At 40.6% G+C, this 121,896-nt stretch overlaps 5 protein-coding genes across 15 annotated transcripts; 3 read left to right on the top strand and 2 right to left on the bottom strand.

Moving 5' to 3' along the window:
• Positions 1-878: 878 nt before the first annotated feature.
• Positions 879-4,498, top strand: LOC138104598 (secreted frizzled-related protein 2-like). Its single transcript, XM_069003872.1, has 4 exons — positions 879-1,168; positions 1,706-1,875; positions 2,770-2,862; positions 3,934-4,498. Exons 1-4 carry the CDS (start codon positions 879-881, stop codon positions 4,242-4,244), a joined length of 864 nt encoding a protein of 287 aa, XP_068859973.1. The 3' UTR covers positions 4,245-4,498.
• A 1,232-nt stretch (positions 4,499-5,730) lies between these two features.
• HDAC10 (histone deacetylase 10) lies at positions 5,731-22,449 on the top strand. Of its 3 annotated transcripts, XM_068995988.1 has the most exons (21): positions 5,731-6,064; positions 6,429-6,502; positions 7,017-7,151; positions 7,464-7,560; positions 8,205-8,302; positions 8,379-8,483; positions 8,681-8,749; positions 9,343-9,469; positions 9,937-10,002; positions 10,361-10,420; positions 10,806-10,895; positions 12,114-12,220; positions 13,803-13,870; positions 14,357-14,627; positions 15,249-15,339; positions 16,731-16,816; positions 17,280-17,333; positions 17,962-18,046; positions 18,480-18,665; positions 20,441-20,600; positions 21,310-22,446. In XM_068995988.1, exons 2-21 carry the CDS (start codon positions 6,438-6,440, stop codon positions 21,333-21,335), a joined length of 2,046 nt encoding a protein of 681 aa, XP_068852089.1. In that variant the 5' UTR covers positions 5,731-6,064; positions 6,429-6,437; the 3' UTR covers positions 21,336-22,446. The 3 variants fall into 3 exon arrangements, with proteins under 3 accessions (XP_068852089.1, XP_068852078.1, XP_068852098.1); XM_068995977.1 differs by having other exon boundaries at positions 20,441-22,449; XM_068995997.1 differs by having other exon boundaries at positions 6,046-6,064; positions 6,429-6,498; positions 7,464-7,564; positions 20,441-22,449.
• A 94-nt stretch (positions 22,450-22,543) lies between these two features.
• Positions 22,544-46,094, top strand: TUBGCP6 (tubulin gamma complex component 6). Of its 5 annotated transcripts, none has more exons than XM_068995928.1 (27): positions 22,544-22,597; positions 23,200-24,011; positions 25,497-25,660; positions 27,060-27,270; positions 27,809-27,982; positions 29,048-29,169; positions 29,492-29,567; positions 30,033-30,142; positions 31,950-32,041; positions 32,134-32,273; positions 33,873-34,022; positions 34,663-34,744; positions 34,821-34,909; positions 35,082-35,197; positions 35,811-35,949; positions 36,037-36,153; positions 36,394-37,702; positions 38,124-38,179; positions 38,440-38,632; positions 38,909-39,077; positions 40,403-40,544; positions 41,516-41,710; positions 41,953-42,085; positions 42,313-42,526; positions 43,605-43,804; positions 44,595-44,757; positions 45,614-45,697. In XM_068995928.1, the coding sequence occupies exons 2-26, from the start codon at positions 23,265-23,267 to the stop codon at positions 44,744-44,746; spliced, it is 5,292 nt and encodes a 1,763-aa protein (XP_068852029.1). In that variant the 5' UTR covers positions 22,544-22,597; positions 23,200-23,264; the 3' UTR covers positions 44,747-44,757; positions 45,614-45,697. The 5 variants fall into 5 exon arrangements, with proteins under 5 accessions (XP_068852029.1, XP_068852055.1, XP_068852065.1 ...); XM_068995954.1 differs by lacking the exon at positions 45,614-45,697 and adding an exon at positions 45,131-45,605; XM_068995945.1 differs by lacking the exon at positions 22,544-22,597 and adding an exon at positions 22,682-23,103.
• Positions 46,095-55,310: 9,216 nt separating this feature from the next.
• Positions 55,311-70,316, bottom strand: SELENOO (selenoprotein O). Of its 2 annotated transcripts, none has more exons than XM_068995907.1 (9): positions 69,763-70,316; positions 68,200-68,403; positions 67,074-67,254; positions 63,874-64,004; positions 63,232-63,512; positions 62,737-62,887; positions 60,809-60,994; positions 59,823-59,979; positions 55,311-59,148 (listed from the first exon to the last, which is right to left on the bottom strand). In XM_068995907.1, exons 1-9 carry the CDS (start codon positions 70,290-70,292, stop codon positions 58,954-58,956), a joined length of 2,016 nt encoding a protein of 671 aa, XP_068852008.1. In that variant the 5' UTR covers positions 70,293-70,316; the 3' UTR covers positions 55,311-58,953. The 2 variants fall into 2 exon arrangements, with proteins under 2 accessions (XP_068852008.1, XP_068852017.1); XM_068995916.1 differs by having other exon boundaries at positions 55,311-58,927.
• Positions 70,317-71,908: 1,592 nt separating this feature from the next.
• TRABD (TraB domain containing) lies at positions 71,909-107,538 on the bottom strand. 4 transcript variants are annotated; one of them, XM_068995871.1, is made up of 10 exons: positions 107,446-107,538; positions 95,824-95,885; positions 93,601-93,679; positions 90,784-90,950; positions 89,779-89,919; positions 84,721-84,831; positions 83,182-83,321; positions 80,794-80,966; positions 79,050-79,161; positions 71,909-76,437 (listed from the first exon to the last, which is right to left on the bottom strand). In XM_068995871.1, the coding sequence occupies exons 2-10, from the start codon at positions 95,845-95,847 to the stop codon at positions 76,263-76,265; spliced, it is 1,122 nt and encodes a 373-aa protein (XP_068851972.1). In that variant the 5' UTR covers positions 95,848-95,885; positions 107,446-107,538; the 3' UTR covers positions 71,909-76,262. The 4 variants fall into 4 exon arrangements, with proteins under 4 accessions (XP_068851972.1, XP_068851986.1, XP_068851995.1 ...); XM_068995885.1 differs by lacking the exons at positions 95,824-95,885; positions 107,446-107,538 and adding an exon at positions 91,087-91,880 and having other exon boundaries at positions 93,601-93,645; XM_068995894.1 differs by lacking the exons at positions 95,824-95,885; positions 107,446-107,538 and adding an exon at positions 91,087-91,223 and having other exon boundaries at positions 93,601-93,632.
• Positions 107,539-121,896: the final 14,358 nt, after the last annotated feature.

The raw sequence follows: 121,896 nt of genomic DNA, 5'->3' as shown, positions 1-121,896 counted from the left end.
TTTAACACCATTTTTTGTGCTATGAACAGAAAAAGTACACATCTGGTATCATTTCCTTTCATATGCCTTAATGTAATTATAATTTATTAATAAATAGTTGAAATGCTGCATTATTTGAGCGATTTTAAATGTAGACAACTTCATTTAAAATAATAAAAATGTGTAACTGCTTTTTTCCTGAATAAATACTGATACAACAGTGCTACAAATTCAATTCTGTATTTTCAGGTGTCTATTAAAATTAATAGAAATTGGGACCTTTAGCATGTCACAGAAAAGGAATTCAATTTTCCAGTCAAAATACTTGGTTAATAGCAGATGTCTGTCTCTTATATAGTGCTTGACCAAAGAAAGTGCCTCTTCTACATTGTAAAACAGTGGAAGAGACATGGGCCATTAGCACAAGCAAAACATTTTCACTTGATAAGTCAATCTGGGCTGTTTTTTTCTGTCACATCAGCAGTGTCTGAAAACAAAGGAGACACAGAAGCCCCAGGAGACAGCATGTCTGCCCAACCCTGTTTCTGGGGGATCTCTTAATTTGTTTTAGAAAGCCCATAGTGAACCTTCCAGGTGTCAAAATTTAATATGCTACATAGCATGCTGCAGCCACTGACACTGTGGGACATGCAAAAGGCTGTTCCAAATCAGTGTCCTTGGGGAACATACATCTATACTTTTTCTCCACCTCCCTGGCTGTCACAACAATCCCTTGATTAGGCAATAAGACCTGGTCTTGTCTCAAGTGATTTGATAAGCAGTTGATAACCAACAGTTCATTAAGCTCTTGGGATATATAAGCCACAAGGTTTTCAGCATGCCTCTGCGCTTGAGGGGTTTGACAGCTCCCTGTTCAGCAGCCCAGGAGTCACTGGAAGATGTTACTGACTGCAAAAATACTTGTTTTTGCTGTGAATGGTTTCCTAAGAGTGGCAACAGGCTTGTTGGACATTGGATTATCCACGAAATGTGTAGTGATACCCAGGGAGATGGGCATGTGCCACAAGATTGGATACTCTGAAATGAGACTTCCCAACCTGATGGGACACACGAGCATGGCAGAGGTTATCCAAAAATCCACTACCTGGCAGCACCTTGTACACACAGACTGTCACCCCCACGTGAAGACGTTCCTGTGCTCCCTGTTTGCACCCATCTGTTTAGATACGTAAGTATCACAGCACAGTACAAATCTCCAGCCTTTATTTGCCAGAATAGGAATGAAATCAAATGCATGTTTATCATAATCTAAAGGTGATCTCCGCTTTTTCCAAAGTAATTCTGTTAGCTTTTTTGTATTCATCAGGAAAAAAAAGTACTGAAAACTTGTTCCACTTCAACTTTAGTTTGCCTTGGGAACATGATTGGTGTTGTCAAAAGATATAATGTTTTATTTTGTTACAGCTGAACTTCACTCTTATTCATTTAAGGTTGAAGCACCTACTGTGAACAGAATCAGGCTCATACTGAATCTTTTCTCAGGTTGTCATAAATGCATTTCTAAAATCATAGCTAAATCTTGTAAGCTCAGTCTGTACACAGACCGCTTGCACAATTTGCACAGCTGCTGCTTCTGGAATTATATTATTATTGAAGGATGTTAAATATCAGCAGAGATTATGTACTTTGCAGAGGAATCACTGTTGCAATAGTTTTCCTTATCACTGAGCTGTCTGACTCAGCCTGGTGTTTCCTCCAACAACAGGTTTATCCATCCCTGTAGGAGTATGTGTGTTGCTGTCCGTGACAGCTGCGCCCCCGTGCTCCTGTGCCACGGACACCCCTGGCCTGCCAGCCTGGACTGCGACCGATTCCCTGGAGATGAGGACATGTGCCTGGTGCCCCTTACTAAGGACTATAAATACTTGCACAAAGGTAGCTCGAAGATGGCAGAGGGGAGGGTGGCCGTATCCTGTGTTCCAGGAATCGAGGAGATACAAGGGACATTGTTCCCAGACATTCTGTGATTTTGTAATGGAGTCAGGTCTACCTGTACTGCTTCACGTGTTCGTGCAGATGGTGGAACAGTGCCGGTGCTGGCGGTGCAAGCTGCAGCAGCCCTGCGGTGCAGCAAGCCAACAGTGCAGCAGGCTGTGCTCTGATAGTGGAGGAAGGCAATTATCACCCTGCACAGCTGTGGGCAGTGTCATACCCACAGCAGCACACCGGGTTTGAGTTGTTCTGAGGTCTCTTTATAGACTTATCAGTGGCCCTTATGACAGAGAAATTTATGTATACAAGTTGGTTCTCAGATCAGCTTAGGAAAGTTGGGATGATTTTATCTGATTTTCCTTAAAGAAACATGAGCTATCATGGCATAAATGTTCAAATCTTCAGATGCACTCACACTTACTAACTTCTGTGGAAAACAGTAGGATTGAGTTGCTGCTAGCACACACAAATTTATATATATTCACAGTCATACCACGCTGAACCCAGTGACTGATAGAATCAGCCACCTAAACCCTTACCACCCACTGTAGCTGTGTTAAAAATAATACCGTATTTGTTACTTTATTTGTTGCTGATAATCGATCTTGTCAATCTGAACAAGGGCTGAATGTGCACGGAAAATGAAACTCCTTTTCATCCCTAGCCATGTTTTCAGAGAAGTGTGTTGACTTTTTACCTATTATCACTGGCCCTGTCTTTGATGTGTATTTTCTCTGTCATCCCTGTGGTTAAACAGTGGGTTCTTAGCTTTGACAGCAGAAAATTAAAACAAATTATTCAAAAAGATAACAGTGAGACTTTGTTATTTCTTATCAGTCCTACCAAAGCCTACCTGCCAGACCTGCCCAGCAGTGGAGGAATTCTTCACACACAAAAGAGTTCTTGAAGTTTTCTGTGACAGTAACTTTGGTAAGTCCTTGCTAATGTAGCTAGTGTTAAAGAGACTAACAACTCTTCTAAATGCTTTGAAAGTAGGATTACAATTAGTGACAGTTTCTCCAGGGATTTCAAAGGATTAAGAGTTTGGCTGCTAACTTAGCTTTAGGTTGGTTTTCAGAATATGTTCTTTCTAATCTAAATACAAGGAGGATTTATTGTGCATGAAAGATTTATTAATGATCTGGTTTCCAACCAAATAGCTATTCTGGTCTAGTTGGCTACAACATGCTTTATGGAAAATATTTCTGTCAAAAGCAGCCAAATAAGCAAGTTTGCCTTTAATTAGCATGTGAACACAAAGTAAAGCTTTGGTGTTTTGCCAGTGTACGGTGTATCTTTGCTACTTTTGTGCACGAGACTTTTGTGATACCTACCTTACTGAAAAGGAGAATCAGAAAATCCCATCAGCAAAAGGAATTCTTACCTCCTGTTGTCTTGTTGGAGTGATGAGTGGAGTTAGCCCTAGAGAATTTCCTGGAAAGCCCTTTGATGTCAGTGCAAAGACTTTCAGCGACTTTGGCTAGTGTTAGATCAAGAAATACAGAAAAATGTCATGCTGAAAAGTGTTGGTGGAGTCAAGTGGGGTAGGTGGATGCCTATAATGAAAAGGGGATATCTAAAAGGGTGGTATCAGCAAGCTATTTTTGCCTAGGGATTCCACACATGGACAAGGTGAGTTTCAGGAAAATTGCTTGGGCAATTGCTGGGCAGCTTTGTGATGCAAGAACAACACCAACAGTTTACAATATGTAATTACCCAAAGTCTGACATAACACGGTGATGGTAAAAATAAATTACTCATGCTTGTGAAAATATTTTTTCTAGTCACCTACTTCAATTGAAAAAAAAACCCTTTACTATATAAAATTTATTTTTCAAAAATATTTTAAATTTTAAACTGCTGCTGGAAAAGGCCTCACCATACTCTGTCAGCATAAATTATGAAGATATATTTAAGGAATTATCCTGTTTTCACCTGTAATGTTTCTTTCTGCATTTGGGAAATGGAGTGACTTGCATTTCCTTTTCTTTTGTCCTCAGCAGTGAAAGTAAAGCTGTCCAAGAAGAGAACAGCATCTGAGGACCAAGAGTATAACATTGAATGCCAGGTGGAATTCACTAGCCAGGGCTCGCTCTTGCCTTATGAAACTCAGAGTATGATACAACAGTGGCTGCTAATTAATGAAAAATGTATCGAGAGGATGTCTCCAACCCACCGTCCCATGGTGTATCTCCTTGTGGGGAATATTGAAGAGGGCATCATTTTAGTAAACCAGGTTTATCGCTGGCAGAGGAAGGACTCCCAGCTGACTTTGGCCACTCAGAAGTGGAGACACCATAAATGCTTGTAAATATTTATCCTGTTATTTGTAGAAAGATGATTATACTTCTCATGCCAAACCTATCTTGTAAATAGGAATGTAATATAAGTTGAATATAAAGCTTTAATTTCCTTTTGAATTTTATTTTAAGTTGAACTCAAACCCCAATGTTATCAGGGTTCCTTTTGGTAGTGTTACAGCTACTCTCATCCAGTTTGAACTTGGACAGCTATGGATAAATGTTTCTTTGAGTTATGATTAAAACAAATTGTAGTATGTGCAAAAACCAGCACAAACCAGTTTCAAGTCCAGCTGACTACTTTTCATGTGTTTGTCTATACCCTCCATTCTACCATTTTCTCCAGTTATCTAAACCTTCCCTTGCCTAATATTTCATGAATCCACCTCATTTTCTCCCATTGGAGTACTTTGAAAGGAGGCAGCCCTCTGCTGGTCGCTTTTGCCGGAATCAGAGTGGAATAAAGAGAAGAATAAGTATCTCTAAACACGGTATGGCTGGCCCCAATTGCAAGAAGATTTGGTTACTGGGTGTCATAAATCAGATCCCTGCTACTGAAAAGCCCCTTTTCATTTTCACACACATTAAAAAGGTCAATGTATAAACTTTACTCGTTCTCTAAAAGGTCTGCAGGGAACTAATGAAGTCAAAATATTAAAAAAAATATTACTGTAGGAACATGATTAGCATCCTCATGGTCGGTGCAATACACTGACATTAAAGACTACATGAAGGTGGACAGAACTTGACAATTTTAGTTGTATAAATGCGTATAATAAACACAGTAACAGGTGGTAATACATAAATTAGAAACTATTTCAGTAATACAGTGTCTATTGTTGTCCTATTTTTTGGAAACAAATACGGGGAAAGTTTATGGGCAGTAGATTTCTAGAATTCGCACCTGTAATGATCTGGGTTTCTGATACATTCCCCAAAAGTGCAGGTTTGTATCAGGTTATCAAATGTGATGACACCTGTTCCATCACTTTCTACCATGAACTGGGAAACTAGTGGAAACCGAGGAAAAAAAGCGGCCAGTAATCGAAGAAGCTGGGTACACACGCGTGCCGGCTGCCCCGGCCCGCCTCGGGCGGGGCAGGAGAGGCATCAGCCCCAGGCTGACCCGCTCGGGCCACATCACTGCGGAAATGAAGGAGTGATGCCTCTAGTTCAGGTTCTTACTTTATTTTTCCTTATGTCAGAGGATGCCACACGGCCCGGGGCTGTGGGTTGTTTTGCTCTTGGGCCAGTTCCACGCTAAAACCCTTCCAGCGGCTAGACTCCCCGGGCACGGCCTCACCACCGCAGGGCCCTGCGGCCGCGCAGTGCCCCTGTGCCTGCCCCGCCCGGCTCCGCAGCACCGCGCAGCGCGGCCGGCGCAACTCCCACAGCGGCATTCACACCGCGCTCCAGCGCGCCGGGGCGGGGGCTGCGCTCGGCACGCCCACAGACGGGGCCGGGACGCGCCGCCTCCCCGCCCTCCCTGCCCTCGGAAGGCGTCGGCCGGGCGCTGGGCTGGGCTGGGCTGGCTCCGTGAGAGGCTCTCGGGGGCTGCCGCGCTCCGGAGGAGGCGAGCGGCGGAGCGGAGCGGGCCCGGGGCCCAGGGGACGCGGCCCCGCGGCCGGCAGTGCGCTCGCATCCGCTGTCCGCGCGTCGGCTTCTTTATCCCTCCTCAGTGTCTCTCTGGGGCTTTTGAAAGACCGATAAAGTTCTAAACCAAATGCATCTCTGTAGCTGTTGTGCGCGTGGTGTATGGAATCCCGTTGTTCCCACTTAGTGGCTTTGTAGCTCAAGTTCTCCGCAGCAGCTGTTCGGCCTCGGCGCGCAGGTAAGTGTGTGCGGTGGAGGGAGGAGGCGGCCTGTGCTCGCAGCCTCACCTGCTTGTACGGCCCGGCCGGGGCTGGGGGCTCGGGAGCTGGGTGTGCCCCTGCACCAGAAATGCCAGGGCCCAGCTCTCGAACACTCGGTCATTGGGAATCCTGCCTGCCCCCACCCACTTTCGGTGGGTGCAGTTTTGTCAGAATCTGAGTCCTAAATACTTTTCTTTGATTTCATTCTGTAAGAACGAAGTCCAAAGTGCAAAACTGTCATGCAAGCAGGTACGCTCTCTGTACTTATATTCTCACTATCTAGGGAAATAGTAAGTGGTTTAAGTTGACTTCTAGTGTGTAATAATGTTTTGTTCTGCTCAGTCTGTAGCAATGGCTTCAGGAACAGCGCTGATTTATGATGAGGAGATGGCCACTCACAAACTACTTTGGAGTGAGTAAGTCACTGCTGTTGTTTTTATTAATAGATTCTTATTAGCAGTTGTGAGGGCAGTACCAAATAAATGCATTTTTGGTAAATGTAATAGGAAGTACCTAGTGATACTTCCTGTCATTCTCTAAGTAAATAGAAAGCCTTTCCTTTAGGAGAAAAAATATTCTTTTTTTCCTAGTTTGTATCTAGATAGAGTAACAATCATCTGGAACTGGATTTGAGGAGCTGTAGTCATCCAGTCTGGGAGGCCTTAACAAAAGTGTTAGGATGAGGCATCTGAGTAGCCCCCTAAATAACGTGTTTTCAGCTAATTAAATAGTTTATGAAGCTAAAGTATCATTGACCTTGGATTTTGACCACTGACCACTGAATTTTTTTTTTCTGTTTATTCTCATGTATCTCTCTTTTAGGGTGATGTATCTTCTTACAGTGGGGAGTTAAAAGCTAGGCTTTATGAAGTGTATTAGTTACCTGTACTATAATTATATTATAGTAATATAATTATTGCTTCTTTTCAGTCCCATTTGTGATATTGAAGTGCCAGAAAGACTTACATCCTCCTATGAGCAGCTTAAAAGTTACCGTCTTGTGGAAAGATGTGTCCCTGTGCCTGCCAGAGAAGGAAGAGAGGAAGAGATCCTGTTGGTTCACAGGTCTGAAACTCAACTTTCATTCAGATTAATTCAATGAAACAGCAGATGTCATATCTCCAGATTATATTTTGATCCATTTGAAAAGAGTGCTCCAAAATTCAATGGCTTCTGTTAATTTCAATGGAAAATGTGTCATACTGAGTATGGCATAGGTGCTGAGTTAGGAATCTGCTATTTCACTAAATCTACATTCTCATTCTGTGGGATCTTAAGCAATGAATGCTGATTTATACATAAGAATAAAAATAAACTTCTAAAAAATATTTATAGTTGCTTACTTAGGTGTTGTGTTAATCTCTCTTTATCCTGCAGTTTAGAGCACTTGGAAGTGGCAAAAAGCACTCAGACAATGAATGAGGAGGAGCTGAAAAGAGTCTCTGAAAACTATGATGCTTTTTTCTTTCATCCGGTGTGTAAGTTAAACTGCTTCCTCTATTGGGAGTTACAGCTATTTGTGTTGGTGCATCTGAGTGGCATTTTTCTAAGTAGGGGAAAATTAAAAATACATTTTTTGCTACTTACGTAGTCTCACATTTATTTATGATATTATTGTTATCTAGTTTAGTATAATGCTGTAACTTAAATTGGTCAAATGTCCTGTCACCTATTTTGTAATTGTATCATACCAGTACAATGCACTACTCAAATTGTAGCTCGATTTTTGTCACTTAATGTCACTGTAGACCATTAGTGACCTGCAAATCACATTTTGGTAACAATTGCTCTTAAATATTGTGCCATGAAATGGAGATGAAGTCTTCTGTGTTATGTTTCTGTAGGGTTTCATTCCTTATTTTCAAAGATGCCGTGTTGTTCCTCTCCCTATGCCCATCTCACATTTTTTAACTGCTCCGCAGAGAACATCCTTATAAAGATTATGGTGATCACTGGTAATCCTAGGGGAAAGCACATTGGAACCTGTGCTGTAAAGTTCTGTTTCAGCTATCTTTGGACAGCTTCAGTGGGGTAGAATTATGTCAAGACAGTTTGCAGCTGGGGTGCTAAAGCATGTCACTTGTGCCTTGTTTAAGTTGATGAGTTTCTCTTTCTCAGAGCACTTACCGCTGTGCCAGACTCGCAGTAGGGGCAACTCTGCAGCTGGTGGACGCTGTGGTATCAGGAAAAGTACGCAATGGAATGGCACTAGTAAGGTAAGAAAATACGTGAGGAAGTTTTCACTTAGCAAAATTTCTTTTGTTGTGAATAACTTACAAAACTTTGGTTCAGACCTCCAGGTCACCACAGCCAGAGAAATGCGGCTAACGGGTTCTGTTTGTTCAACAACGTTGCTATTGCAGCAGAATATGCAAAACTGAAATATGGTCTGCAGAGGTAAGTGCATGGTTGGCTCCAGAGAAGCTCTTCATATGTAAATATCAGTCTGACACTGTACTGGTTGAGATTAGTGTCTAGAGCTTTCTGGGTGTCATCTTCCTTTTGGTTCAGAGAAACATTTTCCATTTATACCTTCTGTAGATTAAGATGCTGTGGCTCTTCCTCTGAACGTTTTCTTTTACTGATCTGTACAGAATCCTAATTGTTGACTGGGATGTGCACCACGGGCAAGGAATTCAATATATATTTGAAGAAGATCCAAGGTTTGAAGGATTTTTTTTCTTCTTTAATGCCAACTGTTTAAAGATTGTTTGCCTCTCTAGCAAATAAGATTTCTTAAACTTCTAAAACCAGAATCTTGAGAAACATTCACCTTGCTATTTTAGTCTCTCTGTTTTTTACTTGTTACAAAATAGAAGGAAATATCTAAATCAAGATAAAATGTAAGTCTGTTCTACTTTAAATAGCAGTTTGCCAGTACTCAGGTAGTACATCTATTCTCTATGCATGAATCTCTCAGTTAAAGTCTTCAAGTAGGAGTTGGATAAAATACATGAGCTTTATATTTTTTTGGAAAAGCTACATAAGTAGGTTCTAGAAACAAGTCTGCTGTTCTGAAAATCCCTTGTATTTGATCTGTATGGAGTGCATGCCTACAGGACATTTTTAGCATGTTAATTTTGGCATGGGACCTACTGTACCAATTTTCACAGTCTAAATACTTTGAGAGAACTAAGGAGAAAGGATAGTTTTATTTTCTTGCTTTCAGGCTTTCAGGCAATGCAGTCGCCAGATTCAGGATATAAAGTCACTTCCACAATCTTTTTGTCAAATTGGATTTTTTTTTTTTTTTCAGTGTTTTGTACTTTTCTTGGCATCGCTATGAACATCAGGAATTCTGGCCTTCACTTAAAGAATCCGATTATGATGCCGTGGGTCGGGGAAAAGGAAAAGGTTTTAACATAAATTTGCCTTGGAATAAGGTAAATATTGTTTACAGCACAACAAAGCAAGTGCAATAGCTTTGTATCTCATCCTTTATGTCACACTTTCTGAGTAAGTGCACTGCTTGCTTGGCAAATGTCTTACACAGTGTATATCCTTCCCGTCGGGGAGAGTCTGCTGGAAAATATGGCTCAGAATGTGATTGTTTTTCTCTCCCTTTTATTTTTCAAAAATTTACACACTCATTTTTACTTGAATATCTTGCCCAGCCATCAAATCAGAAAGTGCTTCAGGAGATAATTGCATCCATCCTTGTTTAGCAGAGAACTGAAGCTCATTAACATTAAAAATGGTGGATATTTATGCACTTTACTTAAATTGAGGGGTTTTTACTGTACTTCATAAGATTCCGTCAACTTTTCCTATGTTTCCATAAAGTCTTGAAGAACCTTAGAAAATTTGTCATTACAAGAGGAAAACATGACCAGTGCTTCTCATTTTTCAGGTTGGGATGGGAAATTCAGATTATCTTGCTGCATTTTTCCATGTGTTGCTTCCAGTGGCTTTTGAGGTAATTTTTTACTGCCAAAGAGTACTTTCTAAGTGTTTCTTAAGCAGGTACCACTAAATATTTTACAGAAGTGCAGTAATTGCCAGTAGCAGAGTTAATACATTTATTCTGCTGGTATGATGTTGCCCTGATCAATTGAATAATATTTATGGAATTTTAGCTTTTAAATATTCAATGTAATCATCTGCAACTTCAGCAGAAACGAAGATAGTGTAAAAGGGTAATGTATTCAAGGAGAATCCTTATTTGTGTTCATATTCCAACTGAAATAACAGCTGATCGGGGTACAGTTGAAATCCCATAAAAAATTGAAATTAGGACATAGAGATGTGCTACAACTGTCTCTCTTTTATAACAGTTTGATCCTGAACTGGTTATTGTCTCCTCTGGATATGATTCTGGAATTGGTGACCCTGAAGTAAGTAACTTGTGGTGTTTGTGTTGTCAGTCATGAATCTATTAGGAAGAATATTCCTGCTGCTTTAATGTCCTGTGATTGCTAAGTGAAATTCACTTTGATCAAGCTAAAAATATATGCTTGAGTCTTTAGGCTGACCCAAGTTCATTAAACATTACAACAAGACATGTAAAGACAGATTATCCCATATGTGTAATTACTGTGTTGTATTTTTCACCTTCCTTAAATGCAGCATTCTGCATGGTTCAGCATTCTGTTTGATGTAATGAGAGGCAAGTGTTCTGGTATTCCAACTCAGACTTGGGTATTTCAGATTTTGTTTGGGTTTCTTATCAGTATTTTGGAATCAAGGTGTCATCTCTTTAAAATTTTTTCTTTGGTTTAGGGTCAGATGAATGCCACTCCTGAGGTTTTTGCCCACCTTACCCATTTCCTGATGCAGTTAGCTAATGGAAAGCTGTGTGTCATCCTAGAGGTAAAGACTTTTGAAATGTACCCCAGGGGAAGGTCTTGGTATTAGAGCCATTTAGGGCAAACTAGAAGCTAGGAAGCAAAACTCCTCAACAGAATAATTTCTTATCTCTCTTTTGAGTATCAGGAATGCAAAAATGGCTAAGATTCAACAGCACTCTTACACTTTAGAGTTTTGAAACAAAGGAACCATATGTTCATTCAAGAAAACTTAGCCTCCACAAATCTGTTCAGTTCTTGTGAACAGTGATTAATCTACTGCTCTTGACAGTCCCAAACTCATTAAAATGTATTTAGTGAACAGGCTGTATTACCAATGTTATTACAAGTGTATCTTACTCCAGGAGACTTTATAAAACCTTTAACTAAATATCCTCTTACTTAGTAATGGAGAACTTGGAAAATTCTCTTTTTTGATTTAAAGACTGTATGCAGGCTCTTTAGGAGCTCTTTTTTTATTCTTTTTTTTAAACAATTAAAATGTTTTCTCCTTTTGAAATCTAGACTTCTACTCCCTATTTCTGTTGCATGTTAGAAAAATGGTGGCTTTTCAGGTAAATAATTGTGTGGAAATACTGCTGCCAACAAGGTCTTCAAGAATGAGCTGTATATTAATTGATTCACTTGACCTCTTGTTTTGCATGACCTTTCTTCATCATCCTTCTCTCTAGCAGGTTATTACAAATATTTTTGTCTATTAGCTGAAGTGCAGATAAACATTCACTCCTCCCACAGGTGGTATGACTGCTCCATAGGTGATAGATGGCTTCTTGCATGCCGCCTAGCAGTCTTAAATCCATCTTGTTCTCCAAATTCTGCCAAACTAACCACATCTTAAAAGTGTCAGGCTGTGGCAGATTTCTCTTGTACAGCCATTTTAGAGGACAGACATTTGCCTTCTAAGGAATCTTCCAGAAGGATTGTTGAAGATGGCATGTTGTAGGTGGGAATGGAGAGGGCATGTGTTTTCATGGCAAAGTGATGACTGATTTCTGAAGTTACTTGAACTATGACAGTGAGTTCAGTCATAAGATGCCAGTGAAGTTCAGCAGGTGGCTACTAACTTACTGTTTTCATATTGAAAAATTACTGACTTATATATACTTGCATATCATCTTCTGTAAATACAGATATATTTCAAAAGTATAGTTTATTTTCTATGTTGAAATTCAGAGAGATGTTAAAAGTACTTGTCCCTTAGTTGCCACAAAATACTTTTTAGGGTGGATACCACTTGAAATCATTGGGTGAATCAGTCTGCATGACTGTAAAAACTTTGCTTGGAGATCCTGTACCTCAAATAACTGGAGAAATGGCACCTTGTCTAAGGTAAGCATATAAAGAATTTTAGACAACTAATGTGTTTATCAAAGAGACTGAAGTCATGCATGCTTTGAACATCTTGCTGAAGTAAGGTTTTAATATGATTGTTTGTAATATATTATTTTCTTCTTTGGTTAACTTACATTTTTAGAAAGTCATCCAAGGTACAGTTTTATATACTTATGTTTCTGAAATTATTTCAAGTTGGGAGACCTTATAGCATAAAACCATAAGCCATTTTATCCTTAGGCCTTGTTATCCTATAGAAATCCATCTCACTCAAGGCTGAGATAATCCTGCTGTAATCAAGGCAATACCAGTTAACTATCAGCCAGTATTTGGGAAAGGATGCAACCACAAGGATTCGTGCTGCAGACCCCAGAGCCATTTCAGTTGTTGCAGTACAGCAATAGCTGGAGCTAACCTTTCTCTCATCAGAGAGAATTGATGCTATGCAGAGCCAATCTTGACGAATACTTGTGTTTCTTGAATTTGGAGCATCAAGGCCTGGGGTGCAAAAGCACTTGACTATGTAGAGGTGTACCAAGATAATTAAATTTCAAGTCTAACTTCTTTTTAGAGACACTAAGACTGTGTTTGTACAGTGGTGAGTCTGAACTAGTAAAGCATTTTGAACCTTGGGCCTGAATCAGTCCCCCATCTAAAAAGTGTCTTTCTCTCTACCTGTCTGCACTATCTCCTCCATATCTCCATATTCTGTCCTCCATTTTTCTCCCACCTCACTTGCTGTCCTGTGCTTTTTCCAGCAGAAATGCTCCTCCTTCACTTTGGTGGCAGCACCTACCAGTTGGCTGCATTAATTAGAACTCAGAGCTTGGATGAGTCAGGGAAGCAGTGTGGATATACACAGGCTGAGGGCTGAGTTGCATTTGGTAAACTGATGGAGCAAAGCTGGTTATTTTGCTCCTAGCATGTCCCATAAGCCCTGTGTGTCCTTCTTCTTTACCAAGTGTGGTATCTCAGATTGCTATCATCCTATGTCATAGAGAGTTGATTACCTACTTATCCAATATATCAGTCCAGCTCCTGAACACCTTACAAGTAATCTGCAAGTTCATGGAATTTCTTCTGGATTTAATTTGACCTGAATTACGTTTTTATAATAGGTTATGTAATGGGACCACTTGCCCATAGTGCTGCAAATACCAGTGATAACAAAAAGGAGATTTCAACACAAAGAATAGCAGGGTATGTGATTTACTTGGTTCTTGAACAGATTGTCTTGCTTTTGAGTCAGTCTAATTAAGTCTTTACACTGTATAGATAAAATCTCTTGGCAAGACACTGACAGAATTTTTTTCTGAACTTAGACAGGTGTGCTTCCTCCAACAACAGTGTTAGGATGTCACTCAATGTGTAAATGTGTGTACTTTTCTTTTTTGACTCTTTAATCTTTTCAAGCAGTCTGCCCATTGATTCTCATTCTCTTTAGCTTTCTGTTTTGCGTTCTTGGAAGACATCAGAGTTTGTTCATTTTCAGCTAGATTTTTTGGTTTTGCTTTTTTGTTAAGTTATGATTCCTCTATTTTCATTGTTGCTGATACTGTTAATCTGGTTTCCTTTTTAGTGCTGTTGAATCTATTCAAAATGTGAGAGCAGCACATAAACCCTACTGGAAATGGTTGGCACATGAAGGTAGTTTCTCTTTATTCAAGCAAATGTGATCGATAAATGGATTTATACAGACATTGAAAGTTATTAAAATTAATACCAGTGGATTAAACTAATTGAACGAGCAGTTATTCATCAAATGACTGGCAAAGCAGTATGAGGCTTCATTCAAGGTCATGTCTTCAGCTGGTCTGAAAAGAACTTTCTGAAGCTGGCAAACATCATGCCAAAAAGTAGCATTTTGATATCTTTGTTTGAGGATGCTGTTTTCTGTGTCAAAAATATGGGCATAAGCTTTATTACAATATATGACCTTTCCCTAGATTAAAACAAATGTAGTAGCACTGAAAAAATAACATCTGTGTCAGGAAACCTTGTAGCCAGTGCATGGGAGTAAATATGCATACTACGAATACAGATGTATTCTATTTTGTAAATAAATATATCCAAATATTAACACGTTGCTTAGAAACTAATACCTGTGAAACCCCTCTTTTTCTTTTTCTCTAGAGACATCATTTTTACAAAATTTGAGCACCAAATCACACTTACTAAAGAAGGCTAATTCAAATACCTCCACAGAACATGAAACTAAGATAACTAACAACAACAACACTGTCAAAGTAGAAAGGTTTTTGGAATTGCACATGAAAAATATTCTGTTTCCAGTGCCTCCCATCAAAACAGCAACAACTGGCTCTGAAGGTTCAGAATATTTTCTCTCTGAACATGTTCAACTGGTGAAGGAAATGGATAAAACTGAAATAAAATCTCTTGTCAGGTTGGTCCTACTTATTTGATTTTCCACATAATTAAGGGGATGAGAGGTCTCTATACAGACTGTCATCTAACTGTCTGCCATGGTCATCTTTTTGGCCTTAGTCTACTCAATTACAGCCAGAATTTCTTCCTTTAGAAATAAAGAAATTTGTGTTGTATAGCACTCATAGCCTGAAATCCTTTAAAGAACTAATCAGAATACTTTTCTCTAAAACTCTTTCAATAGAGGTAGGACACCTAATGCAAATGTATTAATTTAGAAAGAGATCTTGCTAGGAAGCTGTCTTACAGCTCTGTACTCACTTTCAGCTGGAAAAAATACCAAACTGCTCTGATTTGAGGAACTCAGTGTTTCATCTTGTCTTCATCTAATTTTGACAGAACTCTGTTTCCTGAATATCATCAGCCATTTTTGTTTTCTTTCCAATGCAGAATGCAGACAGGTTTAGGGAGCTGAAGACTGTCAGGCATCTTCCTGCTAGAACAGGTTTCTGGGAATCAATGTGTAGCACCTATACAAAATGTACCCCATGAGTACTAACTGCAGAGCACTTTATCAGTGTCCTCTTCAAAGACATTAATGCCTCTAACCTAGTTTTTCTTCATATAATTTATTTTACAGTGGTTTTTATGCAGACCTTGTGAAAGAGGACAAGATTTTGCTCTCTCTTGGCAGTATGTTGGCAATCCTAGATAAAATACTCAAGAAGGAGGTAATAATATATTGCCTTGGTCTTGGGGGTAGGGGTGGAGTTAGATTCCTCTGATTTTCTGCTTCTACAATATTGTTGTCCAGATTTTAGTTACTGTTTATCTCCCAAGTGCACTAATCTCAGCTAGAATGTGTTTAGCTATGAGAGTGAGCTTGCAAGATGAGAAAACAACTATTTAGGGATAGCTGTTAACTCCAAGCCATTTTTCTAGGGGAAGTCATTGTCCAGACTTTCTGCAGGTAGTCACAGAATATGAGTCCCTAAGAACCTTCTCATTGTTCTCAGACCTACAGGGAAGCCAGGCATTGGCTCTTCAGTTGAGGGGAGCAGAAGCTGGTATATCAAGCACCAGTGAGCAGCAGCAAGAAATCTGAAGCAGTGTCAGTACTTTTCCTGTCTCAATGTGCAAAGTTTACACAGAGTAGATTTCGACTTACGTGTGCATGCACGTGCACACACTTTAGTGCTGTTTTCAACAGCTCTACTGTATGAACAGAGTAATTCTAGTTCAGTATTTTGATTCTTGCAGGGTCAGGAATGAAGAGAGGGCAGGCTTAGAGGGTGCATCTTCATATTTATATGTAAAAACTTGGAGGAGCATTGAAGAAAAACTGAAAACAAGTTAAAAATATTATATCATAATAAGTCACTCTTCCTTTGAGTGAGAAGATCTCTTCAAAAGTACCAGGCCTGCAAGGAAGAGTAACTACCACAATGGCCTCTTTCTTCTAAGACATCTTGCTGTTGGAAGTCACATATATAGATCTTGGGGACAAATTTCTGACATTATAAACTGCACATAGCTCCAGGAGAGCCTATAAATAGATTTTAAAAAATGGTTACTGGCAAAAAGAAATAGAACTTTTAATGAGTTGCAGATCTAAGCTTTTGTGCTGACAAAGAGGAGGAGTGAGGGGAAACAAATCTTTTTGCTTAGCTTTCATGTGGAGTTCAAAGCACTACGCACCACAAATGAACACTGAAGGGTTGACTGAGTAATACTGCAATTGTATTTTCCAGAAAAGAATAGCTTGCCTAGATTAAAGGAAGAGTCAGAATATTCAGGAACAACCTCCTTTTCATAGGGTGTATTTTTCTGCTGCAGTTTGCAGGCTATCTAGAGAATCAGTAAACATGGCCTTCCCCTGGAAAAGCTATATTTAATTTAGTATTGCACTATACTTTTGAAATAATAGTGCAGTTTATGGCATAATAATAAAATATGGCCTTTCTGTAGCAAATTAATTGGTAACATTTCCTTAATCTTTTTCTTCTTGTTCCTCATCATTAAAATCCCTTCATAAACAAGCAATAATACAGTTGTTGCACTTAAAAAATGACATTATATTCGGCATCATTAATTGCTTCTGAATGAAAAATGTATTTTGTAGGTGTGTAACGGAATTGCAGCATCGCCCGCAGCTGCTCTTTCTGCTGCTGTTGCACTAAGACATTCTGTTCGTTTTGGATTTCAAAGGTGAATTTGTGTGTTTTGCATTTAGAGCCCTTTGACAAAATGTTAAAATCAGATACTTAAGTGTGGCAAATAAGGCAAATTGCCTGTGAAACCTTGATTTTAAAACAAATAGCATGCCCACACGCATAGCATTTTCAGCATGTAATCCAGGTAACAGCGTATATGCCAACAAAACCTTTTGCCTTTCCAAAGGCAAAAAATTGGTAAGGGTGATGGCTGTACTAGCCTGCACATTCTTTGTCAGATTTCAGTTGGCTTTGACCTGATGCCAATTTCTTGATTTTTTTATTTTTCCTCCCCAGTATTTGGTGGGAGAAATTTGGGGTTTATTTCTACTTTTAATGGATTGAATTCAGTATACATTCTTTTTAATGCTTCCAGTTGACATGCAGACTTTTATACAAATTGCACTAACTGAAAAAAAAATTACTTGTAAATGTGTGTATCTTTTTGTTTTCTGCAGAGTGCTTTGTGTATTTGTGGGAGACATGCAGATCATACCAAACACAGAAGATGGGTGAGGTCTCTCTTTACGTTAGGGGGTACAGTCCCAAGGGCTTTCTAAATGTTCATAAGTGTCGATATGTGTGATGAAAACTGTACTAAGGAGATCAGTCATGAGCTGGCATTCATTAAATTTAGCTTGAGACATAATACAACACATCCCCAAATACATCTTCAAAGATAAATTATTGTCTCTAAATGCTACTTTATGCCTTTAGTGGTGGGTTTAAAGTAGAATCCTTCTGTATTAATTCAAATTTAGATTGTTACTGAAAATTGAAAATAAAATGTAATAAAGAAGGCAATTATTAATTATATAAGATCTATCTCCCCTGTAACTGCAGGAGGCACATACTGCTGATGCAGAGTTCCTTAATGAAAGTCTTCTTTATTTATTTATAGCTTTTTTCCACTTCCCCTTTTTCTTAAAAGTAATTTGCCAATAGTCTTTAATCCTCTTTTTAAAAATACCATAGAAAGAATTTCAGTTTTAACTGTTTACATTTTGGCATGTACTAATGCAAACAGTTATTTGCTCCTGTATTATGAAGTAGTATTTAAAGAATGATGAAAGAAAATATCCCATTTTTATCTCCTTGGGAAATATTGGTTAAATACTCAAGTGGGGGTTTTATTTACAGAAAAATGCTCATCATAAACATCTGTGAGAAAGAACAGCCTGGAAAGACCAGCTGCAAACACTATATTTCTCTAAACTGGAAAGAGGTAAGATTCACTTTCTGGAAACAACACAGGAGAAAAACCTTTAAAACAGGAATAATAGAATGTACTTAGAAATTTATAAAATTACATTGAGAATTACATCCCTTACTCCACTTTGGACCTTTAAAGATTTTTCCTTTTCTTGCCCTTGCCAGATTACTACTCCTTCACAGGGCTTTAGAGTGTATTAGAATGCATAGGTTTGAGGAAGCCTCCCATAATTACTGCAGTTTATCTTCAGCAAGGCAGAGTTACAGTGCAAAGACACTAAGGAAAAAATAAAGAATCCTGCATATTTAATATAAAAATTGCTGGGAAGATAGATCAGTATCCTGCTTCCTCGGACAATTAAAAGCTTTTTGAGATTCACCTTTCTGTCTTATTTCTGGGAATTTGGGCCTTTATATTTGTGCTAACCAATTTCTTCTTGTTAAAGGATGCTGAAGGAAATGATTTCTTTTCTGCTGTACTTGGATTCATTCTTCCTGTAGCATACAGTTACCAACCAAACCTAATAGTAATAGCTGTTGGACCAAACAGGAGCCTTGGAATAAGTGGGATTTCTCTGCTTGTTGCTTTACTACAAGGATTAGCTGAGTCTCGAATTGTTGCTGTGATTGAGGTAAGAAGGGGTGCTAAGCCGTGATATTTCAAAGTGTCTGGGAGAGACACTGGCATGAACTGCTTCAAGCTGCCTAGTAGAACATAGTGGCTCTATTTATCCTGTCTTTGGAACCCCTGAGTTCACAGCACAAACTGCCCAAGTTTCTTTCTGTCCTGAGAACAAGACAAGACACAGTTGCACACCGAGCTGTAGGCAGCTGTTGGCAGCCTGCACGATGGAGAAGCTGAGGCATGAATGTAAGCCCATGGTTATGTCTGTGGACCGTAGATGTTCTGACAATTTGCTGCAACTTCAATTTTTGTGTGGGATCCACAGCTCAGAGTTGTCCCCTGAAAAGAGGGAGTTCCTGTCTGTTAAATCATCTGGCCTCTTTGCATCAAATGTGATTGAAAGCAGCCCGTTGTCCTGTCATAACAGACTGCTAAATTTCTTCTTCTCTCCCCTGTGCTGTACTTTGTCACACGTGACTTCCAGCGTGCAGAACATAAATCAGAATGGCACATATCCTTCAGCTGAACTTAATTGGGATAGTAGATAATTGAGGGCCAGTCTACCCCAGCTTTGTGTTTCTGGTAGAGAGCATGGGAAAGAAAATAAAAAAATAGGGGCTTTTCCTAGGCTAACTTTTTCCATACGCTACCACATTAAGGATGCCTAAATTTAGGAGTTGGAAGCTGTATCCAGAGCAGTGATCTGTGTCAGTGAGCATGTCTTCCATGAATTTGTCTAATCACATAAAGAACTCAGTTTACACTCTTGGCCTCTCCAGCATCCTGTGGTTGTGAGTACTACAGTTTCTCTGTGTGATCTATGAAACTGTAACTTTCAATTACTTTTGTGCCTTCTAGTTCTTCTTCAATGAAAAATTGTTCATGGATGCTTATTCTAATCTGTTCCCCAGCAAGTACCCAATTAAAGCCACGCTATTCATTAAGCTGTCAATTAAGTGGATTTTGATATAATTTATTCTGTAGTTTTCTCAAATGTTATTTGTTTTAATTTACAATGCTGTTACATAAATTGTCTAAGCTAAAATAATTTGTACATTGATATGCAGTATCCATAAATAATGTATTTGCACATTACTAATTAGGAGCATGAAATGGAGAGAATTATTGATATTCTGAAGTGTAAACTCAGACAATAAAAGGATATTAGGCATACATGTTAAAAAAATGATTGATACTTTCATATTGGTACTCTTCAGGTAGCTCCATAACATTTCTAATGCATGTGCTTGGCTTTTTAGAATATTTGAAAAAATACTTCTATCTTTTAAAAACAAAATAGGGTTACAGTCTTCCAAAAATAATTTTCATATAGCATCAACATTTCCAAATACAGTTTCTGCAAGGAAATTATATTGATTTAGACTGTGAGAAGTCCAAAAGAGTAAATTTCTTGATTAAGCAAAATATATCACTATTTTCCACTCACAGAAAATAAATTATGCATGAAGTAAGCAAGCTCCATGCTCCCCTTACCTCATAATATTTTCGGTCCTTAACCCAGTATTATTTCTTTTCAGTTGTAAAGGGAAAAGTGAGATTCTTTCTCCATTTGAAAGAAAAAAGCTTTACAACAGATAAAAATTCATTTACATTTTTCAGAGAAAAACTCCATTTTAACACATTTTTAGTTGAAAATGGGAGGTTGCTCATTCTTGCTACTAATGCTAGCAATTTCATTACAAAAGCTTGTTTTAAAATATTTCATTTATCACTGAAACAAAGAGAGCCTGGTTCACAGGGGTTTTTTTTCTTCCTAATTAGGACACAGAGATAAGTTTATTGCAAAGTGTAGCCAAAGCATTAGGGGGTGCTTCTATACCTCCCTTTGGAAATTATGTACCTCCTACCCAAGAGAAAGTAAAAAAAATAAAAGCATTAAGAGACCAGTTTCAGCAGGAATGGAAAATGCTTCAGTGTTCAGGTAAGTTGTCTTATTTTATCTTAAACTCTTACATACTGTAAGTTTCTGAAGAGATTATATATAAATACAGCAGGGTCCTGTAAGTCAGTGGGACATTTAAAGTCTGTGGGACCAGATTGATCTAGTGTTAAAATGGTGAAGTTCTGAGTGCTTCTAATTCTGCCACTTGAGCCAGAAAGCACCAAATTTCTTAGCACAGCAGCTGTACGCTTGGGACTTGGAATAGTTACTCCAGAATTCTGGAATGAAGTTACCAAAGTACGTGCTTAAAGAATGGGTAAAAAGATGGGCCCTGGCTCTGATTGCTAATGTGTTTTCTGAATATAGTGCCAAACCAGGTGATATTTTTTATGTGTTTAACTTATCCACAAATAACTTCACGTAACTCAATAGTGATTAATCGTGCTGCAAGTACAGTCACAAAGAACTGAAGATCAGGCACTGCATTTGTAGAGGAATCAGGCTTGACAGTATGTATGTTTTCAAGCATACTTGTCTAGAAACATTTCTCTGCTGTATGACTTTCATTTTTCAACAGAAAAAGCAATTATAAAGGTGGGCATCACTCTCTAAAAGAAAATTCCATGCTCTCTTTCAGAAGAAATGGCCAGTGCCGGGGGTCTGGTTCCAATAAAAATGTTCTTGTGGAGTCAGGAGTTGTGGTATGAGCTTGATTAATAACTGGTTTTCTTACTGCTGTTTTTTTCAGTGAAGGATGGGATTTCAAGAAATTAATTTCACTTCAGAATCATTTTACAAAGAAGAGGAAAAGGAAAGGATGAGAACTTCACTCTGCCCTCTTTTCAAACATAAATTGTCTATGTAATAAATAAGAACTACAGACCTCCAGAGCTTTAGTAGAGGCCTAAGGCTACATCATGTCAATTCTCAAAATTAAGCATCCCAAGGCAATAACCATGATGTGCCTTGTTTTATAGTATTCCAGGCATGATTTAGGGATCATTTTCAAGAGAATTTTTCTGTTATTGTGACTTCAATAACTTGACCTTTTGATTTCAGACACTGGTGTTGCTACTGGGATCAACATTGTATCATCTGGAATAACTAAATCTGTCTTGGCAGTTGCCTTTTTTAATTGTTTGCAGTGTTTCCCTTCCCATTTGTTTGGTTTTCAGATACTGCTGGAGAGGAAATTATACCCATCCTTGAGCATTTTGAAATTAAAGCCTTTTTCAAAGGAAAATAAAAGCTATGTGAAAGATTTTTCACAGAGAGGAGCTGAAGAACATGAAGATGTTCTGTTTCAGTTTAGAATTGCTTTAAACTGAACTTTGCAGTCCAAAAAAGTATTTAAATTGGAAACCAGCCAATGGCCGAACTCTAGCATTTTTCCTAACAGAAAACACATCCTAACAGGAGATTTTGCCATTCTTCCCTCTCCCACTCTCCCCTAAACGTCTCCTCCCCCTCCCCCTTTATTTTTTTTTAAACTCAGCATTTTCAATGAAAGAGCATTTTCTGAGAAATAGCTCAGCTCTTTCCCCTCTCCCTGCCTTTCTTCAATGGAATTTATAGTGTTTGAATCACATACATTTTGATATGTATTTTTCTAAGCCTTTATTAAAACATTAATTAAGCGGGGAAAAAAGTGTACTCTTGGTAGAATTTGTTTGCAAAGAGCGTCAGAAGGCTGCAGTTGGCTCCTGCAGCTCGGGACCAGCGTGGTTCATCGCTTTCTGGCACTAGCGTGTTGTTATATTTTGTCAGCTGAGCGGCGACAGCGGTGAGGGTGAGTACCGCAGGAACGGCTTAAAATTCCTGAGCGGTCCCACTCGGCGTTCGCGCCTTGGCGTTCGCAGTGTGGCTGCTGAGGCCGCTCTGCGCCAGCGCTGGGCCCGAGCGGCGGCCCCGCTCCCTCGGCCGCCGGGGGCGGGGAGCCGGCAGCGGGGCGGGCCCGGTCGCGCTCGGGTGACGTCGGCGGCGCCGGGAGGAGGTGGCGGCTCTGTCCCGCTCCCGCTGCCCGGGGAGCGCCGCAGGTACGGCCCGGGGAGAAGGGGCGGGATGGGCGGGGGACAGCCTCGCGGGGCGCTGCTGCTGGCGGGGGCTCGGGGCGGCTGGCGCGCCGTGCTCGGGCCCAGCTGGGTGCTCAGGGTGAGCCGGGCCGCCGGCAGCTCCTCCGGGCGTGCCGACACCCCGCCTTTCCTCTGTGGGGGCTCGGGAGTGCCCCAGTGATGGCGGGCGCCCTCCAGCCCAGCCCTGCGGTCGCCGCCAGTCACCGTCACCACGCGCAGCTTGCCCGCGTCCTCTCGGCCCCGCGGCTGCGGCTGAGGGCATCACTGCGTGGGAGGGAGGGGGCGGATATCTCCGGGAAAAAGGTGGAGGTGTTCCCGCAGGAATCCAGGATTAGATCAGGACAACCTTCTCACTTCTGTTTCAGCCTGCCGGGGAAAAAAATGGGTATCTGGAATTAAGCTTCCTGCACCATCACTTCTCTGATGATCAAAGTGTGGTTTTTGTAGCTCATGTCCTAAATAAGTGGGAGGTCAGTTCTCTTTCCTTTTGGGCTATCTCAGTTTAAGTTAAAGCATACTCACCAATTTCTTATATGCCTTATGAGTTTCTTCCTGATATTTTTCAGGTCTTCCTTCCCATGAAATCAGAGACCCAGACTGTAACTGCCGAAACCTGACAGTTTCATTTGAAATGGAGAGCATTACACAGTTGTTCAATGACTTGTGTGAAGCACACTTGACAGGTTTGCCATGGAAGGTTCACTTAGGCAGGCAGAAGATCAGTAAGAGAAGGGCTAAGCACAATCTGAAAAGAGTTGCTTATAATGCCCTGTTCATGAACCTTTTTCAAGATGAGGCTCGTAAGCTGCAATCAAACGTTTCCAGACTCCCAGTGAAAAACAAAATTTTGATGCTGTCTTTCAACTTGAGAGTTGCTGGCCTAGGTGCTCAAGCAGATCGACTGGAGAATCTTGTGGAGGAACTGGAAACAGCTGAATGCTTACCATTTACTGAAGTTAATGCTGTCTTAGATCTTTTAGTACAGCTTGCTGGAACAGGTCCTCCTCAGCTGGTACCACAAAAAAAGGACTATTTTCTGAACAACAAATATGTTGGGAGAAATGTCAAATACCAGGGTTATGATTATTATGATGTAAGTGTGTTTGAAGCTGACATACAATCTCTGATAACAAACGAAGAATGTCAGTTCAATGACACAATTCAGCAGACACTTCAGATCATGGAGGCTGCACCTGGCACTGGACTCCCTGCCATGGGGCTGTTCTCACAGAGCTGTCCTGCTGGGGACAAGTTTGAGAAAGAAACGCGCGTCTCCCTCTTTGGTGCCCTTGTCCACAGCCGGACGTATGATATGGACATCAAGTTGGATTTACCGCCAGTGCCTGACAGTGCGGATTTGTCCGGACTTGCGATAAAAGTAGGGTATCATTTGTTTTGGGGTAACGACTGTGTGTATGCTTTCATGTGCCACTTTGAAACTGTAGTTTAAAACGTAGGTAATAGTTTAATTGGTTTTAGAAGCATACAGCACTGGAATTTAAGATGGAGCAGTGATCCTTTGCAGAGAACCAGAGAAGCTTTTTGGAGATGTATGATAACAAAAACCTTGGTCTTGCCCTATAGCTGTGTCAAAACCCATTGTGTGGCCATAGGCTTTATGAATTTAAGCCATTGGCTGTACCTGTGCCTCCCCCACCCTAGCAACCTTTTGCTTGCGTTTCTGCCTGCTTTGTGTGTTGAACTCCTCTGCCTTGCTGCTTACTTCTCAGTGCTCAGACTGACTGCCTAAGCATCCCTGTCTGAATTGTATGTGCTTTGCTGTTCAGATTACAATACTAACTTGCAGTATTGTTGGCTTGTTATATCTTAAAGCTTTTTTTCTGTTGAGTTTTTTTTACCCCCATTGAATGTCCTAGTTCCTATTGTCCTTTTACCCTTTCAGTGTGTTCAGTTTCTACTGTATCTTTTTTCCCCTTTTGCTGTCCATTCTGTTTATTTTGCTGGTTTATTCTCATTGAAGTACTAGATACACTTCTAGAGGTTTTTTCTTTCTTTCCATTTTTACTGTGTGTAGGTAGGCTTATTTATAGCCTACCCTTAGATCCTTATCTTGTTCCTTTTACTTAACATATGGATAGATCTTGCAATTCTCTTTACTCAGGATCTGAATTGAAACTTGAAGGCAGACACATTCAATAGAAAGCCCCTGTGCCATTCAGTGTTCACATGTTGATGTAAATTGTAACCTAGAGGAGGCAGAGCCTTTTTGAGTTAGTGCTGAACTCTTTCCATCAGACTGGAAAATTTGCAGTTTCTTAAGGAATATGCTGCTTTTTATATGGGTGTGATTGTCTTTTACTAAAATTGAGGACAATTCTGCACATATGGCTCCTGTTGAGAGGGAGCTGAGGATGTGGTATATACACTGTTTGGACACTTAGAGATTTTCTGCATATGAATTAAGGAACAAACGTCGTTAGTCATAGTGAACAAAATGTTTACCAATTGGAAGATTTGGGGTCTGGATCATTTGCCTGGAACAAATGGCAGAGCAGTATGATTTTATTAATGCTACATATTGTTGAATGTCCATACCTGAGATTCTCAATTTGTAGAACTATGTGCTTGCCAAACAAGGAAGTTTCAAGTTTAACACCAACAAGCATAGTATGTTATTTTGAAGGTGGTTGGTTTTTAATGAGTAGGCATTAATACCTGTAGAGACTCATCAAATGAAAAGAGTGCTTACAGTAAAAACTTAAAATTGATATAAAGGGAGGGTAGGTGAGAGCTTGGGTCACGTAGAGTCACTTGGTCACAAATGATAGCAAAACACCTTTTTTTAAGTCTATGCATCTTCAGTAAAATGTTTTCATGTCTGACATTTGAACTCTTTCTACAGGTTCCCCAAAGTATAGACCAGTCAGAAGATGAGGGATTCCAGTCAGCATCCAATCTGACTCCTGATTCTCAGTCAGAGCCGAGCATGACTCCAGACATAGACTTGTGGGATGCAGTGCTTACATATGGACCCAGCAAACGAAGATGTTGGGAAAGAATTGGGTAGTATGTGTCTGATCTTACTGGTAAACTTACTATGCCCCGTATGCAAATGTGTGAAGGTGCATTGCATCTTAGTTCCAAATGACCTCAGTATAAATAGTGAAATGAGCATGGTTAATTCACGAATTTCAGTACACTGCATTAATAGGGATAAAGGAATAAAGGTTGTGATTTCAACAAACTTGTTCGTAGAGTACAGCAGTTTCATAGGAAGCAATAAAATCGTCTTTGTCAAAACACAAAGGGATTAGGAAAATGCTGTTTGTGTGAAATGCAGCATTTTTCTAACTGTTTTGTCATCTTATGTGCTATGCAATTTGTCTTAGTCTAAAATGATTCCCTATTTTCAGTTTTAAAAAAGAAAGTGGTAATTGTAGAGCTGTAGAAGATTTAAATAAATCTCTCCCAGTATTGTAGAGTATTGTATTCCTTTTCCTGTCCTGTAGACAAACCAGAAAATTATGACAGATTTCTTGATAGTCTAGTTAGACTTGTTCTTTTGGCTATTGAGTAGAAGATGCATCTCCTGAGAGAAAGCTGTCTACAGTATTGTTAAGGCTTCCTGGCTTCCCTAAAATGGAAGATAGAAGAAAAGGCAGGTATGGCAGGTGTCCTTACCTTTCAGATGGACTGTGGTGTGCCTGATTCTTGGAGAAACTTTGCTCTGTATGTTTTCTGTAATCTTAAATAATAATCTAGTGGTGTGCTGTCGCATTGTTAAACAGCGTTTTTTCATCTCAGAGCCTTAGAAGGTCAGAAACTCAGAATTTCCCTGTTCTGATTTTTCAAAGCCACTGTAGCCCACTTGAGCTTTTTTCCTAGTACTAGACAGGGTTTTTTTGCTACCCTTTAGACTGTAAGGGTCTAAGAGTCATATGTAGACCATAGGCATGCCTGACAGATTTTTTGTAATACTGCTACTAGAATTCAGAACTTTTGGAAGAATTGGAAACAGAAATAGTTTTGGAGGGGATAGTAATCTTCACTGTGAAGAGGTAAAATATGTTAATAAAAGTTCATCCTAGCACTTTGAGCATATTTCTCTCTAACTTATTTGAATATTAGCATTAAATGAACCATGGTATATGGTATATATTTGCCTCGTTTTCCTAGTATGAACCCTGCATCAGGGAAGGCCACAAAAGCAGCTGGTAGTTCCTTGTCAAGGATTCTGTCTCTGATCTGATGTTTAAATTATCTATGTATTTCTTGTCTGTACTGAGTTTGAGCTACAGTTTCATTGGCTGAATGCACATTCCCTTAAAAATGTAGTATATTACAAGTAACTTCTGTGTGAAGAATTCTGTCTGTGTAAATTCTGAAGTGCTTTTTTCTTTCTGTATGAGATGTATTTCCTCTTTTGATGTAATCACCTTGTAATGTTGTGTTTACTCTGACACAGCCCACCTGGTAAAAAAGAGGAACCATATCTTACTGAAGCTGGGAGAGAAGCTTTTGACCAGTTTTACAAACTGCGAGAAGGGGAATTGCAACTGTTTACCAATACTGTACTTCAGCTTCCTCAGCTGGTGCTGATGAAAGAACCTGAACTGGTTAAGGATGTCTTGAATGTCCTCATTGGTGTGGTATCCACTACATTCTCACTCAATCAGGTATGTAAGATTTTTATCTGCACTTCTTAGTCAAATCTTTTTGGGTTTTTTTCTTCAAAGGGGTTTCCTCTTCAATACATTTATTTCTGCTGGCATCTTGCAGTTGTGGCTAGTGTTAAAAAGTTGAATGTTGCCTAATGTCAATAAGGCAGTATTTATATATTGCAGTAATTATGTTACTGGAATAGGCTGAGAGTATTTGTAGTTCTCTAACAGGAAAATAGGTTTATGAGTACTTGAAAATAGATGTGGAAATAATTTTGTAGATTGGATTTTCTTTAAGGAATTAGATAATGAGTTGTCTTCTGTATATTTGAAGGCATCATTCATACTCTTGCGATTTTGCTACAATTCAATGTTTATTCAATGTTTATTCAATGTTAATCACTATCCTAGCTATATAGTCTCAGTCACCTGAGTATCTAAACTGAAAATTTGTCTGCTGTTATTTTTGTCTGTAAATTTTTGGTATTTTCAATCAGAATACAGATACAAAAGAGTTGAATCTGCCTTTTTTTTCCTCCCTGTATCCTTTTAGGCTGCTCAGTCATTTGTGATAAAAGAGGGGGTGTATGTATCTGGGACATCACCGGAGACAATGCATAACCTGCTCTCAGAAGTTGCAGAGTATGGAACCTATTACACACGGCTAAGTCGTTTTTCTCTTCAACCAGTTTTGGATTCCTCATACAGCAAAGGACTTGTGTTTCAGGTAAAACAATTGTATTAAATCAACTAGATTTAATGGGCCAGCTATCTGAGGTAGAGAAGGTGACTTTGATTTCATGTAAAGCTGGGATTTCTGCATTCTGCAAAGCTGCAAAGTATTTTAAGTGTTATGCTCCATCCCAGGTCAGCAATGAACAGTGCCACTGAATTTAAATCAGAGCTGTCTGTGCTGAGGGCTTGCTTGCACTGAAACATGCAGTGAAATGTATTTGTTACCCAAAGCGTGGCTTGTTTAGTCGTGGTGTTCTGTTGTGGACTGAAGAATTACAATTTTTAAATGCTTTAAAAACATCATATATTTATATAGAAAGACGTATAAAATTAAAATACAAAACCTTACTTAGTACCCTGTGTGTGTATATATATATATATATATATATATATAAAAAAATAATATATTTTTCAAAAATAAAAACTGAGGTAGAGAAATATGGTATTTAATAGCTTTAATGACTTTTCCGATGTTCAAAATTAAGTGCAAATTTTCTGTGTCAGTCCTCTGTATATTATGTTGAGCTGTATGTACACTCTGTAATATCTGCTGACTTAATCTCTTCCTAATGCATAGAACTAAGTTAGGATTAGTTATGAAAATGTATTCATCCTGAATATTTGATTTACAGCAATGTTATTCAGTTGAAAAGGTCTCCTTGTTGGATAAAGTTCTAGATAAGTTTTTTGCAATATCCAGTGTAGGCATAAAAGTAAGGAAAGAGGTTTCCCTGGGTTGGTATTATAGAGAATGAGGAGCTCCTCAAAGGGCAAGTCAAAGAGGCTGAACCAAGATGTTTTATTTCACTGTGCATGGGTACAGGCTCTGTGCACTGGATGTATGAAGAGTATAGAGGAGTCCTCTAGCTCATTGGAATGTCTGAAGTTGCTTGGACCCTCACTTGCCCCTTACTTTGGTGTACAAGTCCCCCTTACCTGCATATGCAATTTATTTTATTAAAAGGTTTGTTTTCATGCTGATGCAATTGATATGAGGCATTGCTAGACTGTTAACAACTTTCACAGTAAGACTTTAAATGTTTTCTGTTCATACCAGGCATTCACAAGTGGACTGAGAAAGTACCTTCAATATTACCGAGCCTGTGTTTTGTCAACACCTCCTACTTTAAGTCTTCTAACAATCAGCTTTCTATTCAGAAAATTGGGTCGTCAGTTGAGGTAAGAGAGTGGAATTAAATGTTTAGGCTTTTTATAGCAGAAAAAATGCATTCTCTTCATATACACTAAAAGAGACCATATTACATGGGCATTCTTAGTTAGTCTATCACTATTTTTTCTCTATTTAACAGATTGTTATATATCCAGAATATTCTAGGGAACACATATAAGGTCTTTGTACTCAGTTTCTTTGTTATCCCTGTTATCATTCAACAGGTACAGTATGATTGTTGTATGATACTCAAATTCAGCAAAGTTCATCACTGTGATCTTGGAGGCTTCTGGTTGAAATTTTTATATATGTTTTAATACTGTTTTTTAGGTATTTAGCTGAGCTTTGTGGCATAGGAACAACGGCACAGGGGATCAGTGGTGGAGCTGGTGCTTCATTTCCTACGGTGATTTTTTGTTTGATGTTTTTATGTTTGGTTTGGGTTGGGGTGTTAATATTCTTCAAAATTATGTTGGATTTTATATAAAATGCATAGTGTTGGTCTCTCTGCTAGCAAAGCTGTGATCTGTGACCTCCAGTTAGAACACTATAGTCCTTTCTCCAGGTACTTAAGCATTTGGAATTTTGTCCTGCGTTTTCAATTCCTAAAACAAACAAAGGGCCCAAAATAAGCCTTCTAGTCACATGAATCCAACTCTAAACATACCTGTTTCACTCTAAAAATGATAAAGTGAGCTTGAGGTAACTAGCTCAGGTAGAGTGATCTTAACTGCAGATAGATGGAGGAAGTGAGATGAATCCTGCCTTCTGTGTCCAGTGAAACATGTAAAACCATGTATTTATGAGTCTTCTGTTATCAAAGTTGTAGTGAAGTTTGTTGCCTAATGTTAGAATATTTTTCATTTTTTAGGGTGTTAAATTGCTTTCATATCTGTACAAAGAGGCTCTCAACAATTGTAGCAATGAGCATTATCCAGTTCTTCTGTCTTTGTTGAAGACAAGCTGTGAACCATACACAAGGTGTGTCCATAGTGTTCTCTGCATAATTGAGTTTAAGAGTTATGAATTGGTAATCTGGTAAGTCTGTGTGTTTAACAATGGCTTTTAACATTTTCAGAAAAAATATGTCTGTATCTGCAATATATATTAAAATTAATTAATTTTGCTGTTTTTCCCCTGTGTTTCAGCTCAGTAACAAGGGGTTTATATGGCTAGATTAGTAAATAAATACATGTAAATAAGACTTACTTCTTGCTGCTGGCTGTGGAAATTCATACTGGAATATAAGACTTGGATAAACTTTTTTTTTTTCCGTCATACCTGAGTTAAAATCCTGAAACTGGAAACTGACAAGTTTCCCTTGTTCTACAAACTGGGGAAGTTAATGTTTTTTTCCACTGTCTGTTTGTTGTGGGCTTTTTAGTAAGCAAAAATGATTAAAATATCTGTTGTTCATTAAGTAGATGTAACTAACTGATAATAGGAGTAATTAAAAGTAGAATTCCTTGGATTGCAGCAGTTTTATTAAGTAGTGCACATCAATTTAGAATTTATTAGTTTATAGACATCTGAAGATATGGTAATTTTTTTTAATAGCTATTTGCAGGAATTATAGTTGTAGTCCATCATCAGTTTGCAATGTTACTTAATAGACATAATGATACTTAGAAGAGAAATCAAAAGTCTGTCAAAATGCTCTAAATTTAGATTCCTCCCAAGGCCACCCTTCTTGTATTTTCTTCCTTCTACATGAAATGAGCTTCAGAGAAATTTAATTTCAGATTTACCAGAAGCCTCACTGAAATATCTTCACAGCTGCTACCCTGCTATTTATAGAAGGATGTCAGATTTCTGAAATACCAGGGGCATCACATGGAACCTAAAAAAATCTGAAAGTATCACAGTAGTGTGTGATACTTGCTGCATTGATTCCTAAATTTGCTGCAGATATCTGTTAAAGCATCAATTATGCATGATCAGGACTGGCCTGGAAGGAAGCCTTTATTGTCTGCAAAAAGTATTATCCCGCTCGTTTATTAACCTGAAAGAAATTAAATAATACAAGTTGTTGTTCAAATCATAGAAGCATCAGATTTAATACTTTAAAAGTTCTTAACTTTTTTCTTAGAACCTGAAAGTTGAACAGTGTTTGCTGTATTAAATGCTTCCTCTTTGTTGCGCAGCGTTAACTAAAAACAAAAATATCTTCAAGGATCTCTGAGCCTTTTTATCTATAGTCTCAGATTGTGTTGCATAAAAAATTGTGGGTTTTTTATTTCGTCAAAAGTTTGGCTCACCCAGAGAAAATATGAAAAGCATGAATAAATATGCCAAAATAGTAGTTCTCATTATTGCATGTACATTAAAAATGCCTCTAGGTCTGGGGAAAAAGTGCTTGGTATTGCATCTTTGTTTTATACCCTTTTAGTTTCTCCCTGCTGAAATTGCCTCTATTTAAAACAAATCCTTTCTGCTTTTCTCTCGCTGTGCCCTTGATGTGCTGCAAGGTTTTCTATACATTTTTGATATATATTTAGTAAATTGATATGCAGAAATAAAATGATTGTTTTAATTGAGGCACTGTTCTCTTACCTAAACTAATTATCACTGAAATGTTCTATATAAAAATAGTTAAGGAAAAGTGTAGAGCCACAATCTCCTGTATATTTAAAAATCAGTGTCACAGCACTTAATTGCTGGGTTTTTCATCCCGCCCATAGCTTGTGTCTTTTGGGATTTTAAAGAACATACTAACTGCTTGGTTATAATAAAGGTGAGAAGGCAAAAGGATTGATTTTCAATATTGTACAATTTTTTTTTTTTTTAGATTTATCTATGATTGGGTATACAGTGGTGTATTCAGAGATGTTTATGGAGAATTTATGATTCAGGTGAATGAGGATTATCTTTGTTTCAGAGGTACAGTATATATATGGAGCATTTCTAATTTGTATAATTTGTGCTGTTAATTAAATAACTGATACATATACTTTCATCTTTTTGTTACATAGATAAACATTACTGGACTCATGGTTATGTTTTGATTTCAAAAGAAGTAGAAGACTGTGTCCCTGTATTTCTTAAACATATTGCTAATGATGTATACATATGTGGGAAAACCATAAACTTGCTCAAATTGTGCTGTCCTAGGGTAAGTTTTGGGTTGATTCCTTCCTATTACATGGAGAAAATCATGTCTCTAGGGCAAGAGTCTAGGTTTTTAGCAAGTTCACTCCTTTATCAAAACCGGGTATTGGATAAGTAGGAAAGGCAATTACTTGCTCTCAGATACTTGTGAGCTGATTCTCCACTCCACTTTCTACCACTTCACTGCAGAAGTAGACATTTTAACACCATCACATGTATTGTATACAATGCACATGCTGTATTTCTTTTCTTTGTATTGAGAGCAGAAACGTCCAAGCAAGTGCCTTCCACTTCTTGCACTACTCCTTTTTGGTTTAAAGCTGCCTCACCTACCAGGTCTTGGCTCAGTCCTGCATAGCTCTTTCAGCTGTATCACTACATTTTCAAGAAGTGCTTAAATAGTTCTGTTTATTGGTATTTTGCAGAACAGTTCTTGTCCCTGTTAGAAAAACATGTTCAGCTACTTTGTGTCTTCCCTCTTCTCTCTGTATGTCCAAAACTAAAACAACCAGAGAGGTGTCCAAAGTCTATAGACATTCCCAGGTAGCTACTATTCTCTTTAAGATCAGAGCTGGTCAGTCTTGACAGAGCAGAGCAGCTCGTTATCAGCTGTGTAGTGTCAGGTATAAGCCTGATAGCTCAAGTGAAATGTCCCTCTGCCAGTTCTCCTGAGTCTGCTCTGCTGACCATTCCCAAGCCATGAGTCAGGTGTGCCAGTAGTACTGGGCTCCTTATAGAAGTGTCAGCCATCGCTTCCATGGCAAGTTACACCTTTATGCGTCCCTAAGGCGGTGTCTTCCTCCAGGTCATATGGCACCCAGGCTCAGTCATCTTCCATGTGTCTCGAGAGTGCCAGGCACATTTCATCCCTTTTTGATAATGCCCTCAAGAGCTGGGCCTTCCCTTCTGCTTAGGCTGATACAGTCCTAGGAATACAGCCCTGGGAATCCCATCTTATGGCTTTTACCAGTAGACTGGGGGAATCCAATGTGAGTGTGCTTGTGCTCTCACTTGGTTTTTTCCTTCAAGCTCAGTTATCTGTTTTCTGCACTTAATAGAATAGCTTCAGAGATTTAGGGATGTTGAGGCAGAGTAGGAAGACCTGTGATGTGCACTGGCTGTGGTTTTGAGAGTTTTGTCTTGTGCAGATCTCTCTCCTATAGGGGTGTTAGTTCTGTCCTAGAGAGTTCCTACTGAGTGGGGATCTGTGGGGGATGTAAGTGAACAAAACCTAACTTTTGACAGGAGAGATGCATTCAGCATTGAGTTACACATGCTCAGTTAATTTGGATATTCAGAAAAGGAAAATTTGAGGCATTTAGAACATGATTAGTATAAATGTATGTATTAGATTTTCAGTGGCAAAGACAGAACTCTAAGAGTTCGACCTGTGATCCAAGTTGTGGACGGTTGTACCTTTGTCTCCTACTTTGAGTTATATAAATGCTAAAAGATGATACTAATAAAACCCTTAGATCCTGTATGGATATTTGTGTCAGTGTCTTGAAGCATGACTAAGTTAAAAAAATATATAATGTGAACTCCTAATACAACATTTTACACTTTAAACAATGTATTTAAAAGGAAATTTCTCATTTTTCAGCATTATATATGTTGGTCAGATATACCTGTGCCCCGGATTTCAGTTATTTTTTCACTTGAAGAACTGAAGGAAATCGAGAGAGATTGTGCAGTGTACGTAGGTCGAATGGAAAGAATTGCCCGGTACAGTTCCATAAGCAAGGAGGAAAAGGTAAATGAATAAAGGAATGGATACCTCATTATGATTTTTTTAAAATGCTCAGTTTTCATTTTTGTTATAACATCCAAAGAATTTGTAGTTATAGTCAGAATTTTTTCATGGGTTAATTGCAGTTTTAATTGCTATTGCAGCAAATAAACTTACTTAATATAGCTTTTAAAAGTGTAGGTGGTGTGTTGACATTTTTGGCCTTTTCATATATTAAATGAGTGTTAGACTTCAATCCTACTTCTTTGCAGCTGGAGATTTGTCCTCCTACTGGAAAGATTGTTTAATTCTAATTTAGCAAATGAGATAAGCTAATTAGTAACCGGATAAGACTATTTGTAATTTCTGTAGCTAATTGTTTTTTCAGAACATTTTAACTACAAAGAGACTTCTGGCCTTCAGATTCCATCAATTTAGTGTATATATCAGATGGATTTGGTTTCTTTTAAGATCTGGAGTATTAACTTTCAATACTAGTTTGTAGACTTTCCATTTACTTATTTATTTGTATTTCTGTATTGTATTAATTGATTAATAACCATTATAAAATGTGCATCTGTCTTCACAACAGTGTATTTCAAGTCTAAAATAATAGAAAAATTCCACCTGGGCTTTTTGGTTGGTTTGTTTTATTTTTTTTTAGGATTTGCGTATGGAAATAGCCAAACAAGAATTAATTGTTCATGCGAGGGAAACTGCTAGCAAAGTACTAAAAGCCATTAGTGGTAAGTTATAGTGGCATTTTATGTGCTTTCTTTTGGGTTTTGTTAATGTAAACTAACTATCTTTATTTTAATACAGACAAACAAATATCAGAACGAATGGCTTTGGATGCAAAGAAACGGGAACAGTTTCAGAAGCTGAAAGAACAGTTTGCAAAGGACCAAGAGGTATCCCTTTGTGTTTCTAGAGGCCAGCTGTATTTCTTAGGCAAATAAATGAAAGGATATGTTGTACTGAAGTTGAAATAATAGCTTATGGGGTACAAATAAGAACGTCTTGCAGACGTGCATTTCATGTGGTATTGAGAGCGGCTTTTAAAAGTGTTAAATATTTATGCAGCGTCGTCTTGCGATAAAGCAGGAGGAGATTGATGATGATTTCAGCTATGCCCGAGAGCTCAGAGAGAGAGAAAAAAGACTGAAAGCTTTAGAAGAAGAACTGGAAAAAAAGGCAAGGTAAATGTGTCTGAGTAGTCTCCAAAACCATCATCAAGACCTCAGGAAAAAATTATTGTATGTTAAAATTTATAGTACTAGTACTTGCTAGACATTGTTCTACAAGGGTAATGTCTGCAGTTAGAAGATGAATGTAAGGATTTTTGTTAATCTGTGAGCAATTTTGTTAGGAATGATTAGTGGCCGAAAAATCTGGGACCCACTCATTTGTGCCAACCCTATCCAGTCTGGGTTTTGTTATAATCAAAATTTCAGGAAAAAATTTAGTTACATCTTAAAATTTAAAAGCAGAGCCCACAGCAAAAATGGTCACATGTATGTCAAAGCAGAAGTAAAAAGCAGATGGAGTTAGATTGACACTTTCTTCTGTTTAATCTAAAATTACTTAAGACAAATGAGTGACCTAAAAATAGTTACAGAAATACATGTTGACTATAAGAATACAGTCATGTGTTTTCCACCTGTTTATTCTTTGTGACTGAAGCCTCTGGCTTCTACATTTTAAGAACCGGTTCTCAGTTCTGAAGTGCTAAAAAGTCTTGCTCTTTAAAAGGGAAGATGAAAATCAGTATGCAAAAATCTGTAACCTAGCTTTATTTTTACCTTCATTTAGGCAGGAATTAATTGACCATTATAGCAAACTTTCTGATGATGCAGCCCGTAGGGAACAAAGAACATTATGGAAAATCCAGCGCCACAAATTGGAAACAGCCCGTCTTAAGTTTCTCTTAGAAGATCAAAAACGCATTGAGGTACCTCCTAAAAACACTTAAGAAATGTAATTCAGAAAATTTGATACTTGGTACTTAAAGACTTCTGTCTTTTTTTTTTACTTGTAGGAAATGCTTGAAAAACTTCCAGATGGAAACTGTAGGAGAAAATTAGATATTATTCCTTATAAACAGTGCCAGTTGGCTTTGGATAAAAACCCTGTTGAGCAAGATTCACCTTCACAGGTCAGTTAATTTTCTTACATAAACTTCAAGTTGCTGTTCCAGATTTCCCTAAAGGGACTTCATTTCATGGTTCATTTCAGTTCAGTAAACACAAGGCTCACTGTAACAGCAAGGTGAGCAGTTATCATTTATAGAACATCAGAAAAATTGGAAAATTTTTTATCCTGTAATAAAGTGATACCCTAATTAGTAGGTTGTTTATGCGACTAACTATACAGTGTAATAATTATTTCTTTTTAGGTGTCTTTTTTGAAACCTCTGCATTCTAATGAGACAGTTGGCAGAAAAGAATCTGAGCCTGAACAGGAATATGCAGCTTCTGCTGACAAAGCAGTGCCCGTGCCAGAGCCAGCAAATAATAATGCTGATGAGCATTTTCAGCCTAAAGCAACAGGATCTGAAAGCAATCTTCAAATTTCAGAGAAAGTATGCAGTGCTCTATACAGTGCTGACTCCTTGCCTGAATCCAATGTGAGTATAGAAGACTTCTTACCAAAGTCACAAGATGAACAGCCTATTGCCATTAGGATGCAAGGATCTTTGCTAGATGAAGCATTCCGAAATATTAACTCAGATCTTTCTGAGACACTGCAAGTAAGTGAAAGTCAGCCTGTCTTGAGAGAAGCACCAGAAGAGGACAGTACCCCATTGCATCAGCAAAGCGAGTATGATTTTAATACAGTTCTCAGACCATCTGCAGCTTGGCAGGGGCATGTTAGAGTTGGGGAAAATGTATTTGATGTGGATGAGATAAGGCCTCGGTGGAATATTCATGGACATGCATCTGATGCCAACATGAGAGTGGGAGAATATGTACCTCAAGTGGACAGTTACCAGCCACGTTCAAGTCCTTATGGGCATTCTTCAGACTCCCATATAGAAAGCAGCTATACTTCTGAAGTTGAATCTAGACGACCCCGATGGAATATTCATGGGCATGTTTCTGAAGCTCATATTAAAATTGGGGAATATGCTTCAGAGATAGAGACCTCAAGGCCTAGGTGGAACATCCATGGACATGCTTCAGAAGCCAATATTAAGATTGGAGAGTATGTGTCAAATGTAGCTCCTACACGGCCTCGATGGAGCAGCCATGGTCATGCATCTGATGCCAATATCAAGATTGGTGAAAACGTGTCAGAGGTGGTCTCAGCCAGACCCCGTTGGAACATCCATGGGCACGCTTCCCAGTCGCACATCAGAATCGGAGAACTGGTCTCAGATACAGAGCCTTTGAAATCCCGTTCGAGCCCATTTGGACACGCATCCCAGTCAAGCATCCAAATAGGGAATTGGGCCCCGTCTACAGAAAATGATCCCATACCTCATCGTAAAACCACTTTGGGTTCTTCATCTGACTCCACAGTTCAGACACTTCTGTACAGTGAAGAGTTATCTCCTGCTGAAGGGAGCAGAAAGGAAGCAAAACCATCACAAGTTAAGGAAGAGACTTTGCCACAGTCACATGTATCTGACAGTGTTACAGACTTTCCTGATGCTAATATTAAAGATGATAAAAAGGAAAATACAATAGAAAAGAAACAAGAAGGTAAAACAAAATTAGGTTTATTCAGTCAGCATTTGTTTAAGGGCTTGTGAAAGTAACTTTGAGCGTTTATTTTTCTATATGGGTACTTTCTTCCTTACTTACTCCACTTAATTCCCTGCATAACTTTTCATATACTGCTAGAATTGAGAGGAAAGAATTTGAACTTAACCTTATCTCCTATGTGCAAGAAGCAGAACATTAAAAAAATCTACCCTGAAACTTTGTGAAACAGGACCTTTAGGGTTCTTAAGTAGAGAACATGCATAAAACTGCTTGTGTGGGGCTATGGGGAGGTTATTGGTGTGGTTGTTTCTGTGATCGTTGGTACAGGAATTTTTAACAACTTTAGGAGCAGGTCTGAGGTATTAACCAAGTGTTACAAGTAGGTCTAAGTAAATGCTGACTTTAATTGTATTTACAGTAATTGCAGATGTTGTCAACAAGGACCCTTCTCCAGATTCCTCACGGAGTTTACAGGTAAGAAACAAAAGTAGTTGTTGAGAGGACTTACTTTTCCTTCAAAGAATTGAACACACTGGTAGTTAAGGTAATAAATTTCCCTGCTAATCTAGTAGTCACTGTAAAATCATATTGTTTTTACATGTCTGAAACATACAGGTGAGTAGGCTCTTCTCTTTTCATTTGGAATAGCTAGGCAAGTTACCTGTAGGAACACATTAAGCCTGAGCAGACAAAGCCAGCGTCTCTCACAAAATTTGTCCATTTATGAATTTTAGAGAGAAGAACCTGAAAAGGCCATTCCACAAGATACCCTGCCTCAAGAAACTTTATCTTCTGAAGCTAATGCTCCCACAACTAAGGAGGAGGAAGGGCAAGAGGAAGATGTATGGAAGAAAGAACAAGCTTATTTGAAAGCCTTATCGGATCAGTATTGTATTGAAAAGTATCAAGATAGTTATGATTTGATGTGTGAGTAGAACTGTTGGAACAGTAGATCAATAGATGATGTGGTAAATTTCAGCAAGACAGCTGAATGCCAACAAAACCCATGACTTACCAGTAAATTACCAATGTTAGGAACAGCAATAGCCAAACAATTTGCTCCTAGGCACAAAGATGAGAAATACATTTTGACATGTTATGATTTTCTAACCTAGAGGTGTTTGTATACAGAGTTTAATAGGAACATATTATTAAGCTTCTTAAGTATAAGAACTTACAATGTTTGTATATTTTTAAATTTAGCAGAACCACCAGTTTCTCATCTCTTGCATCACGTGATACCAAGATCGTACACGTTTCCTGTGGATCCTGTGGTGCAGTCTGCAACAGATGAAACTGCTGTACAGCTGAGTGAGCTCTTGTCTCTGCCAGTGCTGATGAAACGTTCTATTACTGCTCCACTTGTGTCTCAGTGAGTATTTGCTAGGAATTTTGCAATTTATTTTGCAAATAACGTGTTGTATTTTGAGACCTGAGTTGCACGTAGATCTTTTAAATTTGCTCTTAGCTCATAGAAGTAGTTCAGTAAATAGTCTGTTACTAATTTAAAAGTTCAGATCTGCATGATAAATAGTAACATAAACTTAGACATTTAGGTGCAAATTAAAAATTTGAGTGTCTGTTTGGAATATAAGGGCTCAGAGGGAAGTGTTCACTCTCCAGCTTGTAGATGACACAGCAGTGATTTTGACACCGTTAGTTTCATTGTTCTTTTGAAAAGAAGGAAAGAAGGTGTATTCCTTATATGATGTGTGCTAGTTTTTATTTGAAAGATGAAAGGTAAGGGAGTAAAAACAGAAAAACCTTTTGATTACTTGAAAGCTCATCATATTGATCAGGGTGTATTTCATGTTTCTATGGGAACTCCAGCTTCAAGGCTGTTTCAAAGTATAATAGAAGCTGTTCTTGTTATTATTGGGATAATATAGGACACTACATATATGTTGGACTGTTTAATTAGTACATCTAGTAGTATTTTAAATAAAAGTTTTTGTTACTTATTGCAAGATTAGCTTTTGTCATGAAAACAATTACTCACAGACTCTCCTTTCAGAATCTGCTTTCCTGCAAGTTTGCATTTCCATCTGCTAGCTCTGAGTATGCTATACTCAAAGTTTGGTGTAATGTAGAAAGATGTTATTGTCTAACTTAATTTTAAACATATGGTTGGCTACCAGAATGATCTGTGTACAGATTCATGCATCTAGCAAACCAAAGTGAAGAGCCTGAGTTGTGTGCTGCCAGAATTAGCCTATTCCTGATAGGCAAGTTAAATTATTTAAAGCTAGGTTGAATACCTACACTATACTGTAAACTGTAGTACAGACCTACCCTTAATATCTAGTGACAGAACTTTATCAATTAGTATGTTCTTACTGGGGATTTAATAGTCTTTCTTTAATCTGTTGGTGTAGGTGACAGAGATAAGAAGGCTATTGATAAAATGTTGCTGCAGGCCCAGCAGCGTGTTCTAAACATCATTGTATGTAGCCAGTCCTAAAATACTTCCCCAGTATTGTTCAAAACCCAGTTCCCTGAAGTGGTAGGTTTTAATTCTGGTATATTCTGGATGAAGATTTTTTTGTCTCATGTTTTTTGCTTATATGAATAACATCTTGTCTTAGATATCAGTTAAGTACTGGAGCAATATTAATCTGATGTAGCCACAGCTGAATGTTAACAGTAAGGAAGGAGTTGCATGTAAGTATAATACCTTTTCTGTGTTTTTATTCTTAGTGTTTCTCTTGTGAACAAAGCAATAGTTGATTACTACTTTGTGGAGCTGAACGTAGAGAAGCATTTTGAAGCATTGAGACACTTTTTGTTAATGGAAGACGGGGAGTTTGCTCAGTCACTCAGTGACCTGTTGTTTGAGAAGGTATTTGCTTTGTTGTCTTAACCCTAGTGTTTGGGTTGTCTGCTTTACCTCGATGCTTCTGAATTGATTTGGATGGGAATGAGGGAATGGTGTGAATTAGAATCCTGGCTTGTGGGATTTTCCTCTTTTGTACTGTGTTCAGAAGTCTGTAGCGAGGAACTCTGTGAGTGTTGTAAGGATGGAGAAAAAGAAGGTCTTGAACAGATAAGCACTCATGGAAGGGTATTTCACTCTTTGCTGTGAAAACTGCTGCACTATTGCTGTCCCCTCCTGTCTGCTGGCAGCAAGGCTGGAAAAGCCTATTGCCATTTGCTAAAATCCAGTGGAAAGGCCTGTGTTGCAAGCTATCTACTCTTACCTTAAATATCCTCAAGTAGAAAGCAGAGGGGAGGGCATGTGAAGAGAGCGCTTCGCCCACTGGTGAGGCAGTATTTTCATGACTTACTGCTGTGTTCATGGGGAAGACAGCAAGGTAGGAGGGATAGTCTGGGTTGATATAGATGGTTGCCCGTGGAGGTACACAGCTGTAGGAGAGTTAATGCATTTCTCTGAGTCCTGAAAAAGCTTTAGACCCAACTAGGGAAAAAAATTAGACTGGATGAATAGCTTTATTTGTAAACCTCTGGGAGTACTGAGGTGATGAGATAGGCAGATTGAAGTCAGATAAATTCCACTTGGGTCCCTGACTTTCTAAAGACTGTTCCCTGCAGGAGGAACTTTTAGCAGCTCCTGAACCACAGCAGACATATGAAAATAAATCAGTGCAGGTATGAGATTACCTTCCTGCTGTGAACAGAAAATAGTTCAGAAGTTGCCTGTTACGCTGTTCATGCATCCCTATGGCAGAAGTAAAAACTTCCAATCAAGGCAGGGTAGTCACCATTTTACTATTCTGCTTTAATTGACCTGTGTTCAGGAGCCAAGACTTTTTACTAACATGGTGTAATTAGGTTGGTTTTTTTTATCCCTAGCTTGGATCAGGACAAACACCTGGTGAATTGCTGAATCCACTGGTTCTTAATTCCATCTTAAATAAAGCACTACAGTACAGTCTTCATGGTGACACCCAACTTGCTTCCAATCTTTCTTTTGCCCTCAAGTATCTCCCAGAAATGTTCAAGCCCAATGCACCAGATGCTCTGAGTTGCTTAGAGCTCAGGTACAAGGTAAGAAAACGTGGAGCAAGGTAGAATACTGCAGTTATGCCATGGTTCTTACATACAATAGTAAAGTGAATGCGATATCTAAGAATGGAGTAAAATAATTGTGTAATGGAAACTATGAGATTTGCTTAGCCTGACCATTGCATTACATTATTAAAATACATACTAATTGTTGAAATACTTGTATTTTAAATAATCTTATAATTTCTAACAAAAAATGTATGATCAGCACTTATTTCTTGTAGGTTGACTGGCCTCTGAACATTGTCATTACTGAGAGCTGCATGAATAAATACAACAAGATTTTCTCCTTCTTGCTTCAGCTGAAGCACATGGTGTGGACTCTCAAGGATGTTTGGTTTCACTTGAAGCGCACTGGTAAGTGTGATGAGTGAATGAGAGAGCATCCTGTTTAAAAGTCCTTCAGCACCCTCTGCAAGACCATTGCTTATACACACTCATGTCAAACTTCAAAAGCCACAATTTTCTTAAAAGTCTTCCTTGGAATTTTAAACAGACTCTACTAACAAAAGCCTTCATGCCTTAAAAATTCTGATTTTAGATGGTCTCTGTGGATGATAATGTATTTCTGCCTTTATTTTCAGCTTTAGTGAGTCGCGCATCAAATTCTGTTCAGTTTCGACAGCTCCAGCTGTACAAACATGAGATGCAGCATTTTGTGAAAGTAATTCAAGGTTACATTGCTAATCAGATTCTTCATGTTACATGGTGTGAATTTGGAAACAAACTGTCTTCTGTGGGCAACCTAGAAGAAATTCACAGAACACACGCTGAATACCTCAACAAAGCAATCTTCAGGCAAGCTACCATACTTATTTTTACTTGAAATACATTTTAAGGGAGTGGCCAGTCCTAGCCTAATGTATCTGTGCAAAACTGACTTTTACATGACACATTAAGTAGTCTTTACATATGAAGGTGTTCTTATGTAAGAGACAAACTTCACGGCATCTTACAAGGTCTGTACTTTGGTACTTTTTCTCAGCTATCCATCCTTTCCATTTCCCTGGACTGCTTGTGTTACCTCCCACTCCTGTTCACCATGTCTCTGCAAGTTCCCAGTCTACTCAGGACAGCTCTAAACTAAGGGCACACTTGCCACAGTTCTTTTTCTTTCACCCTATCCTTGTTAATAGCCTTGTAAATTACTGCTGTTTCATTCTTCATGAGTAGCGTGCACAGTAAGCCTTGCTAAAGGATGTAAAATGCATCTCCTGTACATTGCATGTGCTTTTAATATATGTGCAGTGACCAGGGCTGGACTTGGAAGGGACAAAAAGATGCCTCTGTCCAGATTTATGAGCAGTGCAAGAGATACCTGTCTTTTAGGAATCACAGGCTTTTAGCCCCTTCGTTACTGTATGTGATGCAGAGGGTTGGTGTGACTAAAAGGAAAGAAGCTAGAGTTTATTTGGTTTCTTCTTGAAGAGTGTATACTGAAATGATAAAGTGGTGAGATGGAGGGAGGTGATAAGGAACAGAAATTAGAAACAAGGAAAGAAATCTCTCATGTCTCTCTTTTTCTGTTTTAATCAGAAAAGGCTTGCCTAGAGCTGCTCTTCGGATAGCAGGTGGTAGGATGAGAGGAGATTAAAGTTTAAGGAAACTCAGAGCATGGTGTTGTTAAATGTCATCTCTTTTGCAAATGCAGATGTCATTCTAGAAATCAGATACACCAGGGCAAGTACAAGTTTTTTGAAAGTACAAGTAAACTGTGTTAGATTTAGGCACCTTGTTTAAAATCTGCTGGCTGCAGTCTTGGGGATTTTTTTAAGCAATTATCTTTAACCTAAAGGATTGTCACTCCTTTGTATTTGTAGTCTTACAACCAATAAATTACATCAACTAATTTCTGAAGTTGTTTTTGTTCTGTTAGGGGTCTGTTGACAGAAAAGGCAGCCCCTGTGATGAACATTATACATAGCATCTTCAGCCTTATTCTGAAGTTCCGCAGCCAGCTCATCTCTCAGTCGTGGAGCTTCGATGCGGGGAAGCAAATGGCTGTTCATCCCAACTTTGGTCTGATGCAGCAGTCATACAATACCTTCAAGTATTACTCCCATTTCTTATTCAAAGGTAAGAAATTGCATAAATTCTAGGTAGAAGAAAAGGTCAACTGACAACCAGAATGTTTTGGTAGTATAGTGTAAAAGTAGGAAGATATGTATACTTAGGGAGTGTTGGAAATGTAGTTCTCAAATTAAAGCTGCATTATTGTGGTTTGCAAAGATCTGCATATACATCAATTAAGATGTCCACACAAGAAATCTAACAGATACTTGAAAACTGACTGTAAGTTTTTGCTGATTTACAAAATAAGTATTTGGTATTTAGCTGTACTTACGTGCATACATTTTTTTCTTTTCTCTGAAATTGAGTTCTGGAACTTTTTATTGGCAACAATGAGAGATAGTTAGATAGCAGTTAGAAGTAATTTTAGATATATATGCAGTAGTTGAGTTTTGCCACTGGTATGAGATTTGAAAATTCAGATTCCCATGTTGGCCTAACTCAGAAAGCCTCCTAGCATGTGCTTCAGGCAAGTGTTTTTGAACTACATGGATAATTTTCCAAAAGTTCTTTCCTTTATCATGATAAAATTTCATCTCATTGTCAGCTTAGGCTATAGTGTGATGAAATGGTTAGCTTCCATTTATCTTTCATATCTTGCTTGTGTTTTTAGTACATTATTTATCCTTCCTCTAGTACAAAGGTGGTTCATGGGGTTTGGGTTCCTTTTTTTTTTTTAGAAAATCTTGAATTCCTGAAGGAGGTGAAACTGCTTTTCTTAGATCTGTTCTTCTAGAATATTTTCTAGTTCAGATTATATTCTTCAGGAAATGAGCTGCCCTCTTTATTCTTTAAGGGTGTCCAAAAATGGTGTCAAAGGACCAAAAACAGATATTTCAGGATGAGTTAGAATGGCTGCTTCCAAATTCTACAGGAAGTCAGAACACCTGTGGGAGCCACCTAAGCCCATACTACGAGATCTATGGTTGCTTCATGGACAGAGATTAATAGACCGTTCCGTAAGGAAATCTGATGAGTGACCAAGTTCTTTACACCCTCTTTATTAAGCACTACAAAACAAATACGTGCTTGTTCATCTCCACTTGTACCTTCAGTCACTACGTATTGTAAAATGCTCTCTTTCCACAGTGGGTTGACCCAGAATCCATTGAAAGCCAATACAAAGTTGTCTGGACTTCAATGGCTTTGGCTTGGGCCCTGACTTCTAATAATACACTTCCCATTCTTCCTTGCATGCTGCTGCTGCTTGCTGATTCCCTTTATGTTAGTGCATGGGATGTTTGTGAGCTTAGGGAGTTCCTATTGGCTTTTTTCCTTTGTAATTAAGGAAATGTAGAGGATGTTTAGAGCAGTCGGTTTGTTTGTTCATAGAGCTTGAGGGCTTTGTCCTAGGAATTTCTCTGGTTTTCTCTCTCACAATGGATTTTGCTCAAGAAAACTTCACCAGAGCTGCTTCTTTCACAGAGGTCACCTGAGGACCTAAACATGCTTCCTGGTCAGTTGAAATTACGATAAGAACACACCATCTTATTGTGAAAGATTCTATGATTTCCATGTTTCTATGAAAGCAACTTGATAAGGAAATGCTTTGGTAGAATATTGCATTTTCACTTTAAAACTGACACATAGTCTTTCTTTTGCATTTATTTGGAATAATTTATAATTCCAGAAAGAAATATTGGACTTTTCTTATGTTAAAATATACATTTGTTTCTGTTGTCCTCAGATTTCTGCATTATGCTTTTTTTTTTTTTTTTTTTTAATTAAAAGGCACAAATACTGTCAAGGATGACTTTGCAATATTAATCTTAAGTTGAAGCTTTTTTTTTTGTTTTTTTTTTTGTTTTCTTCCAGTGGTAACAAAGCTTGTAAATAGAGGATACCAGCCACATTTGGAGGACTTTCTGCTGCGAATCAACTTTAATAACTACTACAAGGATAACTGAACTCTATAGCGTAAGGATCACTGGTAACACAGTAAAACAGAAACTATATATATATATGCTTAAGATTTATAGAAGCTTATGCACATGCCATGCAAGAGGCATTTTTTGTTCAGTGGACTAATCTGCCATCTAAAAGCTTGAAGAATACAACCACCACATACAGAGCATGATGATGCTTAAAATCCACCAAACCTGCAAGTTTTTTGATCTGCTGAAAATTGATGTTGTCATTATTGCAGAGATAGAAGAGCTGAGTGCCTGGTCTTAACACAGGAGAGAGTGCAAAACTGTATATCTGTGAATGTGTAAATGTTGTATTTTTAGTGGTGTGAATTTCCTTCAATGTAAATACATGTATGTGAAATAAATTAACAGATAACTTTCTAAAACTGTTGAGAGATGGGTATGAGGTACCAATGTTCCCACAGATATTAGTACCTGTTATTTGATGTGGTTTATTTTCAAACTGACCTTAGTTCTTAATCTAGATATAACTAATTTCTTCACAACTCTTAGTCACAGTAGAAGAGGACATGATAAAAACATCTTATACCAAGGTGATCTGCTAGGAGATACAATATTTGACTATTCAAGCACTTGGTATAATTGTTGGAGCACTTGTGCCAAACTTAGTTTATTTATCCTTAATTTAAACTATGCATTTTACTTTGTGGTGATTATTTAAAAAGCCTAAAACAGAAATTCAGCATCACTAAAGGAAAATAAAGCTGTACTTCCCAATATATTCCAACTGCTGCTTTCAACTGAAGGATCACATTTTCATAATTTTCCTTTTCCCTCTTTGTTTTTTTTCCCTTATATTGTGAAAAGATACAATTGAAGTTTGAACATCATGGTATGAGAATGTCATAGAGAGTCAGTCAGCTTTGAAACATGTTGATCTTGAGATCCTGGAGTTATGGTTGCTTAAAATGTGGGTATATTCATGAGGAGCTCATTGTTTGATTAGGGCACAGTTACACAGTAAAGCTACAGGCCTGGCTAGTGTGTTAACATGAATAACATTATTTTCTGATGATGTGTAGGTAGTTTATGAATTTTTTTTTTTCTGAAATAGAAGTATTTCTGAATAGAGTATTTCTGAATTAGAGGCAGAATATACCAACTGTGAAGTTGAACTGAATGTTTCTGCTCTGGTTCCAAAGTCAGTGTCAAAACATGGTAATGCACAGTTTTAACATACATCTTCTGTGCTGTTTTGTTATCTGTGCTGTATTTATTTAACTATCTGCCTTCTGCTCTACAGAAAAGGGGAGTGCAGGAGCAAGTGGCTTGCAGACTGAGATGTTTTGCTGCCCCGGGGAGGCAGAGAACTCTTTGTTTATCTGACTTGTTCTTCAGGAATTTACAGGACTGGGTGTGTATGTGCCAGCTTGGCTTCTGGTGCAGACTGATGTATTGTCCTGAAGCCACTGGACTTCCCACCCAGCGTCTTCAGGGAGCAGTATCTGATGTTTGGGACCTTGTTGCTTGGCACTGCACTGTGACTGTAGAAAGACCCATCGAACATTGTCCGAGTCGCGTGGTTTGCCTGGGGCAGGCCTTTAACATAAACACAAGCAGTAACACACAACAAAGATGATCATGGAAGCACGAGTTGGACATATTTGAGCGCTCTTGGAATTCCTCCTTCCAGCAGTGATGTTCTGAGTAAGTGAGGCAGCCCTGGGCAAAGCAAAGAAAAATATTATTCCTTTTGAGGAAAGCAGTTCAGACTAGCGTGAAAAGGGAAGAGATCTGGTTGGTGGCAGGAGCCTGCCGAGCCGGCCGTCCGAACCGTGGGGTTTGGAGCCCCGTGCTGCTCGCGGGGCCGTGCGGGGGCCGCGCCGCGGGTGCAGTTGCGGGCAGCGCCCTCGAGGTGGAACCTTCTCACCGAGGCTGCGGCGGGCGCTGCCGGGCGGGCGGTGCGGCCCCGCCGGGGCTGCGCTCCCGCGGCTCCGCGGGGCGGGCCGGGCGCTCCCGCCGGGCGGCGCGGGGCATCCCTGTGCCGTGGTGGTGCGGTGGGCAGCCTTTAGGAGAGGAGCAAACTTCCAGAGCCTTCCGGCGAGGTGCTCCCGGCTGTGTCCCTTACCCTCCGGGCTGGCCCCGGCTCCGCGCTGCGGAAACCTCCCTGGTGCCTGGGGATAAATGGGAACTCCGCCACCCGGCATCCGAGCTGCGGCCCAAAACCGGGGACGGGACAAAGAGCGTCGGGAATCTTATCCTGCGTCATCGATCCTAGGGCAGGGGACACGAGTCCGCCGCCCGCGGAAGGCGGGGTGGGGATGGAGGCCCCGCAGCCTGGGGGAGACCGCATTAAACAGACCCGGCCCGCGCCGGTGACCCCCTCTTTGTCCCCTTCCTTGCTCCCGCTCCCCCACTGCCACAGCCTCAGCCTTACTGGCTTCCCCCGCTCAGAAATCCCGCGGCACGCGTTCGCCGGGCACCGCGCCCCGGGCGGAGCGGGTGTGCCGGAGGAGGGCGGTGCCGACCGCGGGCGGGCGGGCCCGGAGCCGCAGCCCGCGACCAGCTGGGGATTCCGTGCCGTGCCGTGCCGTGCCGTGCCGTGCCGTGCCGTGCCGTGCCCTGCCCTGCCCTGCCCTGCCCTGCCCTGCCCTGCCCTGCCCTGCCCTGCCCTGCCGCGGAGCGCCGCCTCCTTCAGCACCAAGAACAGCTACAAGTGTGGCTACGCGTCCGCCCCGCTGTGCCGAGCCGAGCCGCGCCGCGCTGAGCCGTTCCGTGCCGTGCCACGCGGCTCCGTGTCTAGCCGTGCCCGTCTGAATGCTTTTGTAACTTACTCTGTATTTTTTCCCCCTTCTTTGGCCCTGCTAGAATTTGCCATCCTTAAGCGGTTTTACTGCAAGGGAAGTGTAAGTTACCTTCTGAGTCAAGGACCACCTTTCGCAGCGTTTTTCCAAGAACAGAGGTAGGGAGGCCTTAGAGTTCTAAAAGAAAAAATATTTTAAATCTGACCCTTATGAGGCACGTGTGAAGTCACTGCAGAAGGATGAACTTTTAAATTCATGTTTATACAGAGGAGCCGAGTGAATACAAAGAGCATCCTAAGTCACCAAAAAGGTCGGAGGGGCAGTATTGGTGTTCAGAGCTGTGCTCTAGGAAATCCGTGGAGGGCAAAGTAACATAGCTTGTGTTCATTCGCTAGTAAAAGCAAAGCTTTAAAGGTACTTGAGATGATTACAGTTCTTTGGGCAGAGGGTATGGGCAGATACCTGCAGCATGTGAATCCTCGGGCAGCAGCAGACTCCTCTGTACAAAAGCTCACCTGACGACTGTGGATTCTTCCTGTGATTTTACAGTTGCAGGAGGTGGAAGAAAACCATCTTCAGTCTGACCATTGCGTTTGTGACTGCAAGAGTGCCTGGAATTATGCACAAAGAGAAGCAACAGCTTGTGCCCAGGATTTGCAGAAACTACTGTTGGCATGTTTGGAAATTAAAACTGCTATAAACCAACTGCAAGAATGCATGCAATGGTAAGAGAGCAACAGAATTTTCTGAGTAGAGGCTGCTCAGAAAGCCTTTCCCCAGCCATCTGGTTTAGAGAGTTTTCCCGTGGTACTAGAACAAGTCAAACATAACACTCTAAAGGTAAGGATTTGACAGCAATACACTGGTGTAACTATTGTCTGCTTTAGACCCTTCATAACATCAGATGCTTCTTTTGGGGACTATGATGTGTTTCATTTAAGGTATTCATCAAGTTAACGGGTGGAAATTCCACAAGGTATATTGATGCCAGGCTCTTTGTGTCAGAGACCTGGCTGACAACACCAGACTGAAACAAAAATTATACTGCCCAGAGCTTTTGCTGTGCAGAATTCCTTTTCCTTTGGCTGCTTACTGTGCACCTGTTCTCATGTGACAGTGAAGAAGACTGCCTGTGGTATCTGCAAAACTCAGTGTGAGCCTTGGAATTTACCACTGCCTCTACACAGTGGTTGATTTTAGCTCAGATAAGGTGCTAACATCTGTGGTCTGGACGAAGGGATTTTTTTGCTGTTTGTTTGGTTTTTTTTTGTTTTGTTTTTTTTTTTTTTTTGTACTGATTCTCTTGCCCTGTCAAGAGAAGTGGGAAGGCAGTCACAAATCCTTTCACTTTGATTAGTAGGGCATGGTTTTCAAGGGTACTGGGGATGAGAAAAGCTACCCCTGCCTGTTTTCACTGAAGATTCTTTATATCCCATAGAGATTCTTTCCAGAGCATGTGTGTCTCACAGCCTTGAGCATACTCTCAAGGAAGTTGTTGAACAATTATGTATGAATTTTCCCAGTCTTCAGTTACTGATGTCTCGAGGGTTTTTGCTTCCTAGTTTTAGGGCTTCCTTATATATCAACATTTCTCCTTCCTAGTGCAGCTTTGTTGGTAGGACAGAGTCCCCTGAAGTTCTCTCTGATCTTGATTACAACCTATGGATACTTTTAGTTTTTTATCAGCAGATGAGCTGAGGATAATTCACTCTCACTATACACAGTTTGTCTTCTTGGGACTCCCTTTGAACCCTAATACTGTATCATATTCTGAAGTTTTCTTCCTTGAATAAGTAAAGTAAAAGACTGCTAAATCCACAGAAAACTTACCCATTTCTTACCATTTCAACCAGATACTCTTAAGAGAAAGCTTGAAACCTCAGCGTGCCAGATTTCTCTGAATTAAAGCAGAAGGCTGGTGTCTGGGACTCAGATTTCCTGCTGTGAATTTATCCTCCCTCTTACTAAACTGAGCCACACATTCTGTTGTGATCCATCTTCCCAAAATTAGGGAACTGAGACTTTTTGTCACGGCCTGTAGCCTCAAACCACTCAATGTTCAGTGTATTCAGGAAAGTCTTAAAACCTGGTCTTCCTTCTCCAACTCATAAATAGGAAGTACTGTTAGTGGTCTGTGTACCAGAATTTGGAAGCTGGGGCCTTAGTACATAGCCCAAGGCAGGGAATGTCTGTCTGCTGCAAGTGTTGCAAGAAGATTTTGGGACTGGAGGCCGGTTGTTATATTTACAAACTGTCAAGCTTCAATCCTAACTGCCGTGCCAAAGGCTGCTAAAAATGAATGTGTGTTGTCACAGAAAAGAATAGTGAACTCTGCTGCCTGCAACCAGTGTGAATGGGTGGATTTATGAAACCAGTTTCCCTACATAATGTGAGAAAGGGAATGTCGGCTCCCTACGCTCTCTCTCAATTTTTGTTCCTTTCCTGCTTTCATTTTCCATCTGCCCTCTTGTATTTTAGTGGTCTTTCTAGCTAGCTTTTTTCTTTGCCACATCTACATGTAGGCCATGTTCTTTGTGTATCCCTGAAGACCTTTGAACTTAAGGCTGTTCTTCTTTCTTCTTCAGCTCCTTAATCAAAAATCTTCTCCCTCCTCTCTGCAGCCAGGTATGTGACAAAGGTTTCTAGCCAGTACTGTTTAACCTTGGGTGCTACTGGAAATATTTTGTCTATTTATGCTGTTAGGTTTGGATCCAAACTTACTGATGCATTCACATTGGCCTAAAGCTGGAAACACTTTGAAGTTGCTGGTTTCTCTAAGAGTGACTGCTGCTGAGTACTTCTGTGCTTTATGCATTTGTGAAGTCACGGCTTCTGTGGTAGTTCAGCTTGTGTAAGATGGCACCGTATGTATGGACTTCATCTGTTCTAAGGGAACTTGGTTAAACTAGAGGAGAAGGCTCTTTACCCCCCTTGCCTGTTCTGAGAGTCAGAAAGTTCTGGGTAGCAACAGCAGTTGTGTGTGGAGTGGCAGTACTGCTCTGGAGTTCCTAGACTCTATCATCTCATGGAGTCTTAGAGGATCCAACTTACTCTGTGCTCAAGAAGCTGTGTGGGTAAGCAGTAAGTCAACATCACTTCCTGAAACAGAATTACTGAGATGGTGACTGCTGCAAGTGACCCAGCTAAGCACTGAGAGGTAGGTACCTGCTGAGGAGGTTTAGGCTAGTTGGCTGTGATGCCTTCTCCAGAGGGCTAGGGGGCAGGAGAGCAGTGGAGACACTGTGAGAGTCCTCAAAGGTGTATTTTCATTCAAAGGCCTTTGCATTCCCTGTTCAGAAATCCATGGGTTGGCTTTATTTCCACCTGTTTCTTCTTCCTCAGGCAGAGAATCAGAAAAAGGTTGCTGGAATAAACAAGGGGCAAACAAGACCATTTTCTTCTCTTGATTCATCCCCACATGTTGTAGAGGGTCCTGTGGACCTTCTGGTCATTGTGAAGGCTTCACAAACCAGGGAAAGCGTTTTCTTCCATCTTCCATCACCTCAACTACTACGGCTTTACTTAGGATTAGTCCTGTTTAGGTCATCTTTTGGTCTAGGCTTGAGATTTCCTGCTTCCTTCTGCTACCAGTGTCTCATTTCGTGTTCCAAGGGGGTCCCTTCTCCTCAGGATTTTACTGCTGCCTGTCCACGCTTCAAAAAAACTTGGTTTGGGAATTGCAGGTGGGTTCTTTCTTTCAACTCAGTGCTCTTCTCTCCTGTCTGCCAAGATGAAGGCTATCCCAATGCAGTAAGTACCACTGAGTGGTGGTTCTCCTTTAGGAGAAGCAGTTTAACACAAAAAAATCCTTCTGTTAAAATAAAGTTTTCTCCATATTCACTTGTGCCCATCCCTCTTCTTCTTTTACATGGCACCAATGACAAGAGTTTGTCTCCATCTTTTTTATTCCATCCACCAGGTAGTTCACAGATAAGCTTCACAGATAAGCCCTGAGCTTTCCCTACTCCAGGAAAGAAACAAGCACAGCTCTCTCAGCCTTTCCACATAGCTCATGTGGTCCAAGGCCTTCAGCATCTTCTTGGCCATCACAGGCCATCATCTCTATTTGGGATGATATTTTTAGGTATTATCACGTTATCTTTGGGGCTTAAGAGTGTTTTAGGAGTTTTCACAGTTACATTTGGGTAATATTATTTCTTAACTGTATATTTTCCGTATAATTCTAGGTACGACAGGAACTGGATGGAAAAAAATGGCTAAGGACCATAAGGTAATGTGTCACTATGTTAGGAGTGTTTTTAAGAAAAACGTGACTTAGAAAAAGTCTTGACAGCTTTCAAGCTCTTATTTTCAAGTTCCTGTACTAAGCACAGGGTTTTTTTCTGCTAGCTTTCCAGTTTAGACTTGAATGTGAAAAATTCTTGCTTTCCAAAATATTGCATAGAATGTTATGTAGCTACTTGGAAAAAAACAAGCACAAAGAAAATTAACCCACTGACCCCTAAAGAAACACTTGGCTTAACCTGAAGTTGCTCTTCACTAGAGTTAATCTCAAGCAAAACCATCAAAGAAACCCCAAGATTTTCACAGACTTCAGCCATCACTTCTTCCCTGCACATGGATTGCATTCAGTACTAAACCATATCATACACATTCTCTGCTGTTAGTTCTTGATTTTTGCTATGATTCTTGGCTTGTCTTTGTAGCTTAGGTGTTGCAGTCTTGTTTTGAATAAGCAGGAAGAACATGATCAGGGACAAAAGATACCCTTTCTTTAGGAAGAGATCATTCAGTACTGGGTTTTTTTTCAACAAAGGCTTGGGTCCTTATGTCTATATGATTGTGACTGTAGGTGTCTAAAGCTAATGCCCCCCTTGTTAATCCCGGGCTCCCTCTCGTAGTCAATGGAGAGAGACTGTGACATTTATAAGTACATTTACCACCTTTTTTAAGACACCTGTTTCAGGATGAAGTGGTTGCTCTGGAGAGAACTATTTCTCCTCCTGGTTTAAAAAAAAAGCATAGGGTTACTGTTATATGCCTAATCCAATGGGGTATGTGAGTCTTGGCTCCTGGACTTCCTGGAGGATCACTGTGAGCTCCAAAACTTGTCACAGGTCATGGTGCGCTGTTCATCTTAGTGGTAAATACATTTAGCACCTCATCACCTGTGACCTGCAAACCCCAGCCTGAAAAGCACCGGTGTAAGTAACACATGCTTGTTAGAGGCTGTGAAACCAGTTATTCTGTAATATAGACAGGCTCATTGAATGTGTGCAAAAGCTGCTGAAGTTTATTTTTGCTCATTGCTTCATGTGTTTTAAATTTCAAACAAGAGTCTGTGCTAATGTTTTAAAACCACATAAGTAATAAAGAAACACTTCTACAAAATTAGCATTACAACATGCAATGCTTCATGCTCATTTTAAAATATAGGAAGATTGGGTTAAAGTGTGTTAAGTATGTCAAGGTAACTTCAGACAGTGAATACAATAATACCTTCACTTATACTGGAATACAGTGCAACTGCAGGAAAGAAAAGCAATTTTTAAGTCTTTGACTTGTAAATCCATTGAAATAATATGATTAATAATGTTTCTTTCTGTTGATCAACAGATAGTGTTTTTATAAACTACTGTGTGCTGTTTATATGATTTTTCCCTGTTATTAGGAAATAGAAATGGCAGAAGTGATGTGCAGCCATTTCTTCTATGGGCTCTGATCCAACAGTTAGCAATAGTGCTTATGTGGATCTATCCTCACAAACCTGTTTCCTGACAGAACTGGAAGAAACTTGGTTTTTATGAAAATTACTGATATTTTAAAACATCCTCTTTTTTCTCTTGTAGGTTTTTTTTCCCCCCTGGTTTTGAGGACTTTTTTTTCCCTTTTGTTTTTGTTTGCTTGTTTTTGTTTGAGAATGAGTACAAGATTTTAAGTTTTTATACAAAGCAAAAAATAATACAAAGATGCTTGGGACACCTCAAAATGTTTGGCTGTGCAGAGCAATGCCCTGAAGTCTAGACAATGGATTAATGGTTTGTTTTCTGGCTAGTAGGCAGTATTAAAAGTAGAATTAAAGTTTACTTTATATCAAGCCTTGAGTATGTTCTTATCTAGGGAGTACACAGAGATTTTGCATGCTTAGTTTAGAAAACCTGACTTCTCCCCCTGAATTTCTGTTCCCCTGTTAATTAGGCATCTGCTGCAAGAATTGCATGAACAAAAATGGTGCAGTTTGTAGTCATGTGTGGAGCTTTATCACGGCCCATCGTGCCCTTTGATTTCTATGGCATGGTACCTGTCCCATACACAGGATGGCTGCATCCTTCACCTCCACAGCTGATGTCAGGGTGAGGGAAAATAGAGGTGTTAGGGGGAAGTGGCAGGACCAAATGCAACATTTGTATACAGTTGAGAGGAACTGAGAACTGTCACTGCACACTAAAATCTGCCCCCTGTTGTCGGGGTCCCTCCCCTGTCATGTAGCCCAGGGAGCCCTGAGGGAGGCAGGGGTTTCCCTGCCCCTGGTCAGCCTCGTTCCCCATGGGTTGGTTTGTGTTCCCCTGCGTGGGCAAGGACCCTCGGGTCCCGTGATTGAGCAGTTCCTGGGCAGAGCCCCGGCCATGCGGCTGGGGAAATAAACATCTCGCAAGAATCCGTCCATATATAGTTCTTTTCCACAGGACTCCTGGTTTGATACAGGCGTTACAGTATCCCCACTGTAACACCCTGTCAACCCAGGAAGCATAAAGCCAAATGAAAAGATGTAACCAAGCTAGTGGCAGCATTATTTAGGATACAGACTGTGTGATCTTACACTGTGAACAGTATTGTGAACAGTAAAACTTTCAGGAAATAGGCATGACAAGAATATTAAAATTGCAATTTTTATTACTTTTAATAAAATAATCAAATCTGTAGCGCTTACTTGGAAAAAAAACACCCAACCCACAAACAAAAAAAAAAAAACCAAAACAACCCACACAACATTCCAAAGTAAGAGCTGACAGTAAAACATTCAGCAACTGTAGATTTACAAGCTGATGAAGCAGAGTTATGGTGAAATCTTACCAAGTCATGAAAGGAGTCCCACTATTACGTGAGACTACCCAGAGATTCATCTCCAAGAGGTTCTCATTTCAGTTTTGTCATCTGGGTACCACTTGATTTTATGTAAGGGTACTTGAGAATATATGGTACAGCCACAGGCTAAGTCTAAACAAGTATTTCCACAGAAAGCTTTTGATAAGAAGAGTCACCACTTCATTTTGAGCATACCTCCATGGCTTTTATATAAGCAGAATATTTGACCAGTAAGAAATATTATTTTCAGAGCCTACTGCAAATACAAGCTGTAAAAATCAAGCGGCAAATTATGATTCAAGTATTTAGACTCCCAAATGCTATAACCTGTATTCCCTTCTCTCTGAAGAACTAAGTGATAAAGTTCTAAGACAAAATTTGGTCTAATTGTGCTGAACAATCTCCTGCTTCCACACTGCTCCAGGAGCAAGAGCAGAAGAAACTCACAGATCACAGGTCATAGTTTGAGCAGAGACCCACCTTCTGAAATGAGAGTGCTGGAAGAGCACAAGCATTCCACTTGGCCTTGGATCATCACGCTTCTTCAAACACACAGCACTGATATTATTGCATGCCCTGAGGAACCGAGCAGTTGGATGTCAGTGCAGCTGGAACAGGTAAAAAACTTCTGAGTTTCTACCTGTTGGTGAACATCTATTACAAACACAACTTTACTAAGTGGCACACCAAAGCAGCCACACCCAGGGGCTGCATTCATCATTCCACCCCTGCTCTTGCACTTGATCAACACGTAAGCAAAGAATATTTAGCAGCAAATACCATTGCATTTGCATTTCTCCCTGTAACATTGATTTTCCCTTTCACAGATAAGACTGCTAGTAAATGATTCCAAAGTATCTCCTTCCATGATTTTGGCAATATAGGTGCACAATAATTTGGTAGTTAATTCAAATTCTTGTATGTCCAAACACATGATTATAGTATCATTGTTCTTCTCTATACCACTATTAATAGAGACCTACTCAACCCCACCAAGTTATTATCAGAATGCCATTAAAAAGACTCGATCCCTTAGGTATGGTTAAGAATCATTACTTTCTACACCATTTTGTTAAGCAAGAAGCTTGGACAGAGCTCCTCTAAAACTCTGTTCCCCTCTGCGTCCCAAAAGAAAAGATATAAACTGAGAAACAAAATCAGCACAGTTATGTTGATCAGTCTGGAGCAACTTCACCCCCTCCATTACTCCCTTTTGGACCAGGCACACTGTAAGAGACCACAGGTTCTGCAGGGGGATGTCTGAAGTGTCTTTCAAATTGACAACACACTTTTCCTCCCTGATGCAGTACTGTTTACCCAGCACTGACTTTCTGCTAAAGTTTCCATTAAATAGTTTGGTTCCAGTAACCCAAGTTTAAAGGAAGGATAATCCTCAATGGAAGTCTCAGAGTCCCACAAAAATGCATTATTCCTAGAAGACCTCTTTCAAGTACATCATTCTTCCATGGGCTAGGTAATACACCTAGCTTGTCCTTTTCTCTAAGGACTCCAAAATCTCACAGAAAGAAAGTGCTGTGCTTGTCAGAGATTCTAGTTTGTCACAAATCAGTTTCTCCAGCTCCAAGACAGAGTGAATGTTTACAATCACAGCATCCCCTATGTCCTGTGATAGCAAGAAGGACAAACTGATTCTTAGTACAGATGGATAAGCAACACTCCCAACTGTTCTGTTTTCTGACAGCTCATATTGAGGAAGACCTTAAAGAGCACAATTCACACAGGATCACCAGGTTGGAAGAGACCTTCAAGATCACTGAGTCCAACCCATGCCCTAACACCACCTTAACTAAGCCATGGCACTGAGTGCCACATCCAATCTTTTTTTAAACACATCCAGGGACAGTAACTCCACCACCTCCCCGGGCAGACGATTCCAGAACTTTACTACTCTTTCAGTAAAAAACTTATTCCTAACATCCAACCTAAATTTCCCTTGGCACAGCTTAAGACTGTGTCCTCTTGATATGTCAGTTGTAGCCTGGAAAAAGAGACCAACGCCCACCTGACTACAACCACCTTTCAGGTAGTTGTAGAGAATGATAAGGTCACCCCTGAGTCTTCTTTTCTCCAGGCTGAACAACCCCAGCTCCCTCAGCTGTTCCTCAATTCAACCCAAGCTGATATCAAGCTTGCATGGGGGTAGCAGAAGAATTTCCTTGAGGACATGTAAATCACAGTGAGAGACTGGTCTCTTTGGAAAAGAGAAGCCTTTGCATTAAACCAAACCTTTCAGGTGTCCGAACTAGTAACACAGGCCTTCAAAAAGAAGTTCAGAAAGTTAAGTAACAACTAACTACAGAACAACTTTCTTTTGATGATGTGACAATAATGACAACCAACCTTCCCCTGAAACCTCAACTGAAATGTTATCCATAAGTAACTTGCAAGCAAGTTAGCTCCTCTTCTCCTCCCACATCCTCCATCATCTTTTACCCCAGCTCAAATAGCATGTTCCTAAATGGCAAACTTCCAGCGTAAAGATTTTCAAAGACCATGGAAGCAAACTAAATGGTGCAAGACTAGAGAAGGAATGGAAGAACCCCACTGACCAGTGTGATGAGCAGGTACCTCACCTGCACACTTCACAAACACAGAAATCAATGTACAACAAAAACCTGGAGTTGAGTGCTGGGGTAGTTTAAGGCTCACACTAATTTGGCATATAGATCCTGCCCGAGGCAACTGGCTTACAAACTGCACTCCTGAGTTTAGTAGATATTTATGTGCACTGTGTGCAAACATACTGAACCTGAATAAACTTCACCACCAAGTTTTCAAGTGCAAATGGATATAATTTCCCTTAATTGTGCTCTTAAAAAAATTCAAATGTTCCCCCCAAATTCTAGCCTGCACAAATTCTCTGAAAATAGGTAATGATTAAATACAATCTAAAGGCTCACAAGAAATGAACTACTTAATTAAATGAAACATAGCTTCAAACAAGCAACACTGCATCTGTTCCTCCATTAAAGAGGACTGAAAGTTCCTGCATAGGGAAATCAGTAAATAAATATTAGAAGTACTATTAGTTAAGACATCAGACAAAAACAGATCAGATTCCTGACTTGCTATTTCTGTCTTCACATAGCAACAACTCCATTTGGATGTTTGAAGTTCAGCCTGCCTCGACATAAAATACTGCTTTTTACTTGCAATGTAGTGAGAATAAAGGAAAGACTTTGGTCTCTAAACATTTAGATTACTGATGTATATGGGCTGTTGGTTGTTAATGGTTTGTTCCAATGATCCACAATTGCTTCAAATTAAGCACAGCTGAAGACTGCTGCAGATGCATCCAAATGCAGTGTTGCTTCAGTAACTTAATAGCACTTTGATGTCTGCCTTGCTGAATTCTTCACTGCTGAAGGAGGATCAGAGTCTTCAGTCTACAGCAAGAAACAAAACAAGGCAGTTATGAAGATCATGTAACACAGAGCTCTGCAGCCCACAGCGGAGGTTTGCTGCAGTATGATTGTCTGCTTCTGCTCTCCTGAGCGCAAACAGCTGCTGTAGCAGTTGCTCCCTCCTCTTCTGCACCTTCCTTTACCTCCTGGAAACCTTCTGCTTCTTGGAATGGATGTTCTAGAAGTTTCAGTACGTTTCTTACCTAGAGTGAAAACAGCATGGTTTTAAGAATTTAGAAAGTAAAGGCAAAATGATATGGAGAAGAACCTCATGCAAATAATGAGCATATATTTTATTGCATTTAATACATGAACTCCAGACAAGCCAAATATTAAACAGGTGAACAATATACATAAGATACAAACTTTAAAATTGTCCCTGGCTGAGTTTGTATCTGTATGGGACTCAAGCTCAAATAACTTGAAATGAAAATATTCAATACAAATTCTTACATAATTTATCTAAATAAATTAATTTTCCCATATCCTGCATCTAACATTCTACATGCTAAAGTCCACAGGTGAAAGCTGTAAATTTTAAAAGGTAACACTTTCCAGAAAGGAACAAGTATAAATTAGTCCCCAACTGCCTCCCAAGGTAAAAGCCACTCTTGAGACAGTAAAAGCAGGCTAAGTGTCTTGTCCTGAGGTCAGCCTACAAAAGCTGGTAGATTCAGATTCAGATTTTTGATTATTTGTACTGCAGTCATTAAAATTACAGTTTCAACAAAACCAATAGAGACCTCCTGAACAGTGAATTCCCAATCCCCTTACTGCCCAAGATTCCAGACTAAATTTTGCCTGGTACGATGTCAGCCATTGACAGCACCACTACACATCCACACAAACCTAGAGAGAGTGAGCAGCAACAGCATACCTCTGAGAAATCCCCATTTTCGGCTGCTTCTATGGCATTCTGGGCAATATAATTTCTCAAGATATATTTTGGATTGTTTGAATTCATGACCTTCACATGATCAGTGTTCCAGGCATCAGCATTACCAACGCTTTCTATTTCTTTTTGCAAACGGACTCTGAAATTCAGCAGGTAACAAAAGTGATTTTTATCAAGAACCCCACGTAGAAGTTGACACATTTTCTTGTTTTGAGATCCTTAGTTTGCAGTTCTTAAAAAATACTACATCATTTATAATGCTCTCAGGTTATAAGATGCAGCATGACAATAGAATATAAAACACCATTTAAAAGCAGTACTATGGACAGTCAGCAGGTCCTGACATGGCTTGAGGAAGTGGCACAACACCCCTTTTCTATTCTCTAAAGTCAGACCAAGACATGGGGTATGGTCTGATCTGCACTGCTCTGCAATGACTGACACATTCAGATCTTGTCTTTCAAATATTTCTATGCTTGTTTATTAATAAAGCTTTTGTTGTTCTGGACATTTGTTTTTCCTGGCCATGATTTCTGTTTTTACTCTTTGATTAAGAATACTTGCCTTCAGTTTTCACACATAGAATTTTCTTTTGGAAAAAAATTTCAAAGGATAGAATGCTTAGAGGTCAGTCAGTTGTAGTTACTGAAAACTTAAAAGTTCACAACTGGAATTAGTCTGTATCAGAATCAACATCAACATTATTGAAGCACTTTTCATACTAGATTTGATGCTAGATGATTTCTACAACCTCACACTACCAAAAAATCTAGTAAACAAAATACAAAGATGCCCTTGAACTTTCACAGCAACAAAGACACTGATCATGACAGCAGATAATATTCTTGAGCTGCATGCCCTCCCCATCCCTCCTAATCTATATCTGAGACAGGGTGTCTTTTGTGAGACATACACATTGTCTCAAAATGCAGAAATGTAACAGTGCTATGAATACTGAGAAACCTTACCTGTATTTCTCCAGCCATTCCTTCCAGTGTCTTTTATTTCTGCTATGTAAATCATCTGCTGTTAACTGCTGCAGTTTAGAGAATTGTTCAACACGTTCCAGTTCTTTATTTATATTAGCTTTTGTTCCAATTAATGCAAACAGCTGTGGATTAGACTGAGCCAACATCAGCATCATTGACAGTTGTCTGGGAACACAAAGAACAAACAGGTTAGATACTGAAGTTGAGCTGCCTGTCAAGAACCATCTCTTTGCAATCCAAGTAGACACAAAAACATTCACAACAAACTAGGATTTCACTGGAGTGGCTAAGTAACAGAAATTTGTAATTAACAAAACAATTTTTATGATAAATGATCCTAATTTTACTTCCCCCTTCTTTCGGTGTGTTTAATTCATATTCCCCTGATATATAAAATGCAGACAGTAGATTTTCAAAATTACCAGTTTAGTTGAGCATCAAAATACCCTTTGAACTTTGAAAGGAATTTGGTTTAAAAAATTTGATCTTACCTAGATATCAAGACAATATAGAATTCACAGGTTTTGTTGTCTGGGGTTTTTTTATTTCTTTAACACCTACTATTTTTGGCAGTACTAAAAAACCTAAATGATATGGGAAAAAATACTTCATTTAAGTTGCATGAGGCAACACTGTGTTTAACTTTTTTAGTTAGCCAGTCTAAATCATGGACTGAGAACTGCTTTCTGGTAATAAATTCTGAACAATATCCAGACTACTCTGCTGCAAGCTTGACTAGGATTCTATCTTTTCATATTTCACTGGGTTTCGCTGGTGCTGTACCGTAGTTCCACATTATTTTGCAATACCATGCTAGCTTTTATTTTTCCTGAATTAATAACTACACCACGGCATAACGTAACATAAAAACCCAAAGAGTTGCAGCATATCAAAATGCAAAGTGTTTTTATTTCCTCTATGAATGCATTATTAAGCAAAGGAGAAAAGAAACACTATTCCTGTCAAAACAGACAGCTCATTATATCAGGTTGTATTTTCCTACTTTCAGTAAGCAGAGATAAGCCAGGTGCTTTGATTTCTGAGTTTACATGAAGTACTATCCAAATCTGATGTACACATCTGACATGCCTAGCTCTATCATATCCAAGTGCTGAGGTTAAAAAAGAAATGTCATGCACTCACTTTATTACAGTTACTCCCCTCCAAAATGTCACATCCCTCTCATGATGATTTATAACTACTGTTCATGTTTCTCTAGTCCTGAATTCAGTGTTTAGGAAATACTGACCCATCTCTATCACACAAGCTATCTCTGCATTGTGCTAACAACACACAGCAAAGCTGAAGAACTTGGTAGGTTCATTACCTTCACTTATTAAACAAAGTGGGGAGAGGGGGAGAAATATACCCAAAATACCTCTAATTGTTTCTCCCCATCTCCAAAAAGTGAAAAACTGCTGCAATCACTGTTGAAAGCAGCAGTTGAACGTGAGTTATTATTTTCCATACTCAGAGTAGCTGGACTGCAGAACAAATGGGACATGGACTGCACCACCTAAAGTGGGTGTTTAGGGTATCCCCAGGCCAGAACTTTGGCAGTTGAAAGTGACTTTTTGCTGACAGTACACTAGCAGAACACAGTAGCATTGTAGTTCAAACCCATCTCTCCTGTAAAATACTTCCATATCACTTCATTATTTGGCACTCTCATTGCCTCAAGTCAGCAGAGACAGGGAAGGAAATTTAAAAAAAAGACCAAACAAAAGCTCAGACAACTTTAATCCAAGAGCCAACTGCTGAAAGTCACTGCTGTATATCATGATGTATCTACTTAACAGTGACATTTCCAATATTAAAATCAGTGAAATATTACATACCAGGCAGTGTTCATTATGGTTCTAATGAAACTAAAAGCAAAAGCCAAAAGTATTTAAGCAGAGTAATACCTTGGATCCATCTGTGGTTTCAAGGCAACTTTCAGTTCTTCCACAGAAGCACACTGACTTGCAAGCTCTTCTAAGAAATCTTCAAATTTTGAAGGATCCATGTCTACTGAGAATGAACTCAGCAAGTAAAAAATATTTGTGAAGTCTCCAGCTGAAAAAATGAATTCTATGAGTAATGCAACTAACAAATCAGCAGGAAAGCAGGTCCCATACCTCCTTCCTACCTCCTCCCCCAGCAGTATAGGTCACCATTCTAAAGAGGCAAAAAACTGTTCTCTCAGTGAGGGTGCAAATGTGAGACAGGGGCCCTGTATAAGGCAACAATTACTCCACAGCTCACAACAAGGTAATTATTTTCAGTCTTTTGTTCTTCCCTCAGATTACAATGTAGTAGCACAAGACCTTTCTTGTAAGGTCAAGATATAAATTATATTTTGATTTGATAACAGATGCTGATGGGCTATTAAATAAGCACCTTCTGCACTGTTCACCAACCTGTGACATGCATGGTTTCAAGCAGTTCAGACACCAGCTTACTATCTTCTTCTAATTCCAGATGGATTAGGCCTAGTTTTTTCCTCATCTTCTGCAAATAGTGCTTCTCAAATTCTGCATCATATTCCTCTTCCAGGATAAGTTGGCTTATTTCCAAGGGCAGCTCTGGAACTAAAGCTTCAGCAAGTTTCCCCAGATTCCACTTGCAAACCTCAGGCTGTTTGTTGTAAGCATAGCGCCCTGTATTATCAGAACCATTGCAAACATGCTCAGGGTCATACCTACAAGAGAAGAAATACTTAGCATTCTTCTAGTTATCTGGACACTGATACTGTGAGAAATAGTAGTTTTATTATTTTAGTCTGCTCTAGGAACTAAAAAATTTGAAAGGAAACACTCCTTGATTCTCTTCCCAAACCCACATGCTGTAAGAACAGTCTAACAGCTAGAGATGTTGTGAACACAGTTAAAAGTACATTGTAAAGAAGAATTAAAGGATAACTGGAACTACCTTAATCTACTTTGCCATAAAGCTAATTCAAAAATCTACCTTAGAGTAAAAATATTAAAGCAACCATGAACACCAGGATTGTCCTATATAGCAAGTACATATACAATTCCAAACATTGATGCCACACTGACCTGTCCATAAACCCAAAAGGGCCATAGTCAATGGTTAGTCCAACTATACTCATGTTGTCTGTATTCAGCACACCATGGCAAAACCCCACACACTGCCAGTCAGCAACCAATCTCGCTGTCCGTTTGGTTAGCTGAAAGAAAGGATGTTTAGTTCATTTTTCATCACAACACTTCTCCAAAATATTTGTCTATTTCCAGGCATTTCCTAGTCTGAACTGATGTTTCTACAGCTCCAATGGAAGCAGATTCTGGCAGTATGCCACACACACAAACATCTTAAGTACAGTTTGCCTCTCTCCTCCTGTCAGTAACTATCCTGTTTCTCTGCCTCCAATTTCTGTTTGCCTCCCCTTCTCTCCTTCCATGCTTGACTTGCCAGTCAATTGAACAGCTTTCAAATGCACTGGAGACAGTACACAGAAATAAGATAAACTGTTTGACACCAGATCTGCATACTAGTCTAGTCATTATATAAATACATTCTTTTGCCAATTACTATTTTTAAAGAGTAGCTACAGGCAGGAGATCACATAAGCAAATTTAGTCTTTTGGTTTACCTTGTATTGTAGGGGTGATTTACAGTGAGGTTAAAGGGGCTGACACAAAAAAACTATTCCCTGCAAACAGGTTTTAGCACTGAAAAGCATTTCTCGATGTTCTGAGAGTGGAAATAAGGCTACAAAATTAAATAAAAATATTGCAAGAACAAAAATTTTATTTAAATGCAATTCTTCACCAAATGCATGCTTCATCAGAAATTTTCCACTGCTTAACTGAGAACTACTTTTACAGAGTTGACTAAAATCACTGCATGTGCCCCATCTTTCAAATAAACAGTATAATATTTTAAAGTAGTCCTAATCACCTAAATACATTAGCCCACCTGTCAACTACAACACTAAAAGTCTAAAAGTCAGGAAGCTAACATGGTTTTAAAATAAAACTAGTTGCAAATACTTTACTAAATTGCTGTAAGTAAAAGTTTTACATAGCCATTAGCTAAAACTTTTAAATCAAATTATTTTCACAAATAAAAACATTCTTCTACCCAAATAGCTAACAATGCACAGAAATTCAAAGCAACTATTTATTCCATGCTGCACTGAAAGTATATTTCATTTAGCTTCAAAAAAGGATCTATGAATTGTTTCATTAGATGTTTCTATGCCTTTGCATTCAAATCCAGAATTTTTCTACCTTCTTTTTAAAAAACCCATGCAGTCAAGTAAAGAAGAAAAATTAAACATTTTTTTCCCTGACAGGTAATGAAAATCACAAATGATGATTGCAACAGAACCTTCTGGTTCACCTTGAGATCCCCCACACTTCTACATTTTCCAATACTCTCATGGTAGGTACTTTACCCATTTTTCCTGAACGCTGATCCATGGGGCAGCTGGAAGCCAGCAGCCAGCTACATGTGTCTGAAACTGATTACTCAGGCCATAAACCAGTAAGAGAGGCACACCCTGCACAATGGCTCTGTGCCAGGAAAATGTGAAAGTTAAAAATAAATAAATCGTGGCCACCAGGGATGGGATGAAAGCACTCCAGTGGTAAGGCAGTCCTTGCTGCTGAATGCCTTTGTATGGATGCTTCACACACCACCAGGGTTCTGGTAAAAAGAAACTCCCCTAATGAGAGTGCCCAAAAGCAACTAAAGCTTGGGTGCCACTCAAAGATGCGTACACTGATAATGAAGAGACAGCTCTGCATCGTCTTTGACCTTTACTCTTTTTGATCAACATTTTTCTACAGCTAGCCAAACTAGAAGACAGGTATGGTGTGTATATATAAATATGACTGCCAGCTGAAGGACATGCTCATTTAAATTTAAACAACAGCTACAAATTATTTGAGAAGTACAGATAATGATGCCTGCTTTCTAGACAGTGCTGTGAAATGCAGTCACTTGTACTTTTTTTATCTGTTTACTCCACAGTGCAAAAGGAAAGATAAAACAAGATAGAATTGAGGTGACAGCAGTTCCCTGCTAATGGATGTGTTTGTCCAATTAGAGAAGCGACTGGGGTGATTTTCAGGTGGAGAAAAATCTGGAAAGTCCCCTAAGGTTGAGAGAAAACATGAGGAGGCAGTGATAGCACAGACATGGAGTGTAGACCGGCAGTGGCAGGAGGAGCACAACAAACAAAAAATGGATATGGGGAAACGAGAAAAGGATGCTAGGAATAGGGGTGGGGGGAAGGAAAATGAGCCAGGAAAAGCAGCCAAAAGCAGGACTGGGTGCATACACACATCCACAAAGATCCCCAAGTCCCATGACTTTTCTGCCATCACAAAGTAAACATGCCATCAGCTACAGAGCTGGACACGCGCAGAGTGAGCAACAAGCCACAGTTCTCCTCATCAACCCCAATTGTTCACACACAAAAGGCTTGTCCAGCAGAGTTAAAACTCCTTGGCACACAGTGGTGAACCGAGCCACAGCTTGCTTTTAAGAACTAATGCAAGTATGCACAGGTTGTAATGAAGAAAAAAAAGAAAAAAAAAGGGGGCAAGAAACCAAACCATAGAAGGTCAGATATTAAGTCTGGCTTTTGACCTCTTACTGGTCTGTTATGAAAGTGCATCATGCTGCAGCCATTCCCTCAGTCCATACCAGATCATTTCAGATTTCAAAGCACCACGGCAAAGCTTTCAGATAGACTAGTCAAGTATTAGACACTGGTATTTTTTAATTACTCTGTTTGCTCACTAGTTATAAGAGTGCTCAACAGCCTTTAAACATTTAAGTTCTAAAGCCTGAAGTTAAACTGATTTGCAGTCAACATTCCTGTTTGTAATTTGAAAAATGAGACTCAGCATTCTCAGTATTTCACATAACGATGCCTTGCAAGTGATGTCTCAGCACCATCAACTCATCTGACAGTCAGAGCCAGAACTCCCTCTCACAGTCTAAGACAGTCCCAGCAAATGGAGACAAGCCTTCAGAAGCTCTCCCAAAGCAGGGAAATCATTAATTACTATTAGGAAGGTTAAACTGTTTTCACTGGTGAGATCAATATCAACACTGTTTTCATCAATAAGCACGTCTACTAAGAGTGCTTTCTTCAAAGAAAAGAAGAGTTCAGACAATTGAATGATACAAAATATTACCTGACTCCAGTCATCTGTGCTTGCAGATGAAGTTCCTAAAGATGACTTGTATGGATTTATGAAGAGAATCTGATCTTCCTTACCTCTCTGAAGAAGGCAGCATTCCTCTGAGTAGTGTTGTCTGAATAAGCCTCCTGGATTTCTGGGTAGAAAGTGCTGATCACATAATCAAGCATCTGTATTCGAATATCATTTCTGTCAACACTGGGGCCCTTGCGTCCAGTGTATTCATCAGGAGGTTTAAAAATTTCAAAAGAGCCAAATCTGTTTCAAAATAAGAACACATTTTAGAATTATCTGATACTATTAACATAATTTGATACTGCATGTAATAAAAACATTTACTGTTGTTGCAATAACAGCACATCGTCTCTTAACACCAATCCTTCAGGTGACAGAGAGAAAAACCTGCAAGATTCCTACACTGAACATGGTGAGGCTCAGTGACTCGGTGCAAGGAAGCTCCTACATGCACGCATAACTAAACTGACTGACCTTGCCAGTACTGAACACCAGCTCACTAAAGTTTCTTACAACTCCTTCTACTGAAAAATTCTTACCCTGAGTAAGTATGTAGAAGTTGGAATTATTTTAAATACTAGACTGTACATCAAGCATACAGATATATTTTCCAGATATGTAAACACACACAGCAACATACACAAATATAGACATACGTATGAAAGCACATATTCCTTATACCTCACCTTCCTCTAATATTCTGTAACCTTAGAGGAAGCAATGCAACTTCCTGAAATGCCTAATAGCTTCTGCTGGAGCAGGAATCTCGTACACCTCTCAGGCAGGGAAAGTACACCCAAACTTTTGACGGTACTACATTGGAACTGGAATTAAGGATAGAGCTACAACCTACCACTACTACTACTATAAAAAAAAAAAAAATCATGTATTCTGTACAGGAGTAAACATGAAGAATCTGTTTTCCTAAGTTTGCAAAACTTAACTTCTTTCTACCAGGCTAGCATCCCTAGTGTTTATCTGTCTCAGTGCAAAGACAGCAGCCCATCCCATCTGCCAGGCAAGAACAGCAGCTTCCTATAGCCCAGCAAAAGAAGTTCCAAGCCTTCAGAACAAGAAACACACAAACGCTGCTGTTAGAGAAATACACTTAAAACAGTATTTTAAAAGACTGCTTAGTTTTAAAAGAAACACACCAAAACAAAACTAATCAACAAAATATGTTTCTACCTTATAAACGTAGAGGCTATTCTCAGAACAACTGTACACCTTTCATTTTTTGGATTCCCATCATAAAATATGTCACGGACGACTTTGGAGTCGGACGTGACGCACGTGCCAGCCCGAGTTGTGGGTATGCCCAGGTGGAACATGGCCTCGCTGCACAGGAACTCCCGGATGCTCGACCGCAGGACTTTCCGACCATCAGCTTGTCTGCAGCAGGAACACATGGAGGGATTTTAGGCTATAAAGGCAGGAACTTCGGTCTCCTCTGTAGCAGTAGAGAAATAAAAGCCTAGAAGTAGCATACTCTGTCCATGGTTACACAAAAAAGTCGTGGCAGATCTGAAAACAAAAGCTGGACCTTCACACTTCTGTTAAAGTTCAATTAGATGGACACAGCAACTTGCAATGAAGAGCACACAGAATAAACCTTCCAGGTACACATATTCCTTCTAATAATTAACTCTGTTGGTTTCATTGATGCAATAGTTTTTCAAAAATTTTTAAAAATTTGGACAATAGCTATTTTATTGTATATCAAGTCACTGGTTTCCTCTTAGCTAAATGAAATATAATGTAAAATATTATTTTGATTCTTTCTGGATAAGCAATCTAGAAACGGGTTCCTAAATATGACAACGCACAACAGCTGCACTAAAAAAAAACAAACAAAACAAAAACAACTAAATAGACAAAGGATAACAAACTAGCTTGTTGAAAAGATATTAAGCAAATGGAACAAACACAGGTGGTTCTCAGCCCACACTCCCAGCACTTCCAAAGACACAGGCAAGCAGGAGAGCTGCCCAGGGCAGATCTACAAAGCTACCACCATATCTGTGATTTCCCTAACCCTCACAGACCTGGAGAAGGCCTTCAGAGGACTTCATACATGAAACTAAGGCGTTACCGAGCCTGTGTAGAGCTTGGACAGAAAATATGGGAAATGCAAGTGGGAAAAATTATCTGAAATATTTAAAGCATTTAAAGGCTAATGTGACTAATGAAAACACCCATCCCTTGCAGCGATTTGGTCAATATGCCGTTTTGGGGACTTTTCCACTGTTCCCTCCCACAGCTGGAAAGAGTGGGTAGAAGGACCAGCAGCACAACCCAACACCCACATTTAAATACCACCTGTGTGGGCCGTAGGGCAGCAATTACACACTGCTCTCCCCACTGTCATCATGGTCTGCATCCTTCCAAAGGGGAAAACCCTCACTGGAGGATAACCAGGGACAGAAGTAACGTGCCACCTGAACGAGATCCAGTTACGCTCTTGTTTTCCTGCGGAAAATTTTGGCACCTCCTGATCTGGCATTTAAGCATTACACTCGCTGCTGCCAAAGTTAAACAAAAAACAACCAACCATGAGGATTTAAGAGATGACCTTTGCCTCAGGGAATGATTCTGAGCACGGCACCAGCCGCTCGCTAACGCGATCTGCGGGCCGGCCCGCCCGTCCCTGTCCTCCCCGCACAGCGCCCGAGCCGCGCATGGGGCACCGGCCGCTGCTCCTTCCAAACCGCGCCTCGCCGGCTGTTCCGGCACCGCCCGCCCGGGCCTTACCGGGAAAAGGGGGTGATGCCGGCGCCTTTGAGCTGGATCTCCCAGCGCTCTCCCCCCGGGCCCAGCACCTCTCCCAGGTACATGGCGGCGCCGTCGCCCAGCTGCCCCGCGAAGCTGCCGAACTGGTGGCCGCAGTAGCAGTGCGCCGCGGGCTCCGCGCCCGCCAGCACCCGGTTCCCGCTGAAGAACAGCGCGGCCTCGGCCTCCGCCGCCGCCGGGTCGGCCGCGGGCGCCTCCAGCCCCAGCAGCGCCAGCGCCGGCAGCGACATGGCCACGAGCCGCGGGTTCTGCAGCGGGCTCGGCCGCACCCGAGCGAAGCAGGCGCCGGGCACGGTCCGCGGGCCGCCCTCCTCCGAGGCGTCCACGGGCAGCGAGCGCAGCGCCAGGTTGTCGAAGCGCAGCGCGCCCAGCCAACCGCCGCCGCCCTCGGGCCGCTGCATGGCCGTACCCGCGGAGCTGCGCCGGGCCGGGCCCGCCGCCCTCAGCAGCCGCGAGGGGAAGCAGCGGCCGCTGCGCAGCACCGCGTCCATGCGCCCGGGCCGGGGGCGGTGCCGCGGCGAATCCCGCCCATGGGGCCACCCGCGGGGAGCGCGGCTGGGTCCGGCGGGGCGGGCGGCAGGCTGGGACCGGGCGGATCAAACTTGGCCCCAGGGGCAGGGCGGCTCAGCCCGCTCGAAGGCATGGCGAGGGGCGGCCGGCGGCAGCCGCCAGCAGGGCGCGGGGGCGCTGCACCCACAACAAGAAAAAAGATAAACGAATGTATGCCACAGGTCAGTATTGAGAATGTTCATGTTTTGTGTTATTTCAGTTAAAAGCAGGTATCACAAACCTCTCCCAAGTTGTGCACACTTACCTTCTCTGAAGGGTCCGGTGGATGCCTCCGCTTGAACCCGGACATAGTAGGTAAACCATCTGCAGACAGTAGATGGCACTAAATTATTACTATTACTTGCACTTTCCAGCTAAACTCAACAGATTCTCAGCTCTAAAGAACTTGGATGGGAGACGACGTGGGGATGGCAGCAGGCAGGGGGAGAGGAGCTGCCCAGTGGCAGGTGGTGCACACCCAGAACCCTGTTGCACTTGGACAAACTTAAAGCCCTGAGCAACCTTGCCAGGCTTGCCCACACACAACTCGAGCAGACACAGAACACTCCTGCTGGCCCTGGAGAAAGCAGATGTGCAGTTTAATAGCTGCAGAGACACATCACATTAATAATCACCCTGCTCTATTAAAATATCACTCTTCATTACTTTCTCCAGATTATAAATCATCTCTGCAGCCAGAATCACGGACGTGTTACCACTGAAATAATGTCATTTAGCTGGGAGGAGGCACAAGCCTCCTACTGAAACTGGAAGAAATGGATACGGCTTTTTTTCAAGTCTGATCCTTCCCGCTTTCCCTCAAGCGTTAGTCATGATACACAAGTACCAAGTATCTTGGATAAGGCAAGTGTGAAAGTGGCTATGTGCATCTTTCCCCCGTCCCAAACGCTGCTAGAGCTTCTCCGTGTCGTACTACACAAACCCACAGAGACAAAACCTCCAACAGGCAAAAACGAGTGTTTGCTCACTTTGCAGCACAGTCGTCCCCAGCAGGGAGCTACCAAGGAGGAGCCAGGCCAGGTGCCAGGACTCAAAGGACAAGATCTTGTGACTGAAAAGAGCATAGACAGCACCAGCTCCTACCCTCTTCCCTACTGGAGTGAGGGTAAGGGTAGCCCTATCTTTGCTGCTGTTGCCTCCCTGAAAGTGCCACTCTGCAGTGGGCACAAGGCAAGCGACAAGGGAGGGGATAATGAGGACAACCCCAAGCCAGCGTCTTCAGTTGGGACCTGCTGAACAGGACAGCTGCTTCAGCTGTTCCTGGTCTCCCCACATACACCTGGACACACAAGATTTGCTGGTGTGAGGATATACACAGCTGGTGCATTTTTTCACCTGAAGAGTCAGTAGTCTGATTTCAGCTGTGTATCTTTGGAGCTACTTTTGTCCTGTGCTTGATGTCTTCCATGTGCATTTCCACAGCATGGGCTCAGCACCCGACTGAAGTCTATCCATCAGTCAGAGCCACAAGAGTGACCCTTCTTCTGCCAATACTTAAAAGCGCCCACATTTTAGAAAAATGTCAGTCTTAAAACACTCAAGTCTAAAATTAAAGTTTATTTCAGTTTTAGAAACAGGGAAATACATACATGAGTATCTTAGGGTTACACAAGTAATAATGTGCTGTTTCTTTTCCATGTGTAGTTCCGACTGCCTACCACTTTGAGGTAATTTAATATATTTCTCAGTTTTTTAGATGTTTTACAAGATACATGGAAACACATCTTCCAGTGGAAACCCAGACATTTTAATCCACCTTAAAAAGTTAATTTTAAAATTTTGTTCAGTATTTGGTATAGAAAAGACACCTCAAATGTGACATGAGCCAGCAGTGTGCAGTGTAATGCTGGTGAACGATACACTCCCAAAGCAGGCAGCTGCTGGATGCCACCTGAGGCTGCCTGACCGAGCACTGCTCCAGAGCCGAGCTGCTGTGCAGTGTCCTCTGCCACTCCCAGGGACACTACTAGACTACAATGTTCAAAGCTTTTTCTTCCACCTAAATGGTTTACTCAGCAATCCTTGTCAGCCACAGCATCAAGTGCAACTGGAGGGAACTTTGCCTGATGAAGGAAAAATGGGCTGCACTTTGCTTTACATACAGTCAAAAAAGATGGACCACTGATTGACAAAGGGTGCAAACAGATGGTACATTATCTGTATGGAATACAGCTTATCATATATACTTAAAGTATGAATACAGCATCTTTGTATTAATACTTTTCTTATAAAGTAATGGTCATATTGATTTACCTGTGTCAAATTTGAAAGATTAAGCTCTTTGTCACTCATTCAACATCTTTTGCACTTAAAGGGTCTTTATTTCCCACATGGAGGATAGCACTTTAAGCACAAACGACTGTGCCTGATATTAAGTCAATGCTGGAGTGCTTTGCTGGACTGGGACTAAGGCTGTCAAGCTCCTTGCAAGACTGAGCACTGGAGAGATTAAAAGAAAAGCAACAACAACAAAATCAACTCACCATGCCTAACTCTGGACTCTGAATTTAAGTACTCATGTTGAGGAGACAGTCTCCCTGTGTGTTCAGCAGGACAGGGAAACTCAACCTTTTCCTCTTTACCAATTACACATGGTAGGCAGAGAAACTAGGTTCCCTGCTTCAGCATTACACTCAGATGGATGTCGCTAAGCAAGAGGTATTTAGTTCAACTAATGTCCTCCAGGAAAATGTATTAGATGGTGGAATTATCCTGTACTAGATCTAGCTAACCAGTGTTTGCTCTCAATAAAAATACTGGTTAATTAGGAAAATAAATGCCTTCAACAGAAATGGTGGTTAAAATATTTTATTTTTTATATAATAGAACATACTGCTGTTTACTTTAAATCATTTTAGATTAAAGGCACACATTGTTAAAAATACTTCAAATTCACATCACATGTACAAATGCATAAAACAGATGTACATGTCACCAAAAAAATACAATATGGCTTCATAAGGTTGAGGTGGGGCTGGGACAATTCAACATATACTTAAATTTTACAGGATGCTGTTAACACTGAAAGGACTGGCTAGAACAGAAAAGAATGGACCTAAAACACTGATTATGTTATATAAACAGTACAACATTGAATATACAACATCAAGAATTTGTGTATGGATTCATAGAATTGTTAGTTCTGCAAATTCATCACTTTCCAGTGCCACTGAGTAAACAGTGCGTGCATATGATCTGCCAATTTGCAACAGTGGGAAGATAAATTGCAAATTCTCCATCCACAAACAGGTTCCCTGAAGAATCTGCTGATATGCTTTTTTAAAAAGAAAAAAAAAAGATTGAAGCAATAGACTTAAGGTACTGAGTGGAGAGAAAAACTGAATAATGAATGGGCACCTTAGATGGTAATCACTTTTGGCTAAAAAGCATAAAACATTAAGTCTGCAAGAATGCTCCATGACAATCATTTAGCATTAGTCCCACCCAAGATTAAGGCTCCTATCTAAAATTAACCTTAGATTTGTTTTCCTTTGTGTAAAATTACCTGAGCACAGATATCAAAGATCTACAGAGCTTTTAAAATATCTGCAGATACTTTAAAAATCTGTAGATAACTTAAAGCAAAATATCCATATATTTAATTCTACCAGCTAAATATTCTCAAGAAAACAACCAACAGAACAACATTTTGGTATGTCAGTAAAGCCAGGAGAAGAGTGAGCTTAAGCTTTTGCTTTCATCTTTTAAAAATGTACATAAAATGTAATAGAATTATTCAAATAGGACTGCTTAATTGTAAACAATACATTAAACGTTTTTAAAAAACAGGAATCAAAATTCAGACAGTCACTCTACTCTTCTATACATTGTTTACAAATGCTGCTTTTCCTCTTGCTAGAGATGGCTGGTGGTTTCTTAAGCACTGATAAATAGAAAATAAAAGGACCTGCCCCACTGTCTTCTGTATTATCATTTACACTTTGTGTCCTAGAAGCATGAATTGCTGTCATTCTCATTTGCTAAGGTTTACTCCCTGGACACCTGTAAGGCCCAGAACCAGAAAAGCACCTAGCATTATCTTAAGAGCTCTGCAGAACGGGGTTAGATTCAGTAAGTTTAAAGATAAACATGCACTTTAATAATTTGCTGCACTGGAACTGATAAAATTTTCAAAGTGCAAGGCAGAAAAGCATCAGGTTGCATGGACAGACCAGCTCCCAGCAAAGTCAATGCCATCACAGAAAGGAGCATCAGACCCTTAATTTTAAAAGCTTGAAAAAGACAACACTGTACAGAAGATACATGTACATATTTTCAGCAAACAAAAGGCTGTACGGGACCATTTCCAACACAAGGCTTTGGAAATACACCCTATTAAAAGTGGTTTCTGGATTTTATTGAACCAACTGAAAAAACACAGACACAAAACACAACATCACCTTTGTCTCCTCCTGCCTCACACAGTGGTTGCTATCTTTCACTCCCAAAAGAATACAGATAAAAACCTCACTTTCAGCAATGACCAACTGTATGAGCCTGAGGAGCAAATGGGACTCTTCCATTCAAATACATCAGGTTAACTTCGATATGACAATGTTATCTGTCTTGTTGAACTCAGACTAGCTGATTGCCAAGGGCATTTTACAATCACTGACAATCCTTATAAAGAGAAGGTACCAAAAATTCAAATGAAATATGAACCTAGGATTAAAAAAAAAAGAAAAAAAAAAGGAAGAAATAGATTGATGATGGATGACTGTTCTGGATAATTAAAAAAAGGAAATAACAGCAGTCTGTAGTACCCATAATTCTACATATAAATAGCAGGTAATCCAAATAAAATGCTACAGTTGGTTGAAAAACTAAATTGAACACTGCTTTCCTATTAAATAGATGAAAATATTCATCCACTGTGACATTACATTGATAAATAAAATATTTTCATGTAGCAAAAACAAGGGGCAGATTAATTCCAGGCTTTTAATCCAAATATGAAAGGTCCGAGAAACAAAAGTAAATTGTACAGTAGTTCTAGTCTCTTAAATTTACAATACTGAAACCAGCAGGATTTGGCTAAATAATACAGTTTAAATAAGCTAATCTAAATGAACAGTGTCCTGTAAACATCTGACACAAACCACATTGCATTCTGATGGGGTGGCTATACCTTCTCTATGCAGGAGAAAGACAATTCAACTGGTGGTGGTAACAAGGGATGCAATCTAAAGGCAACATTCCTGTTCTTCAGTAAGGCTTGTAAAAAATATGAGCCGTGTACGTATGACAGCCTGTACAGTTCTGAAATTTCTGGAAAGCTCTTAAGTTTAAAAAAAAGCCTAAACATTTTAGGTATAAAACACACATTGAGAAGATGTCCTTTTAAATTACATGTAAAAGTGTCTGGCACCAGAAACAACCACTTGGTATTATTATACCTTAGGAAAAAAGCAAAGAATCACTCAAGTGTCCCTGAACTTCAGAGGAGATGCAGCTGATTGAATTACTTTGTGTTGTTCTTTCCTCTGGAAAGGAGCCATGAACACACAGTCTTTAAGCTCCCTGTACTACATCATCAGTAATATATATATTATATATAATGCATATATATAGTGTATATATATATATAGTATGCATATATAATATACACACGTATATATATACATATACATATATATATATTTGCATACACATTTCTTTTACCTCAATCTGGAATCACCTGGTTTCATGCAACACACCTACCAAGAATCAAAACTATTAATTAGATCATAGCTGGTGTAACTTTAGTATCAAATCTTTTATTATATAGTGATTGAGTGTTGCTCAGCATCAGTCAACTCTGACTAGAATCCTCATTCTTCAGTCCAGTTTACATGTTGCCTCCATCACCCTTCCTTCAGCCACCTTCTTCACACAGAGCCTCCACTCAATGTTCACTGCTGAGGCACCTCTGTCAGCCTCTGAAGATAGCTCTGTGTTGCTGGCATTGAGAGAACAAACTGAACTGTCCTGTGGCCTATTCGGTAGCAGCCATATCCCAGCAGTCCAAAAACTGTTGCTTTTAAAACAAATTTGAAAATCTTACTTGAAGTTGATGGAGGAGGCACACTGAAACAAAAGATAGAATGCGATATTAATATTTGCATAGCTGGAAACAGCAGGCATTTTCCAATTAAAAAAAAAGGATTTTTTCTCCCCTTCCTCTCTATAGTGAGGGAAATTTTCAAGTAACAGATGCATCATGAATGAACAATGTATTCTTTCATGTTCAAGGGCTACATATGAATTAAATAGCAATTAACAAATACTAACAAAGCCTTTTCTACTTACAGCTTTTCTTCTTAATGGCTAGGAACCTTGACTTGTCCATCACCCTACCAAAATAATTAAGTCAATATACAGAGTTCTTGAAGAGTACTAAAAGTGAATATTGAGATTTTCACAGAAGTGCTTGGAAGTCTCTGCACTGGCCACCTGGAACCAGGAGGGCAGAGGACAACAGGGACACTAGGTCTACCCCCAAACTGTCAAGCAGTCTTACTGTTAGCATATGAAGCAAACAGGTAATACTACCTTCCTGATAAAGCTGACTTTGAGAGCACAGCCGCATGCACATGCAGCCCTGCACCCTCACTAACAGGCTCTGCAGCAGCTCAGCTGGCCCTGCACCCACAGCAACTCATAATCCTCTCACAGGCAACTCAGAAGTTTCCATATGTTGTTTCAAAGAACCCTCAACGTATCATTTATTCGTTTCCAGAAAAAGTTTCTAATGTATTCAGAAGTAGTCAGTTACAATAGTGCAAAAACACTGGGTGCTCTCAAACCAGGTTAGATGTTCTGAGATGAGGATACAACTAGACTGACTTTAGATCCATGTGCTCAAACTAAGGAAAAGTTATCACTGGTAAGATTTTGCACATTACAGCATGATACAGGAGAGTTTTAAAAAAGCAGATGTATTGAACCAAGAATGCTGTAAAGGCACCTCTTTACATGTTCTTATGTGCTTCTCTGCCTACTCTTTCTCAATTCTAATCCCTCACCACAAATTTTAAAAATCAATTAATAATAGCTGGTCAGAACACAGTGCTAATAAAGCCAAGGTCATGGGTTCTATTCCCTGTATGGGCCATTTGCTTAGGAGCTGGACTCGATGATCCTTGTACATCCCTTCCAACTCAAAATATTCTGTGATAGACAAAAGGTCTGCTTGGAGCCGAGTTCAATGCATGAACTTAAAAATTAGAAAAAAAATTAGAAATATACATATGTTTTTATCCAGACAATTTTCAAGTTCATGTTGCAAGTTCTAAAATTTAACTAAATACCTGTGAAAGTCTTTAAAACTTTCCAGTTTATAGAGGTGATGAACACTAAACACACAAAAGAAAGCCCTAACTCTGCTTCGCAACTGCAGTGCAACAGCTTGAGGGTCAAAAAAGTTTAAAGAAAAATAAGTCACAAATATAGCACTCTTATAAAGGTCATTTGCTTCATATTGTTTCAGAAAATCAAGTTAATGCAGTATTAATGTCTTGTGAAAGATACTAGTAACACTTCTGCTCAGTTATGGCACTGGCATGGTAAAGATAATCAAGTCAGAACCTAAACTTTGGTGAGGAAGACCTGTGAGGACTTGAAGACATGCAACTGGTCTTTGGGCTGTTCAGTTCTGTGCTGTCAATGATGCAGCCAACATCCACCACACAACTACATGGCTTTGGACAACTTCATTGTACAGGTTATTCGCAAGGGCGCAGAGGAATATGGACATCTAGTTTCTGACTCCAAGTGAAGCTTAGCCTTGAAAGATAATTATAAATGGTTAGGCAGAGCTTCTGTACTTTGCATGCTTGAATCCAGACACCAAAAGTCTCTCTAAATCGTATTTCAGATGTCTAAATATACCATTTATATGGACGTCACTCTTTTCTGGTTTTCATAGCTTCTGAAGAGATGGGTGAGGTGGTTACATAAACACAATAAATAGATGTGATATGGAAAGTGTCAATATTTGAAAGACTCTATAATCCTAAAGCACCACAGATCAATACTACCAGGTTGTATTATAATCTCTCCTGTATTTCTGAAGTCCTGACCTTTGTGACTTTATGGGATACACGTAGTCTGAAAACTTTAGTTCTTCAATTCTGTCTTTTACAAAGCACATACACGTATTTTAATAGGTACTTTGAAGCAAGAGTTCACCAGATAAATGGCTTAAACCAGCTCATAATTAGTTAGGTATACACATTAAAACAAGTCATTACTTATATATACAGTTAAAAATAGGCTACAAGCAACTGCGTCACTAAGCTTGCCAGAGTCAGTAGTGTCCTGACAAAACAAAAGCTTTAAATCCAATGGTTTATATTTACCTAGGTTAGACTAAAAGCCTTGTTCTGTTTTCACCATCTTCTACAGCCCTCATTTGAATTTTCATTTTAGAAGACTTAACTGAGGACCAATTAATTTTCTTTCTAGACAAGGGCATATTCTCATCTCTACTTCCCTCCATATTCAACTCTTTACTTTTTTCCTTTGCTGTAAGCATAAGCTGCAAGCATTGCACAGCAAGTCAGTGAGCTGACAGGGCAGAAATGACAGTAGAGATGCCTCTTCAAGCTGTGACAACCAACCAAAAAACCTCCAAAGAAACTGCTGTTTTTTAGCAAGAGAAGCTGTTACATCAACATGCAGGAAAGGACAACTGTTACCTCATTATTTCCTGGATCTTTAAGTCAGAATTCCAGTTCTTTTCAATTCCAGGTACATGACCCATTCCAACAACACCAACTACAACAGCTGGGATGTATTTTCTAGGTTCATCTGAGAGAGATGTAGAGAAAGGAACATATCTGTAAAAGAACTAATTTCAAGCTATAAATAAATAGGTAATGTGTGAGATTACAAAATTGATTTTTCCAAGACACAGGGGCTTTTACTGCCAGATATTGAAACCCTGTTGCTACATACTCATCTCACTTACTGCCTCTTTCATTGAAAGTCTGAAAAAGTCAGCACAGTTTCTGGATTTTCAGCAGTCATTTATTTCATACACAGAGCTGGCCAGTGTTCATACTCCAGCCTCAGGGTGACAGGCTCAGCAGACACAAACTAAATTAATTTCTTTCCTTCTCTGTGTTGGTCATGTTTCTGTGCTGCTTATGAGGAACACCCCCGGTCTTTGCTGTCTCCTGAACACAGAACTTTCTCCACCACTTTGGACAGTGGCACCTGGCACACAAAGTGTGACAAGATTTGAGCTCACAATCGGAGAACAATGCTTGAGACCACACCTGTGCCTGTAAAGTTCACTGTTAGACACCTTGCCTCAGCAACAGCAAACCCAGGCCAGTGACATGCAGCAATTAGACAGCTACCATCAGACCAATGCAACACATGCCAGCTCTCACCCTCACCTCCCATCTACCATCCAAATTTCACAACACCCAAAATGTGGTTCCTGGAAGTTTTCCCCAATGAAAAATATAGCACCATGCCACAATAAAAATAATTCACAAAAAACTTTTTAAGTAATAATAATCAGGCTGCTTTCCTATGGGGAAAATTCTGCATAATACATAAATATAAAATACAAGTTCCACTGTCTTGCTTTAAATATCCACCCTTGATTTTTCCAGAAAAAAAGTAAAAATGTGAAAAGCAGCCCAACCCAAAAATGGAACAAAACTGTACTGAAAACAGTAGAACTACTATATATATATCAAATTGGTTTTTTAAAAAATTTTCCTTTTCTCAGTCTGTTCTAGGGTTGCTCTAAATCAGAACTGCAACTAGAAAGAAGTTCTGCACTAAAGTGATGACAAACACTATCTTCTTAAGATATTAAGAGGATACCTCAGTATGCTTATCTATAGGAAGGGCATGCAGATCACATATGCCAGCAGAATACTTCTAAAGATTAGAGAAACACAATTTTTCTGCATGCCTATACCTTGCTGAAACAGTGGAGTCACAAATGATTATTATTGCCATATCATCAAAGTTCCTCGCGGCCCAATTTATAATTAAAAAAAAAATCCTATGAAGAGTACCAAAATTAGAGAAGCAAAGAACGAGTCCCATTTCTTATCAAGAAATGAGTCCCTCAGCAGCCACCGACAACAATTAATTTGGTGAAATAATGGGGCAAGTGAGATAGACGACTGTCCCATGCTGTGCTGTCATACCGGATCCCTGCCTTTTGAAATATTGTCTGGCTAACTAGTACTTTCCAGTTTTAAATAGCACAATGAGAAAGGGAACATAACTTAAGAGTCTACTGCTCTAGATGGTTTCAGCAGGAGAGTAACACCCCTTTTAAATTTTTGAAGCATTGTATCTTATGTGATATGCGGCATTCGTGAACAGAACATCCCAGGTTTCCTGAGAACTGAACTTTGGACCAGTATACAACAAACACCTTGCTGGTTATAATCTCTGCTTTAAAACAATTACTTTCTGAAGCTCGAGGTAGTTCTATCTGCTTTGCTGCTTGCTTCAGCATGTAGGTCAAGTAAATATCTCGTTCGGAGACAATTGTTCGATGAAGATCAGGGAATTCTCCAATCATTTCTGCCATCATCTGTTCCAGTAAATCCTTCTGTTTGCATTTCTCCACATCATCTTTACTGAAAGAAAGGTAAGTTTTCTCAGTATCTGTTTGTCTGTGTTTGTCAACACAAACAAACCAATGAATAAAAACAATTGGGTGTTACACACATTATCCACCTAAACACAGTCTACAGTTCTCCTCCCCCAGTTTCCCTCTCCAGAAGGAAAATAATCTCCACAAACCTGTAAAACTTGATACCTAACAATGCCTCTACAGTGAAGCAAAGGGAGAAAAAAGAGGTCACTTGCCTTTAGCCAGTTCAACTGGATTTTCTCCCTTCCCACTTTAAAAGCTGACAAGTCAACTCAGCAAAACCCCCAGGGCTTCAGGGGCAACAGTTACCATGGTACCCCACTTTCCGTGTGTATTAATAGGCTTAGAAGAGCCTATACACAGCTCTTCCGAGGAAGGAGATCTGATTACTAAACACACAGAGACTCTACTTAAGGAACAAAAAAGGCACACTGTAAGGCACTGTCTGAGGGCATGGAAAGAGATCTGCAGGTTCCTAGTGTCAATCACTGGTCTTCAGCTGGGAAGTCAAAGTTATAAACCAATTCGCAGAACAGAAGAATAGAAAATGGGCACGAAATGAAAAGTAAGAACTGCAGGAGTAAATGTAATGAGCTTTTATTCTTTTCATAGGTACTATAAACCCTTCTGTTAGCACCCCTAGCTGTGGGTCATAGCCTGCAGCAACGAAATTATCTGGTTGGCATCACTGTCTACTAAAGAATGATGTCAAACAGGCTTCCTTTAGTTTCCAAGATGAAAAGGACACTACAAACGTCAGCAGGGCAACTGAAAGGAGAAATGCTAGCTTTCAACAGACCCAGAAACATCAACAGACTGATAATTTTGATGTTTAAGTATTACTCCATTTTCCATGGAATCTCATGTTGATGGCTGGATGCACAATACTCTCTCTCTACCCAATAACTTTCTGAAATAAATGCCTTTTGTTTTCAACCTCTATCCACATGTTATGTCTAAAAAGCAATTGTACAACAGTAACTGAAATGTTATTGCCAATCTTCAGCAGGAAGGTAGCGTGCATTTACTGTAGTAACATTAATATTGCAGCTGAAAACCAGACTGTTTTTAGGATGGATAAAAAATGGGAAAAAATGCACAGAAAGATGCCCCCCAAAAGGCTGAAAATTGTCTCATGCTGGTATCAGACAAACAGTAGTAAGAAAACTTACTTGGTGCATGAACTATAGTTAATGGCTTAAAAGATGGTCAAGCTCATTTTACAGATTAATGTAATGTCAAGTATTTACAGGAAATTACAATTAAGTAAATGTTAAAACTGCAAAACATAAAGTTTGATCAACACAACTACAGTGTTTTAGCCCTGGCCTTATTTTAAAAGCCTGTAAAAATTCCAGATGTCACTGCATGAGCTGCAGAGTTCCAGCCACAGGCTATGAGAGAAGCACTGAAATTCAGGGGCCAGCCAAGTGCACTTCTAACACCACTGCAAGTCTGGTAGGTGGAGACTGAATTTAGGGGAGCAACTGTGCACATGTTCTCAGCCAGTTCAAGTAAGTTATCACACATCTACTTGTGGAAAGAGCATGCAAATTTGGCACAGGGATGTCTCTGAAAGGCAGGGGAAACCAAGAATGGCTGTCCAAGAAATAGTAACATAAGGCAAGACTTCATAACAATGCACCTTTATAAAGGCAAAAATCACTTGAAGTCTGTGGACAGCATGTGGACTCTTGAAGTTTCCTCTTGTCCCAAAAATCTGCTCAGACAGCAGATTTAGTTCTCAAGCTGCCCTGAGCCTGATGTGAATTAGCACAGAAAGCCTAAGACCTGTGGAACTCTTAAGGACATACAAATTATTGTACTGATGCCCTTACTCTCTTTGAATTTACAGTATCCACACACAGTGGTGGGAAAGATTTTATTTTTAGCATAAAAAAATGAATAATTTAAAGAAATTTTTTCTAAGTATACTAGGAATTCTCCAGCACCTAATCTTACGCTTCATCTGGAAGTAAATGCATTGCAAGAGAATTAAAGGAAGAGCTGACACAAGATCAGAAAGACAGCTTTCACTTCAAAAATACCTATTATTGCAGGGTAGTTTGTATATTCATCCTTCTCACTAACTTCAGATTTCATTGCATCAGGCTGGGTACCCTCATACTAAAGTCAAACTCAAGAACTAAATAATACACCCCAAACATAAAACATATGGGGTGCTTGCTTATTCATACCTGATGGGGTCAGATAAGAAGCAAAGGCCCCAAGCAAGCTTGACTTTTTGCCAGAAGGAAAGTGCAGCAATTGCTCTCTTAAATGTAACAGGGATGGGTCGGTCACCGAGGTGGAATTTACAGAAAGGTACTTTACTGGCCTGAAACAGAAGATACAAATAATTAGTCAACCTTTCATACTGCAGCACAGCACATTCTTATTAATGAACGTTAAGGATTTACTGTGTCATACAAGGTATCTTAAAAAAGAGCAAGTAGTGTCATACTTCAACCTAAAAAAATATTTTGGCTTTGCAGTAAATAAAATTTACAAAATACTACTACATTACTTCATAAAGGAATAGATCAAATACACAATGTAGTAGGTATTACAGTAAAAAACATTAAACTGTAATGCCACACCCTTGAGATTACTTCTACTGAAGCAGAAAGCTTCTGATTATTACTTCATAAGGTAACAATGGGGCTCAATATCTGAGTCTGAATAAAGTCTGAGGTGAAACAACTGTCATCATTTTGCTTTCACCTAGGATTTGTCAGGATCATTAATCTTTCAGCTGGCAATGGTAAAATATATTAAAGAAAGAGCTCATGAGACAATAACTGATGCCAGATACCACATGCTAATGTGAGGTGAGACTTGGCTGTAGCTCATGCTGACAAATTTTAGCACAGAATAGAATTTCTAGAAAATTCTTTCCTATGCATAGTTGTTTAAAAATTTCCAGCAATCACTTTAGAATAGGATGGAGCTAATTTTTTTTTCTTTCCCACTTAAAATGGAAAATGCTTAAAATGCTTCATTCTGGTCTGGAATGCTCAAGAAACTACACTTTGAACAAGTTTTCTTTTTATTAAGGATGAAGACACCAAATTATTCCAGATTCTTTATCAGCAATGTTCTCTCAGATTTCCTTATTAGTACGTAATTTACATAAAAATAGCAAGATACATTCTGCAAGATGGACACATACACAGAAAACAGTGTCCCAGTATTCCAAGACAAAATGAGTAGTGTGATACACAGCTACTATTTAGTTCCAGGTATCACTGCTGGCAGTAGTAGAAAAGGTGATGTTAAAAGACCATATAGGACTAACAGACCAGTCAGATATTTCACTTCCTCAGTTTTTCTAGATGAATGGAATGTGTAAGATCTCACTAATCCTTTAGAGCTGGTTTTCACAGCCTGAAATCCTGACACCACCAACAGTGGGACCAAGATCAATACGCAGAAGTCAAAAACAATTGTTTAAATGAAACTAAATTATTAATGAAAACAAATATCTTCAGAAATATCATCAAGAAAAACCCTTATCATTTGAAGCCTTTTTGGAATTGCTTTCATACCACTCACGTCTACAGATCTTTTCACCTTAAGGTACATGTTGAAATCAAAAATTAATTTTACTACTTCACTGGCTTCAGCAGAGGTATGGCCAGAGTGCTCTTTTCTAGGCAATAACAAAATGATTTTATTGAGTTCAATTCTGGAAGCAAAAGGCCAATAATCTCAGAAAAGCCATTTCAAGTTCGCACCTCTTTGAAAGCCTCCCTGAATTCTCCTCCTGGGGCCATTCCCAGCTGTTCTGTGATGTGAGCAGATACCTTCAGAAGCAGCATTTGCATCAATCCAGACATGACTCCATTCTGGCAGAAGAGGGAGAAAAACATGTTAAAAAAAAATCTACAGGCTGAAGAATACACTGTTCACAGAATTGAAAAAAATATTAATTATTTTAATGAAGAAACAGCACTGAAGCTACATTTTTGAGCCAATTCACTGATCAATACAGCTCATATTTCAGCTTTTATCAGTTTACCTCAGTGTGCAGCCAAAGTATTCTACCTTTCAACAAAAACGTATAGCAGGTTAAGAAAATAAAGATGGATAGCCAGCCTTATTTCAGCCTATATTTACTCTGTCTGCTTGAAGAAAGTGTCTGGATAACTTAACGGTAAAACAGTTCATACCATTTAATTTTTCTTTATCTGGATACAAAAAAATAAAGGGACCACAGGAGTATATTCCATTGAATGTACAGTGAACACATCATAGAAACACTGAAGTGAACAGCCAGTGGTCTAATCCCAGACACGTCTACAATCCTGAAAAACACTTAGGCCAAGGACTGGTTAGATGAAGAAACACAGAGAATCTAGCATTGTACAAGAAATTGCAGTGTATGATTTCAGAATGCAAGATCTTAAAAGAGACCTCACAGCCGTCAGTATGACTCAGTCCCGCAAGAAGATGGAAGGCTTTCTATTGCTTTCTTGAACTGAGACTTAAAATCAAAACTCTTCTCTTGAAAAGGAAAGAATTCTCCTATGTATACTTAAGCAAAATTTTCCTTTCCTGACCCTTTACAAAAAGAATGAAAAAACATCTCAAATCTGTCCCTTCTGTCCAGCTCTGGCTGTCCTCAACAAGTTACTTTTATGATTAAGACTCAATGAATCAACATTACCTTACCAAAGCATAACCTGCTTGGTTATACATCTCTTCCAATCTGGCATCAGTCCATAATTCTGCCAAAAGGGGCACCGTCCCTTCCCTCAGCAAAGGCTAATTTCCTGCTTTATCATCAGCTTCATGGAACTCAGGATGAGGCTACACAGGATAGCCTGACTATATTAACTGCTGGAAGTTACCAGAGAAAGGTCCTGGTGTCCATTCTTTGCTCAAATGACCCACCTTGTGCCAGATCCAATGCTGGTGTGACCTTTCCAAAGGCTGTGGGTGGTTTGTGCAGTTAAATGGACTCAAGATCACTGAGGACCAGAACTGGCAACAGAGGGGTTATTTCCAAAGCCAATTGATTACCTGGTTTATCATACTACAAACTAGCAAGAATGCAAGAAAGTCAAGTGCTGGACTTCTGGGGAGAAGGAAGAAACAGGAGAAAAAGTGTTTTCAGCATCCCTGAGATCCAGTAAAGTGCATGGGGAACAAAGGTTTCCAGAAGTTCAGAAAAGATACTCACAAACCCCCCCTCCAAAAAACTAGGATAATGCAGCCTGAGGTTATTTTCTGGCTGATCTCTCCTTCAGGACTGATGCACCTGAAGTTGTGTTTTATACAACAGGAATATTTGTCCTGTTGGCTAATAGAGGGATACATCTTCAAAGGGTTTCCAAGTTGTCTGTGCTCTTAACCTGCACAAACTTAGTGCCTGCCATATTTGTTTAGCATCAGGGAGATAAAAGGTGACAAGCAGCCATATATGTAGCAACAACGGGCCAGCCAGATACAATCAGGGGATAAAGGGAAAAATGTACAAAAAATGATGGAAGCAAAACAGTAAAGGAGGTTATTATCTATACCAGATTATTCAGTGTTGTATAAAGGAAAGCTGACCACAAAAGAACATTAAATCCAGAGTGGATGGCAATAATTTCATAGGTTAGATGCAACAGCCATAAATAAACATAGCAAAACTGTCGTGGTTTGACACAAATATAAAGAAATTTAACTGCACAGGCAGAGGGATGCAAAGCTATCAGCATACAGGAAAGAGAAAGCAATCACCAATTTTATAAGCTCAATGTTCAATAGCAGTCAGAAAGCAAGACGAGTAAGAGAGATTACCAGGAAAGGAACAACAGGGAAACATGAGAGCACTGCTGTACAGTCTTTAGCAGACTCCTGCCTTGAAAACAAGATACTTCAACTAGAAAATGCTCAAAGAAATACCAAATACACAAGAAGAGATTAAACATATTAAATACTTGTGAGGCTTGGGAAAGGATGACTGAGGGAAGATACACTATTGGACACGTGACTAGCACAGAGACGATGAAAAGGGCAGGAAAGGAGAGCAACACCCAGGCAAAGAACACTTATACTATGCATGGGAACACAGCCTATGGAGGGGGCCTTGGAGTTACTCTTTGACAGCATAACAGGTCACGATCCAGCACCAAGTGCAGAAACAACCCACATGCACTTTCATTTGCAATTCTTTTAAAAACCCTAATTCTCACGAAGGAAGGCAGCACAGCCTTGACACCTGGAGCCTGGAATTGGTTTTCCTGCTGCAAGAACACTGGAAGTTAGACTTCAAAACACAAGTGAAGGTACCAAGTGAACAGCAGCCTGCTCCTGTCCATATGGATGTAGCTATCATCTACCAATTCACATGATATCAATTTTATTTAAGAAGACTATCCCTGTGGGTTACCTAAACTTGGAGGGCTGTACTACACAGTGCAAAATGTGAGCTTTTTTCACTAGCCAGAACCAACATTACAATATATTCCTCCACAGGTAACTTCAGACAAAAGGAGGCTAAGCTATGACTCTGCTGTCACTAGCTCACTTTCTCTTCTGCCCCCAGAGCAAGGTTTCTCAACTGCCCCTGTGCCAAGACTAGCAATCTTACAGCCAGTGGGGGATGATGCAGCAAAAAAACCAAGCCCTGCTCAAACTATCACAGGGCCATGGTATGGACACAGAAGGGATAGCAGAACCAAGATGCTGGGGAAAAGAGAGAACCTGTTGTACCAATTTGGTTTAAGCCAACTGTTACTGCTTGTGGATAACTTCAGGTTATCCACATTTGAGCCAGATACCAGTCTGCACTGTGTTGCCTTGCTTAATGGAAAGCAAACAGGTACTTCTCTGCAAACAACTGTAAGGGTTTTGAAATTCAAGGAGGAGCTAAAGGAAGTCTGGTTTTAACCTACAGCAGTTGCGTGATAAGCTGTGCATGCCAGTGACCCATTGCAAATATGTATGTTTCATGTTAACATTCTGCTCAGTTTCCAGCTTCAATTAAGAGCAATGAAATCCAATTTTACAGCTTAATATTTATGTAAGTGACTATAAAGAGACATCATTTGGGCTTTTCTTCCTCATTTCCAAACTCAAGGATGAAAGCTGAAAGCAGCTTTGACTTTTAGTGTAGCTTCTGGGGCTGGAGGCACATTTCAATGAGAGGAGGCAACTAAGGCATAACTGAGCAACTTACCAACTGGTCTGATTTTATTAGAGAAAAACAAAGATACTATAACTTGGCATGAGACAGTTGGACTGTTCTTCCTGGTTTTCCCTATATAATCCATGCTGTTAGAGATTCAAAGGGGAAAGACTGGGGGTTTTTTTGGTTGATACCATAGATAGAGAAATATGTTCCTTAAAAGGCCCAGTGTTCAAATTTATGATTTGCATTATTCCTGGTGGTAAAGGAGACTAATACTGAGCTGTAACAATAGCAATGATCCTTGTAGTACTCTCTGGCTTTAGAGAAAACAGAGTCTGTGTTTTCTACTGTCTGCACACAAGATCACTTCAAGCCTGGTAGGAAGCAGTAACTGCAAAGCTGCCAACATGAATTTACATCACAGAGAAAAAAAGTCTGCTGTTTTGTTTTCATTGTCCTTTTCCTCTTAACACAGCAAAAACTGTTGCATTTAGCTTTGATATAAAACAAGAAGTTTCTGTGCCTGTTCACAAGGTCAGAAGACCCCCAGCTATGCTGTTCCAGTTGTTGTGAACAAGCATTTTGGCTACATGCATCAGAATAATCCACCTTACCTAAAATAAACAAATAGATGCAGCAATTCATGCAATATGCAAGTGTTTTGCAATGTCTTTTCCTTTGACAGGGCATAAATAAAGAAAACAGGAAAGGCATTACTGCCTAACTCTGCAAGTCAGAAAGGCTGCTCTGAGACATCGTGTGCGAGCACACACACTGGATAGCCCTGAGCCACTACAAGTGCTTCTGCATGGATGAAGATTATATTCCTATCAGGGGTGCAGTCCTGGAAATTCCCCCATTACATCAATAAAGCAATTCCAATGTACAATTACCACACAACCAAAATAACAATCTATGAATTTCTTCATCCAACTGGACACTGAAACTCTTTTTAGTATTGACCATACACTGCCATTCTAATCAAGTGTCCTTTCATTTTTAAGTCAACTTTGTGTTATTTCACTGTGCCTAGCTTAAAATTAGTTAAATGCAAGCTAACTATCTGGAACTGAAAAAAACACAGGACAACATTTTTTTTTGCACGCACATCCTGGACATGTCTGCATCAAACTGCCAGAGTAGTCATAATTTGAATAGAATCCCACACTTTTCAGCCAGATTTTTCAGAATCCCCCTTCAGGGCCTACTGTCAATTAGAAACTACTCAAAAGACAAGTGGATAGGAATTAAAGAGCAACACACTAGGATGAAGAAGGAATGCAGCAAAACAGAAAATACCAAAATTAAGTGCTCCTTAAATAGCTGTGATACAGATGCAGATTGCCAAATAATAATTACATTTAAATATATTAGCAGAGCATTACAATTGCAAAGTTAGACTTGTGTCCTGCAAATGGAGCAGCTGTTAAATGTAGGAGGATTCCTGTCAAGGTCAATAAACTGCCCAAACGATCCCATTGTGAAAAGAAGATCCTCAATGGTCCATCTGAAAACAAAAAAAAAAAATACCCAAACCTATCTTTGCCACTGTAGTAGTACTCTCACCTAGGTCAACAGTATAAGGTTCCCAGCTGGTGGGAACACCGGTTTTGATTCAATTTGACAAATTGCTCTTAACAAAAACCTTTAATTCTCACTGTAGGAATCATACCTGCTTTATAGCTTGTTGAAGTTTTTCCAGATTTATTTCTTTGGCTTCTTTTAGTAATGTCTTTTCATCCATCTTTAACATAGAAACTCTGTACTGGCATAGTTCCACCACAACTACATCAGGCTGCACTTCTTGTATTGTCTGAAAAAGATGAATTTATTTATTCTGCTTTAGAAAGGAATAAATGCAGCCAATTATCAGTATTTTAAAGAGAAAAGGGACCTTAAAAGCACATTCCAACAATCATTTTCAATTAAAAAGAAGTAGAATAGTAAATAAGACTTCTCCAAATAACTATGCATTGAGAAAAATATTAAGGAAGGTGACAGCAATTGAAATTAAGACTTAGCCTTAGTTACTGGATGCTTTAGGACAGGATAATTGTGAACGCAATGTGCTGGGGAGGGGAGCAGGAAAGAAACACTTAATGTTAAACTTTTCACATTCACAAAATTAATTTGACCGTACTCTGTGGTAATTTGCAATCTGAGTTAGAATACACTTTGTGCCAGAATTGTCAACCCTGGTTCTTACAAGATTCCTCCCCCTCTAGCTCCTGGATAATAAAGCCACTCTAAATTGCAGTTTGCAGGAGGTACAGCATGAAACAGTTTCTACTTGCACTAGGGCTTCAGACCTATTTGCAGCTTGAGAACGGAATCAGAGTTTTGGGCAGCATGGTTTTACAGCTAAATATTATACAGGCAACGTAAGCTTCACGAGTGAGATTTCTACTTTCAACACTAGCACTGTATCTGCCTTTTTTTTTGAAGGGCAAATAAAAATATTTGAGCTGGGAGAGCAATGTATTGCATCAAAAATTATTACTGTAAAATGTCTGCCTCTCATCCCATAGCGCTGTTAGCCCTCCAACAGCCAACTAGAAAAAACAGAGCCTGAAGGTTACAGCACAGAACCAAGTCAGAGAGCTGGACTTCATTCTGCTAAGCAGTTAGTTGACAACACTACAAAGATGCTGCTGAAGGGCTCACACTGAGTATTTACCTTTACTACATCCTTTTTGCTGCTGTCACTGAAGTGGGCTGTTCCAACCACATATACTTTAGACCCATCCTCAGTGTCAAGCTCAGTGACAGTGCTTGGTAAAGCAGGCCTTTTCTGCCTCTTCTTCAACTTCATCTCCAGGAGAATTTTAAATGCATCTGCATCAGCTACAAATGTAAAGAAAAACAGAAAAGAAAAGCACACATGATATAAAGTGCAGGTATGTAAAACAGAAAATAAAAATGTCGCCACTAAACATCAGAGCAGAGCTAAAAGGCCATTGATTTACCACTGTAATCTTACATTCAATTCTGAAGCTACATCATTGAGAGTGCCATCACTGGAGAGGCTGCCTCCAAGCATGGGTCTCAGTCCAGGTTTCCTACCCTGTGGACACTGGGACAGGTTGTCCACGCAGTTCAGTAAGGGAAAGAGAGAAGCTGTGTGGCAGGTGAGGTGGACAGAGAAGCAAAGAATACTTAGAAAAGGTATACACTAAATTAGAGAAAAAATAAAAAGAAAAAAAAAGAGCATTTTTAAAATTCTAAACCCAAAGTGTTCCATTTTGGGATTCTTATCTATATAAATGATAGCAACACATGGACACTGGTGTGAATATGATGGCAAAGTCACCTGCACATATTGGCACATATAGGATACCTACAGTACCAACCTTAGCCTTTTCCGTGATTAACACACCAGGGATCAATACACAGAGGAAAATTAAACCTCAAGAGGTATTTAGGTCAGGAATCCAATCATTCTTCCCTAGATTCAACAACTATTTAAGATCAAAATGGTACAGTGTGAGTTTAGCCCCTCTATGTCAAGCTTGCCATATGGAAAACAGGAGGATCTATCAGTTCCATCACAGTTAACTTGTTAAATGCCAGATAGCCTCACTGACTGAGACAGGGAAGCTTTAACTCTATAGCAATGGGAAATAAAAGTTGCTTTGAATGAGTCATCTTTAAGCTGTAATGCATCTTAGGAAAAAAAGTATCAAGCAGGAAAGCAGAGTTTTGTTTCCAACCAACTCTCTTTCTCTGGCAAGCTGCTGCACAAGTTAGCAGAGGTCTCAAGTGGTCTCCAGAAGCCTGGAATAGGATCATAAGCCCAGGGAAAAAAAAAAAAGATTAGTGAACAGTTTGTAGGCAGGATGTCAAAGACGCAGATAAATTACAGCCTCCTACCACACATTCATTTTATGAATTGGATTTAATTGTGTGGCTCTGGCCCCAGTTCTGTCCCACAAATACTAATCTCGTAAGACTTTATGTAAAAAAAAAAAACAACCCCAAACCAAAACCAACCAACCGAAAACCCCACCAAATTAAAAGAAAACCAACCAAACAAAAGAAAAACCCAAACCAGAAAAATAAAAGCAACCCTTCAACATCCTTCTTAGCATTTTAGCAACCTACTACTTCATGGTCAATACCCAAGAACACGGTGTGCTGCAATCAGTACTGTCTGAGCTAAGACAATGTTGCTGCCAAAACAGATGGTGATGCTAAGGAGGAGGTAAGGAACACATGACTGAAGAAGGAAGAAGAGGAAAGGCTGTTGCATTTGTAGCACTCGCAGTCACATAATTATAAAAGCAGTCATAGCAGATCAACAAAAACCCACCTAAGCAAATATCCTGCCTCCCACTATGGTCAAAAGTGGATATGTAAGGGAGAATATAATACATGGGGAAGCGTGTGTAATATCTGTCTCAAGTACTTTCCTAGCCTAAAGCCATTTATTGTTCAGATTCCCCCAGTTGAAAGTGCTTTCTATGTATTTGGTAATCCTTAAAGGGTGTAATTGCTCTTTATTTTATAACCCTTCACCTCACACATATACTCAGTACTGGACTGAATAATGTTTCACGTGAAGAAAAAGTGCTATAGTGGTACAGTACCAGATGTTATAATTTAAGGACACAATTAAGGAAAACATTCTCAGGAGTAGCTATGTTTTCCATTGAACCAACTTCTCTATTGGGAGAAAAAAGCAACATAAAAAATTAATCTGCTTCTGTAGGTCTGCATATGCCTCCCATAACTTTAGTCAAGGCTCTCTTTGATCCCATGAAAGTTGAGATCCCTAGGAATTATTCAGCAATGTTGCTGTTACACACTAATTTGCCCTAAGGTGGTTTAGAGCCTATTACTCACCAGAAAAAACAATTTGAATGTTCCTATTGTTAAAAATTAGTGCTGTATACATTAATATCACAACAGTGTATCAATATACATAAAGCAAATCTTAAGAAGCCTTTGTTTTCTCCTCTTGAGAAAGGAATGCCTGTCATTATCTGATCCTTACCAGTAACAGCTAAGAAAAGATACTCTCTTCCTGGGCTTCACAAGACAGTTTTGGTTGGAATACTTCTATTGCCACATCCTGCAGGCTTGCCAAAACATTATCATGCTAGTGTGGGCAAAGCATTCCACTTGGGACAACTGATCAACATCATATCACTAGATGCCAGACTGCCAAAACAAACATACTTATGCATCACTGGCTTAGAAAGCAATAACTGAGCTTAAAACAATAGCTGAGTATATCTATTAAATCTAAAAATATTTACTTTTGAAAGTATGGGATCAGCAAACTGAGAATCAATATGCCATTGCTCTTTCTGAATTTGATTTACACAACTGGGCCTTGAAACAAATCAAGAACAGATTAAGTCAGCTATGACTTCATTAGCACCTCCCTTTTGTGCTAACCACCCTGTCCTTTTTAGCTAAAGAAAAGGCAAGGACATTTAGCTTAATACCCTTCCAGTGTGATACACCCTCCCCAGTCAAACCAGAAACATACAGATATTCTGCGATACACTTGACGTTTCCTTTGGGCCATCTTCTGGTGCATCAGAGGAGGACATTGGATCTGCAGCAGCCTGTATGAAAAAAAATTCAAAAGGAGGCTGGGAATTATAATGAAATGTTTTAATACATCTTTCCCTTTGTGAGTTTACTCAATTTGAGCCTACATATAATATTCAAACAAGTAAATAATTTAAGCAGTGTCACAGTTCAAAACATCTGTGGTTTTACAACTATTTTTTCCTAGTTGCCTGAGTATGAGGAAGAACATATCAAAGACTAACTACTTCATGCCTATTTTAAAAGATAATATTTATACCTGACAGGGAGTTTTTAAATAAATGAGATTCCACATAAAAGAACAAATTTATCTCTAACGCTACTACAGCACCTTCTGTATTGAAAACTAAAATGTGCACTGATTATTTTAATACCATTTAACTCAACTACCAGTCAGCATTAGTCTGTCAGGAGTCTGACAAAGTTAATCAGTACTCACAAGACTAAACAGATCCATTCTAGAAAAGTAAGGCCAAATATTTGTTGGGATAAGGCAATTACACAATATGCACATCAAATCTTAGAAAGTTCATGTGCATGATGACTTTATACACATCAGAAGTCAAAGCCAAAAAGACACAAGACATCTGCAGAGTTTTGCTCTCTAAAGGAACAGAAGGTAATCGAAAAGATTCCCAAAGACTGACTTCTAAATATTATCACTAGAAGTATATGATGCAGGTCTTTGCCTAGCAAAAACCTTTCTTATTTTTGATTAACAGGCAAGTTTTAAAACACGTGCATAGAATTCAAACAATTCCAGTCATTCAGCCAATGTCATCCACGCCAGAGAGGCAGAGTCAGTGCAGAAAAGACTCAGGAATAAGAGAAAGCTAAATTATAAACTACCTTTAGGCAACAACATTAATTCAAAGTTCAATCAGGATGATTATTGGAGGAATTTGGAATTTCTGAACAAAATGAAGTGAAAATGTTAGAGACAGGATGAGAATCCATCACCATTTAAGTACTTTCCATAGGAAAGGCGATATTAATGAGTCAGCAAACAGGCAGCCAACCTCTCCTGACAGATGCCAGCTTTTTAGCTAAAATGACTGGTTTATTTACTTTGTACTTAACCTGGTAAGGTTTAAAGGAAGACTGTACAAAGCACATCCAATTGTTAAGAGCTTTCAACAAAAGTAATTATTTTCCTCTTGCATTCCTTTATGCCAAACAGGAATTTGGAGAAAATAAAACCTGAGTGTCTTACCGTGGGCCCCGCTGAAGGCAAGGAAAAATTTATGATACATTTCATGGAGTAAACTCAAAAAGTACAACAGCTTTACAGTGCAAAGTTTAAAATACTCACAGCAACACATCATCCTTTCACTACAAAGTAAAAGTCTGTTCACTGACAACTGCGAACTGCAATTACACTGCAAATTGCAATTACATTCACAAATCTAATTTAACACCAGCTCAGCTTTTGATCAGAACATATGGCTTGACTCTACTGCTTGCATACGTTAAGTCTAGTCACAAAAATATTTTGGAAAAATTTATCCATCTGTAACATATGGAATTAATCCTGTCACTTATGCTGGCTTTGTCATCACATCACAGCACTGCAATGAGCATAGCACTAAGCCACCACATTAGCAGTTTGTTATTCTTTTTTTTTATTAACAGGACAAAAGAACAGACATTCTTATACTTCATAAGATAAAAATTTCCTGAGCTTCACCTGTTGTACCAGAAAAAGCTTTTGAGATACACAGATATGAAAGGAGAAGAAAAGGAACAGAAAGGATAGAAAGAGCATCTCAGTTGAATTTGGCAAGGAACTTAAGCCATGTACAATGTGATTATTTGTACATAACCAATTTCTGTAATTCTCACAAAATCTTTTTCCCCCTAAAAGTTTAATGTCATAGGTTAGGCTATTTTATGCAATTCCTCACTTGCATGTAGAATAATACAAAAGACCCATTTTAAATTTTGCAGCTGGAGGGACAGGGAACCTGAAAAGAACCTAAATGTGTGGAAAAAATAGCACTCAGCTCTCTGACCCTGTTTTAAAAGGGGTCTCATGCTGGCATTCTCAACCCTAAGACTTTCCAGAATTTCCCCACGAATGAGTGGAAGAACCTGGCTGATTCAGTCTTGACCTTCCCTGCAATTGTACTGAGATACAAAGTTCATCTCCAAGCCCTACCTCAGGCTGTTGCTCCTCTTGCATTCCTGTAGCGTAGGCTTTTTTCACCAACCACACAAGAACTGAAAGAAGTAAAAAGAAATGGGAGACAATTAAAAATTAATGGCATAACCCAGAATATTGGCTCAAGAACTGTCACGGGGAAAAAAAAAGCAGATGTGTCTCTACAGTCTCTAATAAAGGTTGAAGTAATAAAAGCAGCAAGCTGAAGAGGCACAAATGTCACCTCTTCAACTCAACTGCTGTTAAAATAACCACAACAAACCAACAGCAACACCCCCAGCAGCAGGGTAAAACTAGCCTGTTCCAGTATGGTTCTTGAGGTGGCTCTAAAGCCAGAGTATAGTTTCTGCAACAGCAAAAATTTTGCTCAACTTGATCAGTAGTTCTGTCTTGTCCATATAAACTACATCCAGAGAGTTTTTAGGCAAATTTTAGGAATCATGTCTATTTCTATTTCACTGCTGCAAAGAATAGGAGAGCAGCCACAATCTTAATATTCAACTATAGTCATACATGTTGTTTTATCTGCATCATGTGATCACATATATTTACAAATATGCCAGGGTTAGATCAGTCAGCCAGTATCTGTATGAAAACCCCATGAAATTAGGCTTTCAAACCCTTAGTGAATGGTTTCTATATCTTAGTTTAACAATATGGATGAAAGAAGGAATTAAAAGTCCAAAGTTCTCCCTGAAGCTGGCAGAGTGCTATGATTGCACTTGAGTGGTACTCTGAGGCAGTTACCCAAGACACTGAATGCAGGACTACTGCTCGTTCTGCTTATTCTCAGTGCCATCCAACCAAAATTGAAGCACTCAAAGAAAGTGCTGCTTCTTTACTACAACAATTTGGGCTACCTCCATTTGAGCTATTTCACAGTACATGTGAACAGTGTTTTATTTTATTAAATAAAGAGAGAGCAATCCTGAACAACTTAGTCATAGAATACATTTGCACTCCTGCTCGGGGGAGTGGACAGACAAGTTTGGCTCCTGCCCTACAGTTAGGTGAGGCTGAGGAGAAAAGCTGGCTGGCATCTGGGTGACAACATACCTCAGCACACAAATGTGATGGCAAGCCTCCCCCTTGCCCAAATATAACAGTCTCCTGCAGTCGGATTAGTGCTCTGCATCGTGGTTTCTAAAAAGCCATTTCACTTTCTAACTTTGTTTAAAGTAAGTTTCTTTAAAAGAGCATTTGCCTGGGCAGTATGAAGCATGTGAGCGTAATTCTGTCCACTGGCACATCTCCCTCCACGCAGCAGAGGGATTTCAGGAATTTGTGCCTTCTCACTGTCCACTGCTCATGGTCAGCCAGCAAACTGGAGATCACAGCTGCAGGCTGGACAAGAAAAAAGCAGAGTGGCCAAGATCCTGGCTTCTGCATGGTCTCTGGAGCAAAATCCCCATGAAACCCAACAGAGCCCCACAGCTTGAGCAGGCAACAGCTACAGACACAGCTCCTGAGCTGCGAGGCAAATACCTCATTAAAACAAATACACACTAAACACAGTCCAAGATGTTCAGCAAAACAAACTATTCAAAAACACCAAAGAAGTCTGCAAAGGCAACATAAGCACTCCAGTGGTTTTGCTACAAGGTACAATATCATTTTAAAACCAGGACTACGCCTTCCTGCCTTCCAAGGAGTCAAGGAAAGGAAGCTTGGATGTCACAGTAAGCTGAAACAGCAGGTGAAGCTGAACTGCTCTTCTGCTTCAGTATGTCCACAATGTATGAGCGGTGTGGACAGATCTAAAGGAGCACAGCAGAAGGAAACCCCTGCCTCGAGACCTGCAACCTGAACAGGACACACGAGCGCTCAGGCACCTCACTGCAGTCTGTCAGTTTTGTGGGCTTAAGTAAACCCAGCGCCTCTTTTTATCCTGTCCTGTCTCTGATCTGGCTTAACTACTTGTTGACTTAGGCAGTAAACCAGACTGGAAAGCAGGCTCAGTTTAAAAAAAACACCACTTTTTTCCCTTCCCACTCTACCAAGGCATTTTTAGTTCAGATGACCAAACAGCTGCAGGAAGAACTGCAGCAGCAAAACTTGAGGAACAGCATGAAACGGAGATGCTGAAACCAACTGCCCTTTGAGAAAATACTTGTCCAACTACAACATCACTCAGACTGTACTGATGCTCAGCTCTGGGCTTGGTTCTCAATTGGTCTGTGTGCAAAATACCACAGTGTTTTTCTGCCAGTGAATCAGCTGGCCCTAAACACAACCTAAAGCTCTAAGCTTGATTAAGGCCTGCTGGCATTTGAAAACATGTCTCTTATCTACAGAGTGCTTTTCAAAATAATGAACTACAAGTGCTGTTTAAAGAATATACTCCTACACAGAATCACTATGTGGTATTTTTTCCCACCAAGTGACATTTTAGAAAACCTCATCCCATTCTCACCACTAACTAAATTATATGCCTGATACTGGTGGGGGTGGGGGGAAGAGATCTTCTTTGAAGTTTACTCATGCTAACTAGCACCGGTTTTTAACTGACCTGTACCTTTGGAGAAAACAAGCTGTTTGTTTCCAGCTCACTGTTTCACTGTGGTTTCCAGCTGCAGCCTCTGCAGGGAATCCATGAACAATACTTCCATGGCCAGATGAGAGAATGGGCAGCCACAACAGGCAAGTCTGCCACTTTTCTTCTAGGACAAGTGGGCCTATGGGAATCTCATGAGGTTTAATAAGTGCAAGACGCTACACTTGGGTCAGGGCAACCCCCCATTATCAATACAGGCTGGAAGATGAAGGGATTGAGAACAGCCCTGCCAAGAAGGACTTGGGGGTGCTGGGGGATGAGAGGCCGGACATGACCCGGCAATGTGCACTTGCAGCACAGAAAGCCAAATGTATCCTGGGCTGTATCCAAAGCAGCGTGGCCAGCAGGGCGAGGAAGGGAATTCTGTCCCTCTGCTCTGCTCTAGTGAAACCCCATCTGCACTGCTGCATCCAACTCTGGGGTCCCCAGCACAGGAAGGACATCAACCTGTTGGAGCAAATCCAGAGGAGGCCACCACGATGGTTAGATGGCTAGAGCACCTCTCCTAAAAGGAAAGGCTTGAGAGAATTGGGGTTGTTCAGCCTGGAAAAGAGAAAGCTTTGGGGTGACCTAATTGCAGCCTTCCAGTATCTGAAGGAAGCCTACAAAAAACACAGGAAAGGACATTTTACAAGAGCTGTAGTAACAGAACAAGGGGGAATGGCTTCAAATTGAAAGAGAGTAATTTAGATTTGATATCGGGAAATAATTCTTTACTTTTGAGCATAGTGAGGCACTGGAATAGGTTGCCCAAAGCAGCTGTGGATGCCCTATCCCTGCAAGAGTTCAAGGCCAGGCTGGATGGAACTTGGAGCAACCTGGTCTAATGACAGGTGTTCCTGTCCACTGCAGGAAGGTTGGAACCAGCTGATCTTTAAGATCCCTTCCAACCCAGGAATTCTATGATCTTGTTTTCAGGTGCTTAGATCTGCTCAAGTTACACTGGAGGTGAAATTTTCCATGCAGAAGACCTGTTTCTGGATTCACCAGATTACAGGCAAGGCTGGCTACTCAGCTAGCAGCATTCTCCTCAGCAGGACTGGCAAAAGTCCATATACTTTGGGAATTAGTCAAATACCTTGGACCCCAGGCTGACCTAGCTCATCCATGTGAAAGACACTACCCTTATACGTCTCTTTATTCACAGAAGATATTTGTGTGCTATGATATTTGAAATACAATCTTGAAGCCTCTGAGAGAAGACTGAATGTACCTTGCTGTTACACAGATAATCAGCTGAAGCACACAAATCTGTATGCACTTCCTTCCCCCATGTCCAATAGCAAGAAAGGGGGCCGATTCAGATCAAATCCTGGCAACCATCTGAACAATTTACATCCATGCATTTCCAAATTACTTGGAGTTTTATTTTTCAACCTGTGTTTTGGACTTTTTTCTTTTTTTTTTTTTTTAATTTACTTTCCTAAAGAAATGACACAAGGTAACAAGGCATCTTATTTGTCTGTGCTTGTTCACCATAGGTAAATTTTAAACACCTATGGTAAGCAGAGAAGAGTCTCACAGTCATTTACAGATGCAACGCACAGCACTACTGCTCCAGGAAAAAAAGATCACTGAAGATTACAGGAGGTGCATGTGAAAAAGAGGCGGTCAGGGAACAGAAGGAAATTCAATCCCAAGTTGAAAAGCCACAGGCAAAAAAACCTGTTCAGAGAATTATTTACAGTATTCCATAATATGTATACCACAATATCTCATAACCCCAAGTTCTACTTACCATGAGATTTGGCATGAACATGTGAAGCCAATCAAATTCCCCTCCTCCAGCTACTTCAAAGGCCTGTAAGAGCCCCTTGCGAGATATATATTGCATACTGAAAACCTCAGACATGACAGTGCACTTCTTTCAGATGAACCGGGAGATGCAGCTTCTAGGCACTCATAAAGATCAGATATTAGGAAGTATTTCTGTTCTCTTATCTGCCAGGAGACTGTCTTAATCATTCATTAAGGGATTCATTCTCCTGCTGTGAGTACTACCAAGAAAATTCCTGGAGCTAAAAGAAATAAAGAGAAGTCTGGTCTTGATCCTTATAATCCAGCAAGATGAGGCTTTGCCTCTGAAATTGTCTTGAAAGGGCTCCTTGATGATTGAATCTCCACTTCATACACCTTTTTCCCAGGCAAGTAGGATTCTTGTGCTTATTGCATCTTTGTTAGTCCGAGGGGTCCTGCCATTCACTGGGCCATTAAAAATTGTTGCTTATATATCCATGTGTGAACAAATGAAGCCCTTTTTTCAACTCTTAAGACAGCTAGGCAACCAAACAAATTTTTGAGACCACTGAATAAACTGTAAATGTAGAATTTAGCCATTACTCATCCCTACTGATAGGCACCTATTTCCTCTCAAGGTTGTCTTATTCTGACAGTACACAGAGGACAGCCATTGCTACTGAGAAAAGCACTGCCAAAGAGGGGTTGTATTTTTTCCCATGCACATTGGCATTATTCTCTTTCCCGCAAAACTGCACGTTCAGAAAGGAGCACAGAGGAAAGTTCAACATCTTCTAGCAATGCTCATCCTGCACAGAGGCTGGAGAGTTAGAAAGACCTCCCTGCCATGCTATTTCACATCAGCCCTCGAGCTTTCCTAAATTAAACCAGCTTCAGCAGTGCTTCCTCTTTGCGTGAAATCTTCTCATGAACTCATTTTTCATACTTGATAGTCTCAGTTGACCAAAGTGTTTCAGTTCTAGCTTCATTTTTAGGCATCTGAAACTCTCCTACCCAGCAGTCTCAAGAACACAAGAGGTACACTCTCTCACAAATCAGGGCTTCTAAAGCAAGGCAAGTTAAATAACAAAATGCCCTTTCCCGTTTAATTTCAATGAGGTATTTCAGTGAGAAAATTCAAACACCACACAGGGGTGGACAGACAATTCATTATGGTATCCTCCTACAGTAGGGCTGAACTTGTTCCTTTGCTATCTTGTCTAAATCTGCTTTCTTCAGAGAGTGATTCAACTGAATCAATAAAAAAGCTCTCTAAAAACCTCTCATGGTTCCTACCTATAAAACAACCTAGTCAGCTACTTTCCAACAAGATTTTTATTGAATGTTTTCCTCCTTCTGAGCTATACAGAAATTCAGAAGCAGCACTTTCTTTCCTCAACATTTTGACACTGCAAGAGGGAAATAAAAGTTGCCTGTGGTCTTATAATTGCTCTGTATTTTCTATGCACTGCACACACATCAGAATAGATGTGTGTAAAGAAACTAGGAAAGGAGTCACCAAACTACAACTGGTTCCACCTTTTATTGAAAGGAACAGGAAAAAAATTTCTGTGTTTGATCCCCTCAACAAACAAATGTAAATACATCTATTAATGCTTTTGATAGTTACAATATTCACTAACACTGCACAAGGTACAGACACCTCTTGGTACTCAAAGTATTAATCCCATAGCCTCTGAGATATGATTGTATGTACTTCCCTGTTCTACAAATAAACTGAGGTATATGAATGCTTAAATAATCTATAAATCTGACCTCTGGTAGCTAAACAAGTAGTTAGAAGGCTCCTGGAACTTTCAAAGCATTTCAATTTTGCAATCTGAATTTTCCTTTGTTTTTAATCATTGGTCCTTCTAGGATCCCCACACACCCCACAGGACAGAACTTCCTCATAGTAACACAGCAACACCACTCATCCTTGTTCCTCTAAAGTGGCTGTGGGAAAGACAAGAGGTAGGCTAAGGACTGAACTTGAGAGCAGGCTGTTGAACAATAAAGTGGGAGTCCTCCAGTGAAAATACAGCACACCTCACACAGGTCATGTTACAACTGAGCCAAAACTGACCTGAACTGGACATAAGCCACAGGCACACACAAAAGTCACAGACTCATGTGTGAGCTCTCTAACACCAGTATCCTTGGCCAGAACACAGCTTCCATCAGCTTGGTATGAGATGCAGCAATAAAAATTTACCTGCATCTACGTGCAATATGTGTGCTGTGTTCCTTTCACCCTCTAAACCTGCAGTTTAACTAGCAATGGATATTTGGTTTAGCTGGTATAGCCTGTACACTTTACAGTCATATTATGCACTGCATAAGCACATCTCACTTGAATGCTGTTACCCTTTTAACACGATCACTTATTTTATGTGAACAGAAGAGGGATATCAGTACTTCAGAAGATACAGACCCAACTTTTCTCCCACTGACAGACTGTTGCACTTTTTACTCACTGACCTAACAAAGCACCTTCCACGCTTAACATTTAACCTATTAAGAAGGCAAATCCAAAATAAGATACCCACTTAGGTCTCAGCACCATACTCTGGAATGTGAACAGAGTATTTAAGACTGGTGAGCTTTTTTCCATACTTTCACACAGAAATCTTACAAATGTTTACAAACAATCATCAGCTCCAAATGGTGTCTTCTCTGTTGATAGACTGCTCATACTCAGAAGGATGCATCAGCTGAAACCTGTCTGCCAATTAACGTAACAGCCACAAATTCAGAAATCGGAATGTATTTCAGAATTATCACCAAGGTGACTTACTCCACATATTGCATGTTATCTCTTTTGACACAAACCTACGCCTTTGAAACTTAACTGAGCAACTGGTTCTATAATCACAGATGGTTGTAGAGCATGGCTCTGGTTTCTCATGACTCAGAAGTTCACAAATTTCAAAATACATATTTTTACCCTTTGAGTATCAATGAGGTGTTCCTGCAAAATTAACTGTGCAGACATATGCAGCCTAAACTCAGGTACCTGCACACTGGAGTCAACGTCCATTTGCATGCCTTGGAAGCTAAAATATAAAAGTCAAAGACAACTGCATCCATTTTGCTTGAAAGGAGGTGTTGAAACACAAGAATATGTGGCCTGGGACACTGAAAACATGTTTATTGGTGAAAGACAAGAAAGCATTCTCATATTCTTTGTGGTTTTACAAGTTATTGCTATTACACTGACTAGGTCTACTTGATAAAATGAGTAAGTAGAGGTGAATCAGGATGGTAATGCATTGCAGATTTGAGAATAAATATTAACCTATATCCTTATTCTTTTAAGAGGTTGCAGAAACATAGCTAAACTTAGAACCATGGGGCAGAAAGACCACAGTGATGTGGCTCATGTCTGGACAGGCACTCAGAAACTGACAGTTTTTTAGAACCTACACGTCTATCCAAGCCACGTTCCTATTGTATTCCAATGTGACTTAAATGAATTCAGTGAAGATCTAGAACCAAAATAATTTCATTAGACTTTCCTGTAACCAGCAGATTGGGGTAAGATATCAGTACACCTCCTCCCTCCAGGCCATGTACAGCTATGAACCAAATGATACTTCTGATTTTGGAAAACTCTCTAGAAAGTCGCAAGCAGAACAAAAGGAAAACAGCACAGCTGCTGCACGTGTAGTTTCTATGGAGTTCTACAAGAAGCAGGTTTTTCGCTCTGTTCATTACCTACAAGCAGCAAGCAAAGGAGATGGGTGAAGAAGTTCTGCGGTGTCAATGGCTGTCAATGGCTGTTTGAGATATGCAGAAGCTGCATTGCACAAGTACCAGCAGACACATCAACTTTTGCTATAAACACTTTTAAACGCAATCCTTATGGTGGTTTGGAGGGATTTTAGAGGACAAAATAATTTTGCCCAACTGTCAAGCACATTACTTATCAGTAGTGTTCTTCTGCCTGTCCCTTTCATCCTAGTCTCCAAACAACACCTGGGAACAAGCTGATCTACTCTTTCAAAATCATTAGGTAAAACACAAAGCTGAAAAAGTTATATGACATGGGCTCATCTTCTGGCAACAAGTAAAGACACAGAGCTCTACTGTGGCAGGGAACTGAGGGAAAAGGGTCAGGTTTCACGACAGACCTCAGAGACAAAGCTCCAGGACAGCAAATTCCAGCCTGCAGTCACAGAAGCCCCACGGTAACACTAACAGCTCAATATTACCGATACACTCACCAGGAAAGCTGTCCCGTTTCCAAGTCCATCCAGCTGTTGGACTACTCATTTAAGCTGGAAAGGACTCTGTACCTGACAAATTCAGTATATATAAAGAAAATTAAAAAAAATAATAAAATAAAAAAAAATCTCTATTTCCATGACTATCTGCTGCACTTCCAAGAAATGAGAAAACCCCTCAGCAACTCCTGATCCTGGTTCCTCACACAGAGGCCTTCTTTACAGGCTATGCTGTAACTGGCTGTCTTGTTGTCCTTCTGAAGGACGGCTCCCAGTTGTGCAACACACAAGATATGCATCCTAGCAAGGCAAGATCAGGATCTCCAGGTGCAGTACACAGGTGATTGGAGACTTTCTTCAATTTCAGCAGCAGTCATGGTGGTGTTCAGCTGTGGTGCAGGCTCTTGCTCTCTCTCAAAAGTGGGCACACCCTTCCTGAGATAGACAGACCTCTCAACATAGAAGCATGACATTGCACTGTCCCTAGAGACAAGGTTATTTTGCAGACAGCCTGAAGGGCTTACCCACTGGAAGACACTCTCAGAGCTCCAGTGTAGTCTTTCGTGTAGCTTGATATGCAGTGTCATCAGGACACTTAAATTCTTGCATGTGGACATGCTAAGTCCCTGCATCCCTCAGTGACTTCAATCAAAACTGCAAACCAAGTCAACTACAGGCAGGGGGAGGAAGGAGGCAGTAGAAAACAACTCCCCTACTTTTTTTTTTTTTTATTATTAGAAAAAGAAGTGTAAAGGAAGAGAACTTGTCACTGAGTGCATGCACATTTTCCAACAAATCTATAAACTATGGTTAATATTAAAGTTATGATCCCCTGAGTCCTTTTTTAGGAAGGGAGAAAAATACTCACTGCTAAAGTTCCAAGTTCAAAACTGCAGCCTTAACTAACATGTTCATAGAACCTGAAATTTGAATGGCCCGTTAAGAAAACATTCAATAATTGAAGGTCTGACCTCACATTCAATTCACATAGGTATTTGCAAATATGTTTCTAATCTAATAACATCACCAAGAGAATACATTGGTCAGATTTTGTACTAAATAATCTATGAGAGACAACCAGTGCTGCTAACCAGAGTGAACTTCCCCTGACAGGACAAGGAGAGCTGCAGAATCCTTTCCCACTGGCACTGGCTGGCAAAGCACATGCTGTGATATCACTTCAGACAGACACAGTTACAGACCACTCCCATTAAATCTGGAGCACATTTATCTCTGGCCTGCTCTCATATCTACATTTTCAAAGATTGCCCCAAATATCTTTCTTCACTTTTCCTGAATAGCAAATAAGAAAAAAGAAGATGCTTTCTAAAAAGTATTAGTTTAAAAAAGCACTCATATGACTCTCCCACAAATAGACGCCAATACCACGTGGTTCATTCGCAGTTGTGGTGGCAGCAGCAGCATTTTATTATATTTACCATATGGAAGAAAGAATACACTGAAAAATCAATCCAACTCTTCTAGCACCAAACTACACAATATCCAAGTCTACAGTTAAGATGCCAGAGTGCCAGACACTGTGAGGACTGAAATTTACAATAAGCAACTTACAACTAAAATTTACAATACAATAGTCAATTCAAGTTACTGAATCTCTCAAGTCTACTGACTGCCACCAACAGCAGGGCACAAACCAGTGCCACAGCCACAACCCAGATTTTTCATTTAATAAACTCATTTAGCTTAGGATAATTAAATGGACACGTGTTTTCCCCTTGCTGTGCAAGGTCTATCCCCTACTAAAATACAGTAGAGAAACCCCTGGAATCTGTTTGGTTTGGGTTTTTAATTTTTTTTTTTGCTTTACTCTGTTAGGTTTCCAAGAAGGAGTACTTCCATTAATGAGGTGAATAGTAGTTGCAAAAATACATGCCTCTACAAAATGGAGAAGTGAAGTCGTTACAGACACACTATTGTCACCACCACATTTGCAAAATAGCATCTAACTTGTAAAATACCATCCCGTTCCCTCACTTTTACAACCCATCAGCTGCAACTTTCTGCAAAGTTTTACCAAAGAAAAATACTCTCTTCCTGAAAGCTGGCAGAAATAAACACATCTGTTGTATGGACACCTGCATCGGTACATGCATTTTCCTCAACAGAAAAGCCCAGGCTATACCTGTGACACGAGTTATGCTCAAGACCCGGGTTAATCTTAACTATTTTCAGAGGTGAGTTCAGAAAAAGCATAAAAAGCCACTGCTTTTGCTAAGACTGCTTTTCTAAAACTGCTAAGAGACCAAAAAAAAAAAAAAAAAAAAAAAAAAAAAAAAAAAAAAAAGCTGTGAGTTTCGGCTTTTCCGCAGCTCCCCGCCAGAACCAAACAAATCCCAGGCTCTTATCACGAAACACCTGGACCAGGAGCGCTGTGCCACGTCCGTGAACCCGCGAACCAGGGAACAGCCGTAACAGGGAACAGGAGCTGAGGACACGCGGGCCCAGGACCTTACAAACGGCCCCAGGAGTCGCGTTTCCCCACCAGTTTCCTGCCCAGCAGCAGCTCCCCGGCCGGCAGGGCAGGGCAGCGCGGGCCTCCTCGCGGGACGCCGCGCGGGAAGCGGCGGCCAGCGGCCTCCGGCCTCCTCTCGCCCCGCGAGCGGGGCCGAACGCCTCAGCCCGCCCGCTGCGAGGCGGAGCTCGCTCGCCCGCCGGGAGGCCGCCCCCGCCCTGAGAAGCCCCTCGGCCCCGCCGCCTGTGGGGTCACCGGCGGGGCAAGCGCCAGACCAGCCCCAGCTGCAACTCGCTCGCCAGGCCCGGGGAGCGCTTCCAGCAGCGGGAGCGAGCGGGGCCGCCGCGCCCTGGCCACATCCCTGCCCAAGCGGGCGCTGCCCAGCGGCACCTCCGAGCCGGCAGCTGGAGGGGCAGGGCCAGGCGCGTGCCAAGGGCGAGCAGTGAGGGGACACGGCAGCGCCGCTCGCAGCCCCCTCCCCTCCCGAGGGGCACGGGGAGAACCGCGACATCCCCCATCCGCTCCCTCTTGCACGCGCCCACCGCGACCGGGGCCGGCCCCAGCACGGCCCCGCCGCCCCCCGGCCCGGCGGGACGCGGCAGCCCGGCCGTCGCCCCGTCCCCACTGACCTGCCGTGCTGGACGATGAGAGCGGCGGAGCCGCCGCTGGCCGGGCCACTGCGGGCGGAGCGGGCGCGGGGCGCGTTAGCCGGACAACGTGCTGCACGACTCAGCGCGGGGCGGGGCCGCCGCGGGGCACACTGGGCGCTGTAGTCCTCTCGCGCTCCTGGTTGCGGGGCAGCGGGCGGCAGCGGACTACAGCTCCCAGCCCACGGGCTCCGCCGGCTGCCGGGCCCTCCTCCTCTTCCTCCTCCTCCTCCTCCTCCTCCTCCTCCTCCTCCTTCGCTCTCTCCGCGCGGCTCCCCCTCCGGCGGCCGCTTCGCTCCGGCCCGGGGCCGCCCGGACCTGTGTCGGCGGAAGGGTCGCCGGGGGCCATCGGGATTTCTGCGGAAGCCCCGGAACGGAGCGTGCGGAGGTGCTGTCAGCGGTTTCCAAGTGCCTTCATCTTCCCTGGGGGGCGGGGGCCCTTCTGGCGGGGAACTGAGCCACGTCTTTGAGGCTGCTTCTCCCTGTACCGGTGAAGCAACTCTGCGGCCGCGGCGAGCGCTCGCACCCGAGCCCAGCTCGGTTCAGAAGGTCCGGCTTGTCACCGACCTTCAAGCGCTGGGCGCGGAGCCAGCAGCGCTCCCCAGGTGTCCGTGCCTGCTGTGGCTGCTGGCGGAGTGCTGGCACACGCGTGGCCGTCCTTGGAAGCCGTTTGGGAATGTGTACGGGTGTAAAGAGAGAACCCTTAGGGGTGGGACTGCATGGGGTGTCCATGTGCAAACACGCCGTGGGTCTAATGAAGACTGAAATCGCAGGGATATCACACTCCAAACGACGTCATCTCTGAAGTTGTCCATTACTTCCTCGATATACAGCCCTGCTTGCCACTGCTGTTCTGGCCCTTTGCTTTCTTTCTTGCAGTGGGCCTCTTCTGCTGGAACAGAGTTAAGTGTCACCCACAAAACGTGAAAAATCTGTGTTACACCACCTGTTAAAGTACAAGGGGTATTTGGTGATACTCCAAATTAATAGGCTGACACATATTTTACTGGTCAAGAAAACATTTGTTTTCAAAAAGATGTGTCAGGAGTTGATTGTAGCAACCGGTTGTGTCTTGGAATTGTCTCTATCCTTTTCCTGCTTCTACATTCTATTTCTGATAAGTCACAGTTCAGTGACTGTATGGCTTAAACACCCATTTAGTCTGCGCACACATTTGTTGTCTAAATACAGTTTCATGTGAACAGATGTGAAGATGTGTTTTCTGATCTTTTTTTACTTTACTTTCACATCCTGGGTTAGTTTAGAATTAGTTGCAAGTATGTGGAAATCAAGTCCAGACATGTTGAGACAGTTGGGAGTTTTACTTCCTGTTTCATCTTGCTGTAAAAGCACAGAGCAGGCATTTAATGTGTGAATGATCAAAACACGCCTAATCAAGTAAGGTATAAGCTATGCAGACCCTCAGTTCTGAGGAAAAAACATCCAATGTCTAACAGAAAAGGAAGAAAAATTCACTTTGGGTATTTTAATCTAGTGCTGTACACTGATTCAAATACTTTTATTTTTTTCTCCCACAACTGGTGAGTGAAGGCCACCAAGAAAGATGGGACACTGTACTAGATCAGAACAAGCTGGTTGCTGTTTTTGGGGAGTGTGCCTGATGGCTTTATTGGCATCTGCCCTTTGAGTAGTGTCATTCCTAGATGCAGCTGCTCCCCCTGACCACAGCTGCTTGCTTCTGAGTCTGCTTCTAATCTCACCTCTTCCAGGCATCAGCCTTGCCCAGCCATAAGCTTTCCATGGCACCAGATCCACCACAGGACTGTCCTGTAGCAGGTATAAGCCTGTGAATGTTGGCTAAGCAGCATGTGAGAGTCCTTATGCTCAGCAGCCTGAATTTCAAGTTGCAGTAGTGTCCCTTACAGAGCTGATCACAGTTTTTATCCTCAGATTTGCTCACTATCAGTGTGTGCCAGGCTTATACTCAAGACCCGGTTATTTGTAGTGTCGTGTTTGGTTCAAGCTGATACCGAAGCTGAGTGACAGTTCAGTATGTTTTTGACTGCAGCTCCTCCTACTTCACCACCAGTGGTGTTTTGTGCAAACTCTGTGAGCCCCCTTGACAGACTGTAGATCTGTTCCCAAGCTTCCCACTGCTTCAGCTGCAAAGGTTCAATGATTTTTTTGGTCAGAGCATGGGAGCACTGCCTTAGCCTGCAGGAAAGACCTCACCTGATCTGATCTGATCTGATCTGATCTGATTGACAAGGCCTGTGCTTTTGGGAATACTGCAAACCTTGCTGGCCTGATTTTATTTTAGCTTGTGAAGCTGCACCCTGATTATGTCAACAGTGTTGGTACTTTCGTGTATACTTACTTCAGGCAGTGTTTCCTTTGGTGGCTCAGCAAGAGCTGTGTTACAAGGACCAAAGTAAGATGCAGGTCTCTACTGACATGAAACAGTGTGGCTGGAGATTCTGCCTCTGCTGTTTCAGCTTAGTATGTGATCCACAACACTTTTGAAAGTGTAGAGGGAGGGCTGAAATGGGAGGAAATTTATCAGCAGCAAGACCTCTGCCAGCAGGAGGTCTGAGAGGTGCCCTTGTGCCAGGACTGTGCCAGGGATCCCTCTGCCAACTGTGGTGTCTCTGCAGGGGCCTGCATGACTGTAAATTGTGTTCTGCTCCGTTGTGAGTAATGAATGAGAGAGTTGTGGTAATCGAACACTCCGTTAATTAGCAATTGCAAGATGGGTCACTGGTGTCTTCTGAGGCCTAGTGTGATGTAAATCCAGTTCTTAACATTTAATACTTTGAATATCTTCTTTAAATATCGCTATTGATGTGGGATTATTTTGAGATCAATGGCAAATGCCAGTAGTGAAGACAGGGCATGGTAGATGATTCCTGAATTTCTTCAGTGTTTCAACTCTACTAAAAATGCACTTTTTTTTACTGAAATACCTGTATATACAGTATATCTGAAGTAAGTTTGTTGCGTAATGAGTCAGAAAGGCACATGCCACTGTTCTTAGGCATAGAAATTTCCAGGAATTTTTGGGATTTCCAGGGCTACGAACAAGGAGGGGAAACTAAGTGCACTTCTGCCTGCCCTCCCTTCCTCTCCTTCTTTTCCTCCCTCTCTCCTGCCTTCATCTTCCATCCATTCTGCTCTCTTTCTCTTTTTGAACAAGTTATTTTTACATTAGGTTTCTTAAGAACTGATAGGAGTAATGGTGACATCAACCAGAAGAGCTGGTTGTCTCCAGTGATCTCTGATTTGTAGCAAATAGAGACCCAGTGAAACATTTGAATCAGTGCCTGAACAGATTGCCAGGGAAGGCACCAGGCTGTTTCCTGGATGGCCGTATGTCTGTCCGTGTCACAACAAGTTCTTAAGAACCTGTAATAAAGAACAAAATCACCACTAGCGCCCAAAACAAAAAACCTTGAGCATTAGAAATGTTATTCAAGCATCTGACCTAAACTGGTGTTTGCTTGTATCCAAGCCCAGTAGCTCCTGCTCTGTGGGACTGGAGGACAGCTTTCTCTTTGTAGCAGCCTTTATCTGTTTAAACATTGTCACGTCTCCTCTTGCCTTCTCTAGATTAGTGAGCCGTAAGATTTCCTCCATGAGTCCCGGCCTCATGGACACTTGGCTGGGGTCGGTACTGCACACTGCCTGGAAAACGCACCTGGACACATCACTGCTGAGCGCTCCCCAGTTCCGCAGAATCCTTCCCCACCACCTCTGGCGGTTCCAGCCCTGGAGCAAGGCGGGGGTGGTGTGACCATGGCTCGCGGGGATACAGACGGGAGCGTCTCAGGGGCGAGGCGGGGCAGCCGCGGGGAGCAGAGCGCCGGGACCGCGCGGGCCCGGGCAGCTCCCGCGGGAACGGGAACGGGAGCGGGAGCGGGAGCGGCGCTGCGCGGGGCTGGGGCGCCCCCTGCCGGCCGCGCTCCGCCAGCGCCCCTCGGGGATGCTGCGGTCCCCGCGCGGCGCCGGCGTCACCCCGCAGCCCCCACAGCCCCCGCAGCCCCCACAGCCCCCGCAGCCCCCGCAGCCCCCACAGCCCCCGCAGCCCCCACAGCCCCCGCAGCCCCCGCAGCCCCCGCAGCCCGCCGTCAGCCTTCTTTTCTAGCGCGGTTTTGGGAGACATCATCCGTGTCAGACTGCGAGGCAGATGGAGAAAGGCAGAATGACTAGCAGCTTCGCTGAATTTCTTTGACCGACCTCCCTGGAGGAGGCGCAGGTTTCTGCCATTTCGGTCTCACTCGCTGTTTGTTATCGCTGGGAGAAGCACCCGAGGGCCACCTCCAGCGTGCTTCATTCCCTCGGGTCGGGAGTTTGGAGTGTATTCACGTTGCTTTGAAACAGCATCATCTAAACGCGCTAAGAGGGAAGTTAGAGAGCGAGTCTGCTGCGCGCAGGATGGATACGACTGTTCTGTCACTCGGGCACCACAGGGATGGCAGCTTGCCATGTCAACAGTGCCATGCAGATCCAGAGTCCTCCGTGCACTGGTGTATCTGCTCCTGAGGCTGGGAAGGTCTCGGAGCTGTTCCTTCTACACTGCTTCTACAACGGAGTTGCTGTATGTGGCTGGAACTGGCTCCAACAAAGCTGATTTGGTAAATCAGAACCGAACCACACACTGGACTAGTTCAACTGCCTCTGGACTTTACAATTTACCCTTAAAATTTGCATGATGTGTGGGGACAGTTCATCATGAGTGATTGTTGTAAAGGGAAACTCGGTGGGAAGCTGATGACTGTGAGCAAGGATTTAGTAGCCCAGGTCCAGCCTAGCTGCTGTGCTGGAGACTATGGCATGGGCACAGGCAGCTGTGCAGCCCACAGTGTGCCTGTGGAAGAGGATGGTGCTGATGGCAGAGGGGGTGGAAAGGCTACAGCTCCTTTGTTCTTCCTCTGCATCATCCCCCTTTACATTCAATTTGTAGCAGACCTGCATAGCAGAGTGCACTGTAGGCACATTCCTAGTACTTATGGGTAACAACTTGGGTAGCAGAAGCTGTATTGGCACAGGGCTGTTTGTGAGATTGTTCCTGTGGGAGGCATGCAGAGCAAGCAACATGGCATTGCTGTGACATCAAGGTGGATGTGAGACATCTGCTCTGGGCTTTCCTCGTCCAGGAGGCAAATCAGAGCTTGTGCTTCTCTACAGGAAAGGCTGGAAAAGAAGGCAAAAAAGAGATGTACCTCTGCGAGGAAGTCTAGGATTGCACAAATTAATCTTTCTGTTCACCAGAGGAAACCACAAGTGCCACAACAAAGGCTAACCCCCATAAGCTTTGGAAGACAAGGAGAGACAACAGAGTTATTATGTGTGGTCTTGTTCCTACACATGAACAATTAAATCACACGGTGCTGTCTTCAACTAATAACAGACTGGATTAGAGCTACAGAACAGAAAATCTGGGCTAATGCCAGTTTCCAATCCATAATGCACACTCGTCTGCCTCAGATTTGAAAGCTGTATGGCATTATGGGAGGCTTTGATTGTAATCCCTGCAAATAAGTAAACAAATGAGTTGAAGATAAACACCAGTTAATGAAGCACTGAAAATCACTGCTGATATCAATGTGAGATGTGGACATAAGAAAGAGAATGAGGGGTCCAGATACTTCGTTTAAAGTTGTACTGAAAACCCTGGTTTGGCAATGGGATTTTTTTCTGTTAAATTCCTCCCTTCTCACAAGCCTTGGGGCATACATAAGCACTAACAGCTTTTCCTACAGCAGGTTGAACTGGGGATTGAAAGAGCTGGGTGCTTCCTCCTCTCCAGTGATTCCCCAGGGGATCATTCAAAGCAAAGAACAGTAAGTTAATTTGAGCAGGTGGTGCAAACATTTTTCCACATATTATGTCCATATGTGGAATCTGTGAAAGTGCTGTAATCAGCTTGCCCGCTCACCAGCTCCCCTATTTGCATGAGCTGTGTGACTCCTTATGTGTACATGCATTCATTTAAGGACACAGCTTGCACAGCTGAAGTCCCTGGCAAAGTTCTGTCTCACTTCAGTGCCTACAGGACCTGGCTCTAGGAGCTTGCTGTGAGTGGGCTAAAGCTGGAAAGCCTCAATACTGTTATATCGTATTCCTTCAATTATGTGAGTAAATTTTTAAAAAATCAAGCCTGTCACATGATTACAATCCCTTTCTTACTAATACCTAGAAATACTCTGATTCACAAATCCCAGCTGCTTTTGCCTTCATAGATTAGATGGAAAAGTGCTTAACACATGAAAAGTCCCTTCATAATGCCTTTCCCCTGAAAAAATAATTAAGTTGCTAATAAAATCATTAGGGCACCTTAATGTTACATTGTGTTTGTGTATATTTCAGTACTAGGGAGTAGTTGTACAATGCAGAATCAGAACCGAAAATCCAAAGTTATACCTACCACATATCAGAATATTCAATTAACTCCTGTGGATTTGAGTTGAAATGCCAGGTTCCCATGCCTATGTCCTCTAAGGGACCTTGAAATGAGGAGGTGCAATTTCCAAGAAGTTAAATGTGTTCAAATTTTCTGCAGAAAATCCTGGGGCATACACCTAAGGATAAGAATGAGGAGAAGGAAGGAGACATCCTCAAGATGTCTGAGAAGGTGGAGAACTTACTGGTTAAGCAGACAAGTTTGAAAAGGACTCTATCAGGAAAAAAATAAAATATTAAAATTACCACATGGTCACAATGAACAGCTTTCAGTCACCTACCCTGGGGCTTGTGGTCCTGGTAGAACAGTTTAAAGAGTTACCACCTTTTAATCAGAGTTCAGTGCCCCTAATGAACTTGTAAGGGTTTATGCAAATCATTCTACCTGGCATGACAGTGGCCTAGAAGCACTCTTGTAATCTGTCCCTCCATCTCTAGTGAGAATATAGGAACTCACAGCAATAACTTCCCAAACCATTTACTTAACGGCTGCCTGTGCCCTGCAACAAAATTTCTCCATCTGAAAACCTGAATAGTCCCCAGACAGGTTACTGCCTAAATTGTCTACTTTTCTAGGGAAAAGAAAACAAAACTATAACAGTATAAAATTGTATTATATCTGTGAACTGGACACCATGCCGAAAAAAAAAAAAAAAGTAAAGTAGTGCTCACAGATGGCACACCAGAGTTAACAGCCATGTCTTCCAAATGTTCTAATAAATATATTGACTTCGGGCTCCTTTTCTTATGTAGTTAATCCTGCTATCAGCAGAAGACTGAAATACTACTACTTAACTGTGACAGAAATAGGTGAGACACACCAAAATAGAGGACTTTGCAAGCCCACAAATGCTCAATATCAGTGCTATGTTTTTTGACACGAATAATGTCCTAGAGACATATCTCAGAGCTGCCTATACAAAGCAAAACCATTTATGATACAAAACATTCACAACAATTGTAAATGTGACAATCCAAATTCAGTTGGGAACTTATTTTCACACATGTGGAGATTCCATATCGAAAGTGAAATTTTTCACAAGCAAACATCTTGGGGGTGGTAATAATGATCAGAATTGTGTTAGAGAGCTGTGATCTGCTAGGTTTTTTCCTAAATACTTTGATTAACTGAGCAAAAAGATAAAGGGCATGTGTTCCTTGGTTGTCTTTCTCTTTTAATGAGTTAGTTGTCTACAAAGCTGATGGAAAACAGGGGAAAGGGGTGACTTAGAGATTTTGCAGATAGCATCTAGATATTTTGAAGGATAATGGGAGGAAAGATAAAGCTCCCATCAAAGTTTACAGGTCTTGTTTCCTGTGTTTACTCTGTCTTTGCATCAGCCCAATACTGCTGTACTTAAATTTGGGCTTGCTTTTAATGAGTGACCTTTCCATACAGTGAAGAATCAAGTCTTACATGCCTAGGGGTACATTCTGCTGTTTGTACTTGCTTAGGAAAAATTAAGTTATTATTGTGTAGCAGAAATCCTCCTTTAACTCAAAGATAAAGAGGCATTTTTTGAATCTGTAGAATTCTGTAAGGATGGTTTACTGGTATTTTTATTTTAGGGAGGAATTAGGCACCCTTGAGTTGTCTACAACAGTCCTTGTTCCTCCTCAAGACTAAAGGAAGAATTGTGTATAATTAAGAATCACTGCAAATTTTTAATTAATTACTTATGCAAAATAAGAACTCTCTTTTTTTCCAACGTAGGATATTATAATTTTCTTATTCCTGAAAAATTACAGAACCAGAACACCCCTCCCTCCCCGGCTTACTAGTTCCTTGCCAGCTTTCAACTTTGTAGCTCAAAATCTGGAAGTGCTATAAAGAAGTAGTTAAAATGCTATTTTTAAAAGAGAAAAATAGTGTTTTTTACCTTAATGGTTTTCAAAACACTTTTTGAGGAACTGTTGTTGCTGGACTTTTAAAAAAAAGTTCTATTTCTGACTCAGATAAATAGCTGCCCTGGAAAGTGTCAGCTTAGGTAGTTATGAATCATGGAATCACTGAGTATCTTGAGTTGGAACAGACCCCTAAGGATCATCAAGTCCAACTTCCTGCTCTCCTCAGGACTGCCTAAAAGTAAACTATATGACTGAGAGCATCACTCAGATGCTTCTCAAACTCTGACAGGCTTGGTGCCATGACGATTTCCCTGGGAAGCCTCTTCCAGTGACTGACCACCCTCCCAGTGAAGAGCCTTTTCCCACTGCCCAGTCTGAACTTGCCCTGATACAGCTTCCTTCCACTTCCTTGTGTCCTGTCACTGGTCCTTAGGGAGAGGAGATCAGCACCATCCCCCACACCCAAGGTGTTGACTGTGATGAGGTCACACCTCAGCCTTCTTTTCTCCAAACTGAACAAGCCGAGTGACGTCAGCTGCTTCTCCTAAGTCACAGCCTCAAGACCTTTCACCATCTTGCTCAACCTCCTCTGTTTGATGTAGTTCTTATATTGAGGCATCCAAAACTGCTCACAGCACTCAACATGAGGCCACCCCCATGCAGAGCAGAGGGGGACAATCCCCTCCCTTGGCCAGCTGGTGATGCTGTGCCGGACGCACCCCAGGGCACTGCTGATTCATATTCAACTTGCCATTGACCCAAGCCCCCAGATGTCTTTGTGCTCTCCAGCCTCTTGCCCCTCAGTGTTACATATAACCATGATTACCCCATTCCACGTGGAGAATCCCACATTGCTCTTGTTAAATTTCACATGGATGATTACTGCCAAGCTCTAGTCTATCTCCACTTCTCTCTAAGACCTCTCTATCCTCTAGGGAGCTTTTCCTAGTTTAGCATTGTCATACTTACTTAATTTGGATTCTATTCCTGCATCCAAATAATTTATAAAACCTTTAAAGAGAACTGCACTAAAATTGATCCTTGGGGCACCCCACTAGCGATGGGCTGCCAGCCTGATGTCACCACATTCACTCTAACCCTTTGAGCCTGACCCATCAGTCAGTTGCTCACCCAATGTATTATGGACTCATCCAGCTGTGTGTGCTGGGCATTTTGTCCAGAAAGATACTAAGAGAGACTGTATCAAAAGCTTTGTCAAAATAAAAAGAATCCTTCATCTACTGGCTTCCCTTGGTCAACCAGATCAACCAGATGGGTGGTCTTGTCATAAAGGCAAATTAAGTTAGTTAAGCAGGACTTTTCCCTCATGATCCCATGAAGACCAGTAACTTTAAAAGTACATGAAAAATGTGTCACCAAAAAAAAAAAAAAAAAAGAAAGTTTTCAGCAATCCTTCCTATCCTTCCTCTAGGAAACTCCAAGAAAACTTCTTGTAATTCTCATGTTCTCTACATGCTGATTAATGCTTTATTGCCTACAGGCAAGCTATAGAATGAACAGTGCAACAGGCATTTTTCATAGAAAATTGTTGTAAGAAGGCTTAAGATTTTATCATCATAAGAGAGCTAAACAAGATTCTTCATATCTGAGTATCAGAAAGGACAGGCAGGCTGACAGATGATTATCCTGATTAAAGCAATGATGCCAGTGTGGTGTTTTGTTTGCATGCAGACTGTTTCCTTTGAATAAGCTTTTCCTGACCTTTACAGCAGGCAAGAGCAATGCTTGCTTGAGGACAGCACACTTCATGTGAGCAATTCAAGGAAGCTGTAAAAGTCCATGGATCCAGACCCCAAGGCTTGGAAAACCTCTGGTGTTCTATTGTTGTTGCATTACAGAAAAGCCCTAACCATTGACCTCAGCAAGGACACGGGTTTGAGCGACCCAAGGACAACAGTGCCCTATGGTGCTCTTTAACCAGCCCACACACAGTGTGTGTGGTCACCTTGTCCTTTCCTGCGATGGCAAGATCTGCCAAAACACAGAAGCAGAGCAGAGATAAAGAAGATACACGTGCAGGTGGGAATCAGCTGGTGCATGTGGAATACCTACCTTTGCATTGGACCTCCATTTTCTGCTAAATGCTTCATCTGTGGAATTATCCATGAGATTTCCCAATTCCTCACCCAGGGGCACAGAAAGCATGAACCTTGCTTGTAACCAAATATTCCTTTTCCCCACTTACCTTGTGCCAAGCACCAGTAGGAAGCAAGGGACTACTGGTAGGTATTTTCTGATAAAAACACATTACAGGCAACATATTGATCACCTCTATATATCAGGTTGTGTGCATTATCTTTTTTATGTAATCAGCAATGACAGATGTTCATTCTATAAAGCTACACTTACAATATTACTAAAAAGTCTACTGTCCATTGATGACATAACAAAATAAAAGTACATGGTATATTGAGGTCTGTTGTATGCACCCAGAGAGGAACAGTCTTTTCCCTTACATCTGCATTTGTGAACTGGAAGCCTCCACTGTTGTGATAAAACTAAGCAGAGAAGGAGTTGTTCTATGCAACACAACTCCCTAATTTACCTTGATTCACTCTGTTTTGGATTGGATACTCCAAAATTAGTATCATGGCATTTGTTTAAGATAAGAAAGGAAAAGAAAAGGGGCTTTGTTGTACCTAGGATGGTGAGAAGAATGACACAGAATTCAAGTCCAGGATAAAATGGGATTATTTAATTAATTACAAACTCATTTATATAACTTGGTTCTCAATAGAGGAATGATATGATTGGTCCATTGATCAACCACCTACCAGAGTGATTGGCTGAACGGTATATCACCCATTTCCAAAATATATGTACCAAAAACAATCTCCACAACACCCTGCACCTGTGAAACAGTTTACAAAATCTCAAACTGTTTCCCAGCTAGCCTGTGTGAGAAAGGAGACTTTCACAGGCAGCTGTAGAAAGCTAGAAAATTTCTCTGCTAGCTTTTTAGTATCCACAGGGCTTCAAAGAAGTAAGGTCTTTAGCTTTCAAACCCAGCAAAGGTGATACAAAATTATACCAAATAAGTAAAAAGTGGAAGACATTTTTGCTAGTGCAGATCTTGGAAATCTCATATATGGAAATCTGTATTGATAAGTGTAGGTAAATGTTATATGAATGACGACTTGCCAAGTACACTGAACTGCTGTCAATATGCACATTACATGGATCCCATATGTGAAATATTTAATACCCCCTGCTCCTAATACAACAAGTGGAAACAGAGAATTAGTAGAAATATGTTCAAATCTTTTAAGATCAACTGTAAAATTTGGCAATGTCTAATCTTACCTTGTTCTCCCATTGCTCCCTGAAATGAAAAGTTTAAAAATCTACTTTTTAAAGATTCATTTGACACGGTATTTTGACACATTACCACCAATCTAGCCTGCATACTATTTGGATATACTAGTGTTCAAACATATCTGAAGTCCAGTATATAATAATTTTCTGTGGGGTAACTGGAAAGTACATTGAATTTTCCTTGAGAGACTTGCTCAAGGCATGGATCATATTTTCCTCTAGTTATGGGAAGGTACAGCTAAAATTAAATTTTGTGTTTTATCTTAAGGTTAAAGAACACTTTAGAAGTAAATCATTAATTCAAAGTAGCTCTGATCATTGCTATTAATAGCAAAGTAAGTGATATATAGCAGAGATTATGTACCTGAGTTCCTAAAATAACCTTGTGAAAAAAAAATAGCACTCGTGCTAGTACTGTTGGTGAAGTACATTCCAAGGATCAGTAGGTTGAGTTCTTCCTTTGGATCATAGTTGCTGCAGGTAGAGACATCTGTTCAGCTATGCAAGCTGGCAGGAATCCCACCTGGATGACTCTCTGCTCTGCCCAGGCTGCGTCCCTCAGTCTTGCTGATAGAGCAGAAGCAGTTTATGCAATATTTCCTCTTGGACTAAGGGTTTGTGACAGGGCCAGTAATACATGGTGTTTCATAATCTATAAATTTTCCCTGAAGGGAGCCACAACTGGAAGTGAGTTCTGTTATGAAATGTTGACACATTCCCTTCCCAGAATGAATGGAAAGATTAAGGGGACATTCTCTTTCTCCAAGTATATCTTTTCCCATTCAACCTGGACTTGCACCACATCCATGCTGCACAGCCCCGGGAGTCTGTAAAACTATGATTTCTGTTTCATCTGATTAAAATAAAGATAACTTTTGGTTTTACATAAAAATAATTTCAATTGGAATTTGATAACTTTTCTTACACTGGAAAACTTATTTTCCTGATAACAGTTCTATTGAACTCAATGGACTTGAATTTTGGTGTAAGAAATCACTCAACATGACAAAGCATTGCAATATCAGACTTTACCACAGGAAACATTTTCTTTTGTATTTACAAGGATCCCACCCAGTAGGGATCTTTTCCATGGGAGGAGCTCTTAAGCATATCACCAGACAATAAACTACCAATAATGAATAGTTACAACATCAAAGGTACACGAATATAACACCAGCAGAGCACTATGGTGGCATCATAGGATTTCTAGTTTTTCCCAAGGTGAACAAACGCAGGTGCTTTAGCAGCTATAGTACCTCTCTGTAAATCATGGTGTCATAATCTCATTCAGGTGTCTAAGGAAAATACAAAACCAGCACTTTTTTAAGCGACTCTCGCTACCCATATTTTTGTGGTAGGGCTCCTAACTACCTGATCTTGCTCTCTGTGCCAGTGCTGCCACTTGTTCTTCTAGCCAGGGATACCTTAGATAGTCATGAACTAAGGACCACAAAAAGCCTCAGTTTCCTTGAAAAGCCATGAAGAAGCCCTGCATCGTTCTTCCCTCTGTTACAGAGTGATGGGAAATAGTCACTTCAGAATTTCAAGTGTAAACTCCATCAAAAAAAAATCCCAGAAAGTCACGATGATCACTTTAAATTAAAATCATCACGCATCTGTGAGGGAGGAGATGTAACACTTAAGGTATTACCAAGCCAAAACAGTGGGGAAAGAGGAAAATTCATGCTTCAAGCAGACTGCTTTTCCTTGCCAGCTAGTGTTGCAAAGTGCTGCCTAATTAGGTATCTCCCATCACCCACATATCCTTCAGATGCATGGTGTGGCAGGCAGGTTCTTGCTGTCACTAAGCACCAGTTTTCTCTAAGATATATTAGTTTGCATTTTCCAAGGTCAGTCTCACTGTATTTTCTGCCCATGTTTGTAAACACTCTTTGATAATTAGTATTGCTGCTCTCACTTAGTGGGGTAAGCACATCTGAATCCTCCCTTCTTATGGTATTTCCACAACACTTTGCTTTCCAAAACATCATGGAATAGAAAATCACTTCTCTTTCATCAAATTGTCAGTCCACATATCACATGTAATATCATGAATATTTATTCACTTGTATGATTTCATGAGATTCCTTAATAATTTTCTTAGTAAGATGTAAACATAATTTAGGATTTGGCCAATGTCTGAAAAATCAAGCTATTCCAGTAAGTTTGTTTTTCAGACACTGAAGCTGTTTCATAATTTATGGCTTCACATATGCTTAAGGAGTCCAATCCTACCTCATCTACTTACCCAAACTATTCCAGGAGCATGGGTTATGAGAATGGGCAGAATTTGGCCCTGTGTACTCATTTCACCCTAGTTAAAAAAAGCACAGATGTTATTATCATCTGGCACTTTTCAACACTGAATGCCTAACATGATTTTTGGAGGAAGTTCGATACATAACTGCCAATGAAACCAATAGTTGTTTTGTGAAACCCATAGTTATTTTGTGTCAAATGCTTCACAACTGCACTGACAGATCATAAAATGCATTTTTGGAGATCTGGATTTCTGTACCTTTAGCACCATTTTTTATTTCTGGCACATTTTAGAGCAACCTGGATGAAAACAGGTCTGCCCATATGCCCTATATTTTGGCTGCTCCTACCTGGCATAATGCTTCCCAAGGTGCCTGTATGAGCCTGTTCTAAAGCTATTTTGCCTGTCTGCTTTCACTGCAAGGAAGGGCAAGGGTAACAGAAAATCCTGTGACTGACCACACTGACTGGTGTTCTTTATTGGTGTTGAAGCCTGTTGAACCTGAGACAGTGTCCAGAAAGAGCATTGACACGTTTGACCTGTGAAAAGGGTCTGTAGCCCCTCCTTAG

The sequence above is a fragment of the Aphelocoma coerulescens genome, chromosome 1A (assembly GCF_041296385.1).
Source record: "Aphelocoma coerulescens isolate FSJ_1873_10779 chromosome 1A, UR_Acoe_1.0, whole genome shotgun sequence".
Lineage (NCBI taxonomy): Eukaryota > Metazoa > Chordata > Aves > Passeriformes > Corvidae > Aphelocoma > Aphelocoma coerulescens.
Note: the sequence above shows the minus strand (reverse complement) of the source record. Positions and strands in the feature narration are given on the sequence as shown.

What these genes read in the sequence shown, in the direction of transcription:
- LOC138104598 (XM_069003872.1), top strand. Translation starts at nt 879, where the DNA reads ATGTTACTGACTGCAAAAATACTTGTTTTTGCTGTGAATGGTTTCCTA. An exon ending in CTATAAATACTTGCACAAAG is followed by an intron (nt 1,876 to 2,769) that starts GTAGCTCGAAGA and finishes ATTTCTTATCAG; the next exon opens with TCCTACCAAAGCCTACCTGC. An exon ending in TTTCTGTGACAGTAACTTTG is followed by an intron (nt 2,863 to 3,933) that starts GTAAGTCCTTGC and finishes TTTTGTCCTCAG; the next exon opens with CAGTGAAAGTAAAGCTGTCC.
- HDAC10 (XM_068995977.1), top strand. Translation starts at nt 6,438, where the DNA reads ATGGCTTCAGGAACAGCGCTGATTTATGATGAGGAGATGGCCACTCAC. An exon ending in CACAAACTACTTTGGAGTGA is followed by an intron (nt 6,503 to 7,016) that starts GTAAGTCACTGC and finishes GCTTCTTTTCAG; the next exon opens with TCCCATTTGTGATATTGAAG. An exon ending in AGCTGTGTGTCATCCTAGAG is followed by an intron (nt 10,896 to 12,113) that starts GTAAAGACTTTT and finishes AATACTTTTTAG; the next exon opens with GGTGGATACCACTTGAAATC.
- TUBGCP6 (XM_068995928.1), top strand. Translation starts at nt 23,265, where the DNA reads ATGGAGAGCATTACACAGTTGTTCAATGACTTGTGTGAAGCACACTTG. An exon ending in AGCTGTGAACCATACACAAG is followed by an intron (nt 30,143 to 31,949) that starts GTGTGTCCATAG and finishes TTTTTTTTTTAG; the next exon opens with ATTTATCTATGATTGGGTAT. An exon ending in ACTGCTCCACTTGTGTCTCA is followed by an intron (nt 39,078 to 40,402) that starts GTGAGTATTTGC and finishes TTTTATTCTTAG; the next exon opens with TGTTTCTCTTGTGAACAAAG.
- SELENOO (XM_068995916.1), bottom strand. Translation starts at nt 70,292, where the DNA reads ATGGACGCGGTGCTGCGCAGCGGCCGCTGCTTCCCCTCGCGGCTGCTG. An exon ending in TGAAACCATGCATGTCACAG is followed by an intron (nt 62,888 to 63,231) that starts GTTGGTGAACAG and finishes TCATTTTTTCAG; the next exon opens with CTGGAGACTTCACAAATATT. An exon ending in AAAATGGGGATTTCTCAGAG is followed by an intron (nt 58,928 to 59,822) that starts GTATGCTGTTGC and finishes TTCTTGCTGTAG; the next exon opens with ACTGAAGACTCTGATCCTCC.
- TRABD (XM_068995871.1), bottom strand. Translation starts at nt 95,847, where the DNA reads ATGCAAGAGGAGCAACAGCCTGAG. An exon ending in TTCTTATCTGACCCCATCAG is followed by an intron (nt 80,967 to 83,181) that starts GTATGAATAAGC and finishes CCTTTCTTTCAG; the next exon opens with TAAAGATGATGTGGAGAAAT. An exon ending in ACTACCTCGAGCTTCAGAAA is followed by an intron (nt 79,162 to 80,793) that starts GTAATTGTTTTA and finishes CATCTCTCTCAG; the next exon opens with ATGAACCTAGAAAATACATC.